We start from the raw sequence: 144,179 nt of genomic DNA, 5'->3' as shown, positions 1-144,179 counted from the left end.
TGTGAGATATGAAGGACAGTTGACGGTTGAAAATAAGACCCAGAAACTTATGCTCGTTCTTTAGCGGTGTGGGAGTCTGGTGCATTCGTAAAGAAGGCTCTACGGAGATTCCTCTTCTCCGAGAGTAGCAGACACACACTGTCTTATAAGGAGAAAACCCAAAAACAATTTTCGTCTGCCCACTTCAAGAGGTTGTTGATTTCAACTTGGAGTCTACGTTCACGACTCAAAAGATTGCATGATGAAACGGATATCTGGAGATCATTCACATAAAGTGAATATTGCACAGACGGTGGTATAGACCGGGCTATTGAGTTCATCTTGACTATAAAGAGAGTAACACTCAAGACACCGCCTTCCGGAACTCCAGTCTCCTGAACAAATTCTCTGGAGAGAGCAGTGCCCAACTTCACAAAAAAGGTTCGCTCATATAGATAGCTCTTTATGATAGCAAGCAACCTCCCACGTGCCCCTACTTCATACAAGTCTGGAAGGACTCCATAGCGCCATGCTGTGTCGTATGCCTTCTCCAAGTCAAAAAGCACTGATAAGCAGTGTTGTTTATTAACAAAATCTTCACGAATTGTAGTTTCAAGGCGCACAACATGGTCACCTGTGGAATGGCAGGAACGGAACCCACATTGATTTTTATCTAAAATGTTTTCCTTTTCTAAAAAGTACATGAGCCTTTTATTAATGATGCGTTCAAATTTCTTTCTTAGACAACTGGTGATGGCAATTTGACGGTAGCTAGATGCGGAGGAAGCATCGTTCCCGGGTTTCAGAAGTGGTACAACTGTGGCTACGTTAAATGCTAGTGGGAATCTGCCCTCTTGCCAGACACGATTGAAGAGGTACAGAATAAGGAGTAGTGTAGAAGGGTGAAGGTGCGTAAGCATCCAGTAGTGGATACCATCAGGTCCATGAGCTGACGGCTTTGTTGAGCGAAGGACCATTTCGAGTTCGTGCTGCGTGAGGGGCTGATTGTAAGCTTCACGAACAGCACCTGAGGTCTTCACGGCATGCGCTTCCGCTCGCTCTTTGTATCTAAGAAATGTGGAGGAAGAGTTTTCGGAACTTCATACTCGAGCAAAATGCTGACCAAGAAGATTGGCCTGACCCTCTAGGCTCCCTGGGCAGACCCCATTGTGAGAAAGAAGCGGGACTGCGAAAGCATGATATCGCCCCTCGATCCGATGAACTTTATCCCAGACCTCTTTTAGTTCTGCAGTACTATTAATTGAAGAGGCGTACCCCTGGAAATTGTCTCGCTTAGGCTGGCGGCGAATGTTTCTTGCCCGAGCTTTCATTTGTTTAAACGCGAGGAGACTACTCTGTGTGGGGTAACGTCGAAAAGTACCCCATGCTCTGTTTTTTTTTTTTTTTTCTCGATTCAGTACACTTTTCATTCCACCACGGCTTGGGTCCCCGAGGGAGGTGCGTGGAAGTCATAGGAATAGCAAGAGACGGTGCATGAAGAATAGGCTCGCTTAACAGTTCTGTAAATTGGTGCACCGAGATTTTACCAAATGATGTACATGCAAGCTGCGTCGCCTCGGTAAAAACAGACCAATGTGCTTTATCGAACTTCCGACGGGCAGCCCGCATCGGAACGCACTTCGTAGGAAGGTTGTTTTCCAAAACAATTGGAAAGTGGTCGCTTCCATGTGGGTTAGTATCCGTGACCCATGTAAAAGAACTAAAAATGGAAGCACTACCGATGGAAAGATCAATACACGAGGATGATAATGAGGATGGGCTAAATAAAATAGGTTGGTTCTCCCGTGTTAAAAGATAAAGGGAGTGAGACGCTAAAATTGATTCGATCACTCGACCACGGGTGTCAACGTGGTCGCTACCCCGTAGACAGTTGTGGGCATTAAAATCTCCGAGTAAAACAAAGGGTTCTGGAAATTGGAGTAAAAGATCATTAAAATCACTTAAGGTAATAGAAAACAAAGGAGGTATGTACAAAGAACACACAGTGACCACTTTGTGAAGGAAAAGGCGCACCGCTACTCCCTCCAGTCTAGTGACTAAATCGACCGCACAGCAGGGAATGTGCGTAGGAACAATAACTGCCCTCCTGCTGAAAGAGATGCATCGTCTTAATCTTTTCTAAAAATGAAATACCGCCTAAGAAAATTTGTATGACTTGCATTGAGATCAGTTTCCTGCAGACATAGAGCTTGTGGCGCATGTTCTTTCAAGAGAAACTCCACACCGTCAAAGTTCCTCAAAAGGCCACAACAGTTATACTGCACTGTAAACGAAAAGTAGCCCGGATGGGGGTTTTAAAGAATAAGATACCGATTAAACTCCCAAGCCTAAAGCGTTCACTCCCGCACATGGGAGTATAAAAACTAGAAACCACCACTTTACTCTGGTCGCTAAGAGACGAGGTATAAAAGCGACAACACCTGATTTTACTCCCATTTTAAACTGGACTTCTTGTTCTCTCCTTCCCTCCGCAAAACGAAATGGGAGTTGAAAATACTCCCATCCGTCCACCCGTCTGCGGGAGATCGGCCGCCATTGACGCAGCCGGCGTTTCCCCCGTCCCGCTCAGTCCCGGCTCTGGCACCAACGGGTTTCCCGTCGTGGAAGAGGTCGTTATAATGGGTCCAAGACGTTTTGGGGCTGGTTTTTGTACAAAATCAGGACGCTCTCGAACAACAAATATTATATCAGTGAAAAACCAATCACAAAGTACGAACTTTTCGCTCAATCTGGCGAATACTCAAAAGTTGAGGGTACTATGGGGAAGCAGAAGACAATCCAGCTCTTTTCGGGCATACTCAAGTATAGTGCAACCATTGTGTGTTGTTTAAAGGCCCTTTCACACGATGCATTTTTCTGGCGCATCTTGACTCGCGAAACGAGTTTCGTGAAATGAAAGCGCCGTCTGAACAGGACCGAAAAATGTGCGTCTGCATCTCCCTGGGTTTTCACGAAAAACACAGCCAACGGCCTCTCGAGAAAGCTTTCACGCGATCTCAAAAGGATAAGCGAGCCGTTCGCGGGATTCAGTGGCGGATTAAGAGGGGGAAGGGATGGGGGGGGGGGGGGGGGGGGGGAATGGGGAGGTTTGTCTAGATGTTCTGACTACCTCTTGATTTGTGCATGTGTAAAAATTTAGGGCGGGAAAACAAAGGGAAAGGCTGGGGGGGAGGGGGGTTTCAAAAGACATCTGATACGCTAACCTCCCCTCTCTGGAAATACCGGTGTCGGTACCTGGCGGGGCCAGATTTCTTCCCGATTCCAAGCCACAGCAGAAAACAAAAAGTAAATAAACACGGCGCGATCCACGGATGGATACGTAGGTTGCGTTTTCTTGGTCCATACGAGTTCGGGTGCGCACAGGTCGGTGGCGCGTGGCAGCTTTCTCAATTTTTGTGCACTCGTAGCGACGAGCGCGAACATTGCACGTCGCCGCCAAGAATGCTCTATTCGCGTCGTCAACGAGCCCGGAGAGCGCTGCCCGACGGCAGTGACTACCCAGAAGCCCACGGGCGAGCGCCCCATTCGGGAATTCGGGGCAGCTGGGGCCAGTGTGGTGCTCGAGGCGCTCACTTCTGCGATCTGAACCTGCCGTTCGTGCCGCGTGTCGTCTGCTGTACACGTTTTTCCGTGCTGGTGTGCATTTTTAACGTTCGTGCGCTCGACTGGGCGATTGTGCGCGTGGACGTGGACTGCTCCGAGGATGTGCTACCGCCGTTAGGCCTATCTGTTAACGAGCCCGGGCCCATAGGCCTAACTGCCGGTGGTGGTGGTGGTGGGGTGCCGGCGAAAGCGGGAAGCTCCATGACGCGTCAAAGGTAGAGTTAATTAGAATTAAGGATGACCTCATGTGTGTGCTATATTTTATCATGTGCTAGTTGTACGTTAAGGCAGCCGTTCCCGGTCGAAACAAGCGCCATCGAATGTACGGGAACGGAATTCGGGGCAGCTGGGGCCAGTGTGGTGCTCGAGGCGCTCATTTCTTCGAACCGAACCTGCCGTTCTTGCCGCGTGTCGTCTGCTGTCCACGTTTTCTCGTGCTGGTGTGCATATTTAACGTTCGCGCGCTCACTGGGCGATTGTGGACGTGGACTGCTCCGAGGATGTGCTACCGCCGTCAGGCCTGTCTGTCTAGCGAGCTCGGGCCCATAGGCCTAACAGCCAGTGGTGGTGGTGGTGGGGTGCCGGCACAAGCGGGAATCTCCATGACGCGCCAAAGGTAGAGTTAATTAGAATTAAGGATGACCTCATGTGTGCGCTATATTTTATCATGTGCTAGTCGTATATGGCAGCCGTTCCCGGTCGAAACAAGCGCCATCGAATGTACGGGAACGGTGGACCCAATGAAACATTTTAACCAAGCCGGCCAGAAATTTTCATCTGCAGTGTCTCGGCTAGGTAAACGATAGTAGCGGTACGCGATGAAAGTGGGACTGAATTTTTGCATTGTTTGTAAAGGTTCTGTGAAATGCGCTACAATTTCAAACGCGTACGTTGTGTAATTAGGCCTCGTCCGCTTTCTTCGGTGTCAGTTTCTTGACTCGGCGAACAGACTGGCCATCTGTCAGAAAGAGGTCGCTGTGGAATATCGATTTCATCGAAGCATTCCGGCGGAATCACAAGAGTCGCTTGACACCACTCCGGAAAATCTGCCAAGCAGCTGGTTTCGACAAATCCGATAGTGTGATTTGTGTTTTGTCACATTTGTGTGAGATTTTGGAGAAAATAAATGCTGGTCTGCATTCGTTATCCCCCAACATTTGTTTGTTTTCGGTCTGCTAACCACTACCCCGAATCGTTGTTTTGAAGCGGGTCCAAACCACGGGAACGAAAAGGTACCGACTGGGAATCCGACATATACGGTACGTGTAAATACGACGCGGTTGCCGCGAAGACACGCATGCTCAAGGTGGCAGCTCGTCGGGGTGCGCTGGTTGGCCGCGCTGATAAACCAGACAGTGGCGTAGCCAGGTCGTGTTCAAGGGTCGAAACACCTTCGAAATTGCATGGTTTTCCTCTTTCTCCCCTTTCCCTTTTCCATTGTCAGCTCCTTTTTTTTTTTTTTTTTTTCCTTGTTTTGTGAAGACATTAAAAGTCCTATGTGCTTCTCTTTCTGTTCGACAACCCACTACGGCGAGGGGCCGGAACATTCCAAAGCAAAACGAAGATGACAACACTGTCCGTGGACTGCGTGAGCGTGAGAAATAGAAGTCCGGCTCCGGCTTTCCGAAGAGCTCTCGCCAAACTCGACAGTGTTATTAGCAACCTAAGCCTTTCTTCGGGCTCGCAGGTGCGGATGACTCCGCTCCTGACGTCACATAAGCCGCGAAATCCTAACCTCGAAGGACGCTGGCCTCGCCTCGGAGAATGCAGGCGGCTTGACTAAAGTTCCCCTACTCTTTGAGCCTCAAGGACTCCACGCCACTATCAGGGCAGCGAAACAAAATTTCAAAATAGCAATACTTTGACTTTGCAAACCCTACAACCCTACAAACAGGACGACAAAATAACAAACAACTTAGCTTTCTTTTTTTTTTTTTTTTGTCCCGTCTTTTATTTGTTTTGGGGGCATACGAAAATGTAAAAAAGAAAAAAAAAAAAAAGAAGTGGGAGAGAAAAGCGGCAGCATATGCACCGTAGAAGCACTTTGGAATTCTCATAATTCTTTTGGTTTCAAAGCGTACCGAGGTTACTTCTTTAATCGCTGCAGTGGGTAATGTTTATAATCTTGCGTTCAACACGTGAGTCGTGAAAGTTCCTTTACGTATATAGACTCTCAAAAATTAATTCAATAGCCAAAACTGTCACTTGACGCTTTTTTAAAGAATGATTATTTACCTACAACTTCAAGCGTGCCATCAACGTCTCCAACAGAATCGGCACATTCACGTCAGGCAGCATCGTCCGCCCTAGGCGAGAGCAATGTCATGGCCAACGACGTCGGTTGCAATGTCGCAATCCTCGGGTTGGGCCAATCACCAGCCTGTGCGGAGCATTCGTTTCATTAAACAAACTGTCTGAGGAAGTTCTGGTTTGGACACAGATGTGAAGGGACCGCACCGCTTAGCGCGTGTCACCGGTAGAGACAACTTGCCTTGGTCCCCAGGTCTCGTATTCTAATGTCAACCGCCTGCTGCAAATCCTGGCCACCATGCCCGTTAGCGTCGCTGAGGCGGAACGTTCGGTCTCGAGACTCCGAAGACGGAAGCCATACCTGAGAGCTTCAACGTCCCCGGAGCGCTTGCTGCTCCGTTCTTAGCTCAGACCAGAAGCTCCACCTTCAGCACGAGCTCGCTGGCTTCCGCTGTGCTTTGTTTGCGCGCGCCTGCGCGTTCAGACTTGTGCCAGCAAGGGCAGAAAGCTCGCGCTGAAGGCGGAACCTCTAGTCTCAGCTAAGGGTGAACGGAGTATAGGGGTTGCGCTATTGAACATTCACGGGAACATCCAAGACAGCTCCGAAAGGGTCCTCTCGCTGCTTTCGATCGACCGACCGCGGCTTCCACTAAATCTTTAGACCCCACAAAACGATAGAAACTGGTACTTTTCTCTGCCACTTTCTCGTAACACGACAACGAAGAACGGAAAAAACCCGAAACATGACCACAACACGATCATTTCTGAAAAATGTGCGCAGGAACAATGAGCGTGACGTTTCACTTGCTCGTTACCCCGGTCAGTGCGCATTGGAGTTTTTATGTGTAATCGTATTCTAAACTTCGCTATTCTTTGGCACTCTTAGGTAGTTTTCAGTCATTGGATACCCCAGTGTTCCGCACAGAAGTGAACGCACCGGAATATTTTATGAGCCTGTCTAGACTTTTTTGTTCGAAGCGCATTATTATATTTTATGATTGCGTGTTTTCGTTGTTCCACAGTAAACTTCCCCTCTTTAAAGATCGGAGGGACGAAATAAAAAACGTTGAATTCTTGTCTTCTGAGAAACAGAAAAATAGCAACTAAAGTTGTGTTTGCGGGATTTTTTTTCCTCTTTCTTGATTTTTTTTTTCTACTTTTGAATGGTCTGGGCAAAGGAAAGCATCCCCTGAAAACATTTCCTGGCTATGGCACTGGCGGACTGCTTTCTAACTGTTTGCGTACCGGATCGCCGTGCAATGCTCAGAAAGGACAACGAGCTGGCGTGTTATCTCCGATGGGTGGGAAACGCACCAATCTCGCCGTGCCCTTTAATTTCGATATGGCGTAAAATGTGCGTGAAATATCAACAGGTAAAGTGACAAGATTTAGGCGCATAAACAAATTCAATCATACTGTGAAATAAAGTCGTCCATCTTTATATTTAATCCCGTGTAGGTATGCCGCGAACTTTTTTCGACCGAAGTTTCGATGATCGATTGAAGTTGTTCAAAAGATTTCGAATTTTCGAACTTTCCATTTCGAAAAATTCGACGAAAGTCGATTTTCGAACTTATTAAACTAAGAAGTTCGACGCTTTCCGAAATTTCGAACTTATTACCCGGCGAAATTCGATGCTTGTCGAACTTTCGAACTTGATAGACTAAAAAATCGATGATTTTCGAACTTTCGACCTTCTTGCACTAAAAAGTTCGAAGCTTTTCGAACTTTCAAACTTCCTACGCTAAGAAATTTGAAAATTTTCGAACTTATTAATCTACAGAATTCAAAAATTGTCGAACTTTCGATTCCTGAAACGTCAAAGGTTTGACGGACTTCGAGCTTTTAGGGTAAAAGTTCGAAGTTCGTGGAACTTCGAAAGACCGGTGGGCGGTTTCATTTGGATTCAAGCAGTGAGGTACATTCGTAATATTTTTTTCTCGCAATTTTACATGCGGTGCCGCATTCCTTGCGAAGGACAATGCCGTTTATTTAAATCATCTGGCATGCTTGGTTTTAAAGAAATAGATTCCCGAAGGAGCGAGGAAGGACGACGGGGTTTTGACAATTGTCGTTCGTGCCATATTTGAAGCGCGCTATAGCCGAAGCTATTTATGGTAGAGATGTTAAACTTTTTAAGAATGATCTATGTATAACCTAGGAAAGTGTCGTCTTAAGATATGATTATTGTTGTTCAAGACGAGTTTCGAAGAAATATCCAAACATGTACCTACGGGCGATTATGCCCTAAACTTGATAATATTTTTCGCCTACATTCTTTGAGGTATCGCAGTTAAATTAACACCAGAGACAGTACATATCATTACCATCTGCAGATTACAAAACAATGTATTTCTTTTTTTTTTCCCCCGTTGAGGAACAAATTAACTCAAGGGGAAGATTTCTAAAATTGTTCAAGTTCAGCACGTCGTAAAAAAAAAACATTTTTTTTCTCAATTTACGTTTTTGGGACGTGTTTCTTTTGACCTGTACACATTTTGGTGGGAGAAACTTGTTTCATAGTTCTGGGCCTCTGAATATGCAAGAATACAACACTTCCGGCTGGTTCTTGATAGTTCTTTTTTCTCTCCAGCTTTTTATTTTTGCATTTATTGTTATGATTATTTATTGATTATTTTTTACCAATGGCACAGTTATTTAGGTCGAAAATACATAGCTCTGAACTTCCGAGCCACCGAGCATGTGACGAGTAGTGCCTTCTGACAACGAGTTTCTAACAATGACCATCTACGCGGTCTTTTATGCAGTGAAGAGCGACAGTAGCTATACATATGCATAAATAATTTCAGATTAAAATAAGCTAGACCATGCCCTCTTTCCCTGTATTGTTTTCAGTAGTGTTGACGATTGGGCTAGTTGGTCATTCATATTAGCGGAAAACAAAGAGCGCAAGGACAAGGACAGAGTAGAAGGCGGTAGACACACACAGCGCTGACTTACAACTGAGCTTTATTGGCACTGACAACCTGTATAAATACACAATTTGCCCTGCCCAAAAGCCAAGAAAAGAAACACAAGAGGAGGACTACACGTGTTCCTAGAGTCATCTGCAGGCGCCGTTGCTCTCCGATCTGAGTAGAAAAATACACTCCTTTTCCGTCAAGGCAAGTGACGGGGCACTAACACACTCAGAGCCCGATTGTCCAATGGCGCGGGCTTCTATAATCTCACGTGTCAGTTTATCTTTTTGTTTACTGATGACCGTGCATCGTTCAAAAAACGGAGTACATCCGCAATCGCGGCAATGCACCCCAAGGTGCCCCGACACAACCTGAGACACATTATATCGATGCTCTCTTAAACGCTCATTAAGACAACGTCCCGTCTGCCCTATGTATCTCCGGCCACAGGACAGGGGAATAGAGTAGACAACACCCGCAACGCATGTAACAAACTGGCTTTGGTGTTTCTTGGCGCACACCTGTCTCTCTATTACATGAGAGTTCACTCTTTTGCACATCATAGATAGCTTGTCTGGAGCCGAAAAGACCACGTGAACACCAGCTCGGCGTCCCACTTTTTTCAGATCATGGGATATTTTGTGTAGGTACGGTAGTACTGTGATGTTTCTGTTTTTCCTGTTAACTTGTTCAGCATTCTCAATCCGTCTTCTCTTTAGTAGAGTTTCTGCGACTGCCGTTAAGAGGCGCAACGGGTAGCCCGCGGCCGTGAGCCTCGCTACTTGATTCTTAAAGCTATCCTTGACTAAGTGAAAGCATGATTTGTTAAGGGCGTTTTTAAAGCAAATGTTGATGATTCCCCTTTTTACCAGTTTAGAGTGGGCAGACGAAAACGACAGGAGGGGTTTATTACTCCTTGGTTCATAAAGCCAGCAGGTGTGTGTGGGGAGACACTGCAGCCTAAGGTCTAAAAATCTTATGGAACCGTTTACTGGTAATTCATGCGTGATAACCAGTGGTTCCAAGCATTTACTAAAAGTGGCCAAAACCTCAGAAATTTCGCCAGCAAAGTGGTCTGAGTCACAGTCAACAAGCACTAAGTAGTCATCTACAAACCTAAAAACCTTTTTTACCCTAGAGCCTTCAAGTCTATTAGATAAAATTCTGTCATAAAATGCAAGATAAATATTGCTCAATACGGGAGCTAAACAGGAACCGATGCATATGCCGTTTTTCTGAATGAAAGTCTCTCCATTCCAAGTTGTAAACGTCGACTTTAGATAAAAGGTTAAAAGCTCCAAGAAGTCTCTTACCCCCAGACCACATTCATTTTGAAACGCTACACACCCGTGGTTGTCAATACACTCTTCGACGCACATTAAAAGCTCCGTGTGTGGAATCGAGTAGTATAAGTCCTTAATGTCTACGGAACATGCTGAGAGGCATTGGTCAGGGCATTGTTTAAGGAAGTCTATTATCTGCTCCGAGTTTTTTACCTGAAAGGGGTCGTCAATAACTAAAATGTTCAATTTCGTTTGTAAAAACTTGGCCATCGACTTCTGCCACGTTCCAAATTCCGATACTATAACGCGTAGCGGACAGTTGGCTTTGTGCGTTTTAGCTGAAAAAAACAGATCCAGATTCAGGCCTCTGCCCTTATCGACCGCTAGGGCTAGTTTATCTAAACTCAGCCGTTTGCAAAGTTTACGTGCTTCAATTTTTACTTTTGCTAGGGACACGTCATTCCTGCGTACAAAAGTGGCCTCTATAGCGTCTAAAGCTTTCGAGTTGAGCATGCCTTTGGGTAGTACTACAAAGCCCCCCTCCTTATCAGCAGGTAACAAGGACAGGGCGTTATCCTTTAGGTAAGCGACTGTGGACCGCACAGGGACCCTGCTACCAGACGGCCTGCACTGCAGCAATACGTCTACACCATCCGCAATGCACCTGTCCGCCTCAGACTCCGCAGCTCGTCCCGACACTTGCCTTACCAGAGACAACAACTCTGGGGGCGACTTTCTCGGCTCGACGGCGAACTTGGGGCCGTGGCTCAGCACTTGTTCCACTTGTTTTGGAAGGCGGACGTCACCCAACTTGTGGACCTTGTTCCCCGTAGCCGCAGGACGCCTCCCAGGGATGCTCGCTCGAAGAAGAGGCAGTGTTTGCTGCCAGAGGAAGTCAGCCGTTCTGCCGATGGTACGTGAGAGCTCCCGCCACCGCGATCCACCGCAAGACGAACGGTCACCCGCACGAAGACGTAGGTGTAGGCACTCACGATACAGCCGTATCTGCCGCTGGCACTCGGTGCGTAGGATCTTGCATATCCTCATCCCATGGCCAGGCGAGGGCTGGCAACCTCCGAACAATATCAGGACATCCAGTGGCAGGATTCGGTGACGAATGGAAAAAGCCAGCACCCGGGAACGGCATACAGCGCCAGCAGTTATAGCCACCAGGACACTCGGGTCCACGGATAAACACTGAATAGGGCCCGTTGTATTAGAAATGAAGTTGAGTAGTGTTGACGATTGGGCTAGTTGGTCATTCATATTAGCGGAAAACAAACAGCGCAAGGACAAAGCCAACTGTCCGCTACGCGTTATAGTATCGGAATTTGGAACGTGGCAGAAGTCGGTGGCCATGTTTTTACAAACGAAATTGAACATTTTAGTTATTGACGACCCCTTTCAGGTAAAAAACTCGGAGCAGATAATAGACTTCCTTAAACAATGCCCTGACCAATGCCTCTCAGCATGTTCCGTAGACATTCAGGACTTATACTACTCGATTCCACACACGGAGCTTTTAATGTGCGTCGAAGAGTGTATTGACAACCACGGGTGTGTAGCGTTTCAAAATGAATGTGGTCTGGGGGTAAGAGACTTCTTGGAGCTTTTAACCTTTTATCTAAAGTCGACGTTTACAACTTGGAATGGAGAGACTTTCATTCGGAAAAACGGCATATGCATCGGTTCCTGTTTAGTTCCCGTATTGAGCAATATTTATCTTGCATTTTATGACAGAATTTTATCTAATAGACTTGAAGGCTCTAGGGTAAAAAAGGTTTTTAGGTTTGTAGATGACTACTTAGTGCTTGTTGACTGTGACTCAGACCACTTTGCTGGCGAAATTTCTGAGGTTTTGGCCACTTTTAGTAAATGCTTGGAACCACTGGTTATCACGCATGAATTACCAGTAAACGGTTCCATAAGATTTTTAGACCTTAGGCTGCAGTGTCTCCCCACACACACCTGCTGGCTTTATGAACCAAGGAGTAATAAACCCCTCCTGTCGTTTTCGTCTGCCCACTCTAAACTGGTAAAAAGGGGAATCATCAACATTTGCTTTAAAAACGCCCTTAATAAATCATGCTTTCACTTAGTCAAGGATAGCTTTAAGAATCAAGTAGCGAGGCTCACGGCCGCGGGCTACCCGTTGCGCCTCTTAACGGCAGTCACAGAAACTCTACTAAAGAGAAGACGGATTGAGAATGCTGAACAAGTTAACAGGAAAAACAGAAACATCACAGTACTGCCGTACCTACACAAAATATCCCATAATCTGAAAAAAGTGGGACGCCGAGCTGGTGTTCACGTGGTCTTTTCGGCTCCAGACAAGCTATCTATGATGTGCAAAAGAGTGAACTCTCATGTAATAGAGAGACAGGTGTTCGCCAAGAAACACCAAAGCCAGTTTGTTACATGCGTTGCGGGTGTTGTCTACTCTATTTCCCTGTCCTGTGGCCGGAGATACATAGGGCAGACGGGACGTTGTCTTAATGAGCGTTTAAGAGAGCATCGATATAATGTGTCTCAGGTTGTGTCGGGGCACCTTGGGGTGCATTGCCGCGATTGCGGATGTGCTCCGTTTTTTGAACGATGCACGGTCATCAGTAAACAAAAAGATAAACTGACACGTGAGATTATAGAAGCCCGCGCCATTGGACAATCGGGCTCTGAGTGTGTTAGTGCCCCGTCACTTGCCTTGACGGAAAATGAGTGTATTTTTCTACTCAGATCGGAGAGCAACGGCGCCTGCAGATGACTCTAGGAACACGTGTAGTCCTCCTCTTGTGTTTCTTTTCTTGGCTTTTGGGCAGGGCAAATTGTGTATTTATACAGGTTGTCAGTGCCAATAAAGCTCAGTTGTAAGTCAGCGCTGTGTGTGTCTACCGCCTTCTACTCTGTCCTTGTCCTTGCGCTGTTTGTTTTCCGCTAGTATTGTTTTCTTTAACAGTCCGATATATCTGGAAGGGCGGGGGGGGGGGGGGAAGGTACTGGAGCCCCCCCCCTCCCCCCCGTTTTTTGTCTTCCGACGCCACTGGTATTGTAGAACGCTCCTCGACCTCAAGTTGCATCAGCTCCTGTGCTTTTGGCTCGGCGTTTCTTTCGCCCCGGAAAATAAACCTCCAAAGCAATTACAAACAAAAAAATTGTCACGATGCAGGCGAGCTGGCGTATGTTGATCATGATGCAAAATCCCGAGACTGGGAATGAAATTCGCAAGAAATAGTGTAAGAAGAAAGAAAAAAAGGAACAGGACAACGTCTCAAACTCAGCTGAGTTGAGTTTGAGACGTTGTCCTGAGCTGAGTTTTCAGCTGAGTTGAGTTTGAGACGTTGTCCTGTCCCCTTTTTTTCTGTCTTCTTACACTTTTTCTTTCAAATTTCATTCCCAGAGCTGAGTTTGAGGCGTTGTCCTGTCCCTTTCTTTCTGCCTTCTTACACTTTTTCTTCAAAATTTCATTCCCAGTCTCAGGATTTTGCATCATGTACAAACTAAACTTACTATATGCCAGCGTCACTCGGGCGGCGTTCGATCGGATTACTACCAGCGTGCAAGGAGGTAGGGGGGCAGTTTGCCAGATAACTTCAAGGTTTTTGTGAGCCTCAACCACCTGCCTGCCCCCGGCCGTTTCGAACTGGATGAGTATCGTTAAACAGTGCGTTCGTAGGGTCGCTACTTCGTGATGCACGTTAATGACCACCCCGGGCCGTCGGTCACAATTACTGATCTATTGTCACACGTCACTCTGCACTGGCACATATTCCAGCACATCCCGGACACTCGTCGTCTCATTTAATTGCCTGACCAAATTCGCGCAGTCTAAATATCACACCCGAACTTTTCTAAACCTGATTTCGTGAAAACCAGTGTGGCGTGAAAACGTTATTTGAAACTGAAACTGGTGGCGGAACATGAAAACCCGACTTCGAACTTTGCGCACTTGGACATAAAAAAATATAAAACCTTCAAAGATTTTTTTTTTTAAATTTATCCCTGAAAGAGAATCGAAACCTTTGACCTTTTCGAGCTTTATGTAGAAAGGAAATCGAAATCTTCGAATTTATCGACCTTTGTCTTTAAAAATTCGAAACCCTCGAATTTTTCGATTTTACATCTAAAGCAATTCGAAACGTTCGAATCTCCGGAATTTAAAATTAGGGAAGTTCGAAATCTTGAAATTTATCGAACCTCAAGTAAACAAAAATTCGAAATAATCGACCACAACTTTTAGAAACTGTGAAAGCTTCGAACTTTTCGATTTCGAAACCTCGCGATTTAGGAAAGTTGCGAATTTTTCGAATTCAAAACTCCGTACGGTCGAAAATATAGAAACCTTTCGAATTCGAGCATCAGTTCAGGTCGAAAATATCGCAACCTTTCGAAATCGAAGCTAGGGTGGTTCGCGGCATCCCTAATCACGTGCAAAAATAAATATGTTCAAAAATTCATTTGGAACAAAAAAAAAAAGATTTTGTATCAAAGCGATAGGCAGCATTATCTCCAATCTACCTTTCAAATTCAGGTTCCGATGATTTTAGTGGTTTAAGTACTATTTGTATCAGATAAAGCGATTTTATCTTTTTCGGTTTTGAAACCGAAACCGAAACAGGGTGCCTATGGCAGGTGGCGCTAGCTATCGCCCAAAATCTCCCCACTCATATCTTGTTTTGAATGGGCGTCCATGCGCAACTTGCGGAGGCGAGTCGTCGGGTGTCGTCGTCTTGTGCCGGCGTTCGCCGCTTATTTTTTACTTTTCAGAATCTTAATAATGGGCGTTTCTTACTAGTACCTTGTTCAAGTGTGTCAAACGGTATCTCGGAGACGCCGCGTCTAGTCATTGACCGTTGGCTGGCAGCGAGAGGGCTACGAAAACTTCAAACGGCCGGTGAGCACAACTCTTTTCTTTGTTCAGAACGAAGTGTTACTTTTGCCGTAAGCTTGCTAAGCTATGCTCTGACCTTTAGCCCCTTTCCCTGGCAAATCGCGAGCGCTTGTTTCGCACTTGGACTCGTCTTCGTGGTTGTGCGACGGCACCGCGTTGTATCGGATCGCCTACTTTTGATGCTCCTAACGGGGCTTGTAACAGTACCGCATCCCTCAGATGTCCACGTAACTTTCTATTGCGATGTGGCACTGGCACAATCAGTTTCGTGACTGCCACAACATCGCCAACAGAAATATTTAAACTGAAATGTTGCGAGTGATTTCCGAATAAACTACTCCGAAAAAGGCAGAAAGAACTTCTGTGGCTCGCTCGACGCGCTCCGCCACTTTCCCACGGATCGGTTGGACTTAGAATTTTAGTAGATCGTTTTCAGAGGCTCTGTACTGCTACGGGCGCGCGCTTCAGAGCATGCATCGAAGTGGCAGCGCGAGCTCCCGCTACGAATAGCGTGGTCCGAAAACACGGCCGCTCGCCGAGCGCTCTACCGGCTCCAGATTTACCAGCGGCACAAGAATCCGCCCGGCGAGCGCGTGCTATTTGCCAAGGGAAGGGCTACTAGTATGCTTGTGACCTGGGGCGGTTTGCTGGATAGCGACGTTGTGTTTGTCCTTTACCTGTCTCGGCTTTCAGTATGTCGAATGCGCCAAGCGACTGTGAGAGGGGAAGAGACGAGTGCGCGAGGACGTCAGAACGCTGAGCTCTGGTCGGATTGATTAGTGGGCAGACCTAAAGCCCTTGGTCTGCACTGCATGTGTCGAACACATTCTGATGCAAGAGCATAACGCCAGACGCATTCTAGCTCGTTCGACAAGTGACAAAGGCAGCTAAATTTAGATCTACCCACTAATCATTCAGACGAAAGCTCGGCATTCTGATGTCCCCACGCTCTCTCGTTTCCTCCTCCCTCAGTCTCCTGCCCAGTAGTGTTACCTTCGATTCCCGTTTATGTCATCCAAGTTTGCCACGTTTACATAAATCCGACTTGAGTGCGTAGACTTTAATTATTCTCAGAATTAAGCCGATACGCCAGCAAAAGGGGCCCTGCAATCATATTTAAGCGTCAACCTTTTTTGCGGTTTCCACGTCTCTTCTGGTTCGGGCAAGCCAGCGGGTACGGAGAGAGTAACTAATTATCAGTGCATCATATTTTAAGCGGACGACGCGGAATCCTCCTCCACCTACGGGGGCGTCCCGCGGTACCAAAAGTGCACGAAATGTGAGGTATTTGCTCCTGGGCTTACTACTGGTGAGAGCCGCTAAAAGCTTCTTTTAGTCGAAACACAAAATATAAGTGGCGAGAACCGTCTCAATTATTTATGCAAGTAGTTTTCGTTCAGTATTTTACATCAGAAAAGAAACAAATGCCGTTTATAAAGTCAGGAAACCAGAAATGACCTGTCGACATACCCGCCTCCAAGCGGTAAAAAAGGCGGCGCATACTATAAAGGAATAGTAGGATCAGGCTCCAACGAGTGGCGAGCGTAGAAAGGTCCCGGGTGTATGCGGTGGCACTGCGGTCATTTACGGACTCGAGGATTTGACGGGTTCCAAGCGTTGCGAAGCCTTCGGCAGAGGTTTGGCTTGCTGTTTGGCCGTTTCGCGATATGGCAGCGCGAAGTGGCTCCTGTTCTGAACTGATCTTTACCCCGTGTTTGCTGTCGTTTGTGGCCAATGAAGTGTCATGCCGAATTAGTGTTTAATCGTGCAGCAAATGCAATGCGAGCCGCCCTGGCTGCCTGCTCCTACAGCCTATCCAGAACATGCTTTAGTGGCGCCCTCTCGAGCTGTCGACGCAGAGTGCGGCAGCCATGAGCGCTCGCTGCGCTCACTACCCCTCCTCTAGTTTACGGCCACTGAAGTGGCCAAAGACGTCATGAAGGAAGTTATTTTTTGCTTGTTTTTGTAATTTTAATTTGCCTATAACTTTTAAGATAAAGTGAAATTCGAGGGGAAAAAAAAAGTCACTAAGTTACTATGTTTAGTGCGCTCAAGTTCGGTGCAAATTAAAAACCAGTAAAAAATTCATTGCAAGGCCTCTTTAATGCTCAAGTCCTATGCTAAGATGGCAACATGTTGTGTTACATCTCAAAGTAAACCAGCATTTCCAACTCAAGCCGAACATTGTAATCACATTTTCTGTCTGGTGTTTTGCATGCGGTGGCCTTTCTGATAGCATAAATATCTTAACCACTGTCTTTGATGCTCTGCAAGAAGTTACAGCATGGAAGAAAGCGCTGAGAGTTCTGGGCCTTGCCACTCTAGAACCGAGGGAACAATACTACACACGACATGGCGAGCAAGATAGTTTCCAACGGCTTTCAAGACACTACAGCTACTTCTATCATGGTTGGACCACAAGGACGAGAGGTTCCAGTGCAAGCAGGAGCAGCACTGAGGTAGGAACTACTTTTTCTGCAGTACCAGCACTTTGAGCTCGCGATGCCATTCCTGCTTACAACTTACTCTTGGGGCTCCCTCCGATGCGCAAGGCCAGAGCGGGTGCCGCCCTCGCCGAGCAGCTCGGCTATTTGCGACTCCAGCGAACTATAGATCGACACGCGGAGCGGCTCTGTTTACCAACACGGCCGGAAGGCCGCGCATGCGCGGTAGCTATGTGGGCAAGAGCAGCCCGGCTCTCCGTGTTTTCGCCATTGCGTTCTATGGCGTGCGCTCGTTGTTCACGTTGTAGGGACATTTGTATCTTTATTTGTGCGTCGTATTCTCTCACAACGTATGTCATATGCCATGCCCGACTATTTGAGCACGTTGCCCGAGCCTGAACGGCAGCGGTATCAAAACAAACTGCGCGTGGACGGCGTTGCCTATGAGGATCCGTACGCCGTAAACAAGGCCTGCTGGACTTTCGACGTAAAGTTGCTGCCACGGAAGTCGACGGCTCACGTCGTCGTTTATTTAGTTTTTTTCGCCAAGCCTGTTCACGGCCGACACGGTGCAGGCGTGCAAGTCTCCCGAGGTCTACGATTACTTCGAGTGGGTTTCCGCACTGCCGGCGGGATCAGCAGACTGTGGGTCTGCGGAAGTGTGTGTATTCATTATTTGATTAAATACACACAGCGTCTTCAAGTCAAGGTATGATATTTTTCCTGCCCTCATGACTACAAGGCATGACAAGCAGTAACGCTTTGTTCGTTCTGCAGTCTTGGCGGCAACAGGTTACAAGTAACGGCGTTGTTGGTAAGGCGTTACTTTTTTCAGTTACGTAGTAACCCACCCGTTACGTTTTCGACACAGTGACGGGTAACGTACTTACGTTACTATTTCAAGTAACGTAGTTACGTTACTCGTTACTACTTCCCAAGTCTTAAAGAAATTACACTTAAATTTTTTTGCGTGTTTTAGGCGTCAAGCCATGTTTTACTTTGCGTTTTTTTCTCGTAAGTATTTAGGAGAAACCGTAAAAAGAAATAAAGTAATTATGTTCAGTTTCTGTATGAACATAATGTTCCTTGATATATTACCTCTATCGTCAAAACCGTAAAATGTGTTAAAACATAATTTAAAAAAGTAACGCAGAAGCAACGTGCGTTACTTTTTTATCGGTAGCGGTAACGCGTTCCTTTTATTTTGAGGTAACGTAGCTCAGTAACGCGTACCTTTGATTTGCAAGTAACGAGTAACGTATTTCGTTTTTTTTTTTTTGGTAACGCCTACAACACTGCCGTTCTGTCGCCGATCCCCTTCTGCTGGGTAGCACGTGCGTAGCGAGCCTCCGACGAGCGCTTGGCCGGTGCTTTGTGCGCGAACTCCATGGGAACAAAATTTGGGTGGTCTCGATCAGACAACGGTTTCCCTGCACATAAGCAAGCCTCGGGACGGAGATTGAAATGGAAGCCGCACTTGCCTTAAAGGAGCTGTGCAACAATTTTTGTACTGTGCACAAATACCGCTTAAAACGGATCCCTAACGTTAATGACCTATGAAACACGTGTTCGTATTTCACCCCACGCAATAGAAGTCCCAGAAAAAAATTTAAGAAAAACTAGCAGCGTTCACCCCCTCAACTCGCAGCCAGAACAAGCGGCCACGTGATCTGGAGCCGATTATATGCCGCCAGTGTTGATCATAGCCACGCGCTGGGGTTGGCAAAGCGCAGGACACGCGCTGAGTTCCAGACATTCTTATGGCTCGGCTGTTGTCGTCGTTGCAGCGATTGGACACGGGTCACAACCCGAATGCTTCTCGAGCTAGCAATTGTCACGAGCCCAAGTCGAGTGCCTACGCAATGCTCGGGTCCAATCTATGAACCGCATTCAAATATCGTCACTTGGGTGTACTGCGATCCCCGAGTTACGTCATCAAATTTTGCAAAGGAGAGATTGAATGAAAATGATCGCTTTTGTCCTTGAAATTACACCGCAAGAAAGGAGTTTCTTGGCCAATGGCGTTGCGTGTGAGTATTCTTGAGTGCCAGGTGTGCCAGTAAGCTCGTGTAGAGAGAAAAACATTCCAATTGAATATCGTTGCACAACTCCTTTAAAGAAAGTGTTTGCCACACAAACGGTCGTTCGCGCGAGGCGACCATTCTTTTCGATCCACGGATATTATCCGCCTTCTATGCCTTCCAGAGTCTGCCGGGAACTTGTGGAAACTCACTCCGCTGCTTTGCTTGTACATTTCGGTGCAATTACCGGCAACACAGCTTCGCGGCATGCAGAAATGCTATGACGCCCATGCGAAACGTGCGCGCTTTTGCCCACACCCCCCGGCTCCGGCGCGATCGCAGCGCCGCCGCAGCTCCGTGACGTCAAGCCCGCGTGTCGGTGTATAGGGGCGCGCCGGTCAGGCAGTATGGCGGGCGAAAGGAGGTTGCTTTCGTCGTTCAGCACGCTGACCACCATAAATTATTTCACAGCAGCGTAAGATCGGTGTTACATGGGAAAGCAAAGCGATTTTTCGACGGTAGAAACCTTCTTCTAGTCAGTGCGTAGGAATGACACAGCGGAAGCATAACAATAATTACTGGAAACAATGTTTGTTTCTATGCTGCCTATGTGAACCAAGCAGCGATAACAGACGACAGAGTGGAAACAACCTCCTCTCCTGAGCTTCTCGGTGTTGCCGCTACGCTGCGTTGATTTCGCTGGAGTCGCCAATATTCAGCTCATTTACAATGGCAAGAAAGGTTTGCGTTTCTTCTCGAGAGAAACTTACGGAGGGACACCCAGGATTGTGCCCACTTTTTTTCTGCTGCCAACAAGACAAGACTCACCGCCTCCATGTTCTCAGCTAGGCACATAGCCAGGATTTTGATTCGGGGGAGGGGGGGGGGAGGGGGAGGAGGAGGAGGAGGAGGAGGAGGAGGAGGGGAGGGGATTGGTGGCCGCTTTTAGCTACCAATTCTGCCAATACTGAGTTGGCGGCAAAAAAAAAGGAATGCTATTCTCTAGCTCTGCAATGCCTATACAGTTACTCTATATCTGGACTAAGCGCAGCGCTCGCGTTAAACCACAAAACTAAAAAAAAAAAAAAAAAAAGATTGCAAGAGTGCAAAGACAGGAAAGGACCTTGAGACAAGTTGAAAAATATGCCATCTCGGGATCGTCCTTTTGTTAATTTTATTTCTTATATTTTGTAACAAGTCGTCGCAGACTGTCGCCGCGAAGCGGCTTGAATGGGTGGACCGGGAAGGTTAAAGAGATACTGAACCGAAATTTGGATTTCGCAAAGTAAGGCTGCAGAAGTGTTGAACCGGATTCTACGAACTCCAAAACATCCCTCGTACATCGATATCTCAAACGGATGGCCGTGCTTTTGGAAAAGAAGGGCGTGGTCAAGCGAGTTCTTTGACGTAACTGTCCTCCTGGAGAATTTGAGAATGAGGAGAAGCGGCCTCGCTTCTCTCCTCCTCGCTTCGGTTCACCAGCTTGGCGGGACGTAGCGAGGAGAGAGAATGGGAATCGTGACGTGCCTTGTCTCGTCGGCCTCGTCAGCCAAGTTCAATCGCGCACTTCTTTCCCAAAAAAATATGGCGATCCGTTAGATATATCGCCGTATGTGTGGTAGTTTTTGGTTTTGCAACTTCCCGCCTATCCGCCCCGCCTTGTTTAGTTAGCTCGAAATCTCGTTTCACTATCCCTTTAACACGCACGCGCCTTAGTGTTACGTGTGCGACATAGTGGTCGTCCCCCACTGCAGTGGCGTGGACAGGGAGGAGGCTTATGGGGCTTCAGCCCTCCCTCCCCTGGTCATAAAGATCCCAGCCTCCTCAGCCAGCCCCCCCACCCCCCCCCCCCCCCTAAAAAAATCTACGCATGGCACCGTGAAAGCGGTGAAAGTGGCAAGTTATTTTCTTCTACAAGGAAGAGCACATGGGGGTAAATTACCTTGCGGCAATTTTAGGAATTGCTATGGCGCAGTATTTGCTTTAAAAATGTCAGGGAAAAAGGTATATTTTGGCTTTTAAACAGCTGCACCCAGTTAACATCTGCAGCGATTTTTCGTGCGGCGAATTGCCCTATGACGAATCGGCCTATTCGACGAATGAACCGCCGACAAGTTGACTGTCGGCGATTTGTCCTAGACCCTCACCACATCATCTCAGTTGCGAGCTACAACGCAGGACGACATTGCATTCCTATAGGACAGGGGTCTCAAGCACGCGGCCAGCGACTCGCTGGGACGCGGCCCGCAGGCAACCGGCTACGCATTCCGGTTCCTGTGCGCTGGAAATGGCATGCGCCATAGTGATCTCATCACGCCGATTCATTTCCGCTCGAAACGTAGCTCTGCTATTTTAACGTATTCACATAGTTTATACTTATCTGTGCTCATTTGCCCTTTGTTTCGCTTTATTTTTTTTTTTTGCTTCCCGGCTTTTTGTAATGTACAACAATTACGCTACTGCTGCAAGCGCAAACTTTTCGTTTCAGGATACATCTCAGCTGCGCGAACTCTCGATCAGCAGGAGTAGCTGCCAAAGATAAAGCTACGAGGTCGGGACTAGATCCATCACAGTATTTTCTCAGTGTGTTGTAATAAAAATCGTCAGGAAAGCAAGAACTGTCAAATTAACTGATTGATTTTTTAGAGACATGTTGGGCTTGGTGAATTTCCGAGCGAATTAAGCAACGGAAACGACAGTGCAATTTCTCTCTTGTTCCATTAAAAATGCTAGCATGGTGGTGGGGCGGTGTCATTTTAATTATTGATATCACATGACCTGAGGCCCCAAAGTAGTCATATAAACCAATCAAATCTAAACATGTCACTGGCAAAACTGTGAGTTACAAAAAGCATAGAGGACGAGGTCTTTTCATTTTTAAAATCGTCTGACTCCCCCCCCCCCCCCCCCCCCCCCCCCCCCCCCCCGTTGCGTTGGCCCTCGACCTTTCCGGTATGGGATATCTGGTCCTCAGACTCAAATGAGTTTGAGACCACTGCTATAGGAGGTGCGCTTCAGAAACGTTTAATAGGACCCAACAAGGTGGGCAACAATTGCCGGCAACTTGCGACGCGCAAACGTTTCTCGGCGAAATTATGGAGTGCGAAGGTCAGTACACGAGACCTCTCTTGCTTAGGCGACGCAAGTGGACATTACCAGTCGACTGCTTCCGTTGCATTCTCATATTTAAACAAATCTAAAATGTTACTGTGAACCAAGAAACTTTTTTTCTTCTCAAGTTACAGTAATTTGTGTGCAAAATAAAAAGTGTTACTGTATCTTTGTGGCGTTGCAAGCACGAGGTGCTTAGGACTTTCTGTTACGGTGTAGAAAAATTATTCTAAAACACCCTGGCACAGCGCGCGCTAACCCATGCGCTAAATTTAGCGCTAGCATGGGCTCGGTTGCTCCGGCCAAAAGTAAATCCGATAGAATAAACACAAATTTGGGACGAAAACAGACGCATACAACTCTTTCAACTCTCAACGAGATTTATTTCGTCTCCGTTCAAACGACGGCCATCGAGCAGGTTCAGGGGAGGGAGCAGAGAAGGAAAAAAAAGGGGGGGGGGGTTGAAAGAAGAGGAGGGGGAAAAACAGGTTATTCGCGGCCTTCCCTCAAGGCCCCTGTCCCTTCCGCCCAGTTCAGGATGGAGGAATCTCATCTCCCTGTCTGAAAGGGCTAGAGAAGCCGAAGCAACGTTAGTGACCGAGCTCTTAATGGCGTACGATTCGGTGACTTCCCTGCCAAATCTCTGCCGGTGTCCTCCCAATACGTGCGTACCTTCGTATCTGGGCGAACAACCGTCGCACTTCATACGGTGTACGACTATTGGATGCATGGAGTCGGGGGGGGGGGGGGGGGGGGGGTTTGCTCACCTCTCGCGAGTGTTCCTTCAGGCGCTCATTTAGGCGCCTGCCGGTCTGCCCCTATATACCCCCCCCCCCCCCCCCCCCCCCACGAAAAAAGGATGGTATAAACCACCTCCTTCCTGCACTGAACAAACTGCTGTCCGTGCTTTTTGTTGCATTGGGTCACAGAGGGTGGGGTATTCACCATTCTGCACATTCGTTGAAGCTTTTGCTTGCAGCTAAACACTACCCCTATCTCGAAGTGATAGGCGAGTCCCTTAAGGCGATGTGCGGTATTGTGCGAGTAGGGGATAACTGCAAAATGTTTTTTACGTGGAACAGGAGCGGCTGGCGGTGCCCGGGAGGCAGTGATCAGCCTCTTTAGTGTCTTTGCCACTAAGTCTTCAGGGTACACTGCCCTCTTTAGCCTCTCTGTCTGTAGAGCACGCTGTGCGTGGTGAGATGGGGGCACGACCTGGTTCCAGAGGATTTTAGGAGTGAGTTCACGAGACCCCGTTTTACTGCTTTGGAGTGGGCACTCGTGAAGGGCGGACCGGCTTTTCTGTGCGCTATCTGAACTCCCAGCATATCCCATCGGGGTGCATCTTCAGACCGTCTTCAGACGGTCTGAAGACCGTCTTCAGACGGGTCTTTTCTCTTGAAGGAGAGTCCGGTGTATCTCGAAGCGAAGGCCTGAATGACAGACTCGGGAGGGGTCTGCTTTGGGTGCACGATCAGATAATCATCTACATACCGGAACACCCAGCTCTCCGGCGCGGTCTCCTCCATTCAGCTCCTATGCACAGCGCGCACAGCATGCTTCTACAAACAGAGAGGCTAAAGAGGGCAGGGTATCCTGAAGACTTAGTGGCAAATACACTAAAGAGGCTGATCACCGCCTCCCGGGCACCGCCAGCCGCTCCTGTTACTCGCAAAAAGCGTTTTACAGTTATCCCCAACTTGCATAACACCGCACATCGCCTTAAGGGACTCGCCTATCACTGAGCAAACCCCCTGACGACTCCATGCATCCAATAGTCGTACACCGTATGACGTGCGACGGTTGTTCGCCCAGATGCGAAGGTATGCGCATATTGGGAGGACACAGGCAGAGATTTGGCAGGGAAGTCGCCAAATGGTACGCCATTAAGAGCTTGGTCACTAACGTCGCTTCGGCTTCTCTATCTAGCCCTTTCCGACAGGCAGATGAAATTCCTCCGTCCCGAACTGGACGGAAGGGATCAGAGGCCTTGAGGGAAGGCCGCGAAAAATTCATTTTTCCTCCTCTTCCTCTTTCAACCCCCCCCCCCCCTCCTTTTTCCTTCTCTGCTCCCTCCCCTGAACCTGCTCGATGGCCGTCGTTTGAACGGAGACGAAATAAATGTTGGTGAGAGTTGAAAGAGTTGTAAGCGTCTGCTTTCGTCCCAAATTTTGTTTATTCTTTCCGATAGTTTAAGTATAATTACGAACACGCTCGTTTTTAATGTTAAATCCGGTCGCTGTAGCTATTTTACTATACGAAGTTGGTACTGGTGTGGGCCTTTAGCCACGATGAGTGGAAGTCTGGAATGATAAATAAAAACCTGCTCTCCTGGCGCAATAGACGCAGTGGTTGAGTTGCCAGCTGACTCCACTGCTATTGAAGTAACAGGGATACGCTAGTTGATCATTTACTGAGATAAAACAACAGAGCGCTAAAGGCTGGCTTTGGAGTAGCCATAAATATTCTAAGAATGCGAACCACTTCATAACGGCAGCCACGAGCGAGAGTTCAATGTTTGGTAGATGGAGAACGGCAACCTCCCTGTTTTTCGTGTGCTAGCAGAGTCAAGCGCGTGCCCTCTCTCGTTTTACCCCGCCGACCCTGCTGAACTTCCCGGATGTGTGGAGAGGGTGCTGTGGTCTAACAAAATGGCGCCGCCCTGAGAGAGCTAAATGAAATGGTCTATAAGCTCCCAACGGGAGCCAGAGTTGCGCATCTGTTTTCCACATGCTGCCGCACCGCTAATCGCCGAGATCCGATCACGTGAGGAGCAGACTCAAATGCCGTGCAGGAAAGTAGACGTTGCGTGCGCCCCGGCATACATTCCCCTGCTTTCGGGCGAGCCTCGAACGCGCGGCGCAGATATTCGCCGAATTCAGTCAGATGAGGGATCAACGTGCCATGCAGGAAAGACGGCGCTACGGGGATGAGCACGCAACTCTGGCTCCCATAGGGAGCCTATACAGGAACTCTGCAAGCACTGGTACCACAGATCAAGCAGTACCTACCTCTCCATGCTTATGCCGGAAACTCAGCCTCGGGGTTCGGTCGTGGTTGGCGCCAGGCATGTAGCAAGTGGGGGGGCCCATGGGGCTTGCCCCCCCCCCAAAAATCTTCCATTTTGCTGGGACCTCCTGTCCCCCCTCCCCCTCATACAGCATTTTGTCATAGGCGGCCCCGGCACCCCCCCCCCCCCCCCCCTTTTTGCCCGAAACAAAATCCTGGCTACGTGCCTGGTTGGCGCGGTCTCGCGCGGCGAGATGCAGCAGTGTCCTGTGAGCAGTTAGAAACAATCTCGCTCACCAGGGCGTGCACAACTACATCCTCTACTTTCCAGAGTGAGGGTAAAAACCGGATTTTAAGCCTTGTTCAACTTCTTACTAACTGTGCCGCGATATTACCAATTCTAAGCAGTCGCAAGAGATTAAAATCTGTTTTTGCACCCTCCGGTCACAAGCAGTCACAAGTTTGTGAAACAGCCATTACAAACGTTTCATTTCAGTTAATTTATACCGCTAAAACAATATCAGTTTTGAGCAGTCAAAGCAGGATCAATCGAAACTTCGAGTTCAGACCAACATCCTTTTGTGAGTTCTTAATAGAGTATTCGCACGACTAGGTTTCTCCCTGAGCAGAGGATTAAACGTCATCGAGCTCTAAACTCACGTGCTCCGCATCACGAATGTTCTCAAATCCCCCCAGCTCGTGGGGAGCCGAGGGGAATTTGTGACCGGCCGACAGAATATCTGTTGTTTCGTCAGAGCGACCAGGCCTCCCCTTTGTCCCCCTGCTTTTAGGAAGGTACCGCAGTTAACAGCAATTAGGTGGGCGCCTTTTTAAAAAAAAATTAATATGCTTTTTGTTTGACGAGTTTCCGAAGTTCGCCAGCACATTCGAAAAAGGAAAGACTCCGGCAACTCCGACTCGGTTGTGCGAATGCTCGCTTCATATTTCTGCACTGCCTCCTCCTTCTCGTTTTTTCCTTCTCGCAGTTCTACGACATACTCAATTTTCTCCAGCATTAATGATCTCTCATGAGATACCCCGTCACCATTATGCACATTTACAAGGCGATCAAAAGACTTTTAGCTGCACGAGCAGTTTCTTTGAAGCTCACTACCCATACAGGCATTGTATTCGAATGACTTGTCTTCCTTTTTTCTTAAGGGGGCACTAAACCAATGTCTGCGAAAGTCTATTTACGGTCATAAATGTGGACGTGTCTGCAATAGTTCTCGAGGAATCAATTTCTGATGCCGATTTAAATAGCAATAGCTACTTAAATTGGTTAAGTGCTTTAATTTGTTTAGCAGACAATTGCTAACCAACAGATTAAAGCAGGCTCCTCTGTTCCGTGCAATTTGCTTCGTAATCAGTTGGTTAACTTGACCGTCAAACTATATCTTCGATCTGATATAGATGTTTGATATACTATCCCCATCACGTGAGCGGATAGTTGAAATAGCTGCAAGGCTATGTCCTTTTTATCAAAGTAGACCATCTTCTGTGGTGAAGCTAAGGTTCTTGAGAGGCAGGTGCTTTATTGTGGCCCTTGTGGGTTTCTCTTCACACGTCCGTTTGTAGAGCAAGGTTTAGCATGGTGACAGGGTATCTTTTTGTTGGTGGTCTTTATCCGTGCCACAGTTTTCAAGGGCATAAGAGCATTATTTGGTTGACTGACACTTAACTTGGTATTGTGAGTCAAGCAGATTGTCATGGCTGTGCTCATCTTCTTTGTCAATGCTTTCTAAATATTGAGAGGTTATTGTCTGATTGGCCACTAATTGTAACTTGGCTTTGTTACATTTTTTTGTCCTCTGATTCCGAGTTATCAGGTTGTAAACGAGACCGAGGTGCCTGCAATTTGACAGGCTTACTGTGCTGCAAGGTTCATCTATCTTAACAATACCTAGGTGGTTGAGATGAATCTTCAAAGCTCGACCCTAATTATTTGTGTGATTTTATTATTTTTGTTGTTCTAAGTGATGGCTTCTTTTATGCTTTGTATTTTCAGAAGTGGTCCTTCAACTCCTTCAGCTGGTGCTGCAAGCCTGCTGGCACAACTTGTGGCCCAGGTACCAGAATGAAGAGCTGAAAGCACTGTTCGAGTGAGAGGATCAGTGGCCCTTGCGCAGCTCGAAAACCGGACCGGGCAGTCATCAGAGCTATTTATGTTCCACTTCCATTAGCTCCAAGATGTTTCGTTGGCACCCTCTAATGGTTTCCGTCCGTGACGTCACAAGCAGAATTTCCCTTTTCCTGATTGGCAATATTTGCCTCTACCTTCCTGTAATTGGCAGGATTTCCCTCCCCGTTAGCCGGCATTTGGGTAAGCATTATCAGTATACAGGAAGCTCTGGTTCGGCGGATCGCAAACCTCAACTACAGCGACGCTTTTTGTCGTGCACATTGCTAATAGTCTGCGTCACTAGTTGTGTGCAGTGCAAGCGAAGCAACGCCGGGCAAAAAAAGGGCAAGCACTAGGAAGGCTGGACAGAAGAAGAGGGCGAGGCGAGAAAGAGAGAGCACTAGGAACGTTAGAGAGGGGGGTAGGTTTCTCCCCTCCCCAACCTTTCTAGTGCTTGGCCTTTCTCCCCTCGTCTGGCGTTGCCTTCGTCTGTCGTTCACGTAATTATAGTCGGTTACAACTCAAGAATGTAAGGAAAGGGAAAGGAAGGCCGGGGAGGAGGAAGCAGACGAATTGCTGGAGAGGAGTGGAGAAAGTTTTTCCCTCTTCTATCTAGCATTCCGTCTGCTTCCTCCTCCCCGGCCTTCCTTTCCCTCGCCCCATCTTCTTGAGCTGTAACTTACTATAATGAAACAGGGTATAGGGGACATGTTGCTTTTTGAAACAATCAAGACTCATAAAAGATTGATAAGAGCCTGTTGGTATGGTTATTTTAGTCTTTGGTGGAATAGACCGATCTCACCTAGCGTTCAGTGCATCTGTGAAGCCGCCATAACTTTAGTTCACAAGAGGCAGGTGGCAGTGCTTGAGACACCTCGTGCCGTCTCGCGCTTTCCATGCGCAGAGTTCCAGCGAGGTTGGGGCACATGCAGAAAGACGAAAGTTCCCTTGATTCATTGCAGCAGCAGTGGCTTAGCCAAACTGGCCTGTGAAATCAGTCTATTACAACTAAAAAAATTGAAATTATTTGTATAAGTTAGGTAAGTCCTTGTAATATATTTGCCAAATATAATTGTTAGGTGTACATCCTTTAAAGGAATGCTGAAGCGAAATTTTGATTTCGGAAAACAACGCAGAAGCGCTAGGCGGGACGCTACAAACCCGAAAGCATCACGCATAAAGCGATATTTCCAACGGATGGTTGTATTTTTGTGAAAGAAGAGCATGCTTGAACAATGGCCAAAAAGGCCCGTGACGTCGCGATTCTGGTTTCCTCTTCTCACTTCGACTCCGCGAGGACGCGAAAAGCGAAAGAGGCAAGGCTGTTTCCCCCCTCCTCAACTATTCTGCAGGAAACACAACGTCGCGATTCTCACTCATCGCATCCTTATTTTACAAAAATATGGCTATCCGTTCGAGATATCGCTTTATGAGTGGTGTTTAGGGGTTGGTGGCGCCCCGTTGAACACTCCTGCTACCTTATTTTTTGTGAAATCTAAATTTCTGTTCCTTTCCTTTCAGACCTGTTCACATATACACTACACCTGTGCTGCCAAGTTCTTAATCTTGGTGAAGCTTTTAAAGTACTGCATTAAGTCGGTTTGGGGATGCATTACGCTACGACTTACGACAGAGGTGCCCGAAGGTATTGGAATCACTGCATCAAAAGCTCAAAGAACAAACTTACCTGAGTAAAAGGTAAAAAAATGAATATTTTTTTCTGCCTTTGGTGCCCGTCTGCTAACTGTGCACCCTTTGACTGGCTCAATAACTGACAGATGGCGACATCAACCCTAGCGGCTTGTAGCTGCTCAGCAGCCGCCCAGTTACACCAAAATCAGACAACCTTTTTGAGTCATAAATGGTGCACACTTTTTCGGTGCTATAATTGTCAGAACATTATTTTATTTTCACCCTCAATAAATCACATTAAATGGACACAAAAATAATCAAACCGATGGTTCGTTGAGTAATTTCAGCTACATGTGGTGTGCTTTTGGCGTGACCGTGGAGCTACTGAGCTGCTATAAGGCATCGGTGCCGTTGCCGCCATCTGTCGGTTGTGCCAGTCGGAGGGTGCGCATATACTAGCACACTGGTGCCATAGGTAGCCAAACCAGTTTTTTTACTTTTTACTCAGGTAAGTTCATTCTTTGAAATTTTTTCTGCGATGCTTTCACCACCTTCAGGCACCTCTCTGGTAAATCGTAGTGCGATACATTGTGAAGCCAATTTATGCGGTGATTTGAAAGGGTTCACCCAGATTCGGGGCGTTACAATAGTGCAGTACTATTAGTAAGTGCTGGGAATAGTGCTGACTTTGCTCTTTGTTAAAGATCTGATGCTCATATACCGCTGTATCAGTACTAAGTTAAGTTCAAGTCAGCACTGTTTTACTGTTGATTGAGATCTGTGCCGTATATGTGAGCTATCCCTTATAGTCGTTTCTCAAAAAGTTGATAACTCTTGCATGTTTGCAGTGAACACAATTATGATAATGGGAGGGCTTTTGCTTCTTCTGCCTAGTGATTGTGCGAGAGTGAAGAAAATTATAGTTTGTAGGAGTAAATCGCTAGAAATGTATACTAATTTCAATTTCTTAAGCTTACATGCAGCAAGACAGGTATCCTACAGTTTTTGCAATAGGTCGTTTTGTTTGGTATGACTTTTTAAAAGCTTGCAATAAGCTGTCAATTTTTCCGGCTTTGAAAATCTTTACATGCTTGATGACATTTTTGCAGGACTGTCACTCACTCTTAAAGTTACTGAGACTATGAAACGATGGAAAAGGAAACTAGCACAGAAAGGTAGATAGTTATAAACGTGTTTGATGTGAACTGTTGAAAATAAGGGTGTACCTTGGTCTTTCTTTTTTTTTTTAAGGTTATTACAACAAAATTTTAGCACTAATTGTACTGTCTAAATGTTAACCATGTTCTGCCCACACCATGGAGACACCGATTTTTTTTTTTTGCTACAAAAGACGCCGAAACAATATTTAAATAAACGAAATACTGTCACGTCACACCACATAAAAGCAGCACCGCTACACGGGAACATGGTGGCAGGCTGTATGCGCCCGAGCCCTGTCTAACTTGGCTGAACCGGTTTTCTTTTTTCTCCCGTGCTTATTCAACTCCTGCGGAGAGCGAGGAGGGACAACTCAAGCGGCCAGCTTGTAGCGCATTGACATCATCAAGTGGCGAAGCTCACAGTCACGCCAGCCCCCATATAGCCTTGATTGAAGGAGAACCAGACGTCACGAACGTGTAAGCTCAGAACCACGCCAGCCCCCACGTAGCTTTGACTGAAGGAGAACCAGACGTCACGAACGTGATGCATATCGGGAGATCTTCTGAGACACTAGTTTTAAATGTTTTGTGTCTTTTTGAGCAAAAAATTGGTATCTCCACTGTATGGAAAAACGTGGTTGACATTTAGACAATAAAATAAGCACTACAATTTCGTTGCTATATCACTTTAAAACCATTCTGCCCTTTTACCATATTTTCAATATCAGTAGTATTGATATTGCTTTGAAGAAACTGTCTTCAATTCACTTTTTGAGAGAAGTCCACTCTCCACCTGGTTTGCAAGGTTCATACGATAACATCGGAAACATCTGTTGTGTTGATTGTGTGTACATTTTAACTTAAATGCTTGTGCTTTTTTGGTTACAGGTCCCTTCCAGCACTACGCACGAAATAGAATGGCCAACAGCGGACTGATTGCAGGAAGAGTAATTGCATCTGCCGCTACTACATATAACGAGCAAGCTGCGACGTCTAAGAGGGAGCAGTCAGAGTGTTTAACATAAATAAGCTGAGGTGAAAAATCTGACTCTCATATTATGTTTTATCGAATTCTGTCCAGTTTGAAGTAATTTATTTCAATATTTTAGGACTGATTAAGGAAGAACTTTGTACTTATGGTATGGCTCCATCAGGATGTGGCATACCTCATTGCCGTCTACTGGATTTTCCACATCCACTATGTAAAGAAGGCACATAAGATGCTGACTTTCATTGGACGTGGTTTTGCCGACTGCTACATGAAGACACGGGTGAAGGCACTGGAATTGATAAATTTCTACAGAGCAATCGTGGCTTGTGTACCACAGTTAGCCTAGCGTACCCTACATTGTAATAAATACCCCTGTCAGTTGGGCATTTAAATGGCTTTCGGAATGAATTCCTTCAAAGAATCTGTGAATCAGTTCACAATCTTGGCTCTGCCTGTGCCCTTTGGTGTTCGCAGACATTTTTCGAGGAGTTTGCTCTGAAGGCCCTTTAAATGGCCGTCTAACGGGGTATAAGCCAGTTTGCGCCCAAGGCAAAATGAGCTCTTGTTACACGGCATGTGCGAAAAAATATTCATGGTGCAATAAATTTATTTCGTGCATGATGCTACCTGCTTATGACTTTCCTTCCACACTTCCTGGCTTTGAAGAAACTCCTAGATGGATGCGAAGGAATACCCCCGTAGGTATACAACTCCTAGGAGGATGTGAAAGAAGACTCCCGTGGGTCCACGTACTAACTCCCAAATGGATGTGAAAGAATACTCCCTTAGGTCCCGGCAGTAACTCCCAGGTGGATGTGCGAAAATAGTCCCATAAGTGCACGTAAAAACTCCCATATGGATGTGAAAAAATAGTCCCATAAATGCACGTAAAAACTCCCATATGGATGTGAAAAGATAGTCCCATAAATGCACGTAAAAACTCCCATATGGATGTGAAAAAATAGTCCCATAAATGCACGTAAAAACTCCCATATGAATGTGAAAAAATAGTCCCATAAATGCACGTAAAAACTCCCATATGGATGTGAAAAAATAGTCCCATAAGTGCACGTAAAAACTCCCATATGGATGTGAAAAAATAGTCCCATAAATGCACGTAAAAACTCCCATATGGATGTGAAAAAATAGTCCCATAAGTGCACGTAAAAACTCCCATATGGATGTGAAAGAATACTCCCGTGGATCCACGTAAGAACTCCCAGGTGGATGTAAAGGAACATTCCCGTGAGTTCACGTAAAAACTCCCATAAGGATGTGAAGGAACATTCCCTTGGATCCACATAGGAATACTCTGATGGAAGTAAATAAATACTCCCATTGATCCATGAACAGACTCCCGTACTGCTGGGAGTTCTGTACATACTCCCTTGCACCCCCCCAAAACCTCCGGCCTGCGTGGGAGTTCATTCTGAACTCCCATCCTGCAGAGTATAAAAACCTCCCATAAGGGAATGCGCTAGAGGACAAGCGATGTACTCCCATCTGGGTATATTTTCGTTTAGTGTGTGAATGACTGCAGTCATTCATTATGGAAGTACCCCTAATCAAAAAAGGGCTAAGGAAAAAAAAACATTTTGGAGGAACTATTTGTTTTTTCCCCTTCTGATTTCGATTTACTGTCTGCCAATCCATCCCATGTAGGTCCGTTTCTGGAGCAAAAGAGGTGCCAGCATCAGCTGTTATCTCTGCACCCAGAGCCTTCTTGGCAAGCTTGCCAGGAGCCTGAGAGCAATCAGACGACCGTGGGGGAAACCCCCGGCCTCTGCTTTGCCCTGCTGAGGGGACGGTCGACGTACCAGGCCAACCCACTGCCCCGTTTGAGTCGTCCAGTGCACGTGAACCGTGCTGCTTCCTCGGCGAAGTCCTACCCAGAAATACAGAGCGAGGGGCTCGCTCCCCTGCATTAGGGGACGGCGCAGGAGGAAGGGACGATGGAGTCACCTCCATCGCCTCACTGGCACCTCGGTATTTTTTAACACGGAGTGTATCAGCTGCTTTTGCAGCTGAAAGTGAATGCCCAGGCAGAGAAATTTTCAGCTTTGGCGAAGGGGACTGCATCAGTTTCCCATGATCTGGAAAAGACACCTGAGTCGCCACTGACGCCTTGGACGGTGCAGATCCCCTGCTGGACACCACCTCGGCAAAAGAGCCTCTCTGAAAAGTGGAGAGACGACGCTTTGCATCCTGGTAACTAATGCTCTCCTTCACTTTAAGCGCCAGAATTTCCTTTTCTTTCTTGAATTGGGCACAAGCCCTTGAGTATGCAGGGTGGTCACCATCACAGTTGACACACTTGTAGTCTGCTCCGCAAGCATCAGCAAGGCGGTCTTTGCCACTGCATCTGGCACAGGTATCACGACCCCGGCAAGAGCGCGAGCCATGGCCGTAGCGCTGGCAACGGAAGCAGCGGAAAGAATCCGGAATGTACGGCCGCACTTTGCAATTGATGTAGCCTGCTTTCACTAAAGGTGGCAGCGTACTTCACTCGAAAAATAGAATTGTGTGCTTAGTGGGCCGTTGCTCGCCATCCCGTTGGATTTTTATTCGTTTTGGGGCAACAACACCTTGAGCCTGCAGGCCCTCCACAATTTCTTCTTCGGAGCTGTCAGCGAGATCATCCTCAGATATTACACTCGGGATGGTGTTGAGTGTGTGGTGAGGTGAAACAGTCACCTTGATGTCATGGATAGTTTGGATTATCAGGAGAGCTGTGGCCTAGAGCTCTTGAAATACCTCCACAAGGAGGTCGCCTGAAAAGAGCTTCTTGGCTTCATATTTCGATCCTAGTGTGCTTTGGAGAACCTTAGAAACAACGAAAGGAGGTACTTTGGACAGTGGTTTAGCAGTGTCCTCAGAATGCGGTAGAAAAAACCTGGTGAAGTAGTCGTTGGAGCTTGAGTCGTCTTTCTTTAGGAACGTTGAAAGGGCTTTGGTGCGGACTCTTTTAGGAGGCCGATCAGTTTGTTTTAGGTTAGAACCCATACAGATGGGAAGCAAATTCAGTGCCCGGGTGCACCGCCCACCACGGAGCCCAACAAGGGCGTAGGTAATGTGCCATAGCAAGAAAGGCGTGGCTGACACAATTACACTACCAGTGCTGCCCGTGCACTGTACCCAAGTGTGGTTGCAGGGACAGGACCTGTTTCCACTCAAGGTTGGCCCTTGCCACCTAAGAAGGTGAGAGAGGAATGATGAGAGTGTAGAAGAAAAGAGAAAGAGGTGGGAGGAAATGTGAAAGAAGGAAGAAGAGGGTAGAAGAGGCGACTGACTGAATCATCCTGGTCGGGCCAAGCCAGGACACCCGTCTACGAGAAGCAGGGGCCGAAGCGGTGTATTGCCTCGCCCGGGGGGCCCCGAAGGGTCCAAACATACCCCGGGCTCAGCTCAACCACCAGGGTCCTCTTTTCCCCGGACACGGGTACGCCACGCACAGCCAGACGTGGGTGGGCGAACCCAGATGGCTAAGGGTTCGTAGTGACGCCACTCACCAAGCACCTACAAAAGTAGGTACCCCCTGCGTGCGGGTATGGTAGCCCACGTGGCTGGGGTCCGTGGTGACGCTACTAACCAAGCACCTAGCACCTAAGGTGCAGGCGCCCCCTGCGGGGCTCGGGCTCCGTGGAGACGCCACTCTCCAAACACCTGCATTCACAGGTGGCCCCTGCGGGAAGGGTGATTGCATGGTCGATGGCTAAGAGAAGGAAGAGGTGGGTGCAGGTGGTTAGGGGACCACCGACAGGGAGTGGGGTATTTCGGGTGGTGTAGGTAGCAGGAAAGTTGGGAAAGGGCGTGTGAATCGTTTAGAGAGAAAGAGTAGGATTAGGGTTGGATGAAGTCTAGGGGAAAATGGAGGGAGAGAGGAAAAAGGAGTGGGAGTGGGAGGTTGGCTTTCAAGGGGTGCGTGCAGGCTAGGTTTTAGGGATGTGGATATAGGTGGTGAGGAGGTGATAGAGCGTGGAGTCTAGTAGGTGGGGGAAGCGAGGAAAGCGGGAGGGGGGAGGATGATGGATGGTCTAACTGGAGAACCTTAGAAACAACGAGCCGGTGGTAGGAAGAGGCAGAGGATGCTACAGAGAAAGGTGCGTTTGAGGGGTCCAGGGGGAGTGATAGAAGAAGGTGTCTGGAGGGTTTACATAAGAGGAACTGGAGATCAGTGGAGACATAGGGGAAAGGGAAAGCAGGGGACGGAGGTGTGCGAAGCAGTATCGACCAAATGACAAAATCTGGGGAGGGAGTAGAGGTTCGAGGACAAGGGGGAGGGGTGGCGCCACGGTGTAGGAAGGCTCTTCAGGTGTAGAGACTCCGCTCTCCGCCGCGACCGGATAATGGCACCCCGCGCGCTTCGCTTCACGGAGTCACCCACAGATGGCGCCGTAAGTTTCAGGCCATCCGGCAGCGCACCGGGCTACCTGTGCTAGCTGCCTGCTCGGCGTACAGCTTGCTTTTGGTGGCTACGGGTTCGCGTACGATGTGGTATGTAAGTGGGGCCATTCAACTATCATCTCTCTCATCACACTGAAGTCTTCATAACCCGAAAAATGGCAGACGGACAAACAAGAGTAACTCCCTAATACCAGCCGACGCGGAGGTCTACGAGTGAAAAAGAAATATCCCTCTGCTGTAGATAATTTCTAGCCTAGCTTACATTAAAGTCGGTTTAGCGTCTGTAAAATGAATAAACTCTGACTGTACCGCAGGCAAACGATAACTTGAGTGCGACCGAAAGAAAAAAAAAAGCAAAAATGAAGAATGATCAACACAAACCTTGTAAACGGATAATAAGGCACTGAATTGTTTTAAGCTCCGTTCACATGACTTTTCTAACTATATATATACATTAATAAAAAAAAATATTTTTTCAACATACGGGGCAGCTAACGTGATTGTTCTTTTATATATTAAAGCAGCCTTTGAGTCCTGCTAAATTGAACTGCTGGCCGAAGTGGCACGAAGTTACATATTTTGCACGCAGAGTTTAATGAAAGCAACGTTCTTTGAAAGGTTCACTTTGTTAGTACACTTACATTGGCATGTAGCAGATTGCAGCAAAAGTTTATGGTAACCACACTCCTCAAGGAAAGCAAGCCGGTTTTATTAATGGCACTTCTGATCTAAGTATAATATTAATATAATCACAGACTTCAAAAATAAAAAAAAAACAAATCGCTGTAAAAAGAGACGCTGTTTAAACATTATTTAGTGTATGACACACTCCATAGTTGCTTTTGGAGTTCTTTTCCACATTACTGAGTCGCACAGTCGGGACTCTTTTTTCTTTTCTCGAAACTGCTTCTTTGCATCTCGTTTTTTTTTTTCCTTTGCAGTCCTGTCGCATTTAATGCGATCCGAACCCTTTTGCACGTTCGACCAAAACCGGAGAAGCGTCTGCTTTCCACGGAGGCGTCTGCATTCCACGAGAATGCCAGACAGAATCCGACCCTGACCAGATGGACAGTCTGTTGTGTCTGCGTCTACCGCATGCAAGACAATCCCCTACGAGGCTCCTTCAATTTGGAGAGAACAACGACCGAGCATCTGACTGATGCGTTCGGCAGACGTCTTTATCCTGATCGTCTCTTTTACTAATATTTTCATGTCGTTGTTTTCCCACTTCTAAAATGTTTACGTTTCCCCAGGCTGGAGAGCAGTCGGTGCGTTCATTCAAATGCTTGGCTATTTCCGAATTCAGATCTTTGGTTTTTACATTTCTGTTATGCTCTTGTCACCATTGCAAAAAAAAAAAAAAAAAGTTGGAAACAATTAGAGGGGGCGTAAGCAATGGGTGACTTAGCCCACGGTTCGGCGGAGGACCGGCGACCGGACGGCCTGAACGTTTTGGCGCCCTCTGGGGCCAGGCGGAGAATACATAGGAGAGAAGGGGACGTGATGTGTTCGCCGTTCCGACGGGGCGAGGAGAGGAGTCTCCACACCTAAAGAGCCTTCCTACACCGTGGGTGGCGCTAAGTGGAGTTTCTGAGGGAAGAGCAAGCGATGGATGGATGGGAAGGCAAGGAAAGGTGGATGGATGCTCTAAGTGTTGTCGTACGACGGTAGAGGTTTTTGAAGTAGATGTGAGGAGGGGGAGAGGCAGCGTTTTATGGGTGCAGGAGCGGGATAGATAGGGGAAAGTGCGGATGGTCTACGGGCTGTCCCGACCCAACCTCTAATCAAATTTCGGAACCAGCTCACAATTCAGCCATAACAACAAAGAACTCGACTGTTTAATTTTCATTAAAGCAGCAAGTATGGCATTACCCGACAAACGAGATGAAGTTCTGTACTATTGCTGAACACCGGTAAAGGTTTCGAGACATGACTTAAAAGCTCGGGGAACGTCCTGGGTATTCTTTGCCGTGAATGAGATGGTCAAGAGAGCCCACAAATTGCTTTCTAAACTAACTAGGTACAGTTACTCGTTTTATTCCTGGTAATATCTACTCGAAAGCCGGTAACTCTGATTAGTACTCATGGCGCGCGTGAGCACAGCGCCACTCGTTGATTACAGTCCACTCTTTTTTACAAATCATATAATATTACCAGACTTGGACGTAGTTCAACTACTCTACTCAAACTACTGTAGTTTAACTACTTTTCTGAGTAACTTGGTAACTTTCAATTACAATTTGATTTGGGTAATTAGTAGTTTAATTTAACTACTTTTTTCAGGTAACTTCTACTCAAATTACTAACTACTTTCGAAATTATATAGGGCTAATTTTGCCCATCACGAAAGTTTGACCGCAGAAATGAATAAGACGCCAGCAGATGAAGAGGCATTCCCTAACATGGGGCCCCCTTGTTCGGGAAGGCGTCCTTGGGTCAAGGTGGCGACGAGCAGCCAAAACATAACACCGGCACGGACGAATGCAGGAAGAGATGCTTAACAAGCCTTGGTCGGGTATTGACCTAATCCGGTAATGCACGCAGGCGCCGCGTTTCCAGCTGCAACCCTGAAAGACGGGGACACTCCGAGAGTTGTTGTCTGTCTTTAGAGAGTTCTGACTCAAGCGGTAGGTTCCACGGGAGGCGCCACTGGAATGACCTCGCAGCTGGGCGCCTGTTCCCATGGTTGCCTTGTCGTCAGCGCATACGCCTTTGCAAAGCCGGACTCCCCCGCGCTCAAACCCTGGCACGGATAATCCGTTCCTGGAAGCACGTTCCCTCTTCCAGCTGCAACTGTATACGAGCGACGATGCTTGTTCACGTAATCCTTCGTGTCCTTCCGACCATCCACGCCAGGGAGACCTCCTCTTTGTTAAAAACGATTTTCTTGTCAGGCGTGTCAGGAGCGTCAAAATATTGTAGTCGCCGGCGAGGATTGCGAGTTACCCAAAAAAAAGTCAAATTTGGGAGTTTTACGTGCCAAACCAACGATGGGCATCTGGCACGCCCCAGCGGAGGACTGAGGATTAATTTCGACCACCTGGGGATCTTTTGACGTGCAACCGAAAGCTCGGTTACACGGCGTCTTCTCCGCAATAAGCCTCCGTCAGATTGCGGGCACCTCGGCCGGGATTCGAACCCGCCACATGGGGATCCGTAGGCCGACGCTCTCGCCTCGGAGCCACCGAGGCGGCTGCGAGTTACCCTTGGGAGATCCTTTTGTTGGACCCGGCGTCAGCGGCAAAGTATACTTCGGTTCTTCTGTTAGACCAAAACATTTCTTTTTTCAGTAGCGTAGCACTAGCACTACAACGGGACGCGCAGTCGTCCGGATGATCTCATCGTCGTGGCGCGAGACTTGAACCCTTGACGGTCTGGTGCACTCGCTCAGCGTACTCTCAGAACGACGTCGGAATAAAGAGGGCCAGTCATAACAATCCCAACTTGACGAAGAGAAAAGAAAAAAAAAGGAGGAAAGTTTGTTTTAAAAGACCCTCTACCCGAGGCAAACCTCACATGTTTCGTCATGGACACCTAAGATGCCGACACTCGCTTACTCGACCCTGCGCAGCCTGTTTCTCAAATTCAACGCTGCCGTTCCATTCAATGCCACGGTGGAACGGCAAGTTAACTTGGTTGGGGACGTCTTTAAAAGGAGAAGGGGAAAACTCCCCTATCAAGAACTTTGAAAGTCGATTGCTTCTGCGAGCGAATAAACTACTTTGGCGAAAACGCAAGCTATAAATAGGCTGCATTTATTTTAGGCTCGCAGGGTTTTTCATTGATCAAAACTGCTGTTCATTTTGCTACCACAAAAATATAAAAAAGTAACTTCGAAAGTAACTTGAAAGTAACTCGCTACTTTTTAGAGTAGTTAGTAGTTTACTCAATTACTATTACAAATGCGTAATTGCTACTCTACTCCAATTACTTTTGGCGTCGATACTCAGTAGCTTAACTTAACTACCTTTTTTGAGTAATTTGTACATGTCTGAATATTACCTACATCACTGATATTGTTCTATATTATTACAATGTTTTCGTTTTATTATGTTCGCTTTGGTTTGATTGAACTAAGTATTTTAATAAGGAGAGTATTTTATACATGGCCATGAATTTGCCTTCCTTCACACTACAAATGTTTCGAAATATATGTTCTCTATATAAGTATCTGAGATAAATTCTTTCGCATCCCATCATATACACACCAATAGAGAAATGTTGCCTATTTAATTTATTTGAGCATGTTCAACCCCACAAACACTTTTTCCGAAAGCATATGAGTTGGAGATATACCGCGCTCCCCCTTTGCTCTATGCCCCGTGCAAAACCGACTGCTTGAGCAGGGGAGCGAGCGAGCCCCACGGGGAGGAAGGGGGGGGGGGGGGCTTTTCGAGATCTCTCCCCCCCCCCCCCCCCCCCCCGCGCCCCCCTTAGTCTACGACAATGACGCTGGACATACAGGCCTAGTTCGATCTTCCATCTCGTTGGATATTCAGTCTCGTTGGACATTCCGTCTGAAATTTATATTTCGTGTCGATGATTATTCCATCTGGCCTGTCGCGTGAAAAATTTCATCTATCGGCTCGTTGGATATTCACTCTTGATGGATATTCAGGCCATAAGCGCAGCTCCACAATGCGGCTTTGGGTGTTCGGAATCGGACATCTCAGGCAACTGCAGTGTCAGTCGGGTGAAACGTCAAAGAGGCTGGGTGACTGCGTGCTGAAAGACACGTTTTCTGCTTGTTCGCGGTCATCCACGTTAAAAAAGATTTTTAAAACCTCGTGTAAATGGTCATAGCTGCCCTTGAGAACTCGTGGAAAGTGTTACGAAAACGCACCACCATAGGAAAGAGGCTCAACTTGTGGAACGCAATTCTTGTGGTCTCAGGCGGCGTGATCGAAGAACTTGCCTTAGCACGCCGAAGTGCCGCATCTTTGTGCCTTCGTACACCTTGGTGTATACCATCAAGAATGTTGAACTCACCGAAATCACGCCCTCACCGACCTCCCACCATTCACTAAACCTCAAACTCGTGAGTGTTCCAGGCTTACAAACTCACTCACTCTCACCTCGTACGCGTGATCTGTGAGGGGGAATGAGTGCACTCATAAGTGCGTGTTGGCGTGATATGAAGATGACTGCGAAACGACATTAACCAGTGCGTGTAAGTGGTAAAATCTACACGAGAAGTATTTTTTTGCACCTCCTATTATGAGGTTGATTTGCTCTTGCTGGCGGATCAAGAAGGTTTCATACTAGGATTGAGATGATCGGGGTTGTTTTCGCCAGCGCAAGGTTAAGATCTATGTTCCCAATTTGCAAATCTTTCGTAAAAAAAAAAAAAAAAAACACACTAATTGCGGTTTTGAACGTTTTGCATAGCACTTAGCCTACCCGAAGGAAACATCCATCATTGTAACCCTGTTGGACAGTCAATGTTTTCTAGTGGACCGCTGACTGTGCCTGACTTTACGTCAAGCATGTCTGATTGGCCAACAAGTTCCTCTGACCAACAGTCAAACTCCAGTCAGACTCCACTTGTCGGCTTTCTGATGGTTTCCTGGTGGCAGTCGGCCGCCGCGAAATGCCATCAGGATGTCTTGGTGGCGATTGTGATTGTACATCGATTGTCTCTGACTGTACGTCAAAAAGCTTTGACGTGCAGACAGACGTACGGTCAAAGGACGTAAAGTTCGTTCGGATACCACTATTTCGTCAAATCTATGAATACGAAAAATAATCTATGCACAAGAAAACGATTTCGGGACGTGAGTCCATAAAACCGCTGATGTTAGAGATATGACAGGCAGCCGACCGAACCTTGATCAGAAGCCCGGCGAAACGCCGCCGAACACGCCACTTCGCTTCGCCCATAGAGGCTTCGCCGCTTCGCCGAGCTTTCATGAACGATCGCTGTCGACTCGTTTTGTTTGCCCGCTTGCTCCAACCTGTCGATCCTGCCCGGGCTCTATAATGTCCTATGTTTTAGTAGAATTTCTACTCGACAAGACCCAGCCTGTTGTCAGTTCCGACGATGTAAGGGACTTTAGCGGTGTAGTTGAAGACGACAAGGTGTACCAGGTCTACTGGGCCGGAGACGCGCGAACAAAAGGATAGTTCTGCGACGCTTAAGTACTCTACATGGCCTGTGAGTAGAACTGAAGTACGGCGAGTGATGTACGAGTGCTTTGCATAACAGGCTGAAGGCTTAACTGCATTTGCAGCCGAAGCATCTCGTATCAAACAAATGGTCAGATCGAGTTACCAAAGAGATGGCATAGCATGGGGGTTAAGGTGTCCGATTTGTACGCATGTAGTCGCGGGTTCAATCCGCGGTGTTCCTGCTTTTTTTTTCTTTTTTCTCGAACATTTTTATCTGATGAACCATCAGATGACGTCTGATGGTCCATCACGTTCCACCAAGGCTGCTGACTGGCAGTCAAAGTCCCAAATTACGTATCTTGATGGAATTTGCAATAGGGTAGATAAGCTGATATTTATTAGAGACTAAGGTCGGCTGCTACTCAGGATACCTTAGCGAAATGCTTCTGCTGGGAGCCACATTGCGGCGCCCAGCAGCAGTTGCACGCTTCCCATAACGGAGACACCGAACGCCCTATGGGACTGACAAACTTCCCGCTGCCTAAACACATGCACAACTCAATCATTGTTAAGCTTCTGCTGAGAAGCGAATCTTCAAATCCCAAACGCAGGCGGGCGGGCAGTTTAAATTACCTAAATCAACGGATTTGTGTAAACTAGTTCTTGCGTGCAAGTGTCAGTATCTTGTTGCAAAGCCGTATACATAAAGTTTGGCCATTCGTTGGGAAGTATAGGAAACAAACGAGGATCCAGCATCGAACGAAAGCGGGCTGGGTGTGTTCCAGGGCGTCTTCACAAATTCGAATGTGGCCAACCAGAAGCCCGAAATAATACCCTGGTGGTGGTCGCCAGAAACAAACTTGATAACTGCGTCGGTGTGACTCTCGGTGACTGAAAATATCGTGCACGTGATGTTTCAATCACGGTCTCTCAAAACCACGGTGGAAGAGTGCGACTAGTGGATCGATTGACATAATCTGTGCGCCAAGCGCCGAAGGCCGGGAACCTGCCATCCCAGCGGTCACACTCTGTCAGAGCAAAACGGATCAGAGGCGCATTTGCTTCTCGCATTCTCCTGCATGGTCATGATCGAAACATAACGTGCACTCTATTTTCAACCACGAAGGCATACTACGCTTTACTCTTACGCGCTTATTAAAACTATATATGAACATATACCTTTGATTAAAACGGTTTCTCGCTACCACCACTAGTGGATTGGTTTAGGCTTCTGGTTGGCCAAGAGAGCATGCCAAGCCCACTTTCTACGTCTGATGCGCGCCCTGGATCTGTCCGCGCCTTCCATTGACCAAACTCTCCGTATACACGGCTCAGCCTTGTTGCTCGTCTATCCAACCGAGATATTTTGATGACGCCCTATTTCTCCAGTCTTCTTATCTAGGAACATGCCGAAGAGCATATACCTAGATGACATTTTTTTGTTATGTGAATAAAAATATTTTCGATTTGATTTGTGGAGGAGATGTCAAAATAAACATGCTAGCAAATGACTGTTCAAAAATGAGGCTGGATGTTTGTTGAATTGCCACGGTCTTTTTAACGTGATCAATCTTCCTACAAGTGTAACACAAAATTCAGCATCTCTAATTGATATTTTCGTTACAAATATAAGCTCAGACCGAACCAAATCGGGAGTATATGCTTATAATTTAAGTGACCACTTACCTATATATATATGCACAAAAGTATATGCACGTAGAAAAATTAGAGTTCACATGCTTAATCCGACAAATGAAGGAAAAAAATCTCGCCACATTTTATAAAAAAATTGCCGAGGTTTCATTGGATTTCATTTTCAGATCAAATAATGGAAACGACTCTTATGAAGAATTTCTTAATATCTTGAAGCCCATATATGCATCTAGTTTCCCCCTCGTACATAAAAAACAAAATAAAAAAACACGAAAGCCCTGCGTAACTGCGGAGCTTTGAGCAAGAATAAGAAAGAAAAACATACTTTTCAACGTTTTTATTAATATAAAGATCCAAAAACGCTTCAGGAGTTCAAGTCATATCGAAATCGCTTAGATAAAGACTTAAAAAAGCGAGGCGTGATCATTTTTTTTTCAATTTCTTTGGTTCTGCTTCTGGGTGTATCGATCAGATGTGAAAAACACCTAATTCTGTTTTGAATTATCAGACTTCCCGTGACGCCCTTCATAAGACAAAACTAGATGGTAGCGATGTATCTGGTAAACCGCTTGCAGATAGCTCCACTAATTATTTTGTAAACGTTGTGGATACACTAACGTTAAATACCGACCTTAGACATGTCTCACACAATGATAGCTCAATTTTTTTTTGAACCTGTAAGTGAAGAGGAAGTCATCAATATATTAGGAAATTCGAAAAATAGTAATGCTGAAGATGTTGATAGTATGCAGATAAAGCAATTTAAAGATGCTGTTTTCTCTCTTGGACCCGGCATAGCGCATATTTTTAATCTTTGCCTTAGTCAAGCGGTCTTTGCAATAAAAATGCAGGTTGCGCTTGTCGCAGTGCTTTTTAAGAAAGGTGAGAGGAATGACATGGGGAATTACAGACCAGTATCTATTCTACCAGTACCCTCAAAAGCATTCGATAAATTTGAAACAAGACATAACCTGCTAATTGACTCCCAGTATGGGTTTCGTAAAAAAACTCAGTGCGGAACTTGCTCTACTTGCGCAGAAAGAGCACATTCTCTCTGAATTCGAAAAAGAAAATGTAGTCTTAGGTCTGTTTGTAGATTCTACAAAAGCCTCTGACCATATTAATCACGAACTTCTCACACAAAAACTAGCGCGATACGGTATTCGGGGAATAGCAGCATCCCTTATTCGATCCTATTTACAATATCGTAGCCAAATCGTTAGCTTGGGAGACTCTCTGTCGGACCCTCGACAAGTTTCTTCTGGCGTACCGCAGGGCTGCATTAAGGGCCCCTTTCTTTTCAATATGTATGTAAATGATATCGTAAGTATTTCTTCTACTGCCAAACGTATTAATTAGGCGGACGATACAAGCATACTTTTAGCCGAAAAATTACCCGATGAAATAATTGAACTTGCGAATTCGACTCTACTTAGGCTTAAAGACGACAAAAGGCAAGGGTTTGAAAATAAATGTTAGAAAGACAAAAGCAATTTTATTTCGTGGTAAAAACAAGAATATAGTCACAAGCAAAGCACTTACTTTAATATCTACTCCTGTCGAGATTGTGCCCTTTTTCAAGACATTAGGCGTCATATTTCAGGAAACATTGTCTTGGGACAATAATATAAATTCAGTGATGATTAAACTGTCGCAGATCCTCGGCGTGACATATTGGAATAGGTATATACTCCCACGTAACCATTATGATCTTAATATATAATTCACGTTTTTCTTCAAGACTCAACTACTGTCATTTAGTCTGGGCTTCGTCCATGCAAGAAAATCTCCTGAAAATACATATATTACAAAAAAGGTTTCTGAGAATGGAAGAAAAGGTGCCTAATCATTATCACACACAATCCCTATTTACAAAATATAATGTAATGCCTATAAAAATGTATGATTTCAGCCTTTGTAAGCAATATAAACAAGAAACAAGAAATAGCATTTGCCTTTTAAGAAACTTGGCAAAACTAAAACCACATGTTAGAGTACACAACACGCGAAAAAATGAGCCTTGGAAAGTAGACACCTGTAGAACTAGATACGCCTTAGAAATGACACAAAACAAATTACCAAGATTATTAAATAAATTACATGATAAAAATATTCAGCCAGAACATATTTCTTTTAAAGAACTGCGTAACTTCTTCAAAATGCTTTAAAGTCTTATACTGAAAAAGCAAAGAGGGGGGTATAATTTGTTTCCAGAAACCTCTATTGTTTTATTTTTTGTTGATCGTTTTTTTTTGTGAGTGAATCAAATGACTTTTCACTATATGATAATGTTATTTCTATAATGTACAGTTTATTATATTTTGTGTGTAAACAGATTCATCATTATGTGTCCATTTTTTGTATTTCTAATATGTACATTTTATTGTTTTTTCTGTATTTTTATCTTTTTGTGTGAAAAGATTCGTCATTATGTTTCCAATTTAATTCTAAAGTTTATTATCTTACCTTTGCCCCGACGCTGGCAGTATGGGGGCCTTCGGCCTTGTCAAGCTGTCTATTTGACAGCTTTTTCTTCAGGCCTCCATCAATGCATGCGGTGTTTTTTTTTTTTTTTTTGTCTTTTATGATAGATACGAATAATAGAGAGTTTTAGTAGACTGTATTCCAGAGCTACGCTTTGCTAGCGGGAGCGCGTGCCGTCGCATTGAGACGGGTGTAAACACAAACGGCTTCCACAAAAGTTTTCAAAATATTAACATTACCACCGTCTGTACAGCTGACAGGATCTTAAATTACAAAATTAAGGAAAGGGCAAATAAATTGATCAGTGTCAATTTGACGCACCCGCACGCGCGTCAGATTTCAATAAATTTTGTTTGGATTTCCGGTGAACTGTTGCCATTTTACAAGGATTCCAAGGAGGCTTGCCAGCCTCGCTTTCCATATTCTGTTTATTGTTATTACCTTTCTCGGAATCCTCAGTCTTCTCATCGCGCCCACTCTCTTTGAAATTGTAATCCGTGCTCAAGTATCAAACTGCATCACTATGCATACTTTTTTTTCCAGCGGTGTAATAAAATGTTATTACTCAGTTGTAGAACAGAGTAATGTGTGGTACACCCCGTGTCTCAGAGCAAAATGACCTTGCGCAGGCTGGACGAACTATTGCAAAGATGTTGGCTACTTTTACAGCATAAATTATTTTTACCTCCAGGTAACAATTTATGTCGTAGAGACAGTCGGCGCAACAAAGTTTCGCAACAGGAAACAGTTTTACTGCAATCGCGCAACAATGTTGTAGCAACAGTCACAACACTGCAGAAGTGTCCGCTGCTAAAGCACTGCGGCAACTGTGTCGGTCAACCATTGATTGTTTCATGCTCGCAACAGTTACCGAAGCATTGCCTTTACCCAGCAAAATGTGTGCTGTCCTGATGTTGCTAAACTGTTCCCGTGGCAGATTCAAAAACGGTTTGCGTTTACACTGCCAGAATGCAGTCGCCAAACATTACTTTCCAAAAGTGTTCCAACCGTACGACACAACAGTTTCGCGCTAGGTTGGGATAGATGTTTCGAGGAATTGTTGCGGAAACACTGGACACCATTGTTGGTTGACTGTTGCTCAAACCTATTCGCCAGACGTTGCGTGCCACAAAGGAACTGCAGCTGTACATCAGTTTTTTCCAACTGTTGCCGCATGCATCTTCTCAACATTTGCACTGCTTGACCAGGCAGCGCTCCTCGCGACAGTGCTTCCTCATGATCGGGGCAACAATGTCTTCCTTTTGTTGCTAGAGTCTGTCATGGCCACAGCTGCGTGGCATAGCTTGGCGGGTTTTCCTTACTTGTCTCGCAACAATTAAAAAAACAGTTGAGAAGCCTTTCCGCAACTGTTGCGGGCACATCATAGCGGAACTGTAGAACAGCCAACTTTACGAAACTTGGTATACTTCCATGGAACATTCCACGAAGAAATGGCACCAATCGGTAAAGAGAAACCTGGATATCGTCGATCGCAACGCCGCCATTTCTCCAGCCTCGAAACAGCGCAGCTGCTTCCACTGGTTCGAAGTATCGCACTTGAAATCGTCAACGGATATTACTCAACTTTGGCTTCTATCGGCAATCTCGTAGCCGAAACAGAACAGATACAGAGGAAGGGATCTAGGGTTGCCAACCCCCGTCTCCCAAGCGGGCGTGCCGTGAATTATTCCAGAAGTCAGCACGCGCCCAGGGCGGGACGGGCTACCTAAAATCGCCGGTGATACGTGGTTGTATAAAAACAATATTAATTGTGCTGCGAAATCTTGTAAACTAATTTTTTTTTAAAACCATCACGTTCCCGCTTTTTGATATCAATCTCCAATAAAAGTTCCCATAAAATTTGTTTTCCGTTTCGTTTTTTATGCAAAAAACAAGCTTTCTAAAAATCATGGTAACCAGAGTCCAGATGCTGGCCGGAGAAGTTACTGTGGATGCTAGTAGAGGGCGCCACCGCCACCTTGTTGTGGAATTCGCCGGCACCGTCAGCACCGCTCCGTAGACTTATGCGAAGCTCCCTGCGATGACCGCCGCTTTAATGACATTTCTTTTAAAAAGAATTGTTCCGAAATCATATGTCTGAGGAGTATCATGAAACTGCCTATTATTCATGTGCTCTACTGCTGCTTGTGGTTTTCTAATTGGGTAAGTGGTACGATATCACCTTCCGCGCCGTTATGAACACTATCACGCTACCGTGCCGCTGAGACAAAATAACCACCCAATGACTCAGCTGAAAGTGATATACTCAAAGATTAGCAGAACATCCCACTCACGTAATACACTCCCCCCCCCCCCCCCCCTTTGCATTTATATTCATATCGTAATCCGCTTAAAGGAGTCATGACATTATTTTTTCATTCTTCCTTAGCTTCAATTCTCAACACAAAAGCGGGTTGAGAAATTACGTGGTCGTGACATGCTTTTGCGTCGGTGCGATGACTCGAAGCTTTCACCGTGTTTTTGAACACACCATATAACTTGTCATTCGCAAGTGATAATAAGTACTGTCAGGGCACTCACTGACCACGAACGCGAATCCGCATAGTTGTTAACGAGCGCATCCGAGTGACGCAATTCTAGTGTGCAATGCGTGAGGTCGGGTCGGCTGACGTGCTTTGGGTTTTTCTGGCATGCTCTGAGAACAGCGGATGTATCACAGTAAAAAGACGGAGAGCTTTCAAGGGAAATAAGGTACAAAATAGTCTCCTACATCTCTCAATGTTCGTAACCGAAAAGCTGACTTTTGACTTTCTACCCTCTTTATTTTGGCCCACTAAACGACATGTGAATAGTAAACCCCCAATGGTAAAATAATTTATCCCAGCCCAAAATTAATTTTATGTCGAACAACGAGGATAAAAGGCGCGAACACAACAGGACGAAAAAAGAACCACGTACGACACGGACAAGCGTCAACTTCCAACTGATTTAATAAAACACGAGATATGTCAAACTGTCGATCCCCATCGCCTAAACGCATGCAACAGATAAAGGTTCCTATCGCTCATCACACGCAGCCCCCAAGAAATACAATTTCTTTATTTAGCAGATAAAGGGATGGCTGCTAACGGATTTGTCAGCCGCTTCGTGTATACCGAAAGCTTTAATTTGTCCATATTCCATTTTCTTCTTCCCTCTCTTAAAGGGATACTTCAACGAAATTTGAAATATTCCCGTCGTGTTCAAAAATGGGTTGAATATGATCCACAATATCCGTAAATGACAATCGCACGTTTGTATTTTGAGCCTGGTGCCTGTATTTTTCGTTATAAACGGCCCACTCTGGCAAGCGCTCGGAGAAGGCCCAGCGGAGACCACGTGACATCCAACGCAATCGTGACGTAGGTCGTCTCAAGATGAGCAAAGCTACGGCGAGGCTGACGTCGAGAGGATGGCCTAGTCGTTCCAGCCACCGAAGCGGCTGCTTTTGTACGAATTTTGAGTGACGGGTTAATCTTCTATAATCTTGTAGGGGGACAATAGCGACTTCTGCGACACACAAAAGGCATTCTCGGGAAGAGGGGAGTTCCTCCTGCCCCTCTTCTCTCGTCGTGGCCGGAGACGAGACAACCTCCGTCACTAGCTGTCAAGGTTCCTAGACGGGCATTACAAGCGAGGCGTTAGCGACATCCACCAGGTGCTCTTTGCTAATCGTTTAATTCGTTTTAAAATTCTTTTTCGTGACTTTTTTAACAAGATATTGGTGTGTTCGATGTGATGCGGCTTTTTTGAACACATATAGACCAAAAAATGAGCGCCGAAATTTCGTTGTAGTATCCCTTTAAAGCCTTTAAAGAAATTCCTGCATCCGCCCCTGGTCTCGCCTTTGAATATTTTAATAGACCTGTACCAATTAGCTCCAAAACAAATTTCTGCTTAATTTCATGGCCCTTTTAAATCTGGAAATCAATAAAAGTAAAAGCGCGTCGAAAAAAAAAAAAAAAAAAAAGCCTCGCTGTAAGTTTCAGTTTTTTTTCAAAGAGGGCAATGTAAATTAACTCGACGCGCAAGTTCGGAACTGAGAGTCTAATTTTAACATCGCCGCTTTTGTTCCGGGAAGCGGTCATAACACATGAACATGTCGGGACCACACCGAATCTTGTAAACAACTTTGGAACGACGCCCAGTGACGGAACCTTACATTTTTTGTTACGTCCCTGTTTATGTTCGAAGTAAAGCGGTGTTATCTATCTCATCAGGAAGACCATTTTTAAAGCAGCACTCAAAAAATAAAAATTGCAGAAAAAGTTTTTTTTTTTTTTTTTTATTTACATGAGAAATCAGAGAAACACGGAAGCACACTATTTAAGTTTCAAACACTTTGGGGGGCTTTTGTAATTGAACTTTAAACTGTAGCCAGCTGACATTATAATCGCTTTTTTGATTGTTATGTACACCTCAGATACAATGAATACAAGTATGTTTTAGTTCATTGCCTACGAATGACAGACAGCTACTTTGACGAGCTCTGAGTGGGCGCTAAGCATAAATCAAATTTTCCTTTCATGCTACCCATAAGACGAGCGCAGTCCTTTATAGCTGTCCATAAACTGTATCCCTTTCCAAGTGGCAGTTATTTCACCGCTGCGCAAAATCGCACAGAATTCCCGTTTTGCTACCAGCATATATATATATATACAGACCTCAAGCCAGCTCCCCTGAACCCATCCGGGTTCTGGTTTATACGGGCAGCAGAGAGGCCGTCACTAGGCTTGGGCTCACACCCCGTCAGGGCTCCCTCTGCCAGCGCATTAAGACCCTATGCGCTGAACTGCTCTCCACCCGCAACATAGAGGTGCGGGTGGATTGGGTACCGGGACACGCGGGCGGCCGAGGCAACGAGGCCGCTCATGCGTGTGCGAGCGCGCAGTCAAGCATCCGCTCCGACCCGGATATTTTGGTCCCACCTGCACTACTCGACCCCGATCCCTGGGAAAAAAAGGCAGCAGCCAAGAAGGCGGATCGCCTTAGTCTCAAGGAGCAGACTCCCGCCAACCCTTCACCCCTGCCGAGAAATCTGCCTAGAGGTGCACAAGTGCTCATTCACAAAGCACGCACCGGGGCGGCTATTACTGAAGACGTCCTGGCCCGATGGAGAACCTACACCCCCAAGAGAGGGCGCCCGCCTGCTACAGAATACTCAGGCGGTACATCCACCTCACACACGAGTTCCCACTCCGAGTTAGTGGAATCCACCGAGGCTCCCAGGCCGGCGGTGACCTGCTCTACATGTTCAAAGGCGTTCCCCCTACGGTCCGACATCTACTCTGGGAGTGTGCGGGGCTGCAAACTGAACGGAGTTGTTTTCTAGACCCCAATGTGCGTGCCTACGAGGACTGGATTAACCCCAAGAGTAGTTAGTGCCTGTGCGAAAGAGGCGCTGCTGTCCCTCTGGGACTTCGCGCGCGCGACGGGCATTGACCGAAGGATATAATAAACTTAATTTTCGTTTTCTTTAATCCGCCCCCTCTAAACCGTCCCCTCCAGGCCGTCCCGCCGTCCTTATCTTAATAGAGTGTAAGAACAACAATATATAAATATATATATACTTTTTTTTACATTTAGAGAACAGTTAGTGTTTTTTCGTTAAAGGGCCCATGAAACGAATTTTGGGCTGGAATAAATCAATCAGACCGGTTTCGTGGCCGAGTGGACGCACTACCCCTCTCTAGGCAACTGTGTCCACAGTAAAGAAAAAAATATTGAGCCACCATCTTGGCACTTCGTGCCTGTGAGTTTAGGACTCTGGGAATAATCAGTCACAAGCTGATAGCCATATAAAGCAAATTTCATGTTTAAAATCGTCGCTAAAGGGTGGAGCTCTTATCGTACTTAGTTTAATTAGGGAGCCTTCAAGTGCGCTTTGCTAGGGTGATGCCACCCTTTCTAATACCGCTCGCCGACAAACCAGCAGCCATTTTGGTTCTCGGCGATAATTTGTGGGGCTTATAACTAGGGTTCCGTGTTTTCGGTTAAAACCGAAAAAAGCCGAAAAACATCCGTCGGTAAAATTTTAGTCAATTCGGTTTTATCCGATAAACACCGATTTTCAAAATCCCAATACATAAAAAAAAAAAAAGTCGCATAAGTTTATTTAGAATACCGGGGCAGTTGTCCGGAGGAGAGGGCAATTCCGTTTCTTTTCAAACTTTTGACTGACAAAAGGGGAGCTTATCTTATCTTATCTAGTCAAGGTCGGATCAGGACAAATGAGCGCCAGTTTCAAGGTTGGACCGTACCATCTGTGCTTTTTACGGGGAGGAGGGTATGTGTTTCTCTAAGACTGCTATGGAAGCTATGATTCTGGCGGGTCAGCTGAAGTCCCTGCATAACCCCGTCACTTCGCGAATACACGGCCCTTGTCTGTGAAATTGGCGACTGCAAGGACTTCAACATGGGGAGAAAACGTAAGCTTCCTAGCGACTACGTTAAGGAGTTCCCTGATTTTGAGGTATCGACGTCCGCTGAAGCAACCCTCGTTTGCAAGTTTTGTCGAGTGACGGTCAGCGTGAACAATGGCAAAGGTGCCGTGAGGATTGCAGAGCAAATGCACTCCCAACGCCACGTACAACTGAAGAAACCTCGTCTGGACACAGGTGAGTCCTTTTTAACCATTGATACTGTGCATTTTTAGTTACGTGAGACTAGCGAAAGCTCCGATTTAAAGTGACTCCTAGAAACTTACATTTACAGCGCACGCCCCTTTGCCATGAATTTCTATGAGGTTTTTATCTATCCTGATAAGAATCGCATCTTGACAGCCACTTTTCTCATTTCGCCTTGGTATTCTTCAGATCACTCGTCGCACCAAGACTCAATCGAGGAATGCATCACCCGATCCAGATCTAACAGACAAGAAGCAGATGACATTCCACACCAGTTTTGTCGTGCACTGTTCCATGCTGGCGTACCCCTGCACCAGGCTGACGGACCCCTTGGCAGCCTTTTTCGAAGCAACCTTAGCCGACGTAGCTGTGTTGTGTTCTGATTCAGCCTCCTATATGCAGAAGCTTCACAAGGATTTGCAACTATCCAGCCCCGAGTTCAAAGCACTCCGCTTCAAGGATCCATGCCACCTCCTCAACAACGTTCTTGATGATGGACTTAAGACGGACTCGTTTGTGGTCGTACACGACTTCGTCGTGCACCTTCCGGCCCTGTTGAAGTCGTCCCGAGAGCTGCACCGTAAGTTCGGTCTGGTGTGCACAAGTATGGGAATGAAGATCAAGTGCCTTTCGACTGTGAGCCCATCCCGGTGGTTTTCTTTTCACGAAGCCCTCGAAGACATCCTGGACTACTGGCCTGCCATCCTGTCATTTTTGAGAAGCGATGATGCTAAAGGGAAGAAGTGCGAGAAGCTCAAGGCTCTTGCCTCATCCCCTCATGATGTGCATGATTTACTGATCAAGCTGAAGTTTCTCAAGACAAACTCGTCAGATGTGCTGTCAATTATTAAGGAACTTGAAGCAGAGAGCACATTTGTGTACGAGGTTTATCCGATACTAGGGGTTCGTTTCTGCGCACTGCTCAGTCAATGGCGTGACCCATCCGAGACAAGCTTAATATCTGATGTCGCTAGTCTGCTAGACCTCCTTGATGAATGTAACCGCTCCAGAACTATTGCAGACCTTTATGAATACTATGCTGCTGTAACTAGAAAGTGGTCCCAAACAGTCGAGAGGAACCTTGCTGATGAACTGAAGTACACGAGCGAATCGTTTTGGTACAACGTGCAAATTGTGAATCCAAATGTGAAGCTTGAGCTGCCCCGCCCGTTTGAAAACTATGAGCACATTTTCAGGCTAGTGTTTCTTGAAACTGACGACATGCGCTAACTCATTGATGATTTCGGAAATTATCAGAGCTATGCAATCCCCAACATTGTTGATCCTCTGTCATTTTGGAAACTTCATGCTGTCCAGTGGCCAGTTTTCTCACGCTGTGCGCTCAGACTTTTAGCTTTACCCGTTTCCAGCGCTAATGTCGAGCGAGCATTTTCTATGCTAATTGTCATCAGTCGGAAGGAGCGCGCTGCCATGAGTGATGCGAACTTGGTTAAGTATGCTTGCATTTATTATAACAAGCTGTAAGGCTTGTTGTAATATATACAAGCATACGGCCCCGTATGTATATATATGTGCTTTTGTTTGAAGTGTAGATCTGTGCTCACTGTAAGTCTTTCTCGCGATTAAAGTGGCTTTCAGCGTTTTGATGCGTTTTTGTTTAAGTATTATTCTATTTATTTATAAGTATACCATTAAGAATACAGTAACATTTAAAATCCGAATTTCGGAGAATTGGGAACTTAAAAAAAAAGCACCGATAAACACCGAATTTTCGATAAAAAATAAACTCCGAAAAACATCCGCCGAATTTCTTCATAAATCAACACCGAAAACACGGAACCCTACTTATAACCCTCCCGGAAACAAGCACCTTATCTCACAAGTTCGGAGCAGCGTTGTGGAACCCACGGTGGGAGGATTAGCATATTCCCCCTCGGATGGGAGGACCGATGGACACAAAGGTCACTTTCCGACGCAGAGGGAAACAATGAGAGGAACAAAATGGCGGTGGAAGAGGATTCATAATGGAACAGAGCAAATTTTTGCAAGGACAGAGGAAGAAACTGGACAGGACGAGCGCTGACTAACAACTGAAAGGTTTATTCTCAGGAAACCACGAAGAAAAACATACGACAACACGACTCTCTAATCACGAATTCGACCTCACTGTCCAGCTGGACAGTGAGGTTGAATTTTTAGATCGGGGATGACGCATATAACATTGTGTAACTGATAGCGCCCAATTTTGTGAGGCGCATGCGCATTTCTATCGTGATTAGAAAGTCGTGTTGTCGTATGTTTTTCTTCGTGGTTTCCTGAGAATAAACCTTTCAGTTGTTAGTCAGCGCTCGTCCTGTCCAGTTTCTTCCTCTGTCCTTGCGAAATTCGCGATGTTCCATTATGAATCCGTACCAACTCGCCCAGCTATCCTGTTTACTAAGGTGGAAGAAGGTCTGGGAAAGGGAAACAGGCAGTTGGCATCACTCTATGCGAAGCGCACATGAAGTCGCCCTAAGTTTAATGCCTCCTCGCCCCGCGTTTTACTCCTTTCCATAGAAAGCCATCCTCCTTGCCCTCCTTCCGCACCACGCCCCCCACCGCCATGTCTGGGCGAGGCCCACAAGGCGCGTGCGCCTCCGTGCCGGGTCGTACTTATTTGCTATTGCATACGGCGGACTAGAGTTTTTCTTTTTTTTTCTTTTAATATAAAGACAGTTTTGCTTTCTAACGTGAAGAAACTAGCTTTTGCGCAGATTTATTGGAGCTCTAAAGCACGTGAAGAGGTCTTGATCAGCAAGCAAAAACGCAAGCAGAGTTGGAATCGCTCGGGTGTGAAGACAAGCTTTCTCCAATTCCGCTAAATAAAAAATAAATAAAAAAATGCCAACGTAGTTTTGAATATTTTGGGACGTCGGCATGCACTGCAAAAATATATTTTGTTTACCCGCTTATTGCAGCAAGAGCTGAGAGCAGGCACACGATAGACTGCACCTCTCCCTGAGTGGTTCGTAGGAGGACTGCGTTGCTGGCGGGAGCTCGTGCCGTCGCTTTGAGCATGGATTGAGCACGCGCCCGCAACAATCGCAGTTCATAGCGTACGTTCTACTAAAACTTTTCATTTTCTTGGATAAAGTGCAATTGCAGACTCGGCATCACTCGAGTTAGGCAAATAAATGACACCACAACGCGTGAAAAACCAGGGCTTTTCGGTGATTTTAAGCAACCGCTCGTTTTGCCAAACCAGCAGCTTGGTTTACTTCGTATACATTTTATAAACGTCGAATATTACCTAAGACTGTGAACATGCGACGACTGCTATTTACGCGCCTCGTGCATATAACTACCCACCAAATACATTCACTTGTATCGCCTCAGTTAAAATTAAAAAAAAAAAATAGCGTGATCGGTTGCCTTGGCAGTGCGTTTCTCATTTCGCCCAATTATTAGCGAGGCCCTCTTCATCCTTACTCTGTTTCGAGATATTGTTTTGACGTCCTCACGCGCAAGGTGCGCCGTTGAGTTCACTTGCAAGGCATATAAGCTTTGCCGCACACCCGCGGGCGTGCCTTACTGCATGAGTTAGATATAAGGAGAAAGAGATCTTTCAGCAAAGCCTTAAAAAGACAATAACAATTTTTTTCATTGTCAATAAAAAAATTTTATTAATCACAAATGACAAATCCCATACAAAAATGAAGACAATAAAATATATATTGTTACAAGGCAAAATATTGCACATTCGGAAGAGGTCGGTGTGGAAAAATGGAAGGAGTTATAAATGGGCTTGAGTTTCCTGAGGTCAGTCTTTGCCAATATCACTGGTTAAAACTGATCGTTCGTGAAGTGAACCTGAAAAATAAATGCAGCATCGCATATTTTTAGTTGCCACTTGTCAAGCATCAATCGCGGAAATATGTTGCACAAAAGTGCGATTTGCTCGATCGTTGCTCACTCTTCTTTCACTGACGCAGTATGCTCCTGGTAACACTGCAACCCTCTTTACTTTAGTGGCACTTCAGTCTCTCACGAATTGTTCTTAAAGGGGCGGTGCAACAATTTGCGGACTTTGGCTAATTAATTGCGGGAATTGATCCCGGCCACATATAAAACGGAGGACCGAAAACTATTCTTTCCTGCTTGCCCTAGTTTTCATTAAAAAAATAAAAGAAATTGGTATCTCTGGCACCCCTCAACTCAACATTGAAGTGGCACCAGCTTCGCCTGTGACGTCATTCGGAGTGGCGTTGGTTTCCGGTTGGGTTCCTCTGGCTTCCGTTTCCCCAGCGCTCGCCGGCTCGCCAGGCTCGCCGCTCTCCCGCTCTCCCGCCGATTCCCGACCAACGTGGCGGCATGGGCGGACGGCCTGAGCGACGTCGAGCGCAAGATGCTTACGTATACACCAACTCAACTCTCCTACGTCACGCCGCGGTGGTGGCGCGCCGGACGCACTTCCGGTCTGGGGCGGTGGGCAGAAGTCGCCGTGCCAGACATGCATTCCTGTGTTCCTTTGGAAGAAACGGGACAAAAGACGTGCCTTCTCGTCAAAATTCTGCGACGGGGGCTGTACCAAGAGAGTCTAGAAAGTTTTTGAACATCAGTTTTCATGTGTTTTTGCCCCCTCCGTTCGTCCGAGGACGTGGATAGTAGCCGTGAAAAGGGCAAACAAGACGCTGTCGAACTACGATTGCGTGTGCGGGCCACAATTTGTGGTCGCCAGATGTATTTGCTTTGTTCCAACATGAACGAGAGAAAACCCCCAAATTAACCGGACCACTCACGGGTTCAGTGCGTCTTCAAATTCACACGGCCGCCTGATCGTTCGAAGTTTCGTCTGCTCTTTCAAAGTTGTCTGCTTTTTGTCGTCTGCTCGTTCAAACAAAAGCGGCCCGTAGACCTAACTTTGACCCGGTGATTGCAATAAGAAGTAATTGCAGGCCTCAAAAGGCTTAAGTAGGCTTGGTGTAAACAGTAGATACAAGATGTTAATTATTGGTACCGGTGGCCATCACCTACTTATTACGCTTGGTCTGTTCCCGCTTCCGATTTTCAGTATCGACGTCGATCATCGCCGCTACCTTTTACACTTTTGCAGCACGAGCGACGTCGCGACCGAAAATAGCTACAAGAACCTCATCATGGTTTTGGCGTCCATTCTGCAGCGTTCATGCGAATGAATCGCCGCACGTCAAATTATTTACGGAAAGTTTAGCGGCGTAACGAGCCTTGATAATTTCGCTCAGACGATTCAAGTGGTATGACATTGCGATGACGACGTAGAATCGACAACTCCAACGCGAAAAAGAGTATCCATACTCACACAGACGCCGACAACGTGACATTCGAATGGTTTGTTGACGCGGGACGCGGTGCTTCTTGCCCGTACTTCATTGCGCGTGCGTTCGAGCTGTCGTCTGCTCTTTCAAACTTGGCTGCTTTTTGTCTTCAGCTCGTTGAAACGACAGCGGCCCGTAAACCAAACGTTGACCCGGTAATTGCGATAAGAAGTAAGTGCAGGCATCAAAACACTGTTGAAGGTTGGTTGGGGTAAGTCGGTTAAGTGTAAACAGACACAAGAATTAAGTTGTTGATCATTGTTATCAGTGGCCAGCACCGACTTGTAATGCCCGATTCTACTTGCGGTTTTTAGTATCGATGTCCACCATCTCAGCTACGGTCCACGCTTTTGCAGTCCGAGCGACGTCGCGACTGAAAATAGCGAGCAGAATCTCATCGTGGGAGTCAGGCTTTAGCGCCCATTCTGCGGCGTCCACGTGAAATGAATCGCCGCACGTCACATTATTGACGCAAAGTTTTGCCTCGATAGTTTTGCTGAAGCCGCTCAAGTAGTCAGACATTGTTAGGAGGACGTAGAATCAACAATTCCAACGCGAAAAAGAGCACGGGGACTCCCACCGACGCCGACAACAACGCAATTCAATGGTTTGTTTATGGGCGACGGCGGGCTTCTTGCCCACCATCCACCGCGCATGCGCGGCGCCGGTGGCGTCCGCTAGGGGCGCTCCGGTTTGTTTGTAAACATGAGTTGGTGTATAGTAAGTCAGTTGAACTTGTGCGGCGGGCAGTCGACGCGGCGGGCAGTCGAAGTCGAAGTCGAGGTCGAGACACCAGGAACAATAACGATACCATGATACTACGGACCACGACCAACGCACTCCGTCGAGCGAGGGAAAGACAAAACGTCCGGGTTGCTCGTGTAGCCGCCGTAGGCGCCTCGGGCGTCGACGGATGATGCCGACGGCAGGTTTGGTTGAATTGCGGTAGATGGCGCCACAAATAATTCATACCCTTTTAGCGGCAATATTAGGCTTTTGAAGCGTTTCTGCATGCCTAAACAACAAGATTTTTTAAACTTCACCTTAAATCAAGCTTACAATTGCCTAGCACTATCACTTACAAAAACCACTCCGAATGACGTCACACCACAGGTTCCATTTGCGGCCACCATGTGGCCGCAGGTTGGGAAAAAAAAAAGCGTTTTTTATTTTGTGATTACGCAGCGAAATAGAGGTATTTTGGGGTATGGTGGCACTTTTTTTCTTACTTGTGCCGAAGTCAACAATATAAAAAATACAAGCTGCACATTCGTTCAGTGTTAAAATCATAAAGTCGGCCGAATTAAAGGGGCGGTACGCCCCTTTAATTTGGCCGACTCAGTGTAAGCGAGCGAGTCAGCTTTCATAATCAAATACGCGGGAAAAGACGTGCCAAAGTTCTTCGTGCCGGTAATTTTGTTCCATGTTTATCTCGTCTTAAGCTCTTATTAGTCGATCTTCATCGGCGAGACCGAAAGAGACAGTTAATACGATTCAGAGTTTTACAATGACTTACCTGGCAAAATCTCCCTCCGGAGGCAGTCGAAACTTTTCCGGCCGATCCGGTTGAGCCATTCGAGTGTTTTTGTTTTAGCATATCGTTCAGTCACTCCCGCTGCGGCTATCCGCTAGCCGCTACGACCTCCGCTCTGTGTGGCGTAGCGGAACCACCACGTTCGCAACCCTCTACGGACTACAGCGTTACGAGAGCTAACGCAACGCCACTAGCGGCTCTTTCGGACACTAGAGTCGTGTAAAACTGTATTCTAAAGGACTTCTTCGCAACAATTTTATTAATGTCGTTTTCTGAATAGAATATTTTTGTTCTTTATTGAATAACGTGCTAATCGTTGCTTCTTTTGTAAGTAAATGACTATTATGTTTGTAATTTAATACAACTGGAGGGCCAAACTGTCGAAGCTAAACCGATATCAATCAACCGCCAAAGCCACCGAGAAAAATCTCCATAAATAAATGACAATTACCCTGGCTCTTCTGTTGTCTTGTTCACCGAAAAGGAAACGCCACGGAAATCCCTCACATCCTCCTGCTTGCTCGCTTCCTTGGTCAGTTTTTTCCTCACGACAAAGCGGCCGAGCAGGAGGCCGCCACCTTCGCTCGCAACACCGCAAACTGCAAAGCTTTTCTTCTTTTTTTTTCTGTGGCCGTACTTAGCATGTTTGCCAAGGAGATAAGAAGGGGAGGAGAGGGAGGGGGCATGACGTAAGCCGTGTAGCCTCCACAAGCCATGCTCATTTTCCTCCTGACACTCCTCACTTATCGGGCCAACGTGACTACAGCATGTGACCATCGCGTTGTTAATGGTTGCGGGTAACAGGGAGCGTGGTGCTGGGGGATTTTATTTATCAGTCATCACAACTAGAAACTCTGGCCCGCGCCCAGCCGACCGATTCTACGACTGCTGCGCTTCGTTATGTACCCTCAACTGTAAAGTAAATGCATTCTTTTTTTCTACAGAGCGTTACCATCCTGAAAACGATAGTATTCAACCTAGAACGCCAGCGCTGTAACGATTGCCTGTTGGTGTGTTTTGGGTAATGTACAGCGAATCTGAGGGGAGTATTCTTTTTGACCTCCTGGCCACTAATTACTACAGTGGCCAAAGCAAGAATAAATTATACACACACATGACTGCGTAACTTTGTCGACCCGACGGGTTAGACCAGGGCAGTACACAGGAAATATCTTTTTTTTTTCTTGGGGGGGGGGGGGGGGGGGGTGGGGGGGGGGAAAGAGGGTTTCCGGAAAATTGTGGCCATCTTGAATGGCCGTTTTTTACATCTAATTAAAAAAAAAAACAGAAGCATATGATTGGCCTATAATTAAAGCGCAGCTGAAGAGCTTTTCGAAAAAAATGAGTCAATGGATGATTCTGACGTGTTTTTGCCTGCTGAGTCCAAATATCGCAACCATTTGACCCAAAATAACCCCTAAACGCGAAAAGAAGCCAAGAAAGGAGAAGTGATCGCCGCAGCGGCAAGCCATTGGCTAGTCACGCGTGACGCGCCACTACGTCATAAAAGGACCATCTCGATTCCAGTGTTGCCAGATTGGGCTATATATAGCCAAATTGGGCTACATTTTTTTCTAGTTGGCGTCAAAATTTTGCGTTTGGCTGTGTGGCTATTTTTGGGCTATATCTAAAGGTGCGGCGAACTCTTGTTGAACCTCAGGTTCGACGTCAAACTTTGAGGTTCGACTAGTTAATTTTCGAACCTCTAGTCAGTTTCGAAAAACAAAAATTGTTTCTCTTTCGGCTAGTCGAGAGGAGGGAGAGGAAGGAGAATGACTTCAAACTTCTACAAACTTCGGGGTTTCCACAATGCGCAGAGAAGTAGTGCTAGCAGAGCTCAAGCGGTCTCCCCACAGCGCAGTGAAGCAAATCAAACAAACAAATTGCACTGTTTCTACAGGTACGGTAGCGCGTCTTCTACCAGGACGTAGACTGAACTCTCCAAACGCAGCTTTGGTGCCCATTGCGAAAATTCTTAGGCATCGCCAACTTTAAGAAAAGAGATACAATCAAAAATAGCGTGAACCGGAACGGGGGACGCTCATATACTACACACAGAAAAATAGACGGGTGGGTTATTAGTAAGAACCTTATATATAGGGGGTGCTGGTTTGAAACTCCCAGTTCTGACTGTTCTGCTTCTGCATTTTTTTTTTTTTTTTTTTTTACTGTATGATTATATTTCCCGGGCTTCACAATACAGCTGTTTATGTATGTTTTCTATTTCTGAAAACCTACGAAGGATGGGTAATTGTTTCACAAATTTTCATCCTTCTGAAGCTTTTTTGTTTTATATATCAGGGGACCTAATGTACACAAAAAGTGGCGCATCTGAGGGTTGAAAACGAGAATTAAACGTGTTGTTTTTTGCGCGTATGAGATATTGTCAATAAAAGGCTTAAAAATTGTTGTTTTTAGTCTTGGCTATTTTGGGCTATATTTATTTTATGGCTTTGGCTGTATTTGGGCTATACCTCCCAGCCGTTTGGCGTTTTTTTTTTTTTTTTGTGGGACCATCTGGCAACACTGCTCGATTCTCGTTTGTTCCGTCGCTTGCGGATGTAGCCGGACGCCGGGTTTTCTGCTCTTGTAAATCAGATTCGGCTTCTGATTTTCCGAAATCTTTCGGTGAATCCGAAAGAGGAATGTGTCCAGACGACCCTGGACGTGACGTAGTACGCGTTACAGCCGTCGGCAAAGTAGGAAAATGACCCCCTGCAGTAATAAACGCAGACACGAGGAACCGCTTGCGGGGACGCGACATGGCCGGCTTCATACCTCCAGGAACGTACTGACTGCCACGTATTGTAACCTAAAACGTTGACAATAAACGGAGTGCTATTGACGGGACGCGTCAAGCCGGATTAGGGTGACCGTCCCCAAAACGGTCGTCAGAGGACAAGAATTCTGCACACATCGGCCTTCGTGCTTGCCAGCTGCTGGACACGTGAGCGTGCAGGCTGCATTGTTCACCAAGGCTGAAGTTGTTTGAAGGGATAGTATAATCGGCTTCGGGCGACGGGAGAGCTTCCCCTGAGATGAGACGGCTGATGAGACAGGGCCGCCGTCCTGCCACCGCCATGTCCTTTCGAACTATACGAATAATTGCGCAGAAGGTCATCCTTGTGATAGCGGTACCCTCTGCTGCGTTTAGTTTGTTTGCCACCAACTATTACGCCATTATAGCTTTAGGAAAAGTAGAGATATGTGCCCGGCAGCCATTAATTTGATGTCGAATTCGTGAAAGCTTCCTGGGCTCGCATACATTCGCATACTTCTACCAAGATTTGTTGACTGCATTACACCACCACCAGGCATTTTCATCGTCCAATCGCATTTGCACGGCACAAAGAACCATTGCATGACACAAACGTTATTCCCGACTTTCACGACCCATAGGGGGCGCACTGGTGTCTATCAAAATGGCTGTCAGCTGGATGATCCTCGTAGAACGGCGCCGTACGAGGCTGGGTCTGCGACACGTATGTAATTCTATTTCTGCTTCATACGAGCAGTATTAGAGCCTTTGCGTTATTTTTTCATGCCAGGAATGTGTAGGCAAGCCCATTTATTGAGGCAAATCATCCAGCAGCTAGGGAGCGCGATTCTCACACAGCGGTACCACCATCGCTGAAAGTTGCAAATACGGAAAACACTGCGCGACTTGTAAAAAAAGAATTCAATTCAGAACAAAAGGCTACATGCTTTGTATTTCTAAAAAGCTCTCCTGAAGAGAATATGAACGTATGGAAAGAAAATTTAACAAAATTTACGTTTACGTTTAAAAACTATATAACCTCAAATATTATCAGAAACTATAAAAAAACATAGGAAAAAAATGTTTATGCTAAAACAAGTTGCACCGTGAAACTTTCATTATGAACTGCATGACCACTTATTAGAGAAAGCCCTCCTCTCCCAAGTGACTGGGTAGCGGAGTAGATTAGAAGCAAACGAAAACAATCTTGGGATACCCAAGATTGTTTTCTTTTGTTTCCCAGATTCCCCCGACCCAAGTCGGTCCGGAAAGTAGAGTCACTTCAACAATATAAAAAAAAAAAAAAACAACACTAAAACATTAATATAAGGCGGTTAGCACAAGAGAGCCAGTGGAAACTCGCTATTTTGCTACATGACCGCGGCTTTTCTAGTACAGTTCTAATAACGTAATGCCTTTTTTCTAGAACAGTCGACCTAAAAATCCTACCTAGTTACGTTTCCTTTTTTCTCGGGACTTTTAATGCGCTGAATCGCCTTCTTACGTTCAAAGATTGTCGCCAGAGCGTCGGGTTCAGGCGAGCCTTCTTCAGACCCAAACCCATGCGTACGTAGTTTTCATATGCGCCGTCCGAAACACGTTTCGAACAAAAAAAACGGTGTACTTGTTCAAACCCAGCCACCCCTTTAAAATCTTGGTGTCGGAGTGAAAACGACGATAAGCGGGAATACTGCGACGAGCGCTGTTCGTGCAAGCCGGCGGCTAGACATGAGTACGGCATCGTGCAACAACACGAGTCAGTTGGTTCGGTGCAACACCACCTAGACAGAAGGCCTCCGCATGGTTTCGTCTTCCTCTATGAAACGTCATCACAGTCGGATCGCGCTCGGTCGGCTATTGGACCCGAGTCCGACCTTCGACGCGCTGATTGGCCACGAGCCGCAGCCGAACACTGACGCAGCACTCGTGCCCAATCTCTCGCCTCAATCGTTCTGACTATGATGACGCGTGTGGAGGCCTTCTGTCTAGGTGGTGTTGTTCGGTGCCACGAGAATTCTTCAAACACGTGAACAAACAAGAGAACGATCAAAACGTCAGGCGTCAATAGCTCGACCGGTCAACGGAAAAAAAGCAAGCGCTATGCGGCGGCAGAACGACGACGGCTCGAAATTAGCCAGTAGAGCAGCCTTCGAGGGAAGCGCGGCCGGCCTCGGCGGAGTCCCCCAGCCGGTCCTTTTGTGACGTCGGCTGGCGGGCTTCCTCCCCTCTCCCCTTTCTCTCTGCTTCGAAGGGGCAGAGAGAAAGGCGCTTTTCCGGTTAATCCTTGCAGAAAATGACCAAACGAATGGGATATTCGTGATGATTGAGGACTAATTAACCAGGCTCGGGCGTTTTTTCTCATATTTAAAACCGCTTCAGCTTCCCTTTAACAATAGCGAGCAACTAAATTTTTCACATGCACCATAGTCTAGACTGATCAAGAGTCTAGCCCTCTCCCGCAGTATGTAGGGTTGGTGCCTGGCTAGAACAAAAGGAGGTAAAAAGAGGAGGCCAGAGAACAGACAAAATGGTCTAGCACGCTGGCTGCATATTAGGCGGTCGGCCTGCAGCGTGCCACTCGACACATACACAGCGTAGGGTGCGTTGTCAAGGCTAGTGGTGGGTACGTCTTGGGGGCTCCGTGGGGAACGTTCAGGAAGGAAGAATACAGGGAGAAAAGGGACGAAGTAAGAACAGGGGTCTCCGGGTTGTGAATGTAAGAATATCATGGGGGGCCTACACACACACACACACGCACACGCACACACACACACACACATACAAACACATGCTTTCAGCTTGGGACAGAAGTTATTTATTTTCCCAAACTTCGCCCCAGCAAACATTATTTTGGGGAGAGGGAACCGGGGGTAAGAGAATCAGAAAAATATACAGCCATACTTGACCCAGACCCCCCTAACAAGAGCCCCGCGCATCCTCTGCAGGATCCGGTGAGACTCAGTACTCCGTCATTCTCTTTCCACCCTCTTTTCACCGCGCGAAACACCCCATATTCCCGGCGGGCCTCCCAAAGCACCGCAGCCGTCGCATGCTCGCGGTGCTCTGGGAGGTTGAACTAACGAACAGAGAACCGATACGAGCTTCCCTCAAACGCGCGTGTTTATTGCTCGAGGGAACATTTCCTCTGTGTCACCTTATCATAGACCGCAGACGGCGCTACGAGCCATCCCAGCCATTCCAGCGCTGAAAGGGTGTCACTTTACCATCTGCGGTGTGCTATCCGAAGCTCAAGGTCATGTGATTCGTTCTCAGCCCTCGATTGGCGAAGACGGTCTCTAGGATTCGCTACGGTCAGCTGTGCGGTGGAACGGCACCCAGGCGTTTGGATGAGAGGGGAAAACAGGAGGGTTCTGAAAAGACCGGTCGTGGCCGGATGCGTTGCGGTTTTCGGCGCGGGGGGAAGACGCGCTGGAATTCACGCGACTCTGGTTAGCAGTAATAGTAAGGTGTGCACACGTGCACCCCTAACAGCATTGCTGGAACTCCAGCGAGTCCCCCACTGGGTCCCCCAATCCAGTGACTTTAGTGAAATCGAGGCCACCCCGGGCCTCTTTCGAAGTTGCTCGTCCTTTCCCCAGCCGACAGTGAAAGGGGGGGGGGGGGGGGGGGGCTCTAGTATGTTTCGGGGGGGGGGGGGGGGGGGGGGGTGGTTCTAACCCCGAAAGCCTCCGCCTGGGTAGAGCCCTGCCCAATACTACCGCATTCTTACAGCGATGATTTCCGCGCTCGCCTGCAAATGATAGCAGCGCTCTCATCGCTCTCATGTAATATCACACCACAATACGTTTGGCTTTTTCTTTTCGTTGCGGCTGCTATGCAGGTCGTTCACTGGGACGGTTTATTGCGGTCGTGACAAATCGAACCTGCTCAACTTGACTCGAGGTTGGGAGATGTTTTATTGACTATTGGAAGTGCACGGAGCACATCACGCTCCATTTTGATGGGGTCCAGCCACCGCCTTGACCTACGGCCAAAATGCATCGTTTTCGCAGTTCGGCGACCGTTGGGAATCTAAGAGAATTGTTGACCGATTCTTGTTATCGTAAAACTATCTGTGTGTCATACTTCCAGGGCTTACCGGTGAAAGGTAACCCCCGCTGAGGAAAAGCCAGTCGGAATGCGGCAGCCAACCACGCTGCAAGCGCCCATCCCGTAGTCGCCGGAAATTAGTGTCCCGACGACTGCAGGCATTCGTTTCCTCCGTTGCGATTGTGGCGATTGCCCTAATCGTCCCGTGCACAGGTCCCATGTACCAGCAGCGGTGTGTCGTCTGCTCATGATCTGCCTCAGCCACTTGTTTGCTTGCCTGCTTGTTTGCTTCACGTCTAGCCTTTGATCTGATAAAACCTACCGGACGGAGCGCGCGCAAGCCTGCTAGGAATCATTCTACAATCAACCATCCATCTCGTATGCGACATGTCACGCGCACCAATTGCTAGAAAGGTCTACGGTCACGTTGGCCACAAAATCGTTTAAACTTTTTATGACTAGGCTTCACAAGTATTACAACGCGCCCCCTCCTACTATTTAGACCCCTTGACGTTAGCCATAAATCGCTACCTGTCGCAGTCGTGGAACGGCTTTGTCGCGGCTACTTCTCGCAGCAGCAAGATATAACCTACCTTTCAGAACCACGGTCGCGAAGCACACGGACCGGACTGGCGCAGCGTGGCGGCCATCTTGAATTGCGTCCCTCGCTGGCTTTCCCAGCCCTTATCTCGCCAAGACTGGTTCTTACGAGACCCACGCTATAGCACGCCGCGCTATGCACCTCACTATTTTGGTCCGATAGCGCGCCTCCGCTAGCCTCCGCAGCTCCGAAATGTTTCCGCTAGTAGCGCGCATGCGCAGTAGCGTCGTCGCTCTAGCGTATAGCGTAGCGGGAGAGCCAAAACTATTTACTGAAACTCAATGGTCTTCGTCTCTGAAGATTTTTTTTTCCCCGTCGGGACGGAAAAAACGGTCTTCTTTCGCAATACTCTTTGTGTAGTCCTTAGCACAGCATGATGGCATCGCCTTGTCCTTAAAATCCTTGTAAAAAAAAAAAAAAAAAAAAAAAAAAAAAAAAAACGGCCGGGCCGTATAGACCGACACGCGGGCTTGACGTCATGGAGCTGCGGCGGCGCTGCGATCGCGCCGGAGCCGGGGGGTGTGGGCAAAAGCGCGCACGTTTCGCATGGGCGTCATAGCACTTCAGCATGCCGCGAAGCTGTGTTGCCGTTAATTGCGCCAAAATGTACAAGAAAAGCAGCAGAGTGAGTTTCCACAAGTTCCCGGCAGACTCTGAAAGGCGTAGAAGGTGGATAATATCCGTGGATCGAAAAGTATGGTCGCCTCGCGCGAACGACCGTATGTGCGGCAAACACTTTCTTGAAGGCAAGTGCGGCTTCTATTGCAATCTCCGTCCCGAGGCTTGCTTATGTGCAGGGAAACAATTGTCTGATCGAGACCACCCGGATTTTGTTCCCATGGCGTTCGCGCACAAAGCACCGGCCAAGCGCTCGTCGGAGGCTCGTTACGCCCGTGCTACCCAGCAGAAGGGGAACGGCGACAGAACGGCAGTGTTGTAGGCGTTACCGAAAAAAAGTAACGAAATACGTTACTCGTTACTTGCAAATAAAAGGTACGCGTTACTGAGCTACGTTAACTAATATAAAAGGAAGGCGTTACCGCTACTGATAAAAAGTAACGCACGTTACTTCTGATTCTGCGTTACTTTTTTAACTTATGATTTAACACATTTTTCGGTTTTGACGATACCGGTAATATATCAAGAAACATTATGTTCATGCACAAACTGAACATAATTACTTTATCTCTTTTTACGGTTTCACCTAAATACTTACGAGAAAAAACGCACAGAAAATCATGGCTTGACGCCTAAAACACGTAAAAAATTGAAGTGTAATTTCTTTAAGACTTAGGAAGTAGTAACGAGTAACGTAACTACGTTACTTGAAATAGTAACACAAGTACATTACCCGTTACTGTGTCGAAAATGTAGCGAGTGGGTTACTACGTTACTGAAAAAAGTAACGCGTTGCCAACAACGCTGTTACTTGTAACCTGTTACCGCCAAGACTGCAGAACGGACAAAGCGTTACTGCTTGTCATGCCTTGTGGTCATGAGGGCAGGGATAATATCATACCTTGACGTGAAGACGCTGTGTGTATTTAATCAATTAATGAATACACACACTTCCGCGGACCCACAGGCTGCTGATCCCGCCGGCAGTGCGGAAACCAACTCGAAGTAATCGTAGACCTCGTGAGACCTGTACGCCTGCACCGCGTCGGCCGTGAACTGGCTTGGCGAAAAAACTAAATAAACGACGACGTGAGCCATCGACGTCGGTGGCAGCAACTTTACGTCGGAAGTCCAGCAGGTCTTGTTTATACGGCGTACGGATCCTCGTATTCAACGCCGTCCGCGCACAGTTTGTTTCGATACTGCTGCCGTTCAGGCTCGGGCAACGAGCTCAAATAGTCGGGCATAGCATACGACATACGTTGTGAGGAAATACGACGCTCAAATAAAGATACAAGCGTCCCTACAACGTCAAGAACGAGCGCACGCCATAGAGCGCAATGGCGAAAACACGGAGAGCCGGGCTGCTTTTGCCCACATAGCTACCGCGCATGCGCGGCCTTCCGGCCGTGTTGGTAAACAGAGCCGCTCCGCGTGTCGGTCTATAGCAACGGAGCCACCGCTACGCCTCGCCCAGTGATAGCGTTGGTTTCTTGCAGACCAGCGAATCGCGCGGGATCATAAGAAGACAACGGTCGCGTGTCGCGCCCGAGAGAACTTTTGAGAGGGAAAGAGCACGAATTAGGAGAAAGTGCTCTTCCCCATTTCAGACAATGGTTCGCGTTACCTTTCAGTCTCGCTAAACGCGAGCGGCCCAGGTTTTAAGAGTGAGTTTCCCAACCCCAGAGGGCAACGCGCTGCCTCGCCTCGCCTTCCTCTTTTCTTCGGCTACATCATGATACAAGAGAGCAAGGAATCTCCATCCGTCCGTCGTTTCCGATAGCGTGTCCCATTATGCCTCTCCGCTCCGTCTGAGGGCGTTGTGAACGATTTCAAGAGGTACTTTTGATGTGTAATTATACACATCTTTTCAGCACTCAATTCATCACACCGAAAACAAGTTCACGAATACACATTGTTTTATTTCAATTAAGTACTGCACTCAGTGGGGATCCGCATCAATGTTGTGCGCTCAAAAATCGAAAACCCGCAACAAGAATCTTGAAAAACCCATGAACACCAATACAGAATTCAACGCTGTGCAAAATGACTAAAGTTCTGTATTGACGTGGCGGTAAAAAAAATATCATTTCCTTCAATAATAACGCTAAATTTTTTTGGGGAATACTTACGCAGCGTGATGCTTGTCCGCCTGGTTTTTTTCATGAAGTTACGTTAACACAACATAAAAATCGCTAAAAAATCTCGCCGCCTGCAAGACGACACAACTACCGCTCCATCAGCTACACCTTTCCTTCCTTGTGCTTACCGCGGAACTTAGGTTATTTATATTGAAACAATTAAAAAAGATATAAGACATTTTATCCCGCGAGAAATCAGGCTAACAGAACCACACAACCACCACATGGCCCACCACCACACATAAACCGACGTCCGCCCGCTCGCCGGCTCCCCATCCCGGAGAGGCCGATTGACGAAAGGAGTGAGAGAAATTCGAAGGAAGAATAGGGAAGGGGGGGGGGGGGGGGGGGAGGAGACCGAAAGTGGAAAGGTACAAAAGGAGCCGACAGGGCAGGAGGGACGACAGTGGCCGAGTGGGCTAAAGCGCGATCCAAACCAACGCTCCTTTTTGCGCCTGTAGGTCGTGCGGCTGCGGATGTGACGGATTTCGTGGCGTTTTTGCTGTTTCCGGGCGCGCTTTCTGAGTCAGAACCGTGCGCTTTGGTTTGGACGGGCGAAACTTCGGCACGAGCGCACAAGCAAAGTGCAACTGCGCCAGACGGCGAGAGAAAGAGAGAGAGAGAGATCGCGTTGTCATGTTGGAAGAGAATAAAAGGGGGGGAGGAGAGGGCAGCCAGACGGCGAGAAACGCGGAGCCGGAACTAGCTTGCCCTCCACCGATTGGCCGGGACACAGGAGCGCCCTACTACGTCATCGCGCGTTTTTGTGCGCGTTGAGAAAGAAGTTGAAATCAACCAACTTTTTTATGCGCGCCCGGAAGGAGCGACGAAGCGGCGCGACGTCACGAAATTACGTCACATCCGCAGCCGCACGACCTACAGGCGCAAAAAGAAGCGTTGGTTTGGATCGCGCTTAACGCGTCTCAGCTCGGAGCGTGGAGCGAAAGCTTCCGCTGGGAAGCTCCTGGGTTCGATCCCCGCCGCCCCCGCCCGTTTCGATCTGGATGAGTTTCGTACCGGCACGCGTTCGTGTGATCACTACTGCGTGATGCACGTTAAAAATCCCAGGTTGTACCGCACTGGCCAAATTTCTCATCTGCAGCTAAAAGACCGATTACCCGTCGAGGCGCATCTCCATCAAGGCTGTATAAACATAAAGAGCAAGCCAATTTTTAGGAGGGACGACGAACGATTTATCCGCCAAGGTCGTCTAGCCCAAACTGGAAAGCTCGGGGCGTTAGAACGCGATCTGGTTCCGAGAGCGTTAGCGAGGAAGAGGGAGCGTTTACATCTAAGCCCCGAGAGCGAACACAAGCGTCGCTGCGGTCGCGGCGCCCTGATTGGGTGAGGTGTACCGTGACGTCAGGGGGAGCACTCCGCTCCGCGACCTCGCATCGGCTCGCTTCCCAGCACCGGTTTCCCGGTTTGGCGTTGTGTCCCGGAACCTCTTCGAGGAGCTGGACTTCATGTATACCCGGTGTACAAGACGTTGAGTTAGGCCGATATTGACGTGCTTCCGCACATTTTATAAGCCTGCTTGTCCTTTTACCGTTACAAATCCCGAAAGCTATCGGAGGAGGAAATTCCGCCGATGAACCTCCCCGTCCGTCCACACGACACAAGGCAATCTTGCGAAGGGTCGGTGAAGCGGTGGCGCAAGTGTTTCAGACGCTGCAATTGTGTTCCTTGCAAGTTCATGATTTAGGACGATATTGCATCCTGCTTTCAAGGCATTTGAAATGGCATTTATATCAAGGGCCTTCGGGTGGTCGGCAAATTAGCTCGCGACCCCGACTTTGCGCTTCCACTCTGCATGCGCTGGTTCGCAGATGTTTTAAAGACCCTGCATCTGATGATCTCTGAAGTGTTCGTGGAACAGGGCTGTTTTAGGTAAATGCAGCCTCTTCGTGAATTAATTATATAGTTTATGTATGCAGGCATATTTCTTAAAGATGCAACATTGCTGAAAATTAGTTTATTATGGTAGCAGCAAAGACGGCCGAATTGCCCCCAGTTGCCTGTATTATATGTATTGAACTGCCCAAAATATGCACAGCAATGGTGCCGTAATATGGAATGTTTATACTTTTTCCTGACATTCTTTATTCCAGCCTTGGGTATTAAAAAAAATACTCCGTTTACTCTGAATTGTCATTTCCAATTAAAAGAGACTGCTGCAAGTCCCCAAAAGCTTCCTCAGCCTCCAAACTCCCTACAGCTGGACACTCTGACAACAGAGGAAAACAGGAGTAAAAGCAAGCATTCCAACGTCTGTCCAGCGGTAGATGCAGCACTAGTAGCAGAAAACGTGAAACCTGTGAAGGGCGACAGTCTGCGTGAGAAAAGCTTCTGGTATTTTAGCTTCAGGGCAGTTCGATTTAAGTAAAGTCTCAATTGTAGGGCTTAAGGGACTGATAACGAGCTAGACATCTTCGCTTACGTTTGTTATACATTTCTTGAAGGTTCATATAAACAAGGCCACAGATACCACCCGTCTAGTCCATTGAAATACTATCCGAATCCAGCATAGGTTAAATGCGAGCAATGTATATAATAAATGTTCCTTGTCTTTTTACTTTGCTCCTGCACTTGGGCTGTTTTACTTGTGACTCTTTCCCCATGGCCCAGACTGTATTTAGCATGTTGCTCAAGGAGCATGCCGCTTTTGTGCTTCGGCGATCTTTTTTAAAAGAAGAGATACAAAAAAAATAGTATACATAGCCTGTCAATTCATTCAGACCATCAACAGCATTTATTGTGCGAAATGTAAATCTATAATGATGCTCCTGCGATTGTGGCCATATTTCTTTATTTTCATATACCAGCTGCGATTCATGCGTTGCCTGCCCTGTAAACCATGCTTAAAATGTTGGTTGAAGTTTCACTTGTAGCTACAGGCCATACCTCAATAAAGGCACATATAAAAATTTACACTTCCTACGAAAAACACGCCAAAAAAAAAAAAATGAAATAGAAACGAGCGCGCCGACAGCTAGCGTCGTCACAGCCTCCGCAGGGCGAGCGGGACGAGTCGGGGAAAAATTCTCTCCTCGCCGTGACGTCACCCCGGTTCGCCGTATTGGGGCGCCACGCGAACTTCTCGGGGCTAATATGTGAAAAAAAGAAAGAAAAAAAGGCGCGCGTGTGCTGGAACCTGGGCGAACACCCACCGCACGCACGCCGATGCACCCAGACTTGCGCCCGTTCCTTCAAAAAATTAATTAATTACAGTTACGATTACTTGGTCTAAAAAGTAATGGATTGCCGTTAAAAATTGATTCCTGTAAAAATTATGTGATTAATTACTTCGTCACTTTTGCGTTAGTAAAAGTCAACACGAAAGCACACTATGTACTGCGTGTGTGAAGGGGAAAATTTCGGGCCCCATCAAAATTAAAACAAAAATGCAACACATTCATTACTATGTACGTGTCATTTTAGGCTAATATTTTCAGGAGAACGAATCTATAAAATTATAAAGGACTTAAACATGTGCTCAAGATAAACGAGCCTTGCGCTGTATACAAGCATTACTGAACTAAATTCCATGAACATGCGACAAATGCGCTTGGGCGGTGGGGGCACGCACACTATTCGAATTAATCCGAGTTTGGAATCGGCGAGCTTCAAAACCCTATTCCTCTAAAGATATAATTTTTCTATGTTTGCTGCATGTTGCCCTAAATAGGGGCTGGTTTACCCACAAGATCGGACTGGCTGTGATACCAAGATGCGGCACTTGCTTCTGGGTATGTTTCAAAAACTCCTTTTTGATGAAGGCTGTTATCCGATCAAATGACCCACTTGATCTTCTTTCTTGGTCACCAAACTTGCCAAATCAAGACGTCACACGAAATATCAATGCCCAATCTCTCAACTGAAATGATTTTGCCGTTTATAACTTATTTAAAAAAGAACAATTTTCAGTGAACAGCACGCTTCCTCGTCTTTCACGCGTTTACAGGGGGCTTCTCAGCTCCAATGTGTAAGTCAGCCACCGTTCATTCTCAGAAAACTCGGGCTGTGTTCCCTTTCCCTAAAATTTCGGTTTAATGGTATGTTTACACTTGCGGATCCGCCAGCGAATCTGCCCAGCTTTTGCCGCTGGGGCGAAACGCTGGGCGGAAAACGCGGCGGAGGGGCGTATTGGGGAGGAGGACAGACCGTGACGCCCCAAGCGGTTAACTTTACAACTACACGGATGGGGACAACAAACACAATGGCTCAGCGCTCGGCCTACATAACCGAACGCGGCGTCAGCGTTCGGCTGGAGTTCGTGTTCTCCGGTGAGGAGCGCTCTCAAGGATGAGCAGAAGCGAGCTCTCATTAGAGCTTTCTTTTCCTATTTGCCGGGGGGAGAGGCGGGGGGCCTGTGTAGGCAAAAAAATTAACAAGCAAAAGGCGGTTTCGTGTAAAAAAAAAAAAAAAAAAAAAACGAAGAAAGAAATTTTGATTGTTTTTTGGGGGACAAAACTCAGAGGGGTGGGGAAGAAAGAAGGGGGCGAGAGGGAAGAGGGGAGCGGACGCATGTACCAAGGTCACAGTGTTCGCGGTCCTAGTCCTCACGAACCCCACGCGAAGGTTTTATGGGCCATCGGTTTTCTGCTCTTTTGTGCGCTCGAAGCAGTACCTTCGTTTTCCAAGAAGTCAAGGCCTGTTGCCTTCATGTAGACAGTCGAATCCGCCCAGCTTGGCTGACCGTACGAACGAGTCCCGAAACGGGCTCTGGCTGGGCTTTTGTGCTTTCCGTGAATTCCTTTCCATTCCCACGCCAGCACATCAGCCGAGGCTTGTGTTGGCATGCTAAAAGCGTGAAGGCCATTGCATATCCCTTCTTCCACTCTTTTTCTCTCTTTGATGCGACGGAAGAATTGTAACGAGTAATTTCAGTAATTCGTTACTGTAAAATTAATGAGGGTACATTACAAAGTACATTTTCAAAAGAGAAACCGATTAATTACTAAAATACAAGAAAAGTAATTAATTACATGTAATCCGATTGCTTGTAACGGATTACTTCCAAGTCTGGTTGCACTACGATCGGGTGCGCCGCGCCGAGCCCTCCCGCTCCTGCAGGCTTGTTGATACACCTGCCTGTCTGCTCCCGCAGGCGGTCGTTGATATACCTGCCTGTCTGGCCTATGCATTCTCCACCGTAGGTGTACGGGATGGAGTAGACCCTGTCTTGTTTAGTTGGGACGAACTGATGCCCGCGCATCTTAGAGCAGGTCTCATTTAGGGGAGTGCAATTAACCATTTTGTTAACTCAGTTTAGATTTGCAGCTGAACACCACCCCTACTTCGAATCTGGACGCGAGCGCTTTTAGCCGATACGCTGTGTATGTGTATAAGGTATGACGGCCAGCTTTCCCTTCCCTCGTCTCGGTGCCGGTGTCGGAGTAGGAGGGGCGAAAATTAGCCTCTTGAGCTAGTTGTCCAGTAGGTCGTCGGGAAAGCCGGCCTTCCTCAAACTCCGCGTCTGCAGCCGGACACTATTCTCCGCATAACGAGGGCAGGATTTCGAACACACTCACGTCATAAGGGACTTGACAAGCCCTGGTTTAATTAACGTACTTAGAGTGAGCGCTAGCGAAATGCAGAACTGGCTTCTTCCGTCCTTTGCCCAAACTCCCAGCAGTATCCCCCGGGATGGATCGCCAAACGAACGTCTAAGAATTGGAGAGTTCCGTCGGAGGGGTCCTCCTTTTCAAAGACGAGGCCTGCGGGACCCGACGAGAAGGCCTCCAGGATAGTCTCTGGGTATGTCTGCTCTTCATGCATGATTAGGTAGTCATCTACATAATGGTACGGCCAGCAGTTCGGCGCGGAATCATTCAGTCGCTCCCTGATTGCGTGATCTACGTACGTGAGAAATAAATTGAGCATAGTTGTAAACTTCAGACTGGGGAGGATACGGACAAAAGACAAAACACTGAACAAAACAGACGAGAGTCTCAAACGAAAAAAACAAAATGGCTCGCTTTGTATGTTTATAAAGCCTTGAGCTGAGACAGGATAGCCCTATGGTGCCTACATGTTTTCGCTCCGCTTTAGGGTGGCGCCAACTTCTTGTTACCCTTTCCCAGATACTCTCCCACCGCCACTTTCTTCCACTCCTTATTTCGCTAAATGTAAGCAACGTTGAGCTTCTGTATAGTCTCAAAACACCGACAACACTGTGAGACCACTTTCGTTTCCGTTCACGAGAGGAGTCGGAGGCTCAGCAGGATGGCGGTCGTGGTGGCTGTCACTCTATTTATTCGGGGTTTCATATTTTGAGGTTGCAAGCAGGAAGTGTGCTTCGCTTTTAACGAAACGCGAGTTCCTGCGACAAAATGAAACGCATCAGACCGGCATCGCCGGAGCCTTGCCGTTGGGACGAAAGCGGTTGGCGCTCCCTAGCCCTAACGAGGATTAGCGGCTTAAGGGGTGTCCAAACAGGACACTACAAAACGCACGACTCAGAAAAATCGTGAAAATTGAATCGGGCTCGTCCGCTTCAGTTTTCACGATTTGTCGGAGTCGTGCGTTTTGTAGTGTCCTGTTTGGACACCCCTTTAGTTCGAGCGCAGGACCGGCGAGTGTAACACAACGGTCGACGACGAAAACAGCGCAGTTTGCCATGGTGACGAGGTAGGCAACACTGGTTTTGTCGGCAGCAGGTATCACAAACGTTCTCGCCACCCTAAACAGCGGTACGGCGGAAATATGTAGGCAGCCTAGTTAGCCCACTCGGCCACTTCCTCAGCTAAAAACTCCATTTCACAGGACAAACTCATATGTCACTCGCTACCCTTGGTCTCCCTCTTTTTTTTTCATTTTTCCCAAAAGCCCTACCCCCTTCCCTCTTCGTTTTCCCAGGCCCCCGTGCATTCCAGCTAACGATAAGCTCAGACGGCGTCAGTTCAAAGTAGCCGAGCGGTCTCCTGTCAACACACATACACCGCGACATTACGAGGTCCCCTCGGGTCTCCCATATCAGTCACAAAGCCGCCGACGATGCCCTGTCATGATGGAAGCATGGCGGAAAGCATATTGCTGGAAATAGAAGTCTATATTGTATTGCACTGGTGTGGCAACGTACTACGTGTTTTTGTCTTATTTCCATGCCAAAATAAGAACAGCGTTTAGAAACCGAACACTGTGTGTTTAGAGGAGCACCGAAAGGACATAAAAAAAACCGGGGCAACCTGAACGATACGAGTCGCCTTGCGCCGCTCAGCTTGTCCTGGTTCTTGTTTTTCTGGGGCCTTTCAAAAGTGGATGAAAAATTATTAACTGACTGACCCGACTTACCACAATGCAGCAGTTCATTTTCACTACGACAGGCTCTCTTCCAGTGTCTTGCAGAGTTAAGCTTGTACTGGTCCGTTTTTATTTTCGGATCCTTTCAGAAAGTGAGCTCTAAGCCACTGAACCAATCTACCACATTTATAATTTGCAGAAGCAGCGAAATGGAAATGCGACAAAAGGAAAGATTCGCCCGCGTTATTTGAGGCATATTCACCGCATTCAGTGGGAGTTGGTACCACGAGGGCGCCACAGTATTTGGTGCCCCAGTAGATTATCGGTAGTGTATTTATTTCTTCTTCAGTAAAACACAGCGATCGGAAAATAAGATTTTCTTTCGGAGAGGTACCTGTAAAAGGTTTGTAAGAATCTACGCGCTTTGTAGAACGTAGTACAAATAACAAAAGGATGTGTGACAAGAGGAAAAGAAGAGGAAAACCGGAAGCGCGCAGGGGTCCGCCGATAGTGGGAGGCAGCGAGCTTGTTTGCAAACAAACATTGGTGAATAGAAAAGCGGACCGGATGGGAGGGGCCGAAATCTTTTACAAGAAACACGCAATCTTCTTTACAGTTCTGTTTAACAATTTGATATGATGCGCCGGCATTATTCGTTTAGGAATCAAGCTAAACTTTGTATCGGATAGTTATACGTCTACGCTCACTCCCATTCAATGAATATCGTATTTTAGACTCCGTACACGGGGTGGTTTTCAGTGGTGCGTTTTTTACCTGACCGCCCGCCAGAGCGCGAGCCAGAACGCCCCACGGCTGCGAGCCGTCGCGCTCTTCCCCTTCGTCTTCGTCTCAATAAACAGACAAATACCTGGGCGGAGCCGTCAATCGTGCTGGTGTCGGGAACCGGTAAGTCTGAACCTTGAAATGTAGGCGTGACGCAAAACCCAGAGGCGTCTCGTTCGCCCACTTACGTTCTTCCCAGGCGGTGGGGATTGTCGTTTACAGGGGAATACCTTCTGAACAGATAGAAGTTACTCGAGCAAACTCGCATTCAACATCAATTTCTTTTTTTTCTTCCTTGGTCACAGTGTTGGAACTAACGCGTTACAAGTAACAACGTTACTGGTGACGCGTTAGTTTTCTTTTTTTTAGTAACGTACTATCGTACTCGTTAAATACCGAATGAGTAACTAGAAAAGTAATGTCGTTATTATTTTACGGTATCTGCTATCAAATTACGTTACCCATTACTCGTTACTTCTGATTAAATATGGCAGCATAAGGGTTCAAAAGCGAACTAACGTTTATTCTGCGCAGTACAAAAAGTGGCAAAGAAACCTCGACAAAGCTATGTATAAACAACGTCATTTCAAACTCCCTCGGAAGACATTTTCAACGTTTCCACAACCGGGACCAAAAGACGCGTGATTATCGCTTTGTCGAATTCTTGAGCGTCCGTGGTGCAGTCTTAGTATCGAAGCTACTAAGGCCACCGCCGCCGTGCCCTGAAGGAACAGCCGTCTCACTGGGAAGAGACATCCGTTTAGAAGGCAACAGTCTGCTGCCGCTCGAAGGACTCTGCCTAATCGTCCCTAGCCAGACATGTACAAATTACTCAAAAAAGGTAGTTAAGTTAAGTTACTGAGTATCGACGCCAAAAGTAATTGGAGTAGAGTAGAAATTACGCATTCGTAATAGTAATTGAGTAAACTACTAACTACTGTAAAAAGTAGTGAGTTACTTTGAAGTAACTTTCGAAGTTACTTTTTTATATCTTTGTGGCAGCAAAATGAACAGCAGTTTTGATCAATGAAAAACCCTGCGAGCCTAAAATAAGTGCAGTCTATTTATGGCTCGCGTTTTCGCCAAAATAGTTTATTCGCTCGCAGAAGCAATTGACTTTCGAAGTTCTTGATAGGAGAGTTTTCCCCTTTTCCTTCTAAGGACGTCCCCAGCCAAGCTAAATAGACGTTCCACCGACGGGCTGGTTGGAACGGCAGCGTTGAAATTGAGAAACAGGCTGTGCAGGGTCGGGTAAGCGAGTGTCGGCATCTTAGGTGTCCATGACTAAACATGTGAGGTTTGCCTCGGGTAGAGGGTCTTTTATAACAAACTTTTCTCCTTTTCTCTTTTTTCCTCGTCAAGTTGAGATTGTTATGACTGGCCCCTCTTTACTCCGGCGTCGTTCGGAGAGTACGCTGAGCGAGTGCACCTGACCGTCAAGGGTTCAAGTCTCGCGCCACGACGATGAGATCATCCGGACGACTGCGCATCCCGTTGTAGTGCTAGTGCTACGCTACGGAAAAAAAATTGTTCTGGTTTAACAAAAGATGAACCGAAGTATACTTCGCCGCAGACGCCGGGTCCAACAAAATGATCTCCCAAAGGTAACTCGCAATCCTCGTCGGTGACTACAATATTCGGATGCGCCTGACACGTACGCCTGACAAGTAAATAGTTTTTAACAAAGAGGAGGTCTCTTAGGCATGGATGGTTGGAAGGACGCGAAGGATTACGTGAACAAGCATTGTCGCTCGTACAGTTGCAGCTGGAAGCGAGAACGTGCTCCCATGAACGGATTATCCGTGCCAGGGTTTGTGCGCGGGGGAGTCCGGCTTTGCAAAGACGTATGCGCTGACGACAAGGCGACCATGGGAACAGGCGCCCAGCTGCGAGGTCATTCCAGTGGCGCCTCCCGTGGAACCTACCGCTTGAGTCAGAACTTACTACAGACAGTCAACACGAAAACAACAACAACTCTCGGAGTTGTTGTTGTCTTTCTCGGTTGCAGCTGGAAACGCGGCGCCTGCGTGCATTACCGGATTAGGTCAATACCCGACCAAGGCTTGTTAAGCATCTCTTCCTGCGTTCGTGCGTGCCGGTGTTATGTTTTAGCTGCTCGTCGCCACCTTGGCCCAAGGACGCCTTCCCGAACAAGGGGGCCCCTTGTTCGGGAATGCCACTTTATCTGCCGGCGCCTTGTTCATTTCTGCGCTCAAACTTTCGTGATGGGCAAAATTAGCACTATATAATTTTGAAAGTAGTTAGTAATTTGAGTAGAAATTACCTGAAAAAAGTAGTTAAATTAAACTACTAATTACCCAAATCAAGTTGTAATTGAAAGTTACCAAGTTACTCAAAAAAGTAGTTAAACTACAGTAGTTTGAGTAGAGTAGTTGAACTACGTCCAAGTCTGTCCCTAGCTACTCCAGCTGGTCAAGTCCTTCTCCTCAAAATAAATAAATTTTCTTTCTGTCAACAACAGAAAGGATAAACTCTAAATTTGGAAGCATTGACGTTTCCACGCTTTGAAAAAAAACAAGTGGCAAGGTTTCGTAGGATTGAAAGGTGGCCGTCACCAGAAAGACGTCACCATCTTTTAGAATGCCTGCCGCCGTGGTACAAAGGTACGGTCTCTCGTTGGGTAACGAATCCCGTTCAGAAGGTCGCCTCCCACTAAATCCTCTGGTCATCCTTTCTCCCATAGCGCCTCAAAAACTAGACAAACGACTGCGTAACCCCCACGGACTGCACCCTCTTTGTATCGCAGTTAGCCCCAGCTCCCTGGCATTCAAAGACCGAATTATGCTGGACGCCGCGCCCGCGTTATCCTTCTCGCAGTCCTGGTTGCGTGTGAAGGCTACTATACCATTCTTCTAAAGAGACACATTCATAGCAGTAATAGTGATGGCTTTCGTCTGCTTCACACTTACTTTGCCGCTACCGGCGTGAAAAATGAAAAAGGAAAAAAAAAGGTTTTTGGACATGAAAGACGAACTTACGGTAAAAAGCTTATAAACGCTGGTCACCTTTTTTAATCATATATACACGTAAAGATACGAGTATGCATGTAATAATAACCAAAGTATGGCCGGCGCTATACTTCGTTCATAATCACCAATAATCTTCTTTGGTTATTTTTATGGGTTATCTTAAAGGGGCCCTGCAAGCACTTTTTTACTGGTTTTTAATTCCCACCAAACCTGAGCGCACTGACCGTAGTAACTTAATGAAACTTTTCTTTTCTCGAATTTCGCTTTATTTTAAAAGTTATAGGCAAATTAAAATTACAAAAACAAGCAAAAAACAACCTCTCTCACGACGTCCTTGGTTGCTTGAGTGGCCGTGAACTAGAGGAGGGATAGTGAGTTCAGCGAGCGCTCACGGCTGCCGCACTGCGTGTCGACGGCGCGAGAGGGCGCCACTAAAGCGTGTTCTGGATAGGCTGTATACAGCGGGCAGCCAGAGCGGCTCTCATTGCATTTGCTGCGCGAATAAAGGCTAATTCGGCATGACACTTCACTGGCCACGAACGACAGCAAACACGGGGTAAAGATCTGTTCAGAATGGGAGCCACTGCGCGCTGCCGTAGCGCGAAATGGCCTTCGGAACGCTCGGAGCCGGTCCGATCCTCCAGTCCGTAAACGACCGCAGCGCCGCCGCGTACATCCGGGATCTTTCCATGTCGGCGCCTGGTCCCACTACTCTTTTCTAGTATGCGCCGCCTTTTCCACCGCTTGGTGGCGGGTATGTCGACGGGTCATTTCTTGTTTCCATACTTTATAAACTGCATTTGTTTCTTTTCTGATCTAAAATACTGAACAAAAACTACTTTTATAAATAATTTAAGCGGTTCGCGTCACTTATGTTTTGTATTTTGACCAAAAAGAAGCTTTTAGCGGCTCTGACCAGTAGTAAGCCCAGGACCAAAGCCGTCACATTTCGCGCGCTTTCGGTACCGCGGGTCGCCCCCGTCGGTGGAGGAGGTTTCCGCGTCGTCCGGTTAAAATATGACGCACTGATATTTAGTTACTCTCTCCGTGCCCGCTGGCTTGCCCGAACCCCAAGAGACGTGGAAACCGCAAAAAAGGTAGACGCTTAGATATGATTGCAGGGCCCCTTTAAGCGATCGGTGTCCTATTTTTGTTGCTTGTGTAGCCTAAACCGCGCTGTGGCTAAAAGCCGGTGTGGCTATGAGGTATGCTGTTTGTGAGCAGCCCGTGTACTGTACAGTTGCCTTTGTCATGCAACTTCTGCCTATAACCAACAAGGCCATTTTGGAATGCTTCTTATAAAAGCCATTTTTACTGCGATCTCGCACTCAGTTTTCGTGCAAGAAGGCAACGACCACCGAAACTTTGTTGCTATGGCCCGGGCTAAGGGCTGAAGTCCATGGAGCGAATTATGCGACAAATAACACGGCACGTTCGCTTTGCGCGTGACGTAGCAGCCACTGTGCTGATGCTAGGCGCAGAGCAAAAGCCGCCGGGCAAAATTCGTCTATTTTTCTCTGTATATTCGTCCCACGGAGTGCATAAGTACTATGTTTAAACTGAGCAAAACGAAGTCATGCACTTCGCTGTTTAAATGTCTTCTCTGTATGCCGAAACTCAAGCTGCTGAGCACATCCAGGACGTCGAACTCTAATTTGAAAAAGCACATTAAGAGTAAAGGCCTGTTCACACATACAGCGGAGCGCTAAGTTAAGGCTACGTGAGCGCTCCAAAGAGCGCTCATGTGGCGCTTCCTGGCGCGTGACTTCGTTCTAACATAGCGCGCGATTAGCGCTTTTGTAGCGCCTTGTTAGCGCTCCAGTAGCACCTTGTTGGCGCTCCAGTAGCGCCTTGTTAGCGCTTCGGTAGCGCCGTGTTAGCGCTTCAGTAGCGCTTCTTGTACCGCGGTGCTGTGGATTAGCGCGAGCACTGCGGTTCCGGTTCCTGTGGTTGGGTGTGCATCAGCAGCACCATGGCGGACATGTGGGACGCTGAAATAGAAATTCGACAAGTGCGCTTAGACACGCGATTAGTGCATATGTGTGTGGACGGCTTAACGCCTAGAAGAGCCTTCTGGATGCGCGAAATCTTTCTCCACCTCGGTGGAGAAAGATTTCGCGCATCCAGAAGGTTCGCTGGGTACCCGTCGGTATCTCGCGAGATACCAACGGGTACCCAGCGAACCTTGTTCATATAGGCTAAAGGACCGAGACACAGAGCTCGTTAGAAGGCGATTATTTTTAACTGCGTGTCTTTGGAACCGGGGTCACGCATATCGAATAGAAAGCGATGAGGTCGTATCCAATCAATTAGTCGCTCAGAGTTCATGACTCTGGATCACCTGCCCGAACCTTTGATTGGAGAGCGGCTGTTTTACTTCCTCTTCTTTCAATGCCAAAGGAAAAATAACAAAAAAGTAATCGCCGTGGACGCACTGTTCCGCAGCAGCAAGCACGGCACAAGGAGAGTGAGAGCGCTAACAAAGCGCTTCTGTAGCGCTAACAGAGCGCTAACAAAGCGCTTCTGAAGCGCTAACAGAGCGCTACTGAAGCGCTAACCGAGCGCTACATCACGCGCTAGGAAGCGCCACATGAGCGCTCCTTAGAGCGCTCACGTAGCGCTAACTTAGCGCTTCGCTGCATGTGTAAACCGGCCTTTATTCTTCAATGTCACTTAATTTTTTTTCGTTAAAATGTCGTCGTTAAGCTTTCTTAGCCAAAAGAACGCACTTTCTTTCGAGATCGTTTTGTTAAGTCCCAGTTTTTCAGCTACCATCTCAAAACGCTCATTAATGTAACCTAGCAAATTGTCTTCGAAAACGGCTGTTTAGTTTAACTGTATAATTCAGAAGGAAAATAAATGAATCATAGAAGTTCTAGAACACGCCTATGTGATATATGTCTAAGGTTGAAGTTTATTTATACTGTTTTTTTTTCTATACTAATTCGTGATGCACTTTAGGTAATTTTTTGTTGTTCCACACGACCGATAGCTAGAAATTAGCAGCGGTGATTCGCACCAGTCATAATTGTTTTTGTTTTCCGCCAGTCCCTCTATTCACAGCAGCTGACAGCGACAGGGTTCGTGGTAATTTCAGAGAAACAAAAGACCGAATCTACAAACTACTTTCCCAACACGCCCTTGAAGAAGCAGAGGAAAATCGACCGTATGCATCAAACTCCCGCTTCTCAAGAAGTGTTCGACAGTAGACACGTTTGTGGTTGAGACGCTACAGTCATATACTAACAGTGAAACACGAAGTACCGACAAACTAACGTAAAAGTAACTAACCTCCGTTAGTCATGGCAAGTAACGACACCGGTATTTCGTTGCATATACAAAATTGTAACGGAGCTCTGTACCGCGTTAGCTTTTTCCAAGCTAACGAGTAACGCTATTCCGTTTATTATTTTCGGTAACGGGCACAACACTGCTGGGAGACATTTCCGGTGTCAAAAGGATCGGAGATAGGGAGTCCAAAACATGATGATCATCGAATGGTAGTGGACGTAGACGTAGAATGATCCGGTGCAAAGTTTCGCTTGATTCCGAAACGAATAATGCAGGCGTCCAAGTATACCTTCACATCAAATTGTTAGACAGAACTGTAGAGAATATTATGTTTCTTGTAAAAGATTTTGACCTCCTTGTACCCGGTCCGCTTTTCTATAGGCCTCAAATAACGCTGGCGAAACTTTCTTTTTGTCGCATTTCCTTTTCTTCGCTTCCGCAAATTATGAATGCGGTAGATTGGATCAGTGGCTTACAGCTTAATTTTTTAAAGAACCCGAAAATAAAAACGGACCAGTACAAGCTGAACTATGCAGGAGGTTTGAAGAGAGCCTGTCGTAATGAAAATCAACTGCTCTAATGTGGTAAGTCGGGTCAGCCGGTTCATAATTTTTTATCCACTTTTGAAAGGCTCCGGAAAAACAAGAAACCAGGACAAGCTGAGTGCCGCAAGGCGCCTCGTATTATTGAGTTTGTCCCGGTTTTTTATGTCCTTTCGGCGCACCTCAAATCTCACAATGTTCGGTTTCTAAATGCTGTCTTTATTTTCGCACAAAAATAAGACAAAAATACGTAATAATTTTTCACACCAGTGCAATTCAATAGAGACTTCTATTTCCAGCAAGCAGCTTTCCGCCATGCTTCCATGTGATCCTCCAGGCCGAGAATATTTGTGTACAGTGATTAAACTATTTACATGTAAATTGACATGCACTATAAATCTGGCACTCTCTCTTAGAAGCAGCATGTTAGTGCGCCTGAATTCCCCCACCGTCTTGCCTTCTAATCGCGTGGAAGGAAAATGGAAATATCTCGGGCATGATTTGTGCAAAAGGCTAGATTCAACAGTCGCCTATTACTTCTACAAACCCCCTGACAGATTCACTACCATATACCGAACCCTTTCTCCAGGAAGCGAGGTTTTGGTAGAAATTCGTTGCTGGGCCTATGTTCTTTGTAGTGGCGCGGGGAAAAAAATGAAGAGAGAGAGAGAGTGGCGGGGGGGGGGGGGGAGGGGGGAGGCAACAATTTTAGGAAGCTAATATGTGGGTTGTTTTCTTTGTTTAGGGTGCTACAGTATATGGTGTAATCAATTTTACGCACTTCCCGCAAATGTTTCATCGTCAATGACAGTTTGTAAAGTATTACGCACTGCCTCGGGTGCTTTGACCTTACGCACTGGAGCGTCACAGGAGCAAGTATTTCCGCAAAATAAATACGAGGACCTGTTTCTCCCTTTGAAATTTGAATCGACCACATCTGTGGCATCACGACGAACGTACTTTCACTATGAAATCATAACAAATAATGATTGATGATGAAATTGATTGGGTCCTAACAGTAGAGCCACATTATTTAGGTTGCAAATAAATGGGCGACGTTCATGCGATGTTTTTACCTCCAAGCTCGAATGTGTTAAGAATGAAAACCCTTTGTGCAGGCTGCTTCCTGAAGTGGCCTGATATTTCCCCAATTCGGGAAAGGGGGGAGGGGGGAGAGAGAAAGGTGTGGTTGTTGTGGGAAGATGATAATATCTATTCTCACTCAGGAGAGCCACCGGTCATTCAAAAGTCGACTCGCTCATAACGGGAGAGCCTGTGGGGCCACATATATAGTAACTAAGAGTAAAATGTGGTATACACCTATGGCACTGAGAAATTATGATCGTGCAAACGGTGGGGCGTTGTGGATACAGGTGAAGCAAAGACTTATTTCACTACTGCACCTTCTTTATTGGAAGCCGAAATTGCGGCTTGCTTTTTCCACCCTCCTGACGTCAGTCTTGTCCAATATTTGATAAATTCGGTAAAGCGTTGATCCCAGAAGCCCGCGCCAATATATAAAGGTCCCTATCAAGTTATAAAACAAACATCGAGCAGATGTAAGGACGAATAAATTCGCAAAATAATTCAAAATGGGATGAACAACCTATGAGGGAGATCTATGTTTCGAACAGTAATGACGAGCATAGTTGTAAACCCGAGACTGGGGATACGGACAAGGGGCAATACACAGAACGACACATTCGTGTCGTTCTGTGTTTTGTCGCTTGTCCGTATCCCCAGCCTCAGGTTTACAACTATGCTCAATTTACACCAGCTAGTCTGCACCCTCACCATTGCTTCAGTAATGACGAGATTAGGGAAAGCCGCTTGATTTATAGGTCTCGGAAAGAAATGTATTATCGACGACCTGAACCCTTTATTGCGCAAGCCTATCCTTGTGCAGACACGGGAATGGTTCCAGCAGCCGCGCGATGCCAGAGGGCGGCTGCTGCAACGACCCCAGCACACCGCGGCCCCTCGACCTCCACCGACCGAGCGGCCTCGGGCCTGCGATGGGCCGCGCTGGCGTCCTCAGTCTCGCGGATTGAGCGTGCCCGCGACAAGGGCTACGTTTCCATGGATGCGACCATGGCGCATCGAATCGAGATGTGACCAGTCACGCGCCCGCGATCCTCCTTTCCCTTCCTCGTCTACCCAATCATAGGCGGTTAATCTCGATTCGATTCGCTACGATCGCATCCATGTAAACTCAGCCAATGAGGGGAAGACACCTGGAAGTCTCAAGGTCGTTGTCGCGCTCGCACCTAGCCGCAATTATTCTGCGCTTTTTGAGGATTATCCGTACAAGAAAAGCCGACACAAAAGAAGCCCCTGACGTCACGTGACTCTTGGAATAGGCTGAGAAGAGGAAGGGCGCGAGGGGCATTTCCAAAGGGCAACTCCGCTTCATTTTTGGTTTTGAAAAACAATGCAGTTCTCTTCAGTATCACCTAGGAAGACCACACGTCAAATATTACGACGCAGATTTGTCTAAATGTGTCCGATCCGACAAACTTTGGAACTCGGCAAGTTGCCGAAATCGGCTGAAGCGCTGACCGGATGCGCGTTTTTGCTCGGGATTCAGGCGCGTCGGCGTCAAACTGACGTCATTTCCTGCGTGCGGGCGCGCGTTTTCGCAGGAGCGTTGGTTTCTAGCCAAGGTTTCTAGCCGACGCAGAACAAGACGCGCGCGCCGAGGTGTCGAAGCGGCTCTCGCCAAATGAGGATCGATCGAACTATCACGTGATCCTGCGGGGTACGCTGTTTCGTATTCAGCACATTTCAAGGTGTTGAAAAGCATTTTTATTTTCCATGGAAAAATTTAAAAAAGTGTTTCTTCTGACACACAAACCCATTTTATTTACTTACTCTTTCATTTGATTTTTATTTTGTAGTATTTGCGTCAACGTTTACATCGCTTGTTGAGAATTCTGATATCTGGCAACGCTGATAACGCGCGGCCGGTGGTGCTTGGCTTTGTCTGCATGCGGGTGCCCCCGAGCTTTGCGAATTTCGCTCCCTCTCGTCCCGCTTTCCACCTTTGTTGGCACACCAGAATCGGAGCCGGCTAGCGGCGTTCATCATTATCAACCAGTTATTAAAAACGGAAGCTGACTACGTCTCTGCTGTGAGGCGTCAAAATTATTTTCTCCGAAAGATAGCTCCTTGTGGAACAACCTTCAAAACATGGTGGCTCTTCCAACTGGCAACTAAAATTTACGCAGAAACACGTTCTCAATATATATTTTTTACGGATGTCATATCTGGTTTGATATGAATCAACATCGTGCAAGCTTGAGTCCGTGTGACGATTATAAAATTTCCATTTGCGATGCAATGACCAAATTGTCCATCTAGCGTATCTTATGGAGTCTCAAGCGAAAAGAGAAGCTGCGTCATACTATGGCAGACGGAACGCACGTTTGCAAGTGAAATAAACGCTATCATCGTCATCACTTCAGCTTAGCCTCGAACAGTACATTGTGGCAATGCTGCAGTTCCCTTTCTCTCAAATGCTTTCAAACCCGGGTGCCGCGCGCACTGCAAACCGGTTGCGACATTGCAATTCGCTGGCAAGTATGGCGTCGGAGATGGACGACAGCGTATTCGACATGGTGAAAGTTTGTTGGACAGTGAAATCATTGATTGAAAATTGAATACAACGGCCAATCTCCTGTTGTCATCTGCGGCCGTGGGTTGATAGAGATCGGGATTTTTTCGGCTGTGGCGTTCTCCCCCATGTCGCAATGGTAAACGTGCACGAATTAGCAGAAAAGATCCATAACCCGTGCGGTGGTAATATATCCAAACTCTGCATGTGTAAGTAGTTATAGCGCGCCATCAACTAGCTAATTTTGAAACCGCAAATATGTACAGCCCGGCCACTCGCCGGCTTTGGCAATTAGGTCTCTGCAGGCGCGACCGGGGATGCACCAGCTTTGGTTGCGAATGGACTAGCCAGCGTTGTACCTTCAGCCATTTTCCGAATTTTTCTACACGGCAACGTTGCAAGAATACTCAGATGGGAAACTCACCGCTGAAGCCTGGGCCCCTGACGTCCACCGAGACCGAGCTAAATGCGACAATTTCGCCACTCTGAATCTTCTTTTTCTCCTTCTTTTTTTACTGTGGTCACCTTCAGCTTGCATAAAGCATGTTAATGTGTAAGAACAAACAGAAAAAGCTTTTTTTCTTGTAAATTCTATTAGAGTTTAGTACCAAATGACGTGCGCGTGATCTTTTCTAATATCTTTAGCTTCAAGGTTTTGCAGCACAATTAATATTGTTTTTATACAACCTTGCCTCAGCGGTGATTTCTTTCAGGTAGAGCGTCCCCACCTTGGTGCATCGCATCCTAAGAGAGTGGTTTTATAGCAACGTTGGTACACGGTTTCCTAGGCAACATGGAGCTCGAAGCCGTGCAGGCCCATTCACACCGGCGGTTGAGTCGCGTTTGTGGAAGAGTTTGCTTAAAGGGGTACGGAAACCAAATTCTAGAGCCCATCTCTTTGCTTGAACATAAAGAGGGTTAAAATAGCACTTCACCAATACCAATATTCCGCAGGATAACGCGAGAAAACGAATTTTAAACTGAATAAAACGATAACCAAAAACCACCTTGTGGATGTCTGTGAACCTTCGATGGAATGTCGTGACGACAACATGCCCGTAAGAGCAGCGCCACAACGGGAAATACGTTGACTCATAGGCATTACTTAGGCCTGAACGTAGTACCGAGGCGCTTTGGTGAAGAAAGCAACAGTAGAGTTGGCCACCGTTCGTTTTAGTATCGGGTGGTGTTTCCGGCAACGCTTCTTTGGGGTGGTTTGGAGATTGTGTTCGTGCGATGTAATATTCACGCTACGAAATGTCTGTCTAAACGGGCCCGCATGCCCACCTTTCCTGATCATGAGACAGCCGCCTTCGTCGGCCGCAACTGATAACAAACTCTATCGCTAAGAAGTCAACACGACTACCGTCGTTGCTAAAACTGGACGGCCGGTACGGCTGTGCAAAGCGGCGCGCGTGTAAACAAATCCCTGCGGCGCCTTTCGGGGATGCGGGAGAGAGCCAACGTCCAGGATGATGCGTTTGAAGTAAAAGAGTGTCAGCTAGCAAGATCCACGTAAATACCTGTTCGCGCTGAGCAGAACCGCACTGGCATTGCGTTCTTGGTAACCGCTTCGAAAACGGTCTTTTACAACCGATTTTATGAACCGTTGGGCCTCTAGACAATCGCAACTCGATGCTGACGAGACGCTCGGCAGAGAAAGATTGGACCAGCATTGAGTCGCTCCCAAAAACTGTTCTCACTCGACATGTTTTGGCGTATCATGTCGAAATAAAATGGACATCTAAAAAACGTGTACGTACCCAAGTTGCGAAGGCAATCCATATGGCTTTTATATGAGCTCTATAAAACACTCACAAAAAAAAGGTGATTGAATTGAGGAGAGTGTCCCTTCTCGACGAGATCGTTCGTCACCACTGCACCTGAAAACAAGCTATACCAGTTTTCACCTCAAGAACCATAGGAAAAAAGTCCGGCTTCTCGCGGATGATTACTAATTTTCACCTTTCGGTGGAGATTTAAGATATATTTATTAGCATTATAGAGTGGATACACGTTATCTTATCGAGGAGTACACGTTTCAAACGCCAAAAGCATCGCCTGTTCCTCCGACAACCAAATCTGGCGAGAACTATTTCGCGCGGCGTATGAACAATGCACAAAACTTACTGTTTTCTTGAGGTGAAAACGGGTATAGGTACGACGAGGGGAAAGACTGGCCTTCTTACCCCAAATTATAGGTCAGGGTTCAAACTATTCATACGAGGAGGGTCCACAGAGGTCGCGTGGGCGTATTCCATTCATCAAGCCAGCCGATCGTGTGGTCTTGCCACGGATCGTCGAAGTGTTTTGCTAAGCCTACTAGCCTAGCGTCTTCGGTGGTCGCTTGGTCGATGGGTTCTTGTCGTTGTGGCTTTTTCAGGAATCCGTGGTTCTAGCGTTTGTCTCCGTCGCGGCGTTCAGTTTCAATTACTTTTTTCTTCTTCTTTTCTCTCGTTGGGACGCGCACAGAGAGCATATAGAAATGTACGTTGGTCGTCGCGACGACGTAAGCGAACGATGTTGCCGGCGATGTCAATTTGATCATAAAAAGTGCGTAAAGCTTTGTAGTTGTCGTAGGCGTGGTCGTAGGATCTTATCGTAGCGTGCGAAAAACTTGCGATAATTTCGCTTCGTGAATACGGAACTTTAATGAGGTTTTGCTGTAAGATCGTTTTGTGAGTAAGCTCTGTTACCTGTTGAGGACGACGAAGACAAGGCAGACGGGTCGTACAAATACGACTCTAGGCAGAATCGCTTCTCGGCCATCATGGCCTGGTGATGTAGCGGCGTTGGTCGGCGACCATTCACTCGAAGCCGCTCCAGCTGCTCCGCCGGCTCTGCAATATGCTACTACAGCCCTCGGGTACTTCGACTATGCGAGATTGTAACACGCTGACGCCACCAAGTGGCAAGACTCATAACTACGGTATGCTTGGCCCTCCGAGGCATGATGACGTCAAGACCGCGCCGGATCTCCCGAGGTGCATCGCGCTCTTCGACGGCTGATTTTGAAGCGCTCGCCGAAATCCAGGCATTTAGAACAAAAAATACAGCCATACGCTTGAAATATGACTATGCGATTATCAATTACTGGTTTATCTGATTCCATTCGACTTATCTCTAGGTGTTTCGTGTATATTTTAGGTTTTGATTCAGTATCCCTTCAAAGATTCAGTGCAATTGCTCGCGATTCGATGGAGAAAACGGGAGGATCTGCTAAGGTGTGAATGAGCGGTGTGAATGAGCGGATTTAAGCTGTGCCTTTGTCGTGTCGATCAAAGTTGCATCAGAAACAAATTGGAGACAGTTCACTACACATCGTTGCAATGTTTGGGTCTGTACTACAGTAATACCACGTTACATAAGAAACATGTCGTGCGCTGCAGTTGCGCAACATTTAAATTATGCCGTCTAGCAAACATTGTGCCTTCAACCTCTTTCCAACTTTTAGCGCACGGTTTCCTAGGCAGCATGGAATTCGAAACAGTAGCCTAACGCTGTGCCTTTGTCGTGCTGATCAATGTTGCTTTAGAAACAGATTGGAAACAGTTCACTACACACCATTGCGATTTTCACGTCTGTACTACAGTAATACCGCGTTGCACAAGAAACATGTCGTGCGCTGCAGTTGCGCAACATTTAAATTATGTCGCCTAGCAAACGTTGTACCTTCAACCTTTTCCGACATTTAGCACACGGTTTCCTAGGCAGCATGGAATTCGAAACACTAGCCTAACGCTGTGCCTTTGTCGTGCCGATCAATGTTGCATCAGAAACAGATTGGAAACAGTTAACTACACATCGTTGCGATTTTCACGTCTGTACTACACTGATATCACGTTGCTTAAAGGCCGACCAACGAAACCATTTTCCGCAAGGTAGGAAAATGCCCCTCGCGCCCTCCTCTTTTCACCCTCTCCCTAAAGTCACGTGACGGCAGGGGCTTCTTTTGTGTCGGCTTTTTCTGTAGGGATAATCCTAAAAAGCCGCGAAATGAGCGGATAGCAGCGAGCGCCCCAACGGCCTTGAGACGTCCAGGTGTCTTCCCTCGTTGACGCGGGAAGCCAGCGCGACCGAACACTTTTTTCCATGAGCTGCAGGTCCGAGGCCGCTCGGTCGGTGGAGATCGAGGGGTCGTGGTATGCTGGGTTCGTTCCAGCAGCCGCTCTCTGGCATCGCGCGGCTGCTGGAACCATTCCCGTGTCTGCACAAGGATTGGCTTGCGCACTAAAGGGTTCAGGTTGTCGATAATACATTTATTTCCTAAACTTAAAAATCAAGTGGCTTTCCCTAATCTCTTCATTACTGTTTGAAACACATCTCCACTCATATATATATATCTATAGGTTGTTCCTCCCATCTTGGACTCTCTTACGTATATATTCGTCCTTACCTCTGGTTGATGACTGTTTTATAACTTGATTACGACCTTTAAATATTGGCGCGGGCTTGCGCGATCAACGATTTACCGAATTTATCCAAAATTGGAAAGATTGGCGCCAGGAGGGGTTGAAGAAGCAAACCGAAATTCTTGCTTCTTATGAAGACGGCACAATCGTAAGATAGGTCTTTGCTTCACTTACTTCCACAACGCCCCATTGTTTGCACTATCGCAACTTTTCAGTAACATAGCTGTATACCACATTTTACTTATGGTTACTATAGATGTGGCCCCACAGGCTTTCCCGTTATGAGCGAGTCGACTTTTTAACGGCCGGCGACTCTCCTGAGTGAGAATAAATATTATCACCTTCCCACAACATCCACCCCTTTCTCCCCCCCCCCCCCCCTCCCTTTCCCGAGTTGGGGAGATATCAGGCCACTCCAGGGAAGCAGCCTGCAGACTGCGCTTTTCGGCTACTCATTCTCAACACATTCGATCCTGGAAGTAAACACATCGCATGAACGACGCCCAGTTTATTTGCAACCTAAATAATGTGGCTCTACTGTTGGGGTCCAATCAATTTCATCATCAATCATTATTTGTTACGAGTTCATGGTGAAAGTGTGTTCGTCGTGATGCCACAAAAGTGTTCGATTCAAAAGGAGAAACAGATGATTTGCAATTTTCCCAAGCGCCCCGGCTCGCGCGCGAGGAATTGTGGGAGAGACTGTCCCTCGCCTGGCCGCTCTGCATGCCTTGAGATCGCATTGCCTTTTCGCTTGCCTCTTAATCCTCTGTTTTTCGGTTCCATTACCTATTTTTATCTATTCCAGTGTATTTTTTATTGCTTCTAAGTGTTTCTATTTTCTTCTGTGCGCGACATTTCCTGTATATTTGATGTGAAGGTGTACTTGGCTATGGCATTATTCGTTTAGGAATCAAGCGAAACTTTGTATCGGATCATTATACGTCTACGCTCACTCCCATTCGATGATTATCATGTTTTCGACTATGTACACGGGGTGGTTTTCAGCGGTAGGTTTTTAATCTGATTGCCCGCCGGAGCGCGAGCCAGAACGCACTACGGCTGCGGGCCGTCGCGCTCTTCTCCTTCTTCTCCGTATGAATATACAATCAAAGACGCGGGCGGAGCCGTCAATCGTGCACGTGTCGGGAACCAGTAAGTCTGACCCTTGAAATGCAGGCGTGACGCAAAACCGAGAGGCGTCTCGTTCGCCCACTTACGTTCTTACCCGGCGGCGGAGGTTGCCGTTTAGAGGGGATTATCTTCTGAAGGGATCCAAGTTACTCGAGCAAGCTCGGATTCTGCTCGGAAAGCCCAGCAACTAAGCAATGGTAACGGACGGTGGTTCGAGAGGCGTGCAACCCTTGCCCGCTTGGCCCTCCCAACCACTTCTCCGCTTCCGTAAATTTTGAATGTTGTAGGTAGGTCCAGTGGATTAGAGCTCACTTTTTGAAAGGAACCGAAAATAAAAAAAACGGACCAGTACAAGCTGAACTATGGAAGACGCTCTAAGAGAGCCTGTCGTAATGAAAATGAACTGCTCTAATGTGGCAAGTCGGGTCAATCGGTTCATAATTTTTCATCCCTTTTTTAAAGGCTCCGGAAAAACAAGAAACCAGGAAAAGCTGAGTGACGCAAGGCGCCTCGTATTGTTCAGGTTGTCCCGGTTTTTTATGTCCTTTCGGCGCACCTCAAAACGCAGTGTTCGGTTTCTAAACGCTGTTTTTATTTTTGCACAGAAATAAAACAAAAATCCGTAATAATTTTACACACCAGTGCAATGCAATAGAGACTTCTATTTCCAGCAAGCTGCTTTTCGTCATGCTTCCATGTCATCCTCCAGGCCGCGAATGTTTGCACACACTGATCAAACTATTTACATGTAGATTGATATGCACTAGAAATCTGGCACTTTCTTTTAGAAGTAACATGTTAGTGCACATAAATTCTCCCAGCGTCTTTCGTTCGAATGGCCTGGAAGGAAAATAGAAATATCCCCGGCATGATTCGTGCAGAAGGCTAGATTCAATGGTCGCCCATTATTTCTACAAACTCCATGGCAGATTCACTACCCTAGAGCCTGGTGTCCTTTCTCCAAGAAGCGAGGTTTTGATAGAATTTCGTTGCTCGGCCGCTATCTTTTGAAGTGGCGCGAGAAAAAAAAGAGAGAGAGAGAGAGGGGGGGGGGGGGAACAACAGTTTTCGCAAGCTGATTTTTTTTTTTTCGCCATTGCGATATTTTGTTGTCTTTAGGTATGCTTTTGTGGTGTAAACAATTTTACGCACTTCCCACAAATATTTCATCGTCTACGACAGCTTTAGAGTATAAAGGCCCGTTCACACTCTTGCGACCGAGTACGACCGAGAGAGACTAGACCGGTTTTTAAGCCTCTTGCGATCTCTTAGGACCAGCTCCGCTGCATCGCATCCGGTCTTAAGAAGTCGCAAAAGGCTTAAAAACCGGTCTGGTCTCTCTCGGTCGTACTCGGTCGCAAGAGTGTGAACGGGCCTTTACGCACTGCCTCGGGTGCGTTGACCTCACGCACTAGAGCGTCACAGGAGCGAGTATTTCCGCAAAATAAATACGAGGACCTATTTCTTTTTTTGAATCAACCACTTTTGCGGCATCACGACGAACACACTTTCACCATGAAATCATAAGAAATAATGATTGACGGTGCAATTGATTGGGCCCCAACAGTAGAGCCACATTATTTAGGTTGCAAATAAACAGGGCGTCCTTCATGCGATGTGTTTACTTCCACGTTCGATTATGTTGAGAATGAGTAGCCGAAAAGCGCAGTCTGCAGGCTGCTTCCTGGAGTGGCCTGATATTTCCCCAACTCGGGAAAGGGAGGGGGGGGGGGGGGGGGAGAGAAAGGGGTGGATGTTGTGGGAAGGTGATAATATTTATTCTCACACAAAAGAGTCGCCGGTCGTTAAAATGTCGACTCGCTGATAACGGGAAAGCCGGTGGGGCCCCATCTATAGTAACCATGAGTAAAATGTGGTACACAGCTATGTCACTAAGAAGTTGCGATAGTGCAAACAATGGGGCGTTGTGGACGCAAGTGAAGCAAAGACCTATCTTACGATTGTGCCGTCTTTATTAGAAGCAAGAATTTCGGTTTGCTTCTTCAACCCCTCCTGACGCCAATCTTTCCAATTTTAAATAAATCCGGGACAGCGTTGATCGCGCAAGCCCGCACCAATATTTAAAGGTCTTTATCAAGTTATAAAACAGTCATCGAGCAGAAGTAAGGACGAATAAATACGTAAGAGAGTCCAAGATCGGATGAACAACCTATGAGAGGAGATGTGTTTCAAACAGTAATGAAGAGATTAGGGAAAGCCACTTGATTTATAAGTTTCGGAAATAATTGTATTATCGACGACCTGAACCTTTTAGTGCGCAAGCCAATCCTTTGCAGACACGGGAATGGTTCCAGCAGCCACGCGATGCCAGAGGGCGGCTGCTGCAACGAACCCAGCATACCACGACCCCTCGATCCCCACCGACCGAGCGGCCTCGGACCTGCAGCTCATGGGAAAACGCGTTCGGTCGCGCTCGCTTCCTCAATCTCGCGGATTGAGCGTGCCCGCGTCAACGAGAAAAGACACCTGGACGTCTCAAGGTCGTTGTTGCGCTCGCAGCTAGCCGCTCATTTCGCGGTTTTTCAGGATTATCCCTACAGAAAAGGCCGACATAGAAGAAGCCCCTGCTGTCACGTGATTTTTGGGAGAGGGTGAAAAGAGGAGGGCGCGACGGCCATTTTCCTACCTTGCGGAAAATGGTTTCGTTGGTCGGTCTTTAAGCAAGATGTCGCACGCCGCAGTTGCGCAACATTTAAAGTATGCCGCTGGAAAACGTTGTACCTTCAACCTTTTTCCGACTTTTAGCACACGGTTTCCTAGGCAGCATGGAATTCGAAACAGTAGCCTAACGCTGTGCCTTTGTCGTGCCGATCAATGGTGCATCAGAAACATATTGGAAACAGTTAACTATACAACGTTGCGATTTTCACGTGTGTACTACTCTGATACTACGTTGCTTAAGTAACTTGTCGCGCGCTGCAGTCGCGCAACATTTAAATTATGCCGCCTAGAAAACTTTGTATACTTCAACCTTTTTCCGACTTTTAGCACACGGTTTCCTAGGCAGCATGGAATTCGAAACAGTAGCCTAACGCTGTGCCTTTGTCGTGCCGATCAATGTTGCATCAGAAACAGATTGGAAACAGTTAACTACACAACGTTGCGATTTTCACGTCTGTACTACACTGATACCACGTTGCTTAAGCAACATGTCGCGCGCTGCAGTCGCGCAACATTTAAATTATGCCGCCTAGAAAACGTTGTACCTTCAACCTATTTCTGACTTTTAGCACACGGTTTCCTAGGCAGGGTGGAATTCGAAACAGTAGCCTAACGCTGCGCTTTATCGTGCCAATCAATATTGCGTCAGAAAGAGTTTGGATACAGTTTACTACACAACGTTGCAATGTTTGCGTCTGTACTACAGTAATACCATGTTGCATAAGAAACATATCGCGCGCTGCAGTTGCGCAACATTTAAATTATGCCGCCTAGCAAACGTTGTATACCTTCAACCCTGTTTTTACCTTTAGCACACGGTTTCCTAGGCAGCATGAATTTTGAAACAGTAGCCTTACGCTGTGCCTTGTTGTGCCGATCAATGTTGCTTCAGAAACATTTTGGAAACAGTTCACTACACAACGTTGCGATTTTCGCGTTTGTACTACACTGATACCACGTTGCCTAAAGGGGCCCTGCAATCATATTTAAGCTTCCACATTTTTTGCGGTTTCCACGTCTCTTGGGGTTCGGGCAAGCCAGCGGGCACGGAAAAAGTAACTAAATATCAGTGCGTCATATTTTAACCGGACGACGCGGAAACCTCCTCCACCGACGAGGGCGATCGACCCGCGGTACCGAAAGCGCGCAAAATGTGACGTCTTTGGTCCTGGGCTTACTACTGGTCAGAGCCGCTCAATGCTTCTTTTTAGTCGAAATACAAGATATAAGTGGCGCGAACCGTTTCAATTATTTATAAAAGTAGCTTTTGTTCAGTATTTTAGATCAAAAAAGAAACGAATGCAGTTCATAAAGTATGGAAACAAGGAATGACCCGCCGATATACCCGCCACCAAGCGGTGGAAAAAGCGGCGCATACTAGAAAGGAATAGTGGGATCAGGCGCCGACACGAAAGGTCCCGGATGTACGCGGCGGCGTTGCGGTCGTATACCGGCTCGAGGATCCGACCGGTTCCAAGCGTTCCCAAGGCTCTCGGCGCGGGCTTCGCTGGCGACTTAGCTCTTTGGCGGTATGGCAGCGCGAAGTGGCTCCAGTTCTGAACTTATCTTTACCCCGTGTTTGCTATCGTTTGTGGCCAATGAAGTGTCATGCCGAATTAGTATTTAATCGCGCGGCAAATGCAATGAGAGGCGCTCTGGTTGCCCGCTGCATACAGCCTATCCAGAACACGCTTCAATGGCGCCCTCTCGCGCCGTCGACTCGGAGTGCGGCAGCCGTGAGCGCTCGATGAGCTCACTACTTCTCCTCTAGTTCACGGCCACTCTCAAGCAACCAAGGACGTCATGAGGGAGGTTATTTTTTGCTTGTTTTTGTAATGTTAATTTGCCTATAACTTTTAAAATAAAGGGAATTTCGAGAAAAGAAAAGTTTCACTAAGTTCTGCGTTCAGTGCGCTCAGGTTCGGTGCAAATTAAAATTAGTAAAAAAGTCATTGCAGGGCCCCTTTAAGAAACATGTCGCGCGCTGCAGTTGCGCAACATTTAAATTATGCCGCCTAGCAAATGTTGTACCTTCAGCCTTTTCCGACTTTTAATACACAGTTCCCCAAGCAGCATGGCGTTCGAAATAGTAGCGTAACGCTGCGTGTTTGTCGTGCCAATCACTGTTGCGTGAGAAACATATTGGGGACTGTTGCGCAAAATCGCCCAACACTCCCACAACATTCGGAACATTCTCGCAACATATCTACAACATATCAATGTTACTTGGGAGGCCTTCATTGTTTTCGGTATCCTGTGTCCGAGCACAAATGGGTTTCTCTCTCGATTGCTTCGTTTGCCTTACGAACATGCTATTTGACGCTTTCAGCGAGCATTGTTTCGTTTGGTTGCCTTTCCCGATTCGGATGTGACGATACCTGATACAGTCTGGCAGACAAGCTGCCTGATCACTTGGAGCTCGGGCGAAACTTGTGCAAATAAATTGCCAGCACACAGGCTTAAGAAGGGCCACACAAACAGCTTGCCCCCGCCAGCCTTTGACCACGCGAACGCCCTTGCCGAAGATATGGCAAAATATTCTGCCTGGAAATGACCACCCGAATTAGCCATAAAACTCTCTAATATTTAGAGCTATTTATCACTAACGAGTGACAAAAAGTATAACGCAAAGCACGTGGTGTTAAAAAAATCTAGAATGGTAATACACCGTGCATGCAAAGGAGCAATCAGCCAGGCACAAATTCCAGGAGAGTAACGCTTGGCAGATCAAAGCTCTACAGTGAAAACCGCTTAAAACGAACCCACGTACAGTGAATTATTGTCAATACCGAACTCACGGAACATTTAAAGAAAAATGCATATAACGAGTATGTTTTATAACGAACAACATAATGGCTATATCGAACTCCCCCCCCCCCCCCCCCCCCCCCCCCCCCCCCCCCGGGAAGGCCTCCAAAACGCGCACAACGCGCTTCCCCCCAAAAAAGATTGGGAAAGAAATAAAATTCCAGAAGCTCAAGTTGCGAGCAAAATTGAGCGAACAGAAGCGGTTTAGAAGGGGAGAAAGCGAAAAAAATACACTTTGCACTCACGCACAGAAAAAAAAAACTTTATCCCAAAGCGTTTGCCCGCTAAGTGAAGCGATTGAGAAGAGGAGATAAGCTAAAAAAAAAGAGCTCTCCACGCATGCAACAAAAAAAAAAAAAAAAAAAACGTTTTTGCGCGTTGTGTCAAGGCGGAAGTGATGATATGAGAAAGAAAGAGAAGCTCTCGCCTTACAACGAACTCACCTTGGGATTTCGTTGTAAATGCTTTTTGCTATATTGAACTGATCGTAGCATTTCCTGCTGGTCGCTATATACGGGTTTGATTGTATATTATGAATTTATGTACACTCTTACGAGACAAATAATGTTCATGCCAGGCAAAGTTACAAAGGCTGAAAAATCACGTTGTTGTACCAATGCAAGGAGCGATTGGAGTGCAGAGGAGATTTTCGTACTCGATAAAGCTTCAATATACCAATACTGTTTCACCAAATTTAATTTCTTTGGTAATAGAACTGTGGCTTTGGTTATAAAACCAATACCAAAAACAAAGCACGTTGGTAAAACAACAACAAAGACAGCGATGTGAACAAACTAAAGTTCGCAGGCCTACAGACAACGGAAAAAAAATAACATTCGTAAACAAAATATTTGTATGCCCAAACGTATGAAACACCCGACCTACAAACCTCCGGATTTCTTCCCGTATAGTAGATGGCAGATGTTACTGCGCTGTCGACATCGCAGATCGCAGTCCGTCTTAAGCCTGGACGTTAGTATCCGCATCCCTAGGGACGACTACTTTGTACAGGTCGTTCCTCCTATGTTTGACGCTGGACATCTGGTTCCTCACTAAATCCAGATAATCTATATCGACATCAGCAAGCACAATCTCTTCACCAGCCCTAGCCGACCGGACCACTTTCCCCGTGGGATCGACCAACATGCTGTGTCCCCAGACGACGTAGTCGGCCGCTTTGTCCCTCGAGGGCGACACGGACGCCACGTAGACCTGGTTGTCGGCCGCCCTAGACCTCGGATAAAGCTCCCAGTACAGTGGACCGTTGTACATGCTGAACGCTCCTGGATACACCAGCAACTTGCAGCCGAGCCGCTCGTACAGCTCGCCAAAGGACGGGAACGCCATGTCGTAGCATACTCCGATGCCCACTTTGCAGAACGGTGTGTCAAAAGTGGTCACTTTGTCGCCCGGTGTTAAGAAGCTCGTCTCGCTGAAGCTGAACTTCATGGGGACGTTGGCCGCGTAGAGGTGTACCTTGCGGAGCTTGGCCAGCAGCGAACCGTCCGGTCCGTAGGCCAAGCAGGTGCTGTAGGTTTTGTCATTGTCGCTCTCCGACATTGTTCCGCCGACGAGGTAGACCTGGTTTTTACTGGCCCAACTTGACAGCAACTCGCTGGTTCTTCCGGGAATCGGCTCGGCGTACTTTGTTATGTACTTCGGCTCACACGGAAAGCTGAAGTATTCAGGAAGGCAGACCATCTTTACTCCCGCAGCCGCCGCCTCTTTGATTCGCTCACTGGTTCTCTCGAGGTTTCTCGAAATGTTGGGCGTCACCGCCAGTTGTAGCAGGGCAAGACGAAACTTGTTCATCGTCATGATTCGTGAATCAGAGTGAATATTCTCTTGGCTTTACAATTTGAACTGGGGGCGCGCGATACAACAACAACGGTATGCTGGCAGTTGTGCATCAGCTTGTGCGAGTCGCAGGAGTGAGTGGGGCCTTTTATATCCGACGCGCAGGGCGGTGACTGCTTTAAACTAACGGTTGAAACAGCGTCACAGAAACGCTGCACACAGCAAGGAAGGCCTGCACAAACCGTCATACTTCAGGCTTCCCAGAGCCGCCCCCGAGCTTCACACATGCCGAACCGACGCCGGTCTAGAATGAACAAGCTCAAGGTCGTTGTTCGTGTTTTCGAAGCGCTAGCCTTGCGCCTGCTGCACGAGTCGTAACTGTAGCGCACATCCGTGCTTCCCACATGCTTCAAGTCACTCTAAAACTGACTGCATTAGTTGTTTTCGACGACGCTCAGAAGGATTTTATTTGGAACCATATGTTTATTTTAAAAACTTGAAAAAGCTTAGTACAAGCTTTTACCATTATTTTTCAGTTATTGTCACGATTAACCATCTAGATTATGTCCTCCTGGTAGTATAACGTACCTTTTTTATTTAAATAATTTGTTCAAATTAAACATATACACCCGAATAGCGGAGCATGCATGAATGTTTTAGAACTTTTGTAAGGAGTGAGCAAATTTTGTTTCGGTTCGGTTATGGAAAATACCCGGTGTAGTTCGCCCTCATACCTGGTGTGGTTTGCCCTGCGAATAATCATGGCATTCGCAGTCAACTGATGTAGGAAATGGTGATACTTATTTTGTTGACCAAATGCCCGACAAACTTATTTAAGAAAAGTTACTTCATCCAGGCTTCATAGAGTATTTAAAGTACTACCCAAGTTATTTTCGCTGCAAAATATCTCACAAATAATTAGGAATGAAATAGTAGCTGTTTCCAAGGTTCGTCTGGACTGCGTAATTTGTTTCCTCTTCAGTCACGCCAGAATGCTTTATTTGCAAGCGACAAAAGTAAAGAAAAAATGATTGCAGTTCTATTCCATGCAGCCGCTGTACAAGAAGTGCTGAGATCATTGATGCATGATACAATGTAATATTGTCACGAATGTCAAGCGACAAGGCGGCAAATGACTGAGTAAACTTAACGTTTAATGGGGCGAACTTGTGCCCAGAAATACAAGGAAAAAGAAAGATAACAACAAAGCGTCGCGGGCATCGAAGGTGGCGAAGCAGCGGGATCAAACTCTGAGGCTAAACTGACTCCGGTTCTGAAATAATCGGCGTAGAATGTTCAACGCGTAGAACATTTGGACCTCGAACAAGCCCAACAGGATTGTCAAATTTACCAGAAAACTAAATTTCAGGAATAGCAAAAGATGCGTCGCTCCCAGGAATCGAACCCTGGCTTTTGGCGTGGGAGGCAGGCACGATTACCGTCAGGCCACGCGCGCGCTGCCTCTTTGGCCAGCTGTGCGCGCGAAAATATGTTTTAAACAAATTAGCGAAAAGAAGTCATTTTGTCTAGTCGCATGGCTAAAATGAAATGTTTTGGCCGTTCTTTTATGCGCACACTGAACGCACTGTTTAGCGCCGTAGTCGCTATATTCGTAGTTCGCGTCAAATAAATGTTTATGTGGAAAACACTGAATTGAATATCATAAACCCAGGCAGCACAGACACGTTGAAAAGTCGTCGAAAGAACGTGATCACGTCAGGAACCACATGTCGAAAGAACATCGAAAGTCTGAACGTCAGGTCCCTTCGACGTAATATGGAAAGGCTAATGTCTGGAAAAAAGGGTGAATTTTACGTCGACATAGCGTCCCACTTAACAACCGTAGAACGTTGAGTGCACGTCTGAATTGGACGTGAAGTCAAGTGATAAAGTTCTGTCAACGTTAACACAATGTCCCATTTGACGACCATAAAACGTCGAGTACACGTCTAAATGAACGGGATGTCAATTGAGAACGTAATATTCACGATGACATAACGTAACATTAACGGCATAAAATGTCGAGCGGACGTCCGTGATAACGTCATGTCAACGTTGAAATGACGTCCCATTTAACGACCATAAAACGTCGAGCATACGTCGAGACTGAACGGGATGTCAAGTCAATTGATAACAGTCTCAACCTGGGTCACTGTGGAACAATGGAGTCAACCGGATCTGGCTTCGTTGCTTGAAGGTATGTTCGCAAAAGCATACGTACCTACCCGCGTAACCATCTTCACGGATTGTAGGGAAGCCCTTGCCCGTCTGGGGAAAACTCCTCGCGAAGGGACGCTCTCCCAGCGAATCAAGACTCTTGGCTCGTATTTGAAAAAAACACCAAAGGTGTGGACTGGGTGCCGGGACACGCGGGCGGCATCGGTAACGAGGCCGCACACGCGTGGGCGAGCGAACACAGGGAAGACCGCTCCAACCGAGGGATCTTCGTCCGCTTCGCGCCGCCGGACCCAGACCCCCTAGAGAAGAAATATGCGGCCCGACAAGAGGATCAGCGTCGGCTGCGAGACCAAACGCCGTACAGCCCGGCACCGTTACCCAAGGGTTTACCCAGAGGGGCACAAGTGTTAATACACAAGACCCGCCGCACCGGAGATGCGCTCACCGAAGACATACTCGCTCGGTGGCGTAGCTACAAACCACGGAGGGGCCGCCCACCCGACCAAGCGCCATCGGAAAAGTCCGAGCCCGCTGCACTTGTCGTCTGCACTTCATGCACCGCCGGCGTAAGCCCGACGATTCGACACCTCCTCTGGGATTGTGCCGTCTTGCGAGACAAAAGAGCCGAACACCTGGGGTCTCACATCGACACTTTAGAGGCCTGGAGACACCGGTTAACGAGGCACGGGCCAGGGAGACGATCGTCTCCCTATGGGAGTTCGCGCGCTCGGCAGGAGTGCACCGCCGAATGTAAACTTTTCCTACCTATGTTCCCCTTCCCCCAATGAGGCCACGGCGCCACTCTTTTTGAAAATAAAGTTAATCGCTATCATTATCATTCCTCTTTTGGAAAAAGAGAAATAGAATAAAAGAATAACTCTTAGAGATTAAAAATATTACATGTACGTCAGACCTTAACAAATAGTTTTATATTGTTTTCATTTTCTTGTGATTTGATTTTGTCTTATTATAAGTCTATGTTATGTATATAATCCTGAAATATGTATAAGAAAAAAATAATCACATAAATAAAAAAGAATGGTATAATCGGATTTAATTGTTAAATATCTATTAGTCCTTAACTTCGAAAAAAAAAAATGCCGCGATACTTCTTTTAAATGTTTTCACTACAGAGAGGAAACACCCCATTTACCTAATGCAAGAAAAATGTGAACAGAAATAAATATTTAGACAAAAAAATCTGAATTTTAAGATTGATAAACTTCTATTTTTATAGAAACAAAATCAAGAACAAGACTCAACTAAATAACCATCCTGTTCTCATCTTGAAACTCTCCTATACACCTTTCCGAAAAAACGTTCTTAGGCTGCCGCCATGTTGCTGATGCTGATGCGGCTGGTGCGAGTCTCGCGCCCTCTATCAGCTAGACATTTTCTGCCACTCTCTTGGACTGTGAAGACTCACTCATCGCGGTTCTCTACCGATGTTATTGAGGTTTTGCATTCGACGTTTTCTCGCCCCTCTTTAAAGTTTCCACTTATTTTTTTTTATGTGTGCTGCGTACCCTTTTTTTGTTATCTTCCATTGTGAGAAATAAGGCTGGTATGTGCCTGCCATTCAAGCTTTTCTGCTCGACATTCACGGGAAACGAAGGAGGTGAAGGACGTCGAACGACCCTCAACGCGATTTTGCGAACATTGCTCTCTCCCCTCCCAGAGATAATCCACGTAGAATCCTCAGCCATCTCCAAAAATATTTGCCCGTGTTGGGGTGAGAAACGGGTCAATCGCGTTGGTTCCTTTGCCTTGGTGCGACTGTGGAAAAAGAAAGCTCTCCGCAAAACGTGCCCCAAAACCAAAACATCTCGGACTCCGTCCGATCGTCAAGATGTGACCGTCGTCGACTGTGACTGTGTTATTTATTTTTGGACAGCGCTGCATCGTATGGTACGTACGATATATTGTTCGGATGTTAACACTTTCTCAATTGTTTGTCCGTGTCCTGTCCATCGGTAAACACGTTATTTGTGAACGTGAAAAATGCATGCCTGTCGGCCCTCTTCTGTTGCAATTTTTTTTTGACAGCAAAGCGCTTTGTTGGTTTACATGTAGCGAATCCCGCGGCGCCGTCAAAACTTATCGTAAGAAAAAAAGAATAGCTAGAACTATACATTCCAGTCGCATTCGTTCTGTTGCGCGCGTACCCAACAAATATAGTTTACAGTTTTCTTTTTGCTTTTTTTTGTTTTTCAAATGTGGCACAATGCTTTCTTAACGTCCACGGAAAAATACATATACCATGAAACACAAAATATAGTGGGAAACGACGAGAATTTAGCTGCCAGCAGCGTTTTAAACTGCGCCTACGGAGGCTGCGCCTATTGAAGTCACAGCCCACTCGGCTAGGGTTAGGAGGGACGCCGGTGAGCGTCTAGCCTCAAACTCAGCGACTGGGCTCGAAAACGGTTTGTTGCCCCTGGGGTCGAGTGTTTCTTGGAAGGGTGTATGGAATGTTTTGGAGAGGTTTTTTGGAAGAGGTGTATAGTTCGGCAGCGGTGCAACACAGGCACTGTTCTAAGCATTCTACTCGGCTCGCAGATACGCCCACACTGAAGCTAGGATCGGCAACGTCAAGCTAGGATCGGCAACGAGAAGACAGCGCACCCAAGAGGACACGGGCCACAACATCTGCCATCGTCTGCTAAATGAGCGACGGTCGCCGCTTCGTGCTCAGTCCCGCAGCGGTGCAACACAGGCACTGTTCTAAGCATTCAACTCTGCTTGCAGGTGAGAGACTTTTCGCACTCCGAATAGTTTGTTTTTATGGACTGCTGCCGAACACAGCTTACCGTGTATTTCTTGTGTCTGCCTGGCCATCATGAGTAAGGACGGTAAAGAAGTTAAGAAATCTAGGGAGTTTGCAAAGGCGCTCGACGACCTTCGTTGCGAATTAAGAGCGGACCTACGAAGTTTAAAGGAAAGTGCGATGTTTTCCAGCGACACTTGCGAGAAAGTTGAGTCGATTGGAAGCGACATAAAACAACTAAGGAAGGAAATCCAGGAACTGACTAAGTGAAACTATGAGCTGCGAAATGAAGATAAAATACTGAGTCAGCGGATCGCGGAATTAGAGCAATACCAACGCTCAAATAACCTCGAGATAAAAGGAGTGCCTGAAGGGGGCAATCCCTATGACGTCATCAAAATGATTGGTGACGTACTGGAGGTGCCAATTACAAATTCAGACATAGATACCTGCCATAGGGTACCAACATAAAAACCAGACGAGCAAGACATCGTCGTGCGCTTCATACAACGCACGAAGAGAAATGCTGTACTTAAGAAGGCAAAAAAAAAAAAAAAAAAGCTCACTACTGCAGCCTTTGGTTACACTTTGGCTAGGACGACAACGCCCGTGTTCGTCCATGAGCACCTCACACAACAAAGCAAACAATTGCTGGGGGCAGCTATTGCTACAAAGAAAGATGTCAGGTGGAAGTACGTCTGGACTACGGGTGGGAAAGTGTTTGCGCGTAAGGATGATGGCTTGAATGTTTTGAAGATTGTGTGTACGGCTGATTTGGAAAGAATGACGTAGACTTTTAGCATTTGCACTCGTCATTTGATACGGTTTAATCACCTTTATGTATGCTGAGTCATGTAAATACTTTAATAGTGAGCAATTCAATGATAGATAAAGAAATTACAAACCATGCTTTTCTGCAATTCATGTAAATACCGGAAGTATAAGAAAGAAACAAGACGCCCTCGATTTCTTTTTTGATTCCCTCTGCTTGCGCTTTGATGCCTTGTTGTTCACGGAAACATGGTTGCGAGAAGACGAGATACCGCGAAGTTTTGCGAATTACAACTGCGTAAATTTAAACCAAGATAAAAATCGAGGAGGTGGAATTTCGATATATCAAGAGTCTTCTATTTCTTTTACTGTTGTGGACGAATATTCTGTTATCAATGCAAATATTGAGTGTCTAGTTATTCGCATGTTTGTTGTTGTTGCTGCATAGAGACCACCCACAGGAAACAAATCTGTGTTTCTCGATCTTTTTGACAACTTGCTTCATTTTCTTTGTTTAACGAAGCACTCTTTTATAGTTATGGGTGATATTGTCACGGGTGGTGACCTAAAAACAATAAAATAAACAGGAAGAAATAAATGTTTAATGTGGCGAACTTGTGCCAAAAATTAAAATGTACAAACGATAATAACAAAGCGTCGAAGTCGGCGTAGCAGCAGAGTCGAACGCTGGTGCGAGACTGAATGCAGATCGACACGCGGAGCCCCTGATGTACACGTGTGGGCTTCTGGAATAATCGGCGTAGAATGTTCGGCGTGTAGAACATTCTGACCTCGAACAAGCAACATGGTTCTCGAATTTAGCAGAAAATTACTTTACAGAGTCAGCAGAAATGCGCCTCCGCGGCCAGAAATCGAACCCTGGCTTTCAGTGTGGAAAGCACGCGCGATAACCGTTACACCACGAGCGCGCTGCCTTCTGGGTCAGCTGCGCTTGCGGCAATATAAACATCGCACACTTGCAAATGAGTCTCACGCGACCGATTTAAATGACCTCATTCTGTCCTATGGATGTTCACACGTGATATCGCTACCACCAGAATAACAAGTGAGAGTGCCGCATCAATAGACGTATGCATAACAAACATTAATCAAACTGAATTGTACCCTGGAATTTGCTAACAGGACATTAGTGACCACCTGCCCATTTTCTGCCTAAGCCGCCGTCCGTAAGAAGGCAACAAAATTGGCTTAGTTAATTAATGCTACCGAAAAATAAACAAAACAACACTTAGCACATTTCACGAACTCGTTAAGAGTTTTGATTAGACAGAGGTTTACTTAGAAGAAAGCGCGGACACGGCTTATAGCAAGTTTTTAAGTGCATTTAAGAAGTTATACGATTTTGCATTTCGTATAGTACAGGGAAAAACGTCAAAACCCAAACTCCGTAAGCCATGCGTGGATGACGACCTATACAAGTGAATCAGAATAAAAAATAACATGTACCATTGTTTCGTGAGGTCGCGTGATAAGACGCTGCTGAGTGAATTTAAAAATCAGGAGTATGCTAAGTTTTGACCTTAAAAGGGCAAAATCTGAATACTTTTCGAGCAAGTTTGATAGTATTTACAATAAAGGCCCGACCACACTAGCGTGAACGGCGCCACCGGGCGGCACAGCTGTCCGGCGTCTCAACGCGAGGAGTCCACATTGGCCTCCGTTTTGCAGGCGTCACGTGACAGCACTGGTTCCCGCGATCAGCGCGATCGCGCCTCTCGTCGTATTTCCCGCTCTTTCGTCGTGTGCTCTTCGTTAGATTCTTCCGTTCCGCACTCGCTGTCTAGACGGTAGGAGTTCATATTGACCTGTAGATCAGCGTGAATGTGATTATCCTAGCCTGCTCGTTGATCTTGCGACGTCGCCGCGCTCTGAAGGGAAGGAGGCGCAGGTTTTGGGTCCGGCCGAGTTGGTTCTACCGAAACACCGAAGGACAGGACAGGTCTGGCGCGCCGCCGGGGCTTTGCTGCCCCGGCGGCGCGCCAGAGATGAAGGCTACTCTCGAAATTGTCACCAAATCAAGCCGACATCCGTCACAACAGAGACGACATGCAACAGGTGCCACGGAGAAACTCACTTGTAATTCAGAATCCCTCTCCTATAGTTTCCCAGCGGTTAGTTTCAAGGAACCGCTCCGTTGGGGAAGGCATCGGGGGGAAATAGGGGGAGCAGACGACACGAAACACGTCCTTCGCTTCGAGAGGCGCCGAGGACCGGCTTGAGCGTTGCCATGGCATCGCGACGTCACTACCTACGCCATCTCCCATTGGCTCCTCTCTTCTGCGGCGTGCGGCGCTCAGCTCTGAACCGCGCAAGGAGCGGTTGGGTGTGCAGCGCCGCACGTCGTGACGTTGAAGCCGAAAACTGGTTTCCGCCGGCAACCGGCAGCGACGGCCGTCGCGCCGCAGGCCTCGGAAACGCCAATGTGGTCGTGCCTTTACCCGAAGAAACAGTGGGAAATGGTTAATAGCCTATCAAATAAAGACTATGTCCGGTGTGGTGTGGGTAACATAACTATAAACGCTAGAAATATAGGTGGTAAGGAACTTGCAAATACCCTGAATGAGCATTTTATAAACGTTGGTGCTCCGCGAGAAAGGGAAACTGACGGCATAATCAGTTCCACAAATAGAGCTACAAATATCTCAAGCTCTATGATGCTCGAGCTTACTTCCCCATGCGAAGTTAGTAATTTGATAAAAAAATATAAAGACAAGTGTATCGGCTGGGGCTGACGAAATAAAACCCTTGCCAGTTAAAATGGCGGCAAATATAATAAGCCCAGTCCTTGCACATATTATAAGCAACGTGTTACAAACAGAAATATATCCAGACGAACTCAAAGTCGCAAGGGTTAGTGCGGTGCATAAAGGGGGAAACAAAAATGACCTAGAAAAATACCCACCAATATCTGTTCTGCCAATATTCTCAAAAATATTTAAAAGCGTGATAAACGTTATATTGCAAAGTTGTTTTTTTTTTTTTTCAAAATACAACGTAATCACTAGGTCTCAGTATGGTTTCCAAAGGGACAAATCGACTGAACTTGCTCTTACGAATATAAAGGACATAATTATAACCAACATCGAAAATAAACTATATACAGTCGGGTTTTTTCTAGATTTGAGCAAAGCCTTTGATACGATACAACACAATATTTTACTGTCAAAACTTCAGACTTGTGGTGTACGTGGCGTAGCGTCTGACCTAATCAAGTCCTACGTTCTAAATCCTAAACAGTTTGTACATATCAATAACGTCGCTTCTCAGCAATTAGAAATAAAACATGGAGTGCCCCAGGGCTCCATACTGGGCCCACTACTTTTTCTCATATATGTAAATGATATACCAGACATCCCGAATTCCCGACATACGGTGATGTATGCTGACGATACCAATGTTTTCTTCTGCAGCAATACAAAAGCGTCCTTAGAATAACAGGCAAATGATTATCTTCAAAAACTTTCAGACTGGCTGGAAACAAACACGCTTAAACTAAATGTGGAGAAAACAAAGTACATTATATTTGGACCTATCAATAAGCACGACAATAGTGCAATGCATCTGATATATAATATCACTCCCATCTCTCAGGTTATAGGACAAAAGTTTCTTGGCGTCTGGTTCCATGAAACACTTACTTGGAACACTCACGTGAAAAAACTAAAAGGGGACTTATCGAGAACACTAGGCTGTATATATAAAATAGCAAATTTATTACCAGAGTGGCTTATCAAAAACTTATATTACTCTTTGTTTTACTCAAAATTTTGTTACGGAATTATGGCATGGGGGACAGCCACTTCCACAAATTATTTCAAACTAATTATTCTCCAGAAAAATGCTTTGCGCATTTTAGAAAACTATCAAGGAAATGTTCGTGATTTTTATAGCAGTCTATATTTTTTAAAACATAACATACTTAAAGCAAACCAGATTTATTACTTCAAACTTATGCAGACAATATACAAAGAAAAACTCTATCAAATAAATGAAGTGCCATCCCAACCCTATATTCTCAGAAACGCCAAACACAAGACTCCTAAGGTCAGGACCAATTATGGAAAACAAAAACTTAATTATCAGGTTCCTACATTACTAAACATTTTCGAAGGACGTACTGATTTTACAGTATCGTTTAATAAACACAAAAGTAACGTCAGACACACTCTTGTACACAACGATATACATTACGCGTAGTAGAAATCGTTTTTTTTTTGCGCCTACCAGTGTTGCAATGACGAATGTGTTTGTTATATGGCTGTAACGTTTTGTGTACATATAATTTGCGTTTTTTTTCTCCTTTGATCATTTTGTGATTAACGTCAGTGATTACCAATCAATGTCGTACAAATGATAGTCATCTTTGAGCGGCATTATCTAGCTGGGTTTGAATTTTAAAACGTTTTGCGAATTGTTTTATATTTATTTTGCTCCTTTAATCATTTTTTGATGCTTTGATCAATTTGTGAATATACGTCAGTGATTACGAATCGATTTCGTACAAATGACAGTCATCTTTGTGTGCCATTATCTAGCTAGTTTTAGAATTTCAACACGTTTTTGTGAATTGTTTTTTTTTATTACTTGTAATATTGTATTCATCTGAGTACAAATTAATCCTTGTTTATATTTGTAAAATAAGTTCTACGATTTAGTGCAACCAGTGTGCATGTTTGTAGCTATGTAGGTATATGTATTTTTGTTTACTTTCTTTACGTATATGGCAACTAATGCAAGTTGTGCTGTAATGAACTGTGGGGGTAGAGGTCCAGTCAGGCAGAAATGCCTTTTGTCTCTACATCCCTACCGGGCCTGGCCCGTGAGAAACTAAATAGTCTTCAAATAAACTTCAAGCGACTACAGATGACACAAAATTAAAGAAACCCCGAACATTACAAGAAGGAAAAAAAGTACCCCTAACTATATAATAACAAAGAGACAGACACATAAAAAGCCCCTGATCAGACCCGCTTCGTTTGCTGGAGTATCGCCGTAACCATCTAATATTGTCTCGCCTTCAATTAGTTACAATTTTTCTAAAATAAAGTTTGGCGGGCTTGCCACCTGATTGTTTTATTTCTAGTTGTCTTTAATCGATTGTGCCATCCCGGGCGGTACCGTAGAGGTATATTATATTAAAATCACTTTTTCCTCGCATTCAATAATGCGGGACTCGACTTGTTTAGTAAGGATGGTTGAATGTAATGAATTGACGCGAGACCGTAATTTGGGATGTGGTGAATAGACTATTCTCAATTTAGACAGCTATTATTCGTGTCCAAATTAAAGTTTCGGACTATGTAGCGTGTCTAAGGTTTACTTGTTATTCAGATGAAAGAGTAGGTAACCCATCTTGGTCGGTTCCAAAAAGATATCGCTCGAGGTCTCTGAAACGACAGGAACGAGTGATTTGGGCAACTTTGTGTGGTCTTTTCTGTGTCAACTTGCGCAATGAGTAACAGCTAATCACAATTCGAAATGGGGGTGCCCAGAATTTTTTAAATCTGCTATTAACCATGGCACAGAATGCGACCGCACCATCTATGTTTGAGTTGTTTGCCACACATATCATTTGTAATGCTGTCGTGCTATTTCTGTACTTGTTTTCGCTAGGGTTGCTGCTAGAGAAACTAAAGCGAATGCACGAACTAATTTTGAAACTGTTATTCAAAATTCGAGATTCGAGAGCATCTGACTGAAAACAACCACGCATTTTTCTTATTTGTTCAGCGCTTACTCGTGGCATAACGAAATATTTCCCTCGCAGTGTGCTTGCGCAGCTGGGGTAAATGTGTTGCTTTATTGCACGCATGTTTCCTACATATGATTGAAGCCTTTTTTAACGACGCAGTAACTTACCGGCCGTAACTGAAGCGGCATGAGTTGGTAGTTCACTTTGTTTACGGGTAACGAAGCCTCACGATTTTCCCAGTGATACCTTCTCAGGGTCTAACATAATAAAAATAAGTTGGCAAAAAATAAAACACAGGGACCACGAAACAGAGTGGAGAATAAAAATCAAGATGATTTAAGTACTGAATTGCGTCATAATTCAAGTCTTAAAATATATGAAATGGTTTACTGTGGTGATTTAAATGAGACTTGTTCCGCAGAAACAGCCCGTCAAAATCGTCTTTAGTTACTGTTTTTTTTTTAAATTAATTTTGATACTTTCAATTTGCTCTTCTTTTGTTTGCAAACCATAGAATCAAGCGGACAACCCTTTTCAGCAAATCAGTGTTTCGAGCTTTTTCTGCCTTACATTTCTTTTGTAAGTTATGTATTGTCCTACCGGAAGCAAATCAAAGCGCGGAAGAAAGACACAAAAGCTACGAAAAACGAATGTCCTGGAAACAAATTATTACACAAAAAATGTGTAAGCAAAAGTTTTTCGCTAACTAAAGAAATAAGCTGCTTTTGTTCTAGTAAGGTGGATCTGAGGGCACGGCGGGACCACCACGGAGGCATCAATGAACCCCTTCTTATTACTCGCACAGGTAACGCTGTGGACTGCACTTGATTGTGCATCACGGTGCAATGCGCCAAGCAAGTTCGCTGCGTTCATCACCGAGCAAGACCACGTGGAAACAGAAGTGGGATGTGGCTTGATGACTCATCCACCCCTCCAAGCTTCGACAGCAGCGCCATCTTCAACGGGGCATATAGCCATGCACGGTCTTCAAGGCTTCAGAGGGCGCGGCGGGACCAACACGGACGCATCAATGAACCCCTTCTTATTGCTCGCACAGGTCACGCTGTGGACTGCACTTGATTGTGCATCACGGTGCAATGCGCCAAGCAAGTTCGCTGCGTTCATCACCGAGCAAGACCACGTGGAAACAGAAGTGGGATGTGGCTTGATGACTCATCCACCCTTCCAAGCTTCGACAGCAGCGCCATCTTCAACGGGGCATATAGCCATGCACGGTCTTCAAGGCTTCAGAGGGCACGGCGGGACCACCACGGACGCATCAATGAACCCCTTCTTATTACACGCACTAGTTCGAAAACATATGGAAAATGTTTTCGTAGTAATAATAGAAGTATTATTGTCCTGCCGTGCCTGGCAAAGTGTTTTTCGCTGATTGATGAAGCTCTAAGTGTTCTGATTCTACTTGCCGGTGACGTTGAGCGAAATCCCGGCCCTGAGGTTAAGCAACTTCTTCAGGAAATGCGTTCAGCTCTACAGGCTTCAATTGACAAAGTTTCTTTGCAACAGTCCACAATGGAAGAAACAATAAAAAATAGGTTTGCTGAGTTAAACGACTCGCTTAAAGTATTAACCCAGCATACCCAAGAAATTAATCACCTAAAGTCAGAAGTCTTGTCTCTTAAGAAAATAATTACTGAACAACAGCAGAAAATGGAAGATTTTGAAGACAGAAGTCGCCGCCGAAACCTAGTAATCTTTGGCCTCCCAGAAATGGAAGACGAAATCCCTGCTCGTTTAAAGCAGCATGTGTTGGAAGATATTTTTTGTACTAAATAGGGTGTTACAGTACAATCAGTAGAAAGAGTGCACAGGATCGGCGTAAAAAGAGCCGATAAGACAAGACCCGTCATGCTAAATTTGTTTGACTACAGCGAGAAAATGCATGTTTTTCAGAGTTGTCCTAAACTAAAAGGTTCAAATATATCAATTAGTCACGATTACTGCAGAGCTACACTTAACAAGCGGTCAAAATCGTGGCAACATGACAAAGAGTTCAAAGCCCAGGGCCGCAAAGTGACTCTGGACTACGACCGCCTTAGGGTGGACGACACGGTTTATATTTCAGACGATGTTAACTCGTCCCCAAAACAGGTTCGCTCTACCAATTTCCGTCCGAAACAAGTTCGCCAATCCAACTCTGCTCAGGCATCTTCTTGAAACGAGTTTAAAACGCTTCGGATAAGTGTGCTGAACGGAAGAAGTATTGCTAACAAATCCCAACAATTGGAAGAAGTTCTGCTCTACGACCCTCACCTACTGGCGGTTACAGAGACATCGCTGTCACAAAATATTACTGATTCCGAAATTATACCCCCCTCATAAAATAGTAAGACGGGATCATGAAGGACGTGGTGGAGGCGTAGCTATAATAGCAAAGAAAGAAGTTGATATCATTAGGCTTGAAAACATTTCGGAACAAGAGAAGCATTTGGTGCGAAATCCGTTATCGAAATGTTTCTACTTTATTTGGCGCCGTTTACAGACCACCCAATAGTCCTGTATCATATATTGAATTGCTGGTAAACTATATTGATCGCATGCTTACGCCTAATAAAAATGTGTGCTCACTGGCGACTTTAACCTACCTGGAATTGACTGGAATGCGTTAGCTATCTCGGGCTATCATGACGTCGAGAGCGCACGCCTGCTTCTTGATTCCGTCTTTTTCCACGATCTTAAACAGATAGTCACTGTTCCCACTCGAGTCACAGAGACAACTCAGTCAATCGTAGACCTTATTTTTATCAAAGATTTTTCCGGTGACTGTACAGTCTCTACCGCAGATAGAATCGCCGATCACAGACTGGTAAATCTAAATTTGCTTATCAAAAAAACAACACCAAAACAACAAGATTTTCATTGATTTTTCAGCTGCAGACGATGAATCAGTTCTTGATTGTTTACATTTTTCTTTCACGAATTTTGCGCGTATCGATTACGTCTCTCTTCTATGGGAAACGTTCAAAAGCCTCGTCACGTCCTGCATAAATCAGTTTGTTCCGATCCGTCGAAAACCAATCAGAAGACGCAATCCATAGATTAACCGTGAGATTATTCACCTTAAGAGGCGTGTCAAACGCAAACGAAAGGCAAAAATTAAAAATAGCTCGGAGCTGAACGTCCTCAATGATGAATTACTCAGTAAAATACGCATCGCACGTCATAAATTCTATGGGCAAACTCTTACTTCCTTTTTATTAGAATCACCTCAAAAGCTTTGGCGTTTTCTATCTGATACTAGTGAACGAGTCGAACAACTAAGAATTAATGGTATTGTGTCAACTAACGGTAAAGAAATTGCAAATGAGTTCTATGCCAGTTTTCACAGAGCGTTTACTACACCCGATTCCCTTTTGATTGAGAATGACAATTATGCCTCTTCATCCGCTTCTGTTAAAACGCCAGATGTGGTACTCAGTCATGAGGGCATATTTTCGCTTTTGTTGAATATCAATGTAAAGAAATCATGCGGTGCTGATGCTATACCTAATTCCTTTCTTCATCGCTACTCGGAAATAGTCTCCGAGTACCTTTACGTGCTTTTCAGTGCCTCACTTAATCAGTGTTCCTTACCAGCAGATTGGCTAACGGCTAGAGTAGTTCCAGTATTTAAATCAGGTGACAAAATAGACGCCGGAAATTACAGACCTATTTCTTTAATAAGCACATGTTGCAAGTTACTTGAGCACATAATCGCTAACCATATATCTCGTTACCTAGAGTCGACCAATTTTTTCGGCAAGAACCAACACGGATTTCGTAGAAACGTTTCCACAACGAATCAGCTAATATCTGTAGTCCACAATTTTGCAGCCGCGATGGACAATCGTCACCAAATCGACGCAATTTTTTTAGATCTATCTAAGGTGTTCGATCGCGTGCCTCACAATCTGCTCATTGATAGTTTGAAAGAGGCAGGACTTCCTGATAGGCTGGTTCGTTGGATACAGGCCTATCTAAAAAACCGCTCTCAATTCGTTGAACGTGATGGCTCTAAATATGATGATCTACAGGTCTTGTCTGGTGTACCACAGGGCTCCGTGCTCGCACTGTTACTTTTTTTTTATTTATATTAACAACATTTCCAAAAATATTGATGAATGTGTTAGTGTAAAATTGTTCGCGGATGACTGCGTAATGTATAGCCTTGTCAAAAGTTCTTCCTGTTAGACTACATTGAATGAAAACCTTTGTAAACTTGCGGACTGGTGCGACCTCCAGAAAATAAAAATTAACTTCTCTAAAACCGTCTCAATGACGCTGACTACAAAAAAAAGCCCCTTTCTTACATTTACCATATTGTCAACCAGCGCATTCAAGAAGTTTCCTCTGTAAAATACTTAGGTCTAACTATTAAAAACAACCTAAAATGGGACCAGCACATCAACAACATATGCGCCAAAGCGTTCAGAAAGCTATGCTTTCTTTGAAGAAAACTCAAAGGGTGTCACTCGGCTGTGAAACTTGTAGCTTATCGTTCTCTGGTTCGCCCAGTTCTAGAGTACGCCTCTATTGTGTGGGACCCGTATTTTGTGAAAGACATTGCGGAGGTGGAGCGGATGCAACGTCTTGCTGCAAGATTCATCCTCTCTGACTACCGCACTTCATCATCAGTAACTAACTTGTCAAAGCAGCTTGACCTCGAACCGCTCCACCTTCGCCGAAAAATCTCTAGGCTGAAGTTTCTTTACTTACTTTATAACAATTCATCTGGTCCATCAAGTGACACTTATCTTCGCCCTGTGCCACAAAGGTCAGCTCGACTAAATCATTCCAAAGTCATATGCCCATACTATTCCAAAAGTAACCTTTTTCAGAAGTCATTTTTCCCTAACACAATTGAACAATGGAACTGTTTGCCGTCATTGCTTGTGGAATGTACTGATGTGAACCAATTCGAACATTTATTAACTAAACTCCTTTTGTAACCCTCCCCTGCTTGGGCAGCGCGGCTGCCTGCAGTATATGTAAATAAATAAAATAAATAAATTTACATCGATCAATTATTGTTTATTAAAGTTACTAAAGGTCAAATATACACTGTAAAGTTCCGAGAGATGCCCGCCGCCTCGAGATCGCTCATCCTGTTTTTCTGGCTAATTATCTGCAGCATAAGAACTCCGTAACATTGACCACCCCCTAATTCCCGTCGGACGTGACGCGACGTCCGACGGGATTCGCATCAAGCGCATAATTTGCCGGACCTGCATGTCTCACAAGGGAGTTCATAGCGGGTTAACGCTTTTTCGTCGGTGATCTGCGCTTGCGATATCGGCTCCCGTAACACATGAGCTGCTCCCGCGTGCATTTTTCCCAGTGAAATGCGAATTTGCTGCGTGAGCAGTCTGTGGCATCCGTTTTCATGACATAAAGTGTCTAGAAGATTCTCGCGTTTTTGTCTGCGATCTGCGCGCGCGACCTCGATTCCACGCGAATTAGTGCCGCGTGTATATGGTATCGTGACACGATCCTGCTGCGTTCGAGATCTGCGGTATTCGTTCCCGTTACGTACGAGTTTGTTGTGGATTCTCGCTTTTGTGTACGCCTTCTGCAAGCGCGATATTGGTTCTCGAAACAGGCTAGCTTGTCGCGGGTTCCCGCGTGTTCATTGCACCACAAAACTAGAATCTGCTGCGCCCGTAATATCTCTGGTGTTCGTTCCCGTGAGATGTGAATTCTCGGCGGGATTCCGCGGGTCCTTCACCGTAAAACGCCAATCTGCTGCGTCCGGAACCGACGGTGTCCTTTCCCGTGTCACGGGTGTTCGTAGCGAATTCAAGCGCGCTCATTGCATAGTGAAACCCGAATATGCGGTGCCCGCGATGTGCAGTATTAGTCCCTGCGTCACGGGGTTCGAAGCCAGTGCCAGAGTGTTTATCAGTAATTTCGAATCAAGTTCTGCTGTGGCATCTCTAAAGATAACCTGCCCCACGTTCTTCACCATTCATCTTTTCATTTTGGGTGTGTGTTCTTTCGGAACTTTACGGTAATCTTTCCTTTTCTTGTTCTTTATAGTGGTCGAACGGATGGCTAATGTATCCGTCATGTTTAAAAATAAATTTTGTGATAACCAATCCCTTTCTTTTAGCTAGAATGGTGTAAAGGTAAAAAAAAAGCTTAAATTACAGATATATATATATATATATATATATATATATATACATATTTGAATTATTTGACTTGAAAACTCACGATTTTTTCACCCTGCCACGAAAGGAACATTTGCGAGAGGACAAGGGCTGTACTCGCAACTGAAATGTGTTCAATTAAAAGGGGAAAAAATAAATAGGTAATTCCTGTGTTCCTCTCGTGGATTTCGATTTTTATACCTGTTATTCCTACGATGTTATTCCTATTACTTATTATCAACTAAGGCTATGGCGCATCTTAGGCTCAGTCGCTTTTGCGCCATAAAACTTCAATCTTCTTCAATTAGCAATTCGCTGAGGCAAATACTCTAATCCTGCAAGACATTGCATGAATTTACCGACGTGTTGGCTGGTTGGCAGAAGTTGGTACAAATTCTATCAATTTTCTTTAAATCTTACCAGCGGTTAATAATTTAGAGGGTTGTTGCCGCGTCAGTTCCTACAATTATGAACCAGGTCATATTTTGATATCTCTGCAAAAACGTTACGTGAAGGCCATGTCCTTCGGAGGATGACTCAGCTAGGCATGAACGCAGTAGCTAATATGTTTGCGATTATCTATAAACCTAAGAGCGTTGAGACGTGAATATTGCCGTGGTTTTACTGTTGTGACTTGCACAGCTTTTAATTACAGATCGAAGCATCCAGAACATCAAAACTGTTATATGTATACGAAAAAATAGAAATATGAAATAAAATATTTTTAGAAAAATAATACTACGAAACTTCTAAAAATAAATTGTTTTAAAGGCGCGCTCTCACATTTGTTGCCAGCAAACTGCTCAATACAAATATAAAAAAATATATGTATAAATGCGCATGAATAAATGCACCTTACGAATATATAAAAATGCATGCTTCGCCGTCAATGTATTTTCGTTATTAATGCAAAAACGCAGGGTATTTTTGTAGTTACAAAATTGCCGGTCAATATCAAGAAAAAAATGAAATCATGTTTTATTTCTTATAATCTTTTAAGCGTTAGCAGTTACGAACCACCTTGTGATATCAAACTATTGAGTAACATATGAGCTACCAACCAGGAATGCGACAAAGCGAGAACAAACCGTCACTCAAATTAAGCTAGCTGGTCTTCGTTACAGGGACTCTGCCACACGATGTCGAATTCACACAAAGATTAGAATAAGTAAGGGACAGCATAACTTTCTAGACTATATATATAGCGGCACGGCTTTTACGGACTCTCTTGTTTCAAGAAAATATCTCCTTGGATCTGATGCCATGCGACAATACAAAATAGCTCAATTTGAGTAAAGGATTTTTGTTTTGTTTTTCTTGATGATAGGTTTTATGTTACTCAATGTTTTGCCTTCACAAGTTCGTTCAAGTCGCTGCAGGCGGTTAGGACCAAGTTAGGCCCCTAGGACTGCCAAGTCTGTGCAAAGGTATTGGATTCTCCGGTGTGCTGCCTTGGACATGCACGATGCACTGGCAATGATAAAGGTAACAAAAGATAATTCCCCGATTTACTATTGCTGCTTCGAAACTCGACTTTTTAACATATGCGTCGCTCATATTATTGCGGAACGATGCAGATGATAGAAGAAACTCTGGATTGCAAGTATTTTATTAGACTGCCCCATCAGCAATCAACAAACCCATACAAATAATATTTGCGTTCAATGCATTGCAAAGGGTCAGATACGAAGTACTGATGAATGAAAATACCTCCTAAATAAACCTGATCGTTGTTAGCATAGTGGCATTGAATGGCAATATTTTCCACTAAAATTGGCTAACTACGCGTACATATTCCAGAAAATTGGATCAAAAGTCCTTCCCGGTGTGATGCAGGTTCTTGCATTTGACATGTCAACGGGGTGGAGCTGATTACAGATCTTCCTTCGTGCTGAACTGGTGAAGAAGTGTTGTCAGCTCCGCCCCGTTGTCGTATGGACTGGCATAGATAACAACCAGATCTTAGCGGTTTTGTACGTATAATTATCCGGAGTGAGTAGCTGATTGGGGGAAGAATATCTTGGAATATGGGCTGGCTACGAGAATTCTAGATAACGAAAGTCCTGGAGTACTGCCGCCTACAAGTTTTCAATATAAGCACAAGCCCCAATTACAGCAACAAAAGTTAATTATAAAAATTGGGTAATTAGGAGAATGACCGCTACGATTATCCTTGCATTTAAGGCTCGTCTAAGGACATAACATTGGAACGAAGCGAAAAGATTCATTCACCTCCGATAGTCTCTTTTTTTAAATTTTTAATTGTTAAATCTGAATTTTGAACACATAGCATAAAATAGGTGTCGCAGAGATGCAGAAAAGCTGCCTTAGGTTCATTGCGGTACGGTATCTGAGCCTGGATAAAGAACCAAGTGTGCGACTTGTGTCGACCATGTTAATCTCAAAGCTGCCTTTGACAAGAAAAATAAGAAACATGAGAATTTCAAATGTTTCGCAACTACGCTTTTTTGTTCCGTTCAAGGGGAAAAGAAATACCCAGAATACGTTAATCTTTGAAGTTTTCTTCATTGTTTCATTGTTTTCATGCACGATATTAACGGAGTATCAGTTTGAAGCGATCAGCAAGCGTGATATTTCTTGGCCAGCGGCACCCACTATAACTTTTTAAACGTATACTGCAATGAATATTGAAATATAACTCTCAAATCTCTAAATACGTTAAACATGACGAAGCAATTGAACGTTTGTATGTTGAACGGGTTATACTTTTTGTTCTGAACGGCCGAATGTATCCAGCGCTTGAAGAGTAGCTATCGGAGAGGGCAATGCATCACGGGAGTCTGTGACGTCCCTTTTCCCAGCATATGCAAGGATACAGGGAGGATGGCGTTGTTCTAATATTGATCACTAGGTGGCGTTCAACCTCGGTATTACACTCACCAATAAGCAAGAGTACTTGGCCGAGCACCATCTACATCTCCGACAGGCAGCTATACGAGGCACCAACGTTCTTCGCAAACGAAACTTATGGAGCTGCAACCGGTTTGTTGTTACACGAAAACTTTGGAAAGCGGCCATAGTACCGGGACTGACTTTTGCCAACGCTGTTATCTGCGTACCCGGAGATGTGCGGGAGATATTGGAGCGCCGTCAGCGAGACGTCGGGAGGCAGGCCGTAGGATGTCATGGTATGGTGGCCAACGAGGCTGTCCAAGGAGACCTCGGGTGGTCATCCTTCGAAGCCAGAGAAGCGACGAGCAAGATCGGCTACAACGGGCGGCTGCGATTCATGGACCGAAATCGGTGGGCAAAGCGACTCTTCGTATACATCCACCTTACAAGTATACAGACAAGATGGAGGAAGCGGCTATACCAACTGGAAAAAAAATTTGGTTTCTTCACAGTGCCCGTGAGTGCCAATACCGACACAAAGTGGGAAACGGAGGTGCGGAAGAGAGTGCGTGAGGAGGAGGCCCTTCAGTGGGCAAAGGCGGCCAAGAGCAAATCAACGCTACGGGTGTACAACCTCAGCAAAAGTACAATATCAGCGGAGGCTCAGTTATATAATAACAGCCTGGGCAGCCGCTTGCTTTTTGAGGCACGTGCAGGAGGGCTGAGAACACTAGTGTACCAACAGAAATATAATCGGAAGGTGGAAACAACAACATGCCGGGCTTGTGGAGAAGCGGATGAAACCATCGAACACATCGTCCTCTCATGCACAAGCCTGCAACCAAGCCATCGTGTGCAGTGGTATTACGCTCCTGAAAACGGACAGACACCTGGCCAGCCCCTTCCACAAGCCCAATTGCTGGCGGAAGCACTCGGCTTCCAATCACCTGCGACGGGGTCAGCGCTGAACGCGTTTCTAGATAGAGATGCTGTTGCTATCCCTCGAAGTGAGGTTGAAACGCGCGCCGCAGCGTCCACGAAGCCGATTGGACGGAGCTGGAAAGTAATCGGAAGAACGAAAAGCAGACTGGAGGACTGGTGGCGAAGGACAAAAGCAAATTGAACGCGAAGAAATAAGTGTTTTTTTTTCTTTTCTTGTTTAATATATATATATATATATTTTTTTGGCTAGGTACGAACGTTGTTCGGAACCGCCCGATACAAAGGGAACAGCTGTAAGACCATCATCATCATCATCATCAGCTCGTTACTTGGAACATGTAATGGATTACAATTCCAAATTACCGAGCATCAAATGAAATCGATTACCATAACATATTACTTTCGCTGAAAAGTAACGGATTACTTTACACGTTACGTTACAAATTACTTTCACGTTCGTTTTCCCACGTACTTATCCAAAAGAACAATAGAAACAATTTTGATATTTTTCAAGAATGTTCTGCAACACCACTTTTCATTTCTCATACTCCCGTATTTGGTAGTATTTGTAAAAACAAAATATTTTATTGAAGAGAGCGTAGGTGCACTGTGTTGAGCCTTAAGCTGACAAGCCACCGAAAGCTGCCCCCACATTGGCCATTCCGCTAGCTTAAGGCCTCAGGAAATGATACCTGGAGTTGTGCAGACAAAGCTAGCAGTGCGCATGCTCAGCAGCAGCGTCTTCCTCCGCTACGAGATTCGGAGCTAAAGAAGCAATCTACGAAAGCTCCGTAGATTGCTTCTTTAGCTCCGAATTATTCTCAAGAAAAGAAAACCTTGGTTCTAACGTTACACTGTTAGAAAAAACCGTAAAATTACAGTGCGCGCCAACGGGACCAGAGCCCCTCGCGAGCCGTCGTTGCCGTGTTCCCGTAAACGCCATACCGCACCCGGCCGGACCGATATACTCCGCGCGTTGCGCAAGCGCAGTCAATGCAGCCCGTAGGTTCAAAGAGGGGGAAGATGAACAAAAAGTAAGGGCGCAAACGAGCTGGTGTACATTGCACATGGTTGAAAAAACCCCGAGACTGCGGGTAAACGACACAACACTAAAAAGTCTCTAACACAGCTCAAGCTCGCTGTGTTAGAGACTCAAAAAGTCTCTAACACAGCGAGCTGTGTTAGAGACTTTTTAGTGTTGTGTCGTTTACCCGCAGTCTCGGGGTTTTTTCAACCAGGGGGAAGATCACGTGAACTTCTTTCCCGGGCTCCCGGCCCACTGTACCCGGGCCAAGGAGGCTGCCCGCGTGAAGGGACACCCCTGGCGCATGCGCAGTGAGCGAGACTAGTCAGATCCCGCGCAATTAGGCGACTCTGCGGACTTTCGTTTGTTCGCCGTACGCAAACCCGGAGATTTCACGGTAAGTGCGTTGTATCCCCTTCCTTGAACTGTTTAATGAATACCAGTCGTACCACTGTTTTCTTAGATGAGTCGCGAAGTTGTCTGGACTAACTGTTAGGCATAGCTCACCACAATTCGTGTGCAGACGGTGTGCGCCTCGCGCTTGAGGAGGTGCGTTTCAGGGTCACATGGTATTTTCCGTGTGCTTTGGGTGTTTCCTGTGCCCGGAGGAACTCTGGCATTCCCATGAGACGTAGTGGTTTAGGTGTTCTACATTTTTCTTGCAGCATTCTGCTTGTTCGACACCACGTGCTGCTCAGGTGCAATTTGTTTCGAAACATGCAAAGCGACACAGTGCCATAAAGTTAAATCTGCGCCAGACAGCGTCAATTGTTCACATGGTCACATGATATACACTGTAAAAAAAAAACCGTAAGTTAACAGCCTTTTTCAAAACTGGAAAGCGCCGTGAGAGGCGCGCACGGACAAAACGCCGCAGAGCCGATATGACGGCACGAGTCCGTAAATGTACGGCTTCACATATTTCTTAGTTCAGGTCTGTGTCAAGTAAAAACACATAACACACGCCACGCTCGCTCTAGAGATAGTTTTCTTGTTGACAGATGTCTTATGTTACGTGCCATTCGTGCCAATGCTAAAATCTCTTTCGAACGGCGGAGGGAGACCCACTCAAAGGCCGGCGCACTCAGCTCGCGGACGACGACAACCGAGCGAGGAGCGCCGTCCATCACGTGATGTTCACTTCCCGGTCCCTACGCGCGTACGCTCGCTCGCGCGTGAACCACCACGGGCGGGGAGCTCGGCAGCACTCTTCGTTGTCGCAGCGATCATCTTTCACCATTCAACCGGACTAAGAAGGTAAGCTAGCTCATTTTCGCATGCGCCTTGCGAGATAACCGAAGTGCAGAAGGAATCAAAGACGCGTAACTTAACGCAATAGCGCGGGCTGAGTCAGAAAACGCGCCATATTTTTTTGCTTTAGTTTCCCGACTCAGTTGCGCGAGGGAAACCTATCCACGCATCAGACTCGACTCGATGGACATGTGCAGGCACAGGGCTCATCGCCATGAGTGTTTGGTTTGCTCTGGGCCGAGTGGGCTCTCCCGAACTCCTTCTGTTCGTACCTTTTTTGCTTTCGGGCGCCGTCACCCCTTCGCTCTCGGGCGCGGGAAGAACCGGAGAAATCAGATTTTAACATAAAAGACTGAAGCGCGCTCGTTGAATAATCATAATGAGTGCTGTCGCGTACTGAATTTAAGAGCATGTCGTGTTTTCTCTAGTTTATACACTGATGTTTAGGACAATTGCTGGATCGCGTACCCCCGCTTGATCGCTGCAGCCCGAGTGCGGCCACCGGACGGCAATCTGGATGGATGGATGGATGGATGAATACGGCTGAGCCCTTTGGATCGGGCGGTAGCTTACGCCACCTAGCCATTTTGTTTTACCATTTAAGCTTAGAATATTTAAATGTGAAATCTATATTCACTCCGCAGTGCAAAGAAAGTGAGGCTATGAAACCCCCTTGCCATCAGTGATTAAGAAAATACCTAGTTTTCTCTCGATTTCTGCCACCATTCACTTAATCTTTGCTTGGTAATCTCTACAGTCTTGAAATCCACTCTCCCTTCGCTGTCTCTAAAACCCAATGACTTTATTAAATCTATGTTGTCTTCGGTAGGCATAGGGTGAAGCCCTTTACAGTAGAGTATCAAGTGCTCAGCCGTCTCGTCCTCCTCTCCACAAGCAGTGCACACTGTATCAATTTCCTGGTACTTCACTCTGTATGTTCTGGTTCGCAGAACACCCGTTCTTGCCTCAAACAGCAATGAGCTTCCCCTAGAATTGTCATAAATGCTTTCTTTGGCAATAACTCTTTTGTTTAATCTATAGCTTTCCAGAGCAGTCTTTGTCTGCATTCCCTCTAGCCACCGATCTCTTTCTGTGGCCTTAACTTTCTTCTTAACTGAGACTTGCTCTTCCGTATCTTCGCTATAGCCCAAAAACCTTCCTCTTAATTTCCTAGTGCGCTGTCTCCACTTTGTGTCTACACTCCTCATGTATAAATAGCTGAAAACCTTTCGTGCCCATTGCTCCCCATCCATTAGCCTCAACCTATCCTCAAATTCTACCTTGCTCACCGCTTCCCTGCTCTCAAATGATGCCCATCCCATGTCTCCTTGTACTCCCTGGTTTGGCGTTTTGCAATGCGCCCCCAAAGCCAGTCTACCTACTCCGCGCTGTTTTATTTCTAGTTTCGCATGCACTTCGGATTTCATGCATAGCACTGCGTTTCCAAAAGTCAAGCCAGGCACCATGACCCCTTTCCAAATCTCTCTCACCACCTCATACCTGTTGTAATTCCAAAGTGCTCTATTTTTCATTACAGCTGCATTTCTGTTGCCCTTACCTATTATATACTTTTCATGGTCTCTGAGATATTCTGCACCATCACATATCCATACTCCTAGATACTTGTATTTACTAGCTCTCTCAACTGTAATATTCTGTATCTTCAGCCTCTCAACTTCATCCTCGTTAAAAATCATGACTGCCGATTTTTCGCTACTGAATTCTAAACCTAATTCCTCTCCTTCCCTACCACAGATGCTCATTAATTCCTGCAACTCTGTCCTGTTGTTAGCCATTAGTACAATATCGTCCGCATACATCAATCCCGGTAAGGATTGCTGAATTTTTTGGCCTAGCTTACTGTAAGAAAGGTTGAACCCAAGCCCACTCTTCTCTAATCTATCCTCCAATCCTCTCAGATACAACATAAACAGCAAAGGCGATAACGGGCACCCCTGCCTAAGGCCTCGTCTTATCTCTATTTTCCCTGTCGCCTTTCCTTCCCATGTTATAATCACCTTGTTATCTTTGTAAATGTTCCTTAATAGTGCTGTTAGTCCTTCATCTAGGTTTAAGTTCTCCATTATGTCCCACAGGTTTCTTTGGTTCACATTGTCATAGGCACCCTTGATATCCAGAAATGCCAGCCAGAGCTGTCTGTTTTCTTTTTGCGCTATTTCTATACACTGTGTTAGAGAAAATAAGTTGTCCTCCAACCTTCTTTGTTTTCGAAACCCGTTCTGTAACTCGCCCAGTATGCCCTCGCAATCTACCCATTCCTCCAGTCTGTTCTTTATAATCTGCATTACCAACCTGTAAATAACCGGTGTCACGGTTATAGGACGATAATTTCTAATATCAGACTTATCTCCCTTTCCCTTATATATCATACTCATCCTACTAAGCCTCCATTCATCTGGAATATTTCCTTTTGTTATCATGGTACTCACTACCTCCCTTAGTTTTGCCTTAGATTTAGGACCCAAATTCTTCACCAGCTTGATAGGGATACCATCTGTGCCTGTCGACGTGCCACTAGGGACTCTTCGTTCCGCCTTTTCCCATTCTCTTTGTCCAAAATCCGCGATGTCACAAACTGGACTGCTACTTCCTTCGGTTCTCCTATCTTCCACATGTACCCGTTCCCGAAATTTCTCCTCCATCACTGCTCCTATATATTGTATCGCATCATCTCCCTCTAATTGATCTCCCTGATGCGAGAGTATAAACCTCTGTCTAGCTTGCGTTGTTTCACCGAGTGAGTTCAAGTGCTCCCAAAACTTCTTGGCAGCATTTCTATCTTTCTTACTTACATTACTCATCCATTCCTCACCCTTTCTCTGAATTTTCGCATTGATCAAACTGGATGCCTCTCGGCGACATGTTACAAAATTGTCCCATTTTCTTTTTACTTCCGTTTCGGACTCCCCACTACGCTTGGAATACCTGTGTTCTCTAGAGGCTTCCTGACGTTTTTGTATCGCTTGCTTCACTTCTTTGTCCCACCAACTTTTTGGTCTATGTCCTTGCTTCCCCTTTCGTTTACTCTTAACTTTGTCTAGTTCTAGAGAAAAAAGCCTAGTTAGGCTCTCATAGGTCCAATCTGTATGCCGTTGCCCTGAAACTGCTGCCTCTATTCTTTCAACAACTATTTCCAACTCTTTGTCGCTGCAGAAAGTTTGCTTTGAATTATGTTGTCTAGTTTCAGCATTTACTTCTCTGGCAAAATTCAGCTTAATACGTTTGTGATCACTACCAAGACTTTTGGAACCTTCTTCATCTATTTTCATTACTTGTAACTTACCATATATTTTGTGTGACATGAGTACGTAATCTATAGTTGAATGCAGATTGCCAGTTTCCCAAGTTATGTGCCCGTCACACTTCTGACTGGTATTACATAAAACTAAGTCATGTTTTTCCACCAGTTCTAGTAATATGCTTCCAGTTGAGTCCGTATACCCATCCAGACCCTCAATATGGGCATTCATGTCTCCCATAATAATTATTTCGGAGCCTTCCCCTAGTTCACTAATGTCTCTTGATATGCAATCAATCATTTTTCTGTTTTCCTCTTTAGCACCTGTCCCTGTCCATAAGTAAACCACTCCAAGGACTGTTGATTCCCCAGCGACTTTTCCTTTCAGCCACAAATGTTCGGCGCACTCCTTTCTGATCCTTTGAAAGTTCATATTCTTCTTAATGAATGCTCCAATTCCACCTTCCTTCCTCGTTCCCTCCATTCTGTTGCATTCTTCCCACACATAGTCAGGGTTGCAAGGTGGCTGCTCCATGTCTCTGAGATGTGTTTCCACAAACCCATACACCATTAAATCCTCCTTTCTTAGTTGCTCCTCTACCTCTTCCCATTTTAACCTATTTCTACCACCCTGCATGTTAATATATCCAATGTCTGATTGTGCTGATTTTTTATACCTGTTCTTACGTTTTCTCCTCTTTTTAACCCTGGGTGTCTTGCATGTTGAGAAAGCGCGCTTTTGGAGCGTTGCGGAGGCTGGCGGCAGCGTGCTGAAGACACGGTTTCTACTCGTTCGTCGTCATTCACCGAAGATGTTCTTTAAAACTCTATGTAAGCGCGAGACTTGCCGTTGAGAACACGTGACAATTTTTACGGAAGCGCAGTGCAGCAGAAAAAAGGCACAACTTGTCGAAAGCAAGTTTCGCCGGTCTCGCGGCATGAACAAAGCTTCTTTGGCACCCCGAAGCGCTGCGTCTCTATGCCTTCGCACGCTTGGATGCCGGTCAAGAATCGACACCGTGTGAATGTGTTTTGCGAGTGCAATGTGCCTGTAGCCGTATGTGCCTCTGGAGCAGCGGTTTACTTTACTCTGACGACTGTATTTGTAACTAAGTGGCGACGGAAGAGGGGAGGAAGGTACTTCTTTTTTGTTTATTTCGTTAGACGGTTCAGAGAATACCGCGCAAAACAGCTCCTCGTCAGTGATCAGCGGTGTCTCATTGTCAACCTACTTAATTTCACTTGACGTTTGAGCACGGCTCACCTAATTGTGATTGGTCAACAGACTGCACACGACCATATGGACCGCGCTTCAAAGATCTTAATTCTCACCGTCTTGTACTTTGGCCTTCGAAAACCCTCCTTGCTCTACAGCATTGCTCTATTTGTGCTGCTATGTGATCTATTAGAGTAGATTTGGAAAACAGCCGTGGTTAATAGTGCATAAGAGCAACTGTACAGATTGCTTTCCCCCCTTTATTGATAGCAGCTCGCCTGAACATCTGGATGCTCCAGAACTCTTTAGCCGATATAAGATGCAAAGACATCTATGCACGACACACCTTCAAAACTTTTATCGCGGCACCAATTCTTGATCGGTATCCTAGCGTGCGAAGGCACGGAGACTCAGCGCTTCGGCATGCCAAGGAAGCTTTGATCATGCCGCAAGACCATTGAAACTTGCTTTCGACGAGTTGTGCCTTTCTCTTGTGGCACTGCGCTTCCGTAAAAATTCACACATGTTACTCGCTTATATTTGCCAACGTAAAAGCGACTATTAAAATATATGCTCAAGCAAAAAGTGGCCACTTTCCGAGAAGAGTGTGCAACCCTTAGTTTCCCTTTTGTAGTAGCTTCTCCTTGGCTGGAACGATTATTGATGCCTTGCATGGGAGGAAAAGCGGTGTCAATCATTGTTTCGGTGGCACCGATTACTTGAGGAACACTCGTATGAATCTTCCTCCCATTATTTTCATTTTAGGGGAAAACGCTTGTTGTGACGTGTGGTTTATTCGCTATGTCTAAATAGTTTTGTTGCTTTGCAGTTGTCGAAGATGGGACTGATTTAGTTATTGCATCAAGCTTTAAAGGCAATGAGGTCATTGCCAAAGTTCTGTGTTTTTGCTTTCTATCCCCTTTTCCAACAGCAATCTTTTTGCTGTGAATAATTGTGTGTCATAATTGCAGTTATATTAGTTTTTATGACACTGTGAGGAACTGCGGGAATTTCTATAGTGCTTGAATCGCTTTTTACAATGTGATAAACCGGAATCGCCTGCTCCAAAAGTTCAGATGTGGGGGACTCGCTACCACAGCCCTGATGAAGCACTCACGCATCTTTTTGCTGCAGATTATACTTCTGAGCATCGACAGCAATGACGGGGCCCATATGCTGGACGAACCACAGGACGCCACGAAATTGATTGTTCTCGAGCCACCCACGGGAAAACAGTGGTTCCTAGGACCCATCTTGGTGGATTTCAAGTTGGGAGCATTAGGAGCCTGCCAGCACTGGTCTTCAGCTACGATGCCTCTACAGAAGCCGCTATCCCACGCCAGTCATTGGAGGCACGCTACCACAGCCATGAAGGAACGCTCGGACATCTTTTTGCTGCAGGTTCGTTATTTGAATACTTTACCTTCCCGTCGTTCAAGCAACTATTGTCTGCTAGTGTTATCCTGCCCCGGTGCTTGGTTGTGCTGTTTTCGTTGCGTCTGGTCTTGGTTTCGGGACGTCATCTCCTTAAGTTTGCAGTGTGAAATAAATTAAATGAAATATGGGCTACAAAAGCCACGTTTTTGCTGCAGAAGCTGCTACAAGCAGTTCTTTTGTAAGCTTCACCACTGATGATTACATTTTGTCTGTTAATGCTTGGAAACATTAGCCACTTGTGCTTTCTTGCCTTTGAGACATGCTTAGATAATTATATGGTTTGAAGTTGAACTGGGGGGGGTGCGGGGGCTTCATTGTGTACTTTTAGAATGTAACACTCATCTCCAATGTTCAACTCAAAGAGCTTCCCGCAGCGTCCATCTGCATCACACTGGGCAAGCCTTTGTGCATCTTTTGGCATGCAGGATACAACACTTCTTTGTTTCAATTGTAGGCTACTGTATTACCGTAAAATACCAGGCAAGCACCCACTCAAAATTTAGAGATAATAGCGAAAAAATGGGGAATGGGCGCTTGCCTGGTCATCAGTTTTACATATAAATGTACTGTGCATATTTTCTCAGATCTTAGAAATTTGGATATCGGCGCTTCATGTGGAATGGGCGGATGCATGGTATTCTACGATAGCTAAGAGTTGTACTTGGAGTGTCGTTCGGTACGAGGAAAATAGTTTTTCTTCATATGTTCACAAATCTAGCGTGCGAAGGCACAGAGACTCGGCATGCCAAGGAAGCTTTGATCATGCCGCAAAACCGTCGAAACTTGCTTTCGACGAGTTGTGCCTTTTTCTTGCGGCACTGCGCTTCCGTAAAAATTCACACATGTTCTCATTAGCAAGTATCCGGCTTACACAGGGTTTTAAAAAAATGTTTTTGGCGAATGACGACGAACAAGTAGAAAACGTGTCTTCAGCATGCTGCGGCCAGCCTCCGCAACGCTGCAAAAACATGATTTTTCGACGTGTAAGATTGCCGTCTGGTGGCCGCACTCGCGGAGCGGGGATGCGCGATTGAACAATTGTTATAGAGATCAGTGAGTTTATGTGTAAAAAAAAAGTTCTTGTCTATGGCAGTTTGTTTTGAGGTCGGCCAATAATCTCCACTAGAGGGCTGGATGGCGCATTGAGCGAACAGGTACGAAGTCACCGGAAGTAAGCAGCTTGTCCCAGAAGTGAGAGCTTGACAGGCTTTCCCACTCTTACGAGCGGTGGTCCAAACAGTGTCCAAGGCGCTTGATTTGCTTTTGTTATAAAAATAGAGCCTGCTTGTCGCGCAATAACAGTTCATGCAGGCCCGAGAAGTCTTATTGGAAGCCATTTTATGTCTGAAAATTTCGAGATTCTAGTTGATTAAGTGTACACTCCCCAAGTTCAAGTGCCTCATTCTCAAGATTGATTACTAAAAGGGATTATTAAAACCCACGTAAAAATGCAAAAAAGCATGATCCAAAACATTAACTAAATTTACTATAAAACCCAGCAAACACACGACTTCTGGGACAAGCATCGAACTTCCGATGGCTACACTTGTGCCCGACTCCGAGCTAGGCTAAGCGCCTTCCAGGCCCCTATATTAGAGATCAGTGAGGTAGGCCTACTGCGCGAACGACGGTCGTGCGTGCATGACGTCGGTGGTACCACGAGATGGCACCACCGACATCATCAGATGCTAGAGAGCCTCAAGTAAGAGTGCATTCAACTTAAACCATGGAGTGCATTTGCAATTTAATGGCGGCGTTAAAGATGGCGGATTATACAGTTTTCTGCGTGTAAAAAATGCTTAACCTATTGGAACAAAAATGGCGTCTATAGAAAAGTGTTATTTTATTCTTTGCGTAAAATCTTCAAGCATCTGTTTATAACCGGATTTACGTTGAAAAACTACCCGTAGCCCCGTAACCAACAGCAAAATTTTGCAATTTAGTGGCGCCCATAAACACATGCCTTGATCTAGCAGTTGAACACACTCTTACTGGAGGCTCTTAATTAGATGCTGGCTGGAAGCAGATGACGACATGCCACCTGCTTTGGCCGCTGTGATTCATTAAATACTTTCAGCAGATATGATGTATTACCGTTCGATAATAAATCGGACTGAGGTACACAAACCATTTCCGTCCCACGGTGAGCTTCCATAGAAGAAAACAATTTTTTTCTTTCATGAAATTGAGGAACTCTAAGTTACTCGCTTATATTTGCCTACGTAAAATCGACTATTAAAATATATGCTCAAGCAAAAAGTGGCCACTTTCCGAGAAGAGTGTCCAACCCTTAGTTTCCCTTTTGTAGTAGCTTCTCCTTGGCTGGAACGATTATTGATGCCTTGCGTAGGAGGAAGAGCGGTGTCAATCATTGTTTCGGTGGCACCGATTACTTGAGAAACACTCATATGAATCTTCCTCCCATTATTTTCATTTTAGGGAAAAATGCTTGTTGTGATGTGTGGTTTATTCGCTATGTTTAGATAGTTTCGTTGCTTTGCAGTTGTCGAAGATGGGACAGATTTAGTTATTGCATCAAGCTTTAAAGGCAATGAGGTCATTGCCGAAGTTCTGTGTTTTTGCTTTCTATCCCATTTTCCAACAGCAATCTTTTTGCTGTGAATAATTGTGTGTCATAATTGCAGTTACAATAGTTTTCATGACACTGTGAGGAACTGCGGGAATTTCTATAGTACTTGAATCACTTTTTACAATGTGATAAACTGGAATCGCCTGCTCCAAAAGCTCAAATGTGGGGGACACGCTACCACAGCCGTGATGAAGCACTCACACATCTTTTTGCTGCAGATTATACTTCTGAACATCGCCAGCAATGACGGGGCCGATATGCTGGACGATCCACAGGACGCCACGAAATTGATCGTTCTCGAGCCAACCACGGGAAAACAGTGGTTCCTGGGACCCATCTTGGTGGATTTCAAGTTCGGAGCGTTAGGAGCCTGCCAGCGCTGGTCTTCAGCTACGATGCCTCTACAGAAGCCGCTATCCCACACCAGTCATTCGAGGCACGCTACCACAGTCATGAAGGAATGCTCGGACATCTTTTTGCTGGAGGTTCGTTATTTGAATACTTTAACTTGCCGTCGTTCAAGCAACTATTGTCTGCTAGTGGTATCCTGCCCCGGTGCTTGGTTTTGCTGTTTTCGTTGCGTGTGGTCTTGGTTTCGGGACATCATGTCCTTAAGTTTGCAGTGTGAAATAAATTAAATGAAATATGTGCTACGAAAGCCATGTTTTTGCTGCAGAAGCTGCTACAAGCAGTTAAGGCGTTTTTCAAACTACCCTTGCTAAAATGGTTTCGTAGCACAAGTCACAAGTTGGTTTTACTGTCTAACGTCTGCCAGAATTAAGCTGAGGTTCCTGCACTGCACTTATGTGCAGCGCTTAAAGTCTGGGTCGTCTCGGACCCCCCCACTGATTTTAACGGATGGTCTGGGACCCTCCTCCACAGCCCCAGCATTAGTGAAATCAAAATCATATCTTGCAATAAAATAGCTTCTTTTCAGGAATGTGACATTTGGGGATTAGCAATTTGAAGGTTCCAGGTACGGTGGGGACAGAGTCAGCAGTCGGTTTTATTTTATGTGCATCTAATACATTTCGTCAGAACCCCCCCCCCCTCCCACCCTCCTCGCTTCTTTTAGGGACCCCCCCTCAACTTAAGGGAGACTTCAAGCACTGCTTATGTGTAACTCATAGTTTGCAGCAAATGGGAGGTTCGTTCTGTCATCACATTCTGTTCAGAACCTAATGACATACCACATTTTTTAGTTTTGTTTTCCAGGTTCTGTAGTTCTCCATAAGAACTTGATTACTCAGGAAGTTAGAGATTGCTTTCGATGTGAAAGCTGGACATGGCCCGCTAATTATTTTAAGAATAGAGGTATGAACATGTTTTACTTTGTACTGCATCTTATGTGCACTTGCTTGAAATTTCTTACTAACACGGTGTTTAATTATCTCTGAAAGGCATAGTTGGCAGTAACTTCTGAAATTAACTCGTGACAACAAACTTGAAGTAACTTATTGGATGCGGAAATTCTGTCTTCAAAGGAATTTTTCTAACTTCCCTTGTTGAATTGGTTTCATATCACAAGTTGGTTTCACTGTAGTGCTCGCCAGAGTTAAGATGAGGCTTCTGCAATGCGCTTACATGTAACTCATAGTTTGCTGAAATTGGGAGGTTTATTGTGTCATCGCATTCTGTTCATAACCTAATCACATTCCACATTTTTTGTTTTTGTTTTCCAGGTTCTGTAGTTCTCCATGTGGACTTCATTGCTCTGGAAGTTAGATTGCCTTCCAAATGAAAGCTGGACGTGGCCCACTAATTATTTCTCAAGAATAAAGGTATGAACATGTTTCACTTCATACCGCATCTTACGTACACTTGCTTGAAATTTCTTACTAACACGTAGTCTTGTGCGAATATATGATTTTGAGTTAGAAGCGAATAGAGGTATTGGCCGAATATTTTCGATTTGAATATTGAATATTTTTTCCATGCTTTTTACTATCATTGCATAATCCTTAGACGAAAACCCAGCTAAGCTTGTGAACGTTGTTCCACTTGTTTGTATATAAGCTAAGTTTAATCTATCTATATTTATGAACTGCGACTGCAGAAGTTCTGATGTCTTGGAATGGCAAGTAAACGATGGATTTGACATAAAATGAATCCTATAGAGATGTCCAATCGAGTGAATTTACAAATCTTGCTATATAAAATAATCTTTCGTTAATTTGAGTAAAAAATGAAAGACGTTTACGACTCCCTGTAACGCCGGATAAGAGCGCAGCTCTTGAGGAGGAGGATGGAAGGGTACTGAGGGATAGGTGACTCCCTGAGGTCGCGTGACCTTGTGGTGGCAGGTCACGGGACTTCAGGGGGTGACCCTCGTGAGGGTAACTCTCATAACCCTCATGACCCCTGTGAGGGTGATCCTCGTGAGAGTAACCCTCGTGAGGGTGACCCCTTCGAGGGTAACTAATTCTCGCAACTCTTGTGAGGGTAACGCTTGTGACCCTCGTGAGGATAACCCTCGTCCCTAACCCTCGTAACCCTCACAAGGGTAACCTTCGTGATGTCATTATGGGAAACTTCTCATAATGCAAAGCGCGATTATGGCGACGCCGCTCAAGCCTGAAACGGTCGCCTAAGAGCTGTGCTCTAAAAGAATGAATCGCGCATGAGGAACGCAGGTTGTAAGGGCATCTCTGCCTAACATAGTATACTCTTGCATAACAGTTGGTTTAATTTTCAAACTTTTACTACAAAGTAGATATGCACATACACAAAGTTTCCATTTATTTTCAAATAGAGCCGACACACGTGCACCACCCCGCATTCAATGTATGCTTTTCTTCCAAGCACGCAATTGCGATATTTCTACTTTCTCAAGTGTTTATCGTGGCGGGTTATCCTGTTGAGCGCGCTTCTTACCGAGCACCGTTGCACTGCGGAGAAGCAACCCCCGCGGAGCTCGCTTCCGCAGGTATTGCTTCTCCGCAGTGCAACGGTGCGCGGTAAGAAGCGCACTCAACGGGACTAGCCCGCCGCAATCAACACTTCGAAAAACACGAACAGCACAGTTCTTCTCAAAGCGAATATAGAATAGTGTATTATTTGAAACTACAGTTCGAAATTCCGAATATTTGCACAACCCCACTAGCACGGTGTTTAATTATGTCTGGGAGGCACAGCTGGCAGTAACTTCTGAAATTAACTCGTGACAACAAACTTGAAGTAACTTATTGGATGCGGAAATTCTGTCTTTAAAGGAATTTTTCTAACTTCCCGTGCTAAATTGGTTTCATATCACAAGTCACAAGTTGGTTTCACTGTTTAGTGCCCGCCAGAGTTCAGCTGAGGCTCCTTCAATGCCCTTACATGTAACTCGTAGTTTCGGAAATTGGGAGGTTTATTCTGTCATCACATTCTGTTCATAACCTAACCACATTCCACATTTTTTTTTTCCAGGTTCTGTAATTCTTCCTATGGACTTGATTGCTCAGAAAATTAGAGATTGCTTTCCACAGGAAAGCTGGACATGGCCCACGAATTATTTCTTAAGAATAAAGGTATGAACTTGTTTTACTTAATGCTGTATCTTGTGTGCACTTCCTCGAAATTTCTAACACCGTGTTTAAGCAGCTGTTAATCTCTGGGATGCGCAGCTGGCATTAACTCCTGAGAGAACTTCGACCCGCAGCCTAGTCACATTTTCTGGGCACTAGATATTTAATTTGAATTGTTCCCGCATCAAAAATTAGTTTACGTGTTGTCTGTAACTTGCTGCGGCAGAAAGCTGTAACTCTCAATCACTGAGCTACACATCATGAGTGACGACGGGAATCATTCCGACATTAAAAATTAGCTGGCGTGTTGTCCGCACATTGCAGCAATGGCCACAGCCTGTTTAAATGTTAGCTGCAGTGATTTAACAATGTTACAGATTAAGCGAACTATAGACGGCGGGCAAAGTAACTAAAACAACACTCATTTACACTTCACCCGTGACACCCGCGATTGCGGCCTTCGCGAGTGAAACCTGTTCAGCTTTTAGCTGAGAGCGCGTGACTATGTTCGAAAAGGTAGAAGACGAGAAAAAGAAATCTCGGCGACGTGACAAAGCAAGAGAGAAAGAGGAAGAAAGAGGACAGATTGATGCTGAACGGGCGGAACACTAGACTGATCGCGAACGGAACGGGCGGAACGCCACAGTGATCAGCGAACGGAACGCCAGCTGAACGCCAAACAGTGAACGGAACGAACGGAACGCCTGCTGATCGTCCGACAGTGAACGGAACGAGCTGAACGCCAGCGAAAGACAAGCAATCGGATCGAACAGGACGGATCGAACCAGACGAACGCCATGAACTGACTGAGAATCTTGAACTGTAAATATTTATACGTTTAATTTATCAGTGTAATTACAGTTTTCGTTTTCTTCTAAAGTTATCGGCCATTATTATAACGACGACACCCACTCGCTCTTTAATTCTGAAACATTATGGTGCCGAAACCCGGGAAAGAGACCGAACGGGGTAAGCGGAGTTTCGAACTTTGTTGACCGCCTGCCTGGAACGCTGGGAGAAAGCCTGTGGGTGTTCTGAAATGTTGAAAACATGACTGCATAAAACGGAAGGCGACAAGAACAAACGCAACGGACGACCCAAGCCCCATCTTCCTCAACGGGCTCGGAAACTACGCCATAAGAGGTAAGAGAATCCTGCAACTACCGACTACTTAATTTATTTATTTATTTAATTAACACAAAGAAACGAAGTCGACATGGAAACACTCAAGGAGAAACGAACCGCACTTCGAAGTCAGTTGACGCACCTTTTCAATTATTTAGACGTAGCCTTCCAACAGACAGTACCGAAGGAAGAACTCCATGAAAGTGAATAAATCCTGACAAGCATTCAGTACCAGCTCAGAAGTACTGATTCTGAAATCGAGCCGCTGATACCAGACGAAGATTTGGAAAAGGAGTACCTGGACGTGTGCGAATATGATTATCGAATTGTCGGTTACCTTTCAAGACTCAAATTTAAAATTGGAAGAGCGAAAGACAGTCTAAGGTATCAGAAAAACACTGAACAAATAAAATCCGCCATTCGATCGGTGCCTGTGGAAATGATGATGAAAGAAACTGAAGAGTTGAACGTTTTGACTACAGTCGGAGCACCGAGGAACGACTTCGACGTAAAAGGTGACAATCAACAAATTATCATTTCCACAATTGACCAAAGCTGTTACAATTACCAGAGCACCGAGAGAAACCTGCACGGTTCGGAACGGGCTGGAGCCCGAACATCGAGATCGAGAAGCACAGAACTGAACGAAGCCCAGCTAGTGGAGGCGCAGTCCGGGAGCTCAGATCGGACAAGAGCAGTACGGTGGAGTCCTAGAAACAATCTACGACGCAGGACAGTGAGAAAGGTCCTGTCAGGAGATGAAACTCAAAGAGTTATGAGAAAGCTGCCCAGGGGGATCAGCCAGGACAACAGCGGGCCACATCAAAAAAGCCAAAGAGGGACGAAAAACCCCAAGGGTCGGGGACGTCCGGTCAACGCTAAGAAGAATCAACAGAGACACCAGGTCAGCCGTGCACAAAGACGAAGGGCCACCACCCAGCTCAGTCACAGCTCAACCTTACGTTGGGGAAAACGTGGAAAACGTCGTACAAGGAGATCGCGAAGGAAAGCGCGTGCAGCGAGACGGGCGGAAAGTGCTCGAAGCTTTGGGTCATACGATTACACCCAAACGACTTATTGGCAGGTGAGGGCAAACTTGCAAATTTTAACTGCCCCCATCAGAGCGACGAAAAACAGAAGGAAGACTACTGAAGTCATGAAACGTGTACGCGGAGACATAAGAAAATCACGAAGCTCAAAAGCAAGTGAAACATGCCAAACCGACAAACCAGTAGCGACGCAAGAGTATACCAACACGCACACCAGCAGCGTGAGCTACCAGGAGTACTTCACTCGTCGCATGGAGGACTTCAAGGCTGGCCAAAGCAAAAGATCTGTGAGGTCTACCAATCCAGAAGCTGGAAGTGAGGACGAGGACACCACATCAAAGACAAGGCCAGAGAGCAAGTCTAGATACCTACAGGCAGAAGACTCATTAGAAGTAGAGGCCACGGAAGAGACCCCTTACAAGGAAGGTCTAGTGGAGACGGAAGTCGAAGTGTGGAAACGACGGAAACAAGAAAAGGACGCACAAGTTGGCGAATGCCGCGACGAAAGGTTAGATGGAGAAGAGGCAGCTCTAGAAGCTACGAACACTACCAAACGGAGCAAGCCTCGCCGTAGAAAGGAAGGGGAGATTTTAGGAAGTTACATCGGTGAGACTGGGAACGATGAAGCAGCTGACTTGCAAGAGGAAATCAACGACAAAGGGATTCAAAAAGGTGTTGACAAAAAGGCAAAGAGGCAAAAGAAGGCGAGGGGAAACGAAGGCATGGACAACGGCGAGGCGCTCGAAATAAAGGAAGATGCTGGGAAGTCAAAATCTAAGACAAAGAAAGTGGCGGGAATGATCATCGACGGACCCGACGAAGAAACGGAAAACCCTCCAGCCAAGAAACGTGACCGACGGAATACTGTTGGAAAAACGGATTCGCTCAAGAACGAAGTCGCGAACATCGCGGAGAAGCCGCTGATCAAGCTGCAGGAGCACACTAGCAAGGCATCTCCTATCCTAAAGGTGAAAGTGCCAGGCACCAACTCACACCAGGCGGGTCGTCTGGGACAATGGATCGCCGGAAGTTTGGAGGCTTCGAAACCCGTGGACAGGCAGTCGAGGGAGAACGTGGACTTGAAGACGTTGCAACTGCGGAACCTCCTCCTTCGGGAGCACAAGGAATTGAACTGGGCACAGATCCCAGGTTACGAAAGCTCTGCTTGGATGGACAAGCGCACCGCGCTGCTGATTCTAACCCTGAAGAGATTAGAGATGGCGGGATCGAAGCAGAGACCGTGACCGAAACAAAGATCGAGACCGGAGCAAGACAACACGGCTCATGTGGAGGATTGAAAGGATTGAAAGGGTTCAGACAGACAGAGGCAACCAAGTGCGTTCGTGCTTGGTGCGAATGCCCAACGGAGCAACCCTGAGATGTCCCGTCCAACTGTTGTACCATATGGAACTTGCCGACTGAAAAGTGCCAAGCTTTGCTCTTTTCGTGGGGCGGGAGTGTGTTACAGATTAAGCGAACTATAGACGGCGGGCAAAGTAACTAAAACAACACTCATTTACACTTCACCCGTGACACCCGCGATTGCGGCCTTCGCGAGTGAAACCTGTTCAGCTTTTAGCTGAGAGCGCGTGACTATGTTCGAAAAGGTAGAAGACGAGAAAAAGAAATCTCGGCGACGTGACAAAGCAAGAGAGAAAGAGGAAGAAAGAGGACAGATTGATGCTGAACGGGCGGAACACTAGACTGATCGCGAACGGAACGGGCGGAACGCCACAGTGATCAGCGAACGGAACGCCAGCTGAACGCCAAACAGTGAACGGAACGAACGGAACGCCTGCTGATCGTCCGACAGTGAACGGAACGAGCTGAACGCCAGCGAAAGACAAGCAATCGGATCGAACAGGACGGATCGAACCAGACGAACGCCATGAACTGACTGAGAATCTTGAACTGTAAATATTTATACGTTTAATTTATCAGTGTAATTACAGTTTTCGTTTTCTTCTAAAGTTATCGGCCATTACTATAACGACGACACCCACTCGCTCTTTAATTCTGAAACAAACAAAACCGATATCTCAGTGAACAATAAATAAGCAGTAAAATGCTATATTTATTGTTCACTTAGACATCCATTTTGTTAAATCACTGCAGCTAGCAGTTCAACAGGCTGTGGCCGTCGCTGCAAGGTGTGGAAAACACACCTGCTAATTTTGGATGCAGGAACGATTCCGGTTTTCGCACATCACGTACAGCTCAGTGATTGACATTTACGGTTTTTTGCCGTTGCAAGTTACGGACAACACGCCAGCTAATTTTCGATGCCGGAACGATTTCAGTCGTTGCACATCACGTGCAGCTCAGTCATTAACTGTTACGGTTTTTTGCCGTCGCAAGTTACGGACAACACGCCAGCTAATTTTCGATGCCGGAACAATTCCCGTATCTTTGGATCACGGGCATGAGAGTTACGGTTTTCTGCCATACTTCTACGGGTTAAGTTACGGGCAAAAACCGTAGGGCCTCATTACTGTCATGCACGTAATACCTAGATAATGCTGTGACCGTTATGCAAAACAACGGAAATTGTACTGGCATCAAAAATTAAATGGCAATTTCCGTAATTTGACGGGATTTTTTTTTACAGTGTACGTTTGATCAAATCGTAAACAAAATTGTGCCAAAATATTTTTTTTTGTCCGTGGAGACTTCAAATTGATCGATTCGACTGTTGCGTCTAGCACTGCCAGAACTTAGACCGCGGTATTTTTTCGTTGAGTTCATTTTTCACCATTCGTTGGAGCACTGCTGTGTAGCGACAGCGCCGGACTCTACGTAATGACTCATGGCTGAAACACGTTTGCGAAAAGCGGCCGAATATTATGAAGAAATCGCAAACAAAAATCAAACGGCAACTACCTTCTTTATTTTTTTTTTTTTAATTTGGATTTTTGCGGTTTGGAGGGGAGCGCTCGTTGCGAAATGACCAAGAAAACCCGGAGGGGAACGGAGCAATGTCGCGACCATAGAGTAATTGTAATGTACGCTAGAGGTTCAACTGGCGCTAGTGTGCTGCTGCATATTGAAGCCGACAGCAAACAGTCGGGAATTGACTTCCGGTAATGCTTTTCTATGAAAAAAAGCGAGTGCATTTTCTCGCTGCGCTCGATTACAAGAGCAAAGATCACGAACGTTTCGTACGTACTAGGCACATTGGAACATTTCTCAGTCACGCAGACGAAATAATTGGTCAGTTACAGCGGTTTTATTTGAAATTCGTGGCATGAAAAACGGTGCTAAAACCGTTTCGTACATGTATTTGTGTGCACTGTCGGACACTGTTAGCGCGAACAAGGCGTCGGCGCTTTCCACCATGGGGGATATACGTAACAAACGTACGAAGGACATGTGGAAAACCAAGAGAGACGGCAAAAACTACGCATTAACACTGGATAAGTAACTCCTTGTGCATGCAGGCGATCGAAATAAATTGAAAGCCACGTAATATAGTCCGATTTGCAATAAATAAGTACTGATTTATTTTTCTGACCGTGAATATGTGCAAAGATAGACGTTTTGGGTTCAAATCATCAACAACACGCTTTAAATCTTTACAATTAGGGAGAAGTCAGAGAACAGGTGCCCGATAAAAACTGCGTGACATAGGAAGTAACAAAAAGACACACCTTTCCTAGCCCATGTGCTTTATTTTTTACATTCGAATGTTCGTTAAACGATCGTAAAGATGCACGACGGAGTCATGTTCATAGAGTGACAGGACGGGCACATTAGCAATATATAAGCGCCCCCGGAATGCTAGCAAACCTTGAACACACTCTACAATTGCTTTCGATCGTTAGTTAGCTCAGAATCGTCGCTCGTTTTTACATACCTGCCATGGAACAGAGGTTTGGGCCTGAAATATAGCGAAGCGTAATATCGTTCAATGGTAAAGAAAAATACTGTAATTAAAACAATTACACTTTTACAAGATTAACACAGGTACATACTACCCGGTACAACCGAAATAATAAAAGGTATTCATGTTATTTTCCGGCGAAGCGACAAAATTCACGCGCGTTTTCCCATAGGAATGCACAGGGGCACCGCAAAAGTAGACTGGTTGCTGTCTGCTTCAATTCGCCTCCCGGAAGTCGCATAGACACTAGCGCCAGTGAACCTCTGGCGTACATTATAATAACTCTATGGTCGCGACTCGCGGCGTTCCTTCGGGCTTTCCGTCCGTTCAGTCCCTCTCCGGTTTCCTACACTATGGCGCAGCCGCTGGGGCTGGTTCGGTGTTTGCGCGGTTTTTCATCGGCTTTGCACGAACACTGCGATTATCGCCCATCTGTGTCGTGTATGTGGTGAACGGAGCTCTGCGGAGACCGAAAATTATGTGAGCTGTGAGCTGTGTTGTGACACTCGGGCAATGCAAGATCGCGGTGAGTTTGTTCGTGTACGGCAGTAGATGCTCGTGTCGGTGCACATCGAGCGTCAATTGCGGCTGACTCCATGCTTGTAAGAACGAATTGAACTAATGGGAATTTCGTTAATAAGAACGACACGAGCGTGTGGCTGTATAAAGTTGTCGTGACCGGTGGCATACGTACATAGGGTTCCGCACGTTGCTTGTGTTTACGGCTTCGTTGGAATCGGTGTCTGTACCGGTGCGCGAAGGCCTCGCTTGCTTCGAAAACCAACGCTGATACAGCTAGTCTCTTGTTCACCGATGATTTTGTCAATGCCTCAACACAACGTCATAAAAAATGCGTGTTTGGTGTTTGCGTTTATTTTACTCCGGACGACGTTGCCTTTTCCGTGTGATTAGTTCCCTCGTGTGACTTGTCTTCCAAAATGCGCATCCAACAATTTTCACACCCTCCGATTTCCGTTCTATATTGGGTTTATTTTCTTGCAAATTTGTTCCAAAGTTAGCGATCCGTTGCGGCGCAGCTGTGTGTTTAGAGAAGAATCAGTCTCAGCGCAGCAGGGTGCACGCAAGCACGTTGTGTGTTTAGAAAAAAAGAATGAAATCGGGCAATTGATGATTTGATAACTGCACCGTAATGAGTGACTGGCAAAAGTGGGAAAATAAGAAAAGCGTCGCCATATAGTTGGGGTTAAGTCATCTGTCTTATTGTAGTATTTGCAGTAGAAAAGAGAGCAAACTGGATGCCTGGGCCGGCTTGCTAACAGTAGCCTCTCAGTTAAGACTGCTCAAAGAAAACGCTGCCAAGACTCGGGCGCGCTAGCGTCTGCGAATCGGTTTAAGCTCGAGCGCTAGCCTTGACAGCGCTTTCTTTGAGCAGTCTCAACTGAGACTGCTTGGATCAAGCTGGCCCACGTCTCTAGAAGACCAAAATGCTGCTCCAAAAGGTGGTA

General features: G+C 46.1%; 1 protein-coding gene across 1 annotated transcript; it reads right to left on the bottom strand.

Moving 5' to 3' along the window:
• Window positions 1-100,163: 100,163 nt before the first annotated feature.
• On the bottom strand, window positions 100,164-101,021 carry LOC120848347 (omega-amidase NIT2-like). The gene has a single exon (XM_040220353.1). It carries the CDS (start codon window positions 101,019-101,021, stop codon window positions 100,164-100,166), a length of 858 nt encoding a protein of 285 aa, XP_040076287.1.
• Window positions 101,022-144,179: the final 43,158 nt, after the last annotated feature.

The sequence above is a fragment of the Ixodes scapularis genome, unplaced genomic scaffold (genome assembly GCF_016920785.2).
Source record: "Ixodes scapularis isolate PalLabHiFi unplaced genomic scaffold, ASM1692078v2 ptg001739l_1__unscaffolded, whole genome shotgun sequence".
Lineage (NCBI taxonomy): Eukaryota > Metazoa > Arthropoda > Arachnida > Ixodida > Ixodidae > Ixodes > Ixodes scapularis.
The sequence above is the reverse complement of the archived record's forward strand: the minus strand, read 5'-3'. Positions and strand labels throughout refer to the sequence as shown.

What these genes read in the sequence shown, in the direction of transcription:
- LOC120848347 (XM_040220353.1), bottom strand. Translation starts at nt 101,021, where the DNA reads ATGACGATGAACAAGTTTCGTCTTGCCCTGCTACAACTGGCGGTGACG.